General features: G+C 54.2%; 23 protein-coding genes across 23 annotated transcripts; 15 read left to right on the top strand and 8 right to left on the bottom strand.

The window, feature by feature from the left end:
• Positions 1–871: 871 nt before the first annotated feature.
• On the top strand, positions 872–2,522 carry BDZ83DRAFT_573947 (hemolysin-III related-domain-containing protein; the record flags this gene model as incomplete). Its single annotated transcript, XM_060504663.1, has 2 exons — positions 872–1,063; positions 1,191–2,522. 2 exons carry the CDS (start codon positions 872–874, stop codon positions 2,520–2,522), a joined length of 1,524 nt encoding a protein of 507 aa, XP_060366817.1.
• A 7,199-nt stretch (positions 2,523–9,721) lies between these two features.
• Positions 9,722–10,141, bottom strand: BDZ83DRAFT_615422 (uncharacterized protein). Its single transcript, XM_060507892.1, has one exon. It carries the CDS (start codon positions 10,110–10,112, stop codon positions 9,759–9,761), a length of 354 nt encoding a protein of 117 aa, XP_060366816.1. The 5' UTR covers positions 10,113–10,141; the 3' UTR covers positions 9,722–9,758.
• Positions 10,142–19,600: 9,459 nt separating this feature from the next.
• On the top strand, positions 19,601–21,270 carry BDZ83DRAFT_718324 (uncharacterized protein; the record flags this gene model as incomplete). Its single annotated transcript, XM_060512056.1, is given in 5 exon segments — positions 19,601–19,679; positions 19,731–19,972; positions 20,025–20,795; positions 20,852–21,210; positions 21,225–21,270. The coding sequence occupies 5 exon segments, from the start codon at positions 19,601–19,603 to the stop codon at positions 21,268–21,270; spliced, it is 1,497 nt and encodes a 498-aa protein (XP_060366815.1).
• A 2,039-nt stretch (positions 21,271–23,309) lies between these two features.
• On the top strand, positions 23,310–24,854 carry BDZ83DRAFT_750672 (cellulase; the record flags this gene model as incomplete). The annotated part of the gene is made up of 1 exon (XM_060513947.1): positions 23,310–24,854. One exon carries the CDS (start codon positions 23,310–23,312, stop codon positions 24,852–24,854), a length of 1,545 nt encoding a protein of 514 aa, XP_060366814.1.
• Positions 24,855–25,808: 954 nt separating this feature from the next.
• Positions 25,809–28,786, top strand: BDZ83DRAFT_253420 (CRT10-domain-containing protein). The gene is made up of 4 exons (XM_060501945.1): positions 25,809–26,177; positions 26,294–26,512; positions 26,589–27,307; positions 27,362–28,786. Exons 1-4 carry the CDS (start codon positions 26,091–26,093, stop codon positions 28,755–28,757), a joined length of 2,421 nt encoding a protein of 806 aa, XP_060366813.1. The 5' UTR covers positions 25,809–26,090; the 3' UTR covers positions 28,758–28,786.
• Positions 28,787–30,468: 1,682 nt separating this feature from the next.
• Positions 30,469–32,147, bottom strand: BDZ83DRAFT_729418 (uncharacterized protein; the record flags this gene model as incomplete). Its single annotated transcript, XM_060512819.1, has 4 exons — positions 31,714–32,147; positions 31,343–31,482; positions 30,800–30,887; positions 30,469–30,590 (listed from the first exon to the last, which is right to left on the bottom strand). The coding sequence occupies exons 1-4, from the start codon at positions 31,934–31,936 to the stop codon at positions 30,469–30,471; spliced, it is 573 nt and encodes a 190-aa protein (XP_060366812.1). The 5' UTR covers positions 31,937–32,147.
• Positions 32,148–36,290: 4,143 nt separating this feature from the next.
• Positions 36,291–37,949, top strand: BDZ83DRAFT_574007 (ammonium permease; the record flags this gene model as incomplete). The annotated part of the gene is made up of 3 exons (XM_060504670.1): positions 36,291–36,360; positions 36,431–37,354; positions 37,414–37,949. The coding sequence occupies 3 exons, from the start codon at positions 36,291–36,293 to the stop codon at positions 37,947–37,949; spliced, it is 1,530 nt and encodes a 509-aa protein (XP_060366811.1).
• A 3,695-nt stretch (positions 37,950–41,644) lies between these two features.
• Positions 41,645–42,880, bottom strand: BDZ83DRAFT_718320 (alpha/beta hydrolase; the record flags this gene model as incomplete). The annotated part of the gene is made up of 2 exons (XM_060512055.1): positions 41,645–42,759; positions 42,814–42,880. 2 exons carry the CDS (start codon positions 42,878–42,880, stop codon positions 41,645–41,647), a joined length of 1,182 nt encoding a protein of 393 aa, XP_060366810.1.
• Positions 42,881–43,489: 609 nt separating this feature from the next.
• On the top strand, positions 43,490–44,769 carry BDZ83DRAFT_573950 (short-chain dehydrogenase; the record flags this gene model as incomplete). Its single annotated transcript, XM_060504664.1, has 3 exons — positions 43,490–44,236; positions 44,328–44,558; positions 44,635–44,769. 3 exons carry the CDS (start codon positions 43,490–43,492, stop codon positions 44,767–44,769), a joined length of 1,113 nt encoding a protein of 370 aa, XP_060366809.1.
• Positions 44,770–45,628: 859 nt separating this feature from the next.
• On the top strand, positions 45,629–47,544 carry BDZ83DRAFT_696147 (monooxygenase; the record flags this gene model as incomplete). The annotated part of the gene is made up of 4 exons (XM_060511365.1): positions 45,629–45,815; positions 45,900–46,922; positions 46,987–47,303; positions 47,368–47,544. The coding sequence occupies 4 exons, from the start codon at positions 45,629–45,631 to the stop codon at positions 47,542–47,544; spliced, it is 1,704 nt and encodes a 567-aa protein (XP_060366808.1).
• A 698-nt stretch (positions 47,545–48,242) lies between these two features.
• Positions 48,243–51,037, top strand: BDZ83DRAFT_718317 (fungal-specific transcription factor domain-containing protein; the record flags this gene model as incomplete). The annotated part of the gene is made up of 6 exons (XM_060512054.1): positions 48,243–48,427; positions 48,493–49,617; positions 49,708–50,145; positions 50,218–50,474; positions 50,591–50,791; positions 50,871–51,037. The coding sequence occupies 6 exons, from the start codon at positions 48,243–48,245 to the stop codon at positions 51,035–51,037; spliced, it is 2,373 nt and encodes a 790-aa protein (XP_060366807.1).
• Positions 51,038–51,207: 170 nt separating this feature from the next.
• Positions 51,208–52,948, bottom strand: BDZ83DRAFT_574014 (cytochrome P450; the record flags this gene model as incomplete). Its single annotated transcript, XM_060504673.1, has 3 exons — positions 51,208–51,363; positions 51,436–52,626; positions 52,697–52,948. 3 exons carry the CDS (start codon positions 52,946–52,948, stop codon positions 51,208–51,210), a joined length of 1,599 nt encoding a protein of 532 aa, XP_060366806.1.
• A 4,524-nt stretch (positions 52,949–57,472) lies between these two features.
• On the top strand, positions 57,473–66,943 carry BDZ83DRAFT_574033 (uncharacterized protein; the record flags this gene model as incomplete). Its single annotated transcript, XM_060504676.1, has 4 exons — positions 57,473–60,153; positions 60,229–63,148; positions 64,964–66,637; positions 66,737–66,943. Coding segments are annotated over 4 exons (7,482 nt in total), but the record flags the coding sequence as incomplete, so codon positions are not given.
• A 498-nt stretch (positions 66,944–67,441) lies between these two features.
• BDZ83DRAFT_531679 (uncharacterized protein) lies at positions 67,442–69,349 on the top strand (the record flags this gene model as incomplete). The annotated part of the gene is made up of 2 exons (XM_060503327.1): positions 67,442–68,690; positions 68,808–69,349. Coding segments are annotated over 2 exons (1,791 nt in total), but the record flags the coding sequence as incomplete, so codon positions are not given.
• Positions 69,350–78,542: 9,193 nt separating this feature from the next.
• BDZ83DRAFT_253218 (uncharacterized protein) lies at positions 78,543–80,449 on the top strand. The gene is made up of 2 exons (XM_060501944.1): positions 78,543–78,630; positions 78,686–80,449. Exon 2 carries the CDS (start codon positions 78,743–78,745, stop codon positions 80,174–80,176), a length of 1,434 nt encoding a protein of 477 aa, XP_060366803.1. The 5' UTR covers positions 78,543–78,630; positions 78,686–78,742; the 3' UTR covers positions 80,177–80,449.
• Positions 80,450–81,124: 675 nt separating this feature from the next.
• Positions 81,125–84,264, bottom strand: BDZ83DRAFT_750663 (fungal-specific transcription factor domain-containing protein; the record flags this gene model as incomplete). Its single annotated transcript, XM_060513946.1, has 4 exons — positions 81,125–81,238; positions 81,303–82,583; positions 82,641–83,321; positions 83,413–84,264. The coding sequence occupies 4 exons, from the start codon at positions 84,262–84,264 to the stop codon at positions 81,125–81,127; spliced, it is 2,928 nt and encodes a 975-aa protein (XP_060366802.1).
• A 340-nt stretch (positions 84,265–84,604) lies between these two features.
• Positions 84,605–85,192, top strand: BDZ83DRAFT_615373 (uncharacterized protein). The gene has a single exon (XM_060507891.1). It carries the CDS (start codon positions 84,641–84,643, stop codon positions 84,851–84,853), a length of 213 nt encoding a protein of 70 aa, XP_060366801.1. The 5' UTR covers positions 84,605–84,640; the 3' UTR covers positions 84,854–85,192.
• A 3,296-nt stretch (positions 85,193–88,488) lies between these two features.
• On the bottom strand, positions 88,489–91,172 carry BDZ83DRAFT_615370 (uncharacterized protein). The gene has a single exon (XM_060507890.1). The coding sequence runs from the start codon at positions 90,989–90,991 to the stop codon at positions 88,907–88,909; it is 2,085 nt and encodes a 694-aa protein (XP_060366800.1). The 5' UTR covers positions 90,992–91,172; the 3' UTR covers positions 88,489–88,906.
• A 290-nt stretch (positions 91,173–91,462) lies between these two features.
• BDZ83DRAFT_750661 (Uroporphyrinogen decarboxylase) lies at positions 91,463–92,770 on the top strand (the record flags this gene model as incomplete). Its single annotated transcript, XM_060513945.1, has 4 exons — positions 91,463–91,517; positions 91,575–91,616; positions 91,693–92,622; positions 92,697–92,770. 4 exons carry the CDS (start codon positions 91,463–91,465, stop codon positions 92,768–92,770), a joined length of 1,101 nt encoding a protein of 366 aa, XP_060366799.1.
• Positions 92,771–93,555: 785 nt separating this feature from the next.
• BDZ83DRAFT_650230 (uncharacterized protein) lies at positions 93,556–94,083 on the bottom strand (the record flags this gene model as incomplete). The annotated part of the gene is made up of 2 exons (XM_060510356.1): positions 93,556–93,814; positions 93,893–94,083. The coding sequence occupies 2 exons, from the start codon at positions 94,081–94,083 to the stop codon at positions 93,556–93,558; spliced, it is 450 nt and encodes a 149-aa protein (XP_060366798.1).
• A 5,636-nt stretch (positions 94,084–99,719) lies between these two features.
• Positions 99,720–101,655, top strand: BDZ83DRAFT_253061 (uncharacterized protein). The gene is made up of 7 exons (XM_060501943.1): positions 99,720–99,895; positions 99,955–100,033; positions 100,125–100,324; positions 100,383–100,519; positions 100,611–100,731; positions 100,816–100,858; positions 100,936–101,655. The coding sequence occupies exons 1-7, from the start codon at positions 99,819–99,821 to the stop codon at positions 101,395–101,397; spliced, it is 1,119 nt and encodes a 372-aa protein (XP_060366797.1). The 5' UTR covers positions 99,720–99,818; the 3' UTR covers positions 101,398–101,655.
• A 2,559-nt stretch (positions 101,656–104,214) lies between these two features.
• BDZ83DRAFT_750658 (uncharacterized protein) lies at positions 104,215–104,632 on the bottom strand (the record flags this gene model as incomplete). The annotated part of the gene is made up of 3 exons (XM_060513944.1): positions 104,215–104,289; positions 104,374–104,524; positions 104,595–104,632. The coding sequence occupies 3 exons, from the start codon at positions 104,630–104,632 to the stop codon at positions 104,215–104,217; spliced, it is 264 nt and encodes an 87-aa protein (XP_060366796.1).
• Positions 104,633–107,309: 2,677 nt separating this feature from the next.
• On the top strand, positions 107,310–107,544 carry BDZ83DRAFT_615345 (uncharacterized protein). The gene has a single exon (XM_060507889.1). It carries the CDS (start codon positions 107,340–107,342, stop codon positions 107,517–107,519), a length of 180 nt encoding a protein of 59 aa, XP_060366795.1. The 5' UTR covers positions 107,310–107,339; the 3' UTR covers positions 107,520–107,544.
• The last annotated feature ends 897 nt before the right edge of the window (positions 107,545–108,441 follow it).

The following is a 108,441-nucleotide window of genomic DNA, read 5'->3' as shown; positions in this document are numbered from 1 at the left end:
TCTGCTTACTGTTCTTCTTTTTTTTTTTTTTTTTTTTTTGCAAAAACCAAACGCACGTGCAAAAAGGATCCGATCCGAGGAGCTTTCGTTCTTGTTTCCTCGCAAGACAAGCACCCAAAAGTCTCTCTGTACTGCATTTCGCCATCCGATCCCATCCTTCCAAAGGTCCCCCCCTTGACCTTCCCCCCAAGAAAGGCACCAGGGTCCAGCTGTTCTGTCGATCTGCGGCCTGCTCCTCTCCGTCCTTACGCCCCGGCCAATCCGATTCCCGCATTGTTGAGATCCGCCCGCCGCTCAACTACCTCAACAGACTTAGAACGCTTTTTTATTTCCTGGAGAAAGCAGCTGCTTTCTACGGTCCCTTCTTTTCGGTCTCTGTCCTGTCTGAGTTTCACACACCTGCATTCCTGTCCCCGTTCCCCTCCTCCTCCTCCTGCTCATCCCTCCCACGCTCCCTCCACCCTTCCACCGCCCGCCCTTTACGCCAAGGCCCCTCCCCTCCCGTTGGGTGTATAAGCCAATAATTGCCATCGCCTCCCGCTCGTGGGCTTATCCGTAAACATCGACTCGTCCCGCAAATCTACAAACCACAACACGACCACACTCCCTTTCACCAAAACACCGCATATCTTCAGTGTAACACAACCAAAACCATAGCTGCGGGACCACACTTGCACGTGTAAATCCAAACGAAGGCGAGACCGACATAGTTCAACATTCCGGAATCCCACCAACCTTTTACCTGGCTGCGGTCTATACCGCCGAGCCCCCCTACTCCGAACCTTGTTTTCTCTGAAGCATACCCGAGGTGCTTCTGTTGATACCTATTTCTGTCTTCCTGTTTGGTTGAGTTATGGAACCCATTGCCAACATGGCTTCCCTTAAGTCACCTTGCAGCGGCGCCGCCATCCAGGACGACGACGACTTCACCACTGCCACCGCCTCGGGAGCTCAGACTGAAGGCTCCGAAGTTGCTCGGAAAAGACGACACTCCCACTTTATTCCCAGACGCAAGTCCATTGTTAACCAAATCATGGATGGCGAGGAGCACCTGCTACTAAAGGTATGCTCACTTGCAATTACAAACGTCGGCTGTCGTTCGGGGCTGCGTTCCTCTTTTTACAGAGGCATTGTGACAAGAACTTGTCCGAACATAAGGGGAGAAGCATGCTGACAAAACTCCTCCACAGGTCGACCTCTTCCTGACCGAATTGGAACGACGCCTCGAATTCCTCGAAAACTACGGCGAGCTCACGTTCGACTCGAGCATATCCCGCGCCTTTTCCACCCTTCAGACCGTCCGCGCTCGCTGCTCGTCTGCCTCGGAGGAGGTCCTCGGCGCCGGACGCAGACGCCTGCACATCATGGTGGAGACACTCGAGGCCCGGTACCAGGGCGCCCTGGCCTCGGCCGAATCCCTGAACGAGAAGGCCCGCGTCGGCATCGAGCTCCTGGACGACATGCTCACCGAGTTTGAGAACAAGGCGCACAAGCTGCGCGAGCAAGGCCTCGCCAATGCCGCCGACACGGCAAGTGCCTTCATGAACGAGGGCCGAAGAGTTGTGGACGAGAGCATCGGGCTCGCGCGGGAGGTCGTCGACGAGGGTATCGAGAGAGCCATGCGCGCCGCTGAGAATTTGGAGGAAAAGATTGCCCACGCGGTCGCGCGGGCCAGGGAGACGAAACTCATCACCTACGACGACCTCCCCATGCCCTGGCGCATCAACCCTCATATCCGTGATGGATATCGCTTTACAGAGTCCAAGCTCGAGTGCATCTGGTCGGCCTTCCGCCCCTCGAACGAGCTGGTCAACATTTGGTCCCACGCCATTGGCCTCTTCATTGTTCTCGCCGTCGCCCTCTACTTTTACCCTCGCAACATCAACTTCCAGTTCAGCACCAAGACGGACATCTTTGTTGCCGCCGTCTTCTTCTTCACGGCGTGCCTGACGCTGGTATGCTCGACTATCTGGCACACCATGAACGCCGTTGCCGACGTAGATGCCATCAGCATCTTTGCGTGCGTCGACTACACGGGCATCTCGCTGCTTATTGCGGCGTCCATCGTCACGACCGAGTACACGGCCTTCTACTGCGATCCCGTCAGCCGCTGGTTGTACATGGGCACGACGGCAGTCCTCGGCATCGGCGGCGTCATCCTCCCATGGCACCCGACCTTTAACGGAGCCGAGATGGCATGGGCCCGCGTCGCCTTCTTCTGCGGCCTTGGTGCAACGGGGTTTCTGCCAATCTTGCAGCTCTACTTTTCCCACGGGCCCGACTTTGTCTGGGAATTTTACACGCCGATTGCAAAGAGTATCTTTGTCTACCTGCTCGGCGCTTTTGTATACGCCAGCAAGATTCCCGAACGTTGGTGCCCGGGCATGTTTGACTACATTGGCGGAAGCCACAACTTGTGGCATTTGGCCGTTCTCGGCGGCATCTTGTTTCACTACACGGCGATGCAGTCCTTCTTTGCGAATGCCTTCCGGCAGGCGCAGGGAGAGTGTTCCGTCTTTTGAGGTTGAGGCGTGAATTGTACGCCGCGTTTGACTCGGGGCTTGCTTCGATCCGTTGGTCGTATTCTGCTGTAATACGATCGCGGAAAAACTTGCCTCACTCGCGGTCATACTTCATCCTACTTCTCGGGGATAATCTCTCACCGGGGTATGTTGCGTTTGTCTGCCGCTCAAAAGGGCCATATCTTCCGGCCTTACTCCGGATAGCAGTGGGCGCCATCAAGTGTCAGTCAATCCGACGCCTCGCCGGCTCCAGACCCGTCATGTTGGGTTATGGTAGCCCGAGCATCAATGTCAACGCTGGCAATCTTACGTCGGTTCAGATAGCTTAGGACATCATCCCAGGGTCGTCTTTCCCTGAGGATGAAGGCGGATAAGCTGCCAGCATATTGACGTTCGTCAGCCCTAGAAACTTTGAACGCCTCGCAGAGCCGGACAGGGACACTGCTATTTTCAACAAAGTAGCACGATCCCCGCTCAGTAGTCACGGGTTGGCCACGCCGAGGGAAAGGAGCGCCCCCGTTACCAAGACATTGAAAATGGTAGTCGGCTCGGCGGCCGGGCCAGCCATTGGAGTAATACTTTTACATTGCCATGGTTCTGTCTGTCCACAACCCATGTCGGCATATAGATTAGAGAGTAGAATACTTAATAGGGCAAAAAAGCTAGACAACAGGGCTTGAGGTTCACACACCTCCCCCTGCGCTCGTTAATAGAATAGACACCCATCTGTCTAAATGTTTGGATCTTGACCTTTTTGGTAGCACATGCTTTCACTCCTCGTTGATTCTTGCGTTGCATTTTCCTAGAGAGACCATGTTATTTGAGCCTTCTATGCTAAGATCCCATCTAATCAGAAAGGACCGGATCCTCTCCGATAACGTGTAGAGGTTCTAAGTCCTACACGGCGCAGAATGTAGTCTTTTAAGTGACATGTCTGCCTCTCCCACATTTGTTCTCTTTGCACGCGCTCGCTCTGTTGTCTTTACGCCTCTTCTCCCTTTTCTGGATCCCGACTTCCACTTCCACTTCAATGTCTCGGAGTTGGTTATCCATTTGCCTCGAAAGGCATGCTCCAAGGCCATGATCTTGCCGAGATCTCCTCTATCGTCTTTGGTGTGATCTAACTCGTTACCGGAAGTATAGCGACTACTATCCTGATCTCCCCTTGCTGAAGTCCACTCTGTCAGTCGTCGTGTTCGTCAGTTGCCGTCGGAATCTTGTTTGCGTGCCGGAAGGGTGTTAGCCTTTGGGTCAGTCGGTTGATGGTTGGTTGTCAACGTCCGCTGACTCTCCGGCTGTGTAGCACTGGGCTTGATGCCCTTCAACTCGAGAGATGGAAGAGGGTTGTCGTCATTTGTCATGTCGTCGTTTCCGGCGACGGGCGACTCCATGTGATCGCTGCTATCGTCGTGTTCGTCTCCATCGTCTTCGCCGTTATCGTCTTCATCTTCTTCTCCGTTATCTTCTTCATCATCTTATTTATCAGTGTCCTCCCGTGTGCAGAGCCTGACACGATTTCTGGCCATCGAAGCCTCATCTATCTCAGCTTTGTACCTCATCCAGGCCCGGCCAGCCTAAAGATGATGAATTCGAAATTTTCTTATTGTCATGATCAAAAATTCAGATTGAGACTTGCCTCGGTCTCAGTACACCATTTCTTCGCTGCGTCCGCCGCCTTCTTGACCTCTGGTCGTAGTTCTCTGCTGACGGGCATTTTCTTGAAGAATTTTTTTCCTTGCTGATGAGCACAGCACTTGAGTTGGCCCAAGTAAAAGACGAACGTAAAAAGAAACAAGATTCCGGTGGGTTTTCAACACCTCCCCCGCTGCAGGTAAAGATGAGGTAGTCGTGGTTGCCTTTTTAAAGGAGTGGGGAAGAAGAGAAAGTACCTCAAGGAGGTCAGGGATTTCTCTGTTGGGTAAGTAAGGTAAGGTAGGTACGGTTGTTGATATCATCAGTGATAATGAGCCTCAGGCCGGGCAGGAACCTAGGCACGATCGGGATTTCACATCCTCACTCGCACCTCTAGATCAACTACTTCCACCAATCTTTCTACGTTGAGTAGTAAAGAGAAACTTTCTTGATTTTCCATTTTACATTGTCCCTTCCTTCAAATCAGTCTCACTCAAGCTTTTGACTTCTTTTCTTGAGGGGGGGGGGGGTTGTTCTTAGAACGATCCGTTGTCCAGAACCTCGCTGCGCCTCGTTCAAACCGTCCTGACTTCCAGAAGAAATGACGTTTATGTGATTTGATCGCGACATTTTGCGCTCGTTCCACAGTCAACAAGTCCATTGTGCTTCGGCTGTGACGTGATACTATGCATCATGCCTCTGACTTTTGATTGCTTTGCCAATAAGGAGATGAACTTGGGCGTTGCGCTTAACACAAGAAGATGGCAGAATGAATCGCCCGGACCGTACTCGAGATTGCTGTGTCCGGTCTTCTTTGAATAGCTTAATATGCAACGGTCATAACCAATCAACACATAGGACTTAGTAGGATCCATTCTAACCTCCCCTTTCCTGCAGATTATGGAGTAGCCAACGGACTTGTGGAGGGCGGGAGTTGAATATCAGGTGGCGAATGATTTGAGCATGATATCCTTGCGGCTTATACTCTCACTAACGGAAGCAGCGCCTGGTAAGCAATTGTGCTTGTCGTGGTGGTTGATCTCACTTCACGATGCAACGTCTGCTGGGTCCGAACGAAAATTGTAACCATAGTATGCCATTACCAATCTTCGACGTGTACGTCAGCCTTCAATATTTTTGTCATAACATCTCGAGGACGTCCCATTGTCAGAAAGTGCAGCTACATCGAAAGGATGATGTGCTCCTCGTCATAGGAGTCTGCATTAGTCAAGTTAACTCGGAGATGACTGGCAATCTCTCCTTATTAGAAATGTGGTTTTTGAGTCTTCTTACCGCTCAGTTAGCCACAGAAACGTTCTCGTAAATTCGGAAAGTCAAAATGAGCGGTGGCGAACGGAGCATCCAGATCAACCTAGACCCTATCGACTAGGCCACATTGCTGCGGTCGTCGTGTTTCAGTGGATCGCGGCTACTTGCCAACGGCCTGACAGTTTTAAATATGAAGAAGCATCATTATGAGAGCGACCCGGTCTCTGTAGCAGTCAAACAGGTAAGTATGCAGATTTTTCCTTGACATTCATCGCTGATATCCGCCTTCGACAGCCAGACTCTCAGCAACCGGGGCAATAAGCTCACTGACTGATCCAAGATAGACGGTCAACCTCCGAGGCAGTATCGTCTCTCTTGGCTGAAAAGAAACCGACTTGTGATCTTGGATGAAGGGGCCATTTAACCTACTGCGCCCTCAAATGGCATACCTGCTGCGTCGCCCCATCATCGCATCCGTCTCACATCACCACCCACCTCTCCCAACCTTTGACACAACCTTCAAAAGAGTCCTAGACACCACCCTTCTGTCTCGACAACTTGAAATTAGGTGCAAAACGTAGCCAAAAGGCAAAAGCAACTCCTTGGCGATGAATTTTGTACGAGAAAGTAAGTGCTTGGTGAAGATCTTACAAAATAAATTGACCTAAGATAAGGTACTTTGAGTGTCGGTAACTTCACTATTGTGATGTGGCTGCATATGACGTGAGAGGAAAGAAAAGTGAGTCTGGGTCGGCCGGGCAGAAAGGTGGCATTAGGTTGACACCGAGGATCGAGGCAGGGTCTGCGGCATTGATCCTTCCCAATGTGAGAGATCAAGAGGGAGTGGTGACAGCCACGCGGGCCAACACCCTTCTCTGTCGCCCGGACGGTATTACCCAACGAATATTCCACAAGAAAGAAGCAAAGATGAGACCTCGAGGTCCTATTCCATGGGATCAATTTCATATTCCCCGGGCCTATGTCTAGTTTACAACGGCAGCCAAGGCAAAAGTCATGAGCGGAGTTATAGCAAAGCTCTGTAGGGATTATTTATGGGATTCTCTAGTAGAAACCCCCAAGATAATCCGACTTCTTCCTGTAAAAGCTCAGGTTAGACTCTCATCCGTACACTGAAATGATGACCCGAGCAGATGGAACGGACGCTCGGTGGCGAGCGGAGGAAAGGCCATGAAGGCAGTTAACTACTTCATAGAATAGAGGAATTGCCATAACGTAAATCGCAGCGAACGTTGTCATCAAGGAGTCTGACGATGGTTCCAGAAATAACTATAGAAATCTGGGGTTTCACATCTATTTTAGGGGCTCATAATCGCCTACCGTGAACTAGCTGTTTTACTCAACTGTCACACGAAGAACACCAAGGTCCTTTGACATATGACAACATATATTGCATTGGTCCCGTGAGTTGGAACCGATGACTGCAGACAGAGAGAGTGAAAGAGAGGGAGAGAGAGGGGGGTGGGGCATCAAGAGTAACATACAGCTTGTCCACCAACGCGAGGCTATGAAGCTTGTATGGAGAGATGTATTATTCCCGGCTCTGCAACTAAAGCAAGCGTGGTTTGACATGCAAACAGCAGCATGCTAGATAGTACGACCATCCTTGACCAAGGCTGTATACTGGTACCTATCCTTTCACACTATGCGTACCCACCTGAATTGCACCAAGATGCTTCCAGATGCCATCGATACCCTTCCTGAAATCTATGAATAACCTGCTCGATACGTCTTTCTACGAAGTCTGAGCACCAAACAATCCCGTCAATGGACCCGTTTCTGAGCCCACCAGTTACTAAACATCCGCTCACGAACCTGGAAGCGTGTCCCATTAACCCCTGACCTCCCGACCTGGGAACCATCAGAGACACCTCGAAGCTGTACACGAGGTCTCCTCCAAAGGCTCACGCCCCGGCTGCGACGTGGTCTCTACCTCATGCATAGAAACCGACTAAACAGTAAGAATTGTCACCAAGCAACGGCCGACGCGTCAAGTTATCAATAACGCGAACACCACCGCAACATCTTCGGGGGTGGAGGGAGCCATCAAATTATGAAGATCCTCATCGACGTCATCAACGACCAGACCAAAAGAGTTTCAAGGCAATAGACCCTCTCCGGTCAATTTCCCACCCGGAAAAAAGGCTGAACTAGGACGGTAGTCGACGAAGAAAGGACCGACTGCTCGGTCCGCCATGTACCCGTTCTTCCCTTCGGGAAAAACACACCTCCTCGAGAAAGAAGCTCCCCAGCTCGGTAGTCTGCAAGCCGGCTCTTCTCCAGCCCACCCCATCTAACGTCCGCGCTGCTGCAAATTGGTAAATATCATAAGATGAAGAGCCCAAGGAACATCATCATCGTCAACCGAGGCAGCAATTCTTGCGGATGCCAATCATTGGAGGAACGAAAAGCCACGAGGCCACCTGCGCGAACCCCGCACATCGACAAGCCCATGATCAACACTTGGAGATCTTCCCCCCCCCCCCCCCAACGCACAGCACCGTCTGCCTCGGTTTCAACCAAGACTGAACATCAACCCCCCTTTTCCTACTGAAGCAATCGGCAGAGGGATCGAGAAGGCTTCGTTCGCAAACTAGACCTCATTCATCCCATGAGAATACGGCATCTGTGTACGCTGTGAGCTTGGCCGGCAACTCCAACCCTCACCGTACGGCCGAGGATTCGAATGCGACAATGCCCTCGGGACCTCGTGAACGCTGATTCACAAGACCAAAACCCGCCTCAGGCACCCTCCCCCAAGATTTCCCAACCTCGGCGATGCGCAACTGAGACAATGAAACTGAGACATTCGAGCGACGCACAACCGTTGTGGGTGTCAATACCGAATTGACACCGCTGGTTCGCAGTCAGACCCGGCTCGAATGAGTTGAATCGATACAACGGCCGGTCAGCAAGTCAGGCATTTTCTGGCCTCCCCTCCGAGATGTCTGAGAGGGTGTATAGCAAATATCGAACCCCGTTACACCCCCCTCTAGTCAAGATCAGAAATTAGACAGAACTCTCACCCCGCCTTTGCCCCGCGAGAAGCGCTAGAAGCAAAAGATAGTGAGACATGCCATCGAAGCAAAAAGCCTTGCGTGTACAGAGTAATGCCGACGTGGTATCGGAATCGCTCGGAAAGTGTAAAGACTTCTCCCTCCACTTGTTGGTTCGATAGACTAGACAGAACCAGAAAAAAACAAAATCAAGCCTCGAATGACCAAACCAAAAAAGGGCCATCAAACTGTTGATCATTGCCCTACGAGCACGAAATACCGCCGGGTGGAAGGCCCTCTGACAGAAGGCGCGATACGACGCTACCTGACGCCAGCAAGTTAGCTCTAGGCCAAAGTTAGTAATGTCTCAGTTCTAGTCAAACAGCTAGACCTCTTCGACGGTCCTTCTAGAGGTTTCATCCAGTGTGGATTATTTCGTTGTTTGAACCCGGTGCGCCGTTTTTCTCGTTAGGTACAGATACGGATTCGGGAGTTCAAACGAAAAAGAGCGACGACTGAAAAAAGAAAGAAATGCCCGTAGTACGAGCACACTAGAAAACGGGGACGAACGTGTGAACTCCATCGTCGGATCATCGGACCCCAAATCTGTTGTTTGTTCTTATCCCTCTCCTTCCACCCACCACGGCGGAGCAGTTATGTCGATCACAAAGACGGATAGTCCCACTGAACGGAACCCCAACGTCGTATCCAGACCTCCTCTGGGACAAAATCCTCATCGCTGAGGCCCCTGGGGCTTCGCTTTTTTCCAAATTGCTGGTAGATTTGCAGCGAGGGTCATGTCAATAGTCGCGACGCTAACCCGCTCATCATTAGCCTCATCTGTGCCGTCCAGACGCACAGTCCACAAGCGGATTGATTTCGCGAAATGAATTGTCAGACGGCTTGCGAGTGGGATAAATTCTCCCAACATCGACTGTTGGAGGAATCCGGGGTGGCATATTACCGTAAGGCAAAACAGCTCATGGGTGTCTGTGGTCGTCCGCTACCCTTCACTTTCCTACCCTCCCTTTCTGCCTCTGGGCTTTCTTAGCGAACGCCATCCTCGGCCTGGGCCTCCTGAGTCCTGTATAGATTTCTTGGCCTGCATATTGTTGATTCCAACCGCATGTACATGGAAAAGCAGGTGCGTCGCGTTGACGAGCTGTGCCGCGCGAACTAAGACCAGAGACCGGTCAGCTTCTCCTCTTCCAGGCCCCTCTGCAGAATCGGGGAAATCATTCGTGAAATGAGCTCCCGCGGGCTCCCGCAAGCCTCATCGCTCTTCTCCGCATCGCGACCCTTGATGGTCGTCTCCCATAAGTCATACCATGTCTCCTTGTAGAAAGTCGACCGGCGCTTCCCCAGGCACGCAAGGCTCCCGGTGTGAGAATTGAGAAGAGACCCCGTTGCGCCTTTCCTTACCAGGAGTTGGCCCACTGGAGGATTCAATCGGACCGGCCAATTCCCATGTCCGTCGGTCTTCTTGAGGCTTGAGCACCGTCCTGGCGAGCCATGAACCATGAGAAAGAAGGCTGGGCGATTTACAAAGAGGGGACTTTCTTGTCTGATCCTCCGAAGGAGATTCCACTCCCAAGGCACAACTCCGGGGGGCCAGGCTTCGTGAAACAATAGAGAACAACCATGACGGCATGCGGAGACCGATAGATCGTTGCATAGCAAGTGCCAAAAAAAAAAAAAAAAAAAGAGAAAGGGGCCCCCAATCCGGCCTCGTGGAAGAGGGGATGGATAGTGATGCGATTCCCACAACCTCCTCAGTAAGCATCTGCGAGCGGATGGCATGTACCCGCGATGCCAAGATGCATCTTACACACCCTTCACGTTACTTTGACCAACCACACCTACGGCCCGCGGCCTCGATGCGACTTGTGCCTGCATCTGAGGATGCATACACATCCTGATGTTTGAAGGATTCCATGGAGTTCACAGTTGTGGGTGTGAGGTTTTCGAGGAGGACCAAATGAAGGCTAAATGGCAAAATCGTGTGGTGGGTCATGCCTTGGCATCCAATCCGTATGAAGACTCTTCTGAAGGTCGGTCGGTCAAGATCAATTGCACAAAGGGTTTCGGGTTTCTTCGTCCCAGATAGAAGCTGCTCCAGCACCCCGAGCCAGGAGCGTGGAGGTGGCAGCCCATATCTGTCAGTTCAGTGTTTCATGTGAGCTCCTGAATAGACGTCGAATTTTGCAGTGAAGTTTGGCTCTTATCGTCGTCATCGTACCACTAACGTCGCCTCTTTGACCAGAGGTTCATATATTTGAGGGAGGATAGCCGTGTGCTCGGTTCCAACCCACAAGGTATATTCTGCCTGTCCGCCTGCGCTGTGGATTCGAGTCGAGGCCCGCCATGGGCTGAGACCCAAAAAGAGCATCGCGTTGAGCAAAGCCCTGCTTGATGAAGTCGTTTCGCGGGGGCAAGCTTCCTGGCTCCCTTTTCAATTTGGTATTTTGACAGGCAAACAGTTCAACAATCAGCGCGACCCATTGGCCAGAATTACCAAATCAAGGGTACGAGCTCGTGCCCTGGCCAGTCTGACACATTGTTACTTTGTTTCTTTTGGAAGGTAGTGGAACCGTTGGTCCGTTGGTTTTCGAGGTTTCGAGGATGGGGGCAAAGACCCAAAAGTTCTTTGGAGCGCCAGGGGTAAGAGCAAAAATCTAGTGGAGAAGTGGATGGGATGAACGTGGTGGAAAGGCACCTAGTCCTGGTCTTTGCAAAGTCTGCCCAGGATGCGATCATGTTCCCGGGGCGCGACGTGGATAAGGTGCCTTGGAAAAGTGGACGAGCCTTTTTTCTTTTGTCCGAATCAATCGTAAATGCCTCCGCTCTCAAAATTTTGACAGTTGATAAGGTTTACACTGCTCCGAGTCCCCGAGCGGCATTTGGTTCAAGGGCACGTTGAAATATTGCGGCCCAAAGAGGGGCCGTCTGCTGTTGCTTTCTTGTGCGCCAGTGAAGACTGGTACGGATACTTCCATCCGCATGCTGTAACTGACCCCCATCGGATGTGAGCCATGGGCTGCATGCTGGGAAAAACTCGGTCGAGGTCGAATCACGTCCTTGAGGCTGCCTGAATAACACCCTGCCGTCGTTGGAAAATGGACATTCTCCCGGCGCGGCGAGGCCTTTCCGCTCCCATAGGTATATGCAATGCGCCTGGCCCGACAAGAATTGCCTCTTGAGGTCTCGCAAGGCGACCAGTCGTTTTCTCTTCTTCGATGCTATCTTGCGGCTGACGAGAGAAGATGGCATGACGGGTTCCAGTCTCGATGGAACGTCTCGCTTCCTATGACACGCTGCACTGTACACTACGTGCTCACAGGCACGCCATGTGGGTGGCATCCGGACCCGGGGAGCGGAAGCCATTCCCCTTGTGTGCTTCGTTACCTTTTCTGAGAACTCAAGATCGGAGAGGACAGGCTCCATGGCTTGCTTGGTGGACGGTGGGCCTATGCGAGTGAGCCGGTGGGCCTGCCGTGACGAACGCGTGCTTACAAGCGTAGCTCTTGATATCGGGATGTGTCGTCACGCATTGATGAGGGGAAGAGAGATCTTGGCTTGGGTTCACTGACGGGACGCCCTGGGAAAGGTGTGAATCCATCCATCGCCTCTACTCTGTAGCATACTATGGTAAGCACCTCGCGCTCGTACTGTTAGCACCACGTTAGTGTAGGTAAACGACTACCCGCGACTGACAGCCGTTGACGGATTTCTTCAAGGTGCGCCCTAGAAGCTTCAAGACAGGCCGACGCGTCCTTGGTCGGCCACCACTCGGCCACCAGGCATGCGGAGTGCGGCGTAGCTTCAACGCATCGCTGCCCCTGGATTACCATTTCGGGAGGCTGGCCAAATGGGGCTAGTTTCCCGTTCCGCCCGCCTTTAGCGACCTCCCGAAAACTGCTGGTCGCCCGGTGCCGGACCCGCTCGGTCGGCGCTGAGTACGCCTCCCACGGATCTGAGTGGTTTTTCCCTCCAAGATTCCTTCAGGCTTCGATAGGTGCCTCTTATTCCGTGTATTTTGCCCGGGGGACTCCGTTGTCTATTCGTGCGTGTCTTCTCACTGTCACCCGAGTCTCATTGCAAGGGGAACGACCTAAAACCCCGACGGGCCTTGGCGGTTCGGAGTGGACCACGGCGACGTATTCCATCGACGGTAGGTATCACAGCCGGCTCTAGTGTCATGATCGTGTTCATTCAGGGTCCTCAGTATCCTCAGTGTCCGGTGATAGATGCCTGCAGCCAATGGATAAGACTCAATCAATGTTTCTATCGCAACAGGAGCCATGCCTTTCGCACTTGGATCGACCGTGGTGGACGCCGTCTGCCAGCCAACCCGCCCCGAGCTACCTTGGCGATCTGGTCCGGCTCCGGGCTTTCTCGCCGACGATCTTGTTGGAGCCTAGCCGGCCATGCTGTGATTGTAGTCGGGCGTCGGGCGTTGGGCGTCGTGGCGTAATCCTCCATTGATTCGGTAGACCATACCTCGTAGGTCCAAGGGAAGTTGTCGGTCATCCGTTGCCGTTCCATTATCTAGTACCGACGTCACAGGTGAGCCGCGTATGCCCTCCTCTACTGCGACGATAGGATGGGATTCCTTATCCTGAAGTCGGTGCAAGCAGCGAAACAATGCTGGTCATTGGCTTGCCCGCTCTAGAAAATTCTTTTTCTTGTCGGCAAGGGCTAGGCTCGTGGACCATGGTAGCTGTTACATTGAGCATGCATACAGCGGGGCTCTCGCGATGACAATGATTCGGCTTCAGGACCCGACGATGTGGTCAAGCCTCTTCCCCGAGGGGTCCGGATCATCAACCTTTCCAGAAAGAGTCGACTCCCTGATTGAGATGGTGGCCCTTCTACTACGCCGTACTCATGAAGACCTCGAAATTTCCTAAGAGGCCCTTCGTCTGAGACGGAAATGAAGCTGGTGCCCGTTGGCAGCAGAATTGAGTGATGCTGCTCAGCGCACCAATTTGATCCTGGCAAGGGGTTTGTCGATGCATAAGATGTTCCAAACAACCTAGAGATTGACCGGCGCCATGTTGGTTGTCATAATGAAATGACGGAAATGTCGAAAATTCGGCATTGTCCTTTTGAACGTAGGCTAATGTTCCGTTCGTTGTCTGGACTCAAATTCGCGGCCGAGCAACATATTTGCGGCATTTCGCATTTCCGTATGTTCGAGAAGCTCCTCCGAAGGCTGTCACAAGAGGGCAGTGCCAAGCTAGGACCTTTACCCGTGACTTCTGACATTGGAAGGTCTTGGATTCAGCAGATGTGACAGGACGGTCTGCGCGCTATCGACGCTGAGGCGCAATGCTGGGGTTCTGAACGGTTAATCAAGAAGGTGAAAGCAGTTCCTTGTCTAAATGGTTGCCGAATATGCAGCTGCAACGACTCAATTCACGCCTCAACTTGGTTGCGAGATTTAATCATCCAGAAATTTGACAGCCCATAAGTTCAATTCGAGCCAATGAGATGGGTTCCTAGGATCTCAGATATCTGACGGGTACAGTCGATCAAACCGCCTTCCACTTTGTGCAGATATTCCGGCGATGCGGCTTGCTGTACGGAACTGCTGTGTATAATGCAGTTTCAAGACTACCAAATTTCATCGCCAGCCTGACACTCGGGTCATGGAGGCGGGGCAGGCAGACTTGACACGAGCCATGTAGGCCGAGCCAGTGACTGATGGGATTGATTTTGGAACCCTTCCTATCCTTATCCAAACATCGATGTCATCGCTGGACTTGCGGAATTTCCTATTCGATAGTGCATTGAGGTTCGTACTGAGTTAAACTTGGTCGGATGTCACCGGTCCGCGGCTACAGAGCCACTATAGTGTGCTGGTTCATCTAGTGCGCCGTCTGGTAGAGACTAATATCCGTAGATGAAGACACCTTTATGACGCCCAGGCACGCCAGGCTAGCTGAGCAGAAGTCTGTGGTGGTGGTGGTGATTGTGGTGATTGTGATTTGTGGTGGTGGAGGCGTGTTGCGGGGTGGTGTGCCAGGGGTAAAAGGTGTGGGTGGGATTGCTGCTGGGTGGTCGTCTTTGGCTGACCGAAATGGACATGTCTGTGCAAGAACAGGGGACCACCAACTCGGGGGGTGGCATCAAGGGTCGCGGAGCTGCGGGAAGTCTCTCCTACCGCGCTGCGCAGTGTCGGCTGCACCCCTATGTCAGGCACATCGTTCCGCTCTGCGAGAGACGTACGTCTGCGTAGCTCATGCAGAAGTCAGGATGGTTCAGAACCTGCAGTAACGGGCATTTAGCTGTAAGGCGCGCCGAGACACGAGTTGAAATTTGCTTTTCGCTCAACGGGTCCTAGGCTTGGAGGAAGCACTTAGGGCTTCTCAACCCGTCAAGTTTCAACGAAGCACACAATCCAGCGAGTTCAAGGCCATCCTTTTGCATCGATCGATTGGAATTCTTTCCAGGTTGTTGGGCCTCGTGGTTGGCCGAGCCGAGCGAAGAGAAGCACAACCCCCCCCCCCCAGCTTTGCTCCAGCGCTGTGCTCCACGGTGACTGCCAATCGATCTGCAAAGCAGGGGCTCGTATGGGCAATGCAATGAGACATATTGGCCATTCACATCTTTCCGATCGTGTCGTGAGCGCTGAGAGGCTCGGGGACGGCACGCCCATATGAGGACTCGGCGGCGTATGCGCGCTGATGATTGAATCAGGTCACAAAATGGTTGATGACCGCAACGATCATAGCCACCTTAACCCGGAGCTGTAGCGCCTCGTGGGCATTGCCTTCCAGGCTGCTTGGAAGCAAACTTCGTCTTTGTGCACGCACTTGGTCAATCTGCTCCGTACACTAAATGGCCGTCCATTCATCCATCGAAAGTGATAGAACGCCGGGATCTTGTCCCAGAGATCTCTTTTCAGCAGACAGGGCTCCAAACGCCATAGCAAATGACATGCCTTAGATGGTTTCTTGAGATTGAAGGCGCCAGGTAAAATGAATGGTGGAGCCCCGTTTTCCGGGTGTGCTTGTAGGTCTTGGCCTTTGGGAACATCGTAACCAACAACAAGAAGGTCTCCGGAAGACTCGTTGTGGGCAATGGGCACCGCTGCCAGCATCTATCTCTTCCTTCGCCAAATCGCAAGGCCGTCGTTACACTTTCCGGATAGTTGGAGCTGGTTGGAAACCAAGACCGGTGTCCACAGAGGCACGTTGCTGGAGAACGTTGTCTTTCTGTTACGGTGGTCATTCGTTCCATGCTGCGTGCTAGCTGCTAAGTACCGAAGCCACCACGTTAGTCGCAGTTGGCACAATTGTGGCTTCGCCCTTGGGTATTGGTTGAACGTTGGAACGAGACTTCTGCGAGACAGTACGTGAAACCCTCCTTGCTTGTCTCCTCTGCGTCTCTCTCTCGATTCTCTCTCGATTTGGCACCTTTGCTTCTCTCCATCGTTGAGAAGGTATGGGCATAAGGTTCCTGCGAACAAGCAAGGGGAGCCGATGGTTTGCCTCCCTTTCAGCTGGACGAGCGACGTAACAGGCAGGGCATTGCTCAGCCCTAGAATCGGCTGGCTGCGTTTGCCCTCCCTTTGCTATGAACGTACAAGCCGTGGATATCGGTACTCCGTACAGAAAATTCACGGAAGTGTCACAGCTTTGTGAGTCCAGGGGTGCCATGCCGGACTTTTGACGTGGCCCAGGACTATATTGACAGATGCTAAGAGGCGTTTTCTGCGAAGTGGCAGTACAGTGTAACGTCTGGACTATAATGTGGGCCAGCGTGGCAAAGAGTCGTCAACATGTTGCGTTTATTCTTGGTCGCCGAACAGACCGATTAGACGAGCAGGACGAGGCGTCAATTCTGGCTCCTTTTGCTTTGCTTGCTCACTTGTCTGTGCACAGCGAGATGCACGCACGTTCTCGGCACTTTGCCAGCAGCACCAGAAGGCTGGGATTTCAAAAAGCCGCGGTTCAGCTGACTCGCGGGCACTAGCCACGCAGCTTTGAGCTATGGCTCAGCCGCCTTCGAAACGCTCGCTCGAGTACCAAACAATGGGGAATGGCTAAAGTATTTTGTTGGGCTTGTTTGGATCCATCTCGTTGCTGGAGTATCGCAAAAGAGAATCGTAGACTCAGGAAGCAAAGCTAGAGCGGTGAAAGAAGCCGGGCAAAGCTGAAGCCGAGCCCTGATTGTTGCCGAGCTTCGTGATGGCAAGGGCTAAGGTGAGACATGCAGACGCATTGCAACGAGGGAAACGTCAGTGAGAGACATTCGACTGAAAATGTCTCGCCCGCTGCCGTGCCGAGGGAGCGGTCGGTGATGGAGGTGAGGGATCTGAGTCAACTGACGGTCGGTGGTGCATCCGATACGCGCCACACCATGTGTACAGCGTAGGTACAAGTAGACAGCGTCGATAGCTGGGCGTGTTATAAGCCCCAAGGCATGAACGGTTGGTAGAGGCTGAGGTGAGGTGGCATCGGCAGAGCACGGCACTGTTGGGATTTGCTAGTGAGAGCCCTCGATTGGGTTGGCGGGAGGCCTTGAAGAGCCATGCGCAGCATGCTTTGTTTGAGTTTTCTGGGGAACAATTTGCCGAATGTTGGTCGACCAGACCAAAAGTAAGATGCCTACAGAGACAAAAGACTGAGGTAGGGAGTAGAGAGGGTTGAATCGAGGTCGACTTTAGATCGAGGTCGTTAGGTGGTCCACGATTGGGTCACGCGGTTGGGGTTGAGTAGAGGCGGCCGGCGCGCAGCGGCCACGGCGGCAAGAGCACACATCACAGGGACCTAGCTGGATAAGTCGAATGATAGGCTCGAGGCGCGAAGAGCATGAACAACGGAAGCAGGGGAGTCCGAGGGGCTCACAGTGATCTTTCCCAATTCAGCCATCGAACTTGCCTTATGTCATGTCTGACACGGGACATGGGTGACGGGCAACCGCAGAGAAGACGTGACTTCTTCCATGCCTTCCTCACTAGCTTACCCTCAATGCATTTATTATCAACACGGAAGGTATTCGTACTCAGCCTGGAAGGTACTGGACGGAGTATCCATCCACAACCTGCCTTTGGCAAGCAACGCCACCCCCCACTATATGCCAACTTGGCAGGAACAGGATGAACAATCATGGAAGGAGAGCTGAGAGCAGTCTACACAGTAAAGGATGAAGAGTCATGGAAAGAGAAAAAAAAAAAAAGCCACCATGACAAGATGTTGGAAGGCAAATTGGACGGCATGGTGCCCATCAAACCAGGGGCAATTCGTGCTGTGCCCCCTTCGCGTGATGAAAAGGCATTGATGAATGAGGGACTGCAGAAGCATATTTCAAGCCAACCGAGATATTGCGTCTGGGTGATACTCCGTACAGGCGCCCAGGAATGTTTTCAGCACACTTGTCGACACGGGTTGTGCGCATTGTGAGTGGTGAAATGTTTAGCGGGACTCCGTGGACTGTGGACAGGTGCTGAATAACACCGGGAGAAAGATCCACTGAATACCCTCGTTGAGGCCTGTCTGCGGCCTTGACTGGTCTCTTTGCTGGTGGGGTTACTCGATGGGCATCCAGGATCTGGTCCGCCACGGAAGGTGCAGCACCTTAACTGGAGTGAGGTGAGCAGTTGCAACTTGCCAGTGGCAGTCTGGAGGTGGAATTCCCGGCCACACGACAGCAGCCCGGCCAGGTCGAGAGTCCCCCGGCCGATGATGTGGGTCTGTTGACAAGGCCCCATTCGCCCAACCCACGCCCACGCCCACGCCCCCCCTTCACAACCACGACCACACCCCTCCCCCCCCTCTTTCTGGGCTTTCCTCCTCTTCCTCTTCTTCCACCTCCTGCGTCCGTAGGTCCCTCTGCTCATTCCACATTGCGCTCCTCCTCTTCCAGTTCTCCTTTTGGTGCATCTTTAATTTTTCCTCCTTCCCAGTCCCTGGTCGGTATCCATCAAACCCACACCCTACCCCACCAGGCTTCACTCCCCCCTTCCGTCCATTGAATCCAACAACACAATGGAAGGCCATGAAATCCCTCCTCTCTTTTCGCTGTGCCTGTGCCTCTCTTCTATCCTAGGCCTAGTCCATCAATCCCTCAATTCCATTCTCACGCTAGCCTCCACACCCCTGCCCTGAAGACTGTCGCCTCCCCAATAGGGCATGCAGACGACGATGCATCGCCTCACGCGAAGCTCACTGAGTTCCGTCCCACCGTCGCCGCCAGAGAGGGTCGTCGGGATTTTTCCTACAAGGACGCCCATCATCGTCACCTACGTCCCTAATTGGTCCCTGTCCACGCCCAACTTGTATACTGTGGCCTGCCCATGTTAGTCCCAGAGTTGGCTGACCCATCACACACAAAATACCCGTTCCCGAGTCCTGCCTGGTCCGTGGAGTCGTGGTACCCCAGCATCTCTGGCCTGGACCCCAGGACCAGCGCCGCGACTGGTTGAACCTGACAGTACGGAGTACACTACGAAGTACACACCAGAGCGGCCGAGTGAAGGAGAGAGACATAGACAGACAGACACACCACACACACCCGCACGCCTCTGCAGAAAGCTGAGCGGACGCTACCTAGTAGCCCACGCATCGATGTACATAATGATGTCCCACCCTCCTTCTTTTTCACACGAGGGTCCTCTTGATCGGTTCTGGGCTTCTTCGTCGTTGCTTCTGCTCACGTCTCTCCTTGATACCCCGAGTTGCTGTTGCTACGCTACCATCAACCGGCCTCGCCTTGACCTGACCTGTCAGCTCCATATGCGGACCATGACGGTAGCGACATAGCCAGAGACGTCTCTGTCCCATGCTGCAAAATCTCGCCGACAACTTATACGCCGCTCGCCCTGCCTCGTTCGCCGGAGCATATACGAATATCTGGGATACGGTTCAAGTGAAAACAAATCTTGGACTTCAGCGGGACTGAGGACGTTACTTGGGGAAATTGTGCAGCCTACACGCCATTCACGAGGCATCCGGCACCGAAAACAGCCGTCATCACTGCTACGATATATCTCGACGCTCGAGTACCACCGCTATACTGCGATACTCGTCCACGCATTGTCCAAATTAATATTGGCTGCTGGAGGAGAACCATCACCAAGCGGTTGCCCGACTCGACCACGAACGGAATTCTGAACCGCCGTACAAATTTTAGTCGCCTATCAGCTATAATACGACCATGGCCAACGAGTCTCTCGCAAGGGGAGGCTGCCCCATACCATTCTACTCTGCGAGCTTGTTTCCAATCGACGAAGGGTGTAAGTTTGATGAGTTACAGCATCACGAGTCAAGTCATTGACCCTCCATAGTTATCGAAGGCCGACTATGCCAAAACTTGAGCGCGACCTTGCAGTGTTGCTTGCCCTGCCCGCTTACGGACTGGGTCTACCCAGATTACTTCAACACTCTGACGACGGCAGCCAACTGGGTCTGCGTCGCTAGCGCAGCATGCTGTCTCTTCCTCCTGATATCATGGGCTGTTCTGCCTGTTGATAAAACCTATAGACATTACCTCAGTATTTGTTTGACAATAGCCGTGTTCATCATGAACGTAAGTAGCTTGCCCTTTGAATGGGGACTAGGGAGACTGACTTCTCCTTCAGCTTGGCTTCGTTGTGCCGCTTGCCGATCAACCGGAGCAATGCTACAACGATATTACACCGCACAGCATGAAGTCTAGCAAAGTCTGCGGTGCCTCTGGGGCCTTTCTCTTGCTCGGAGGCTGGGCCGGTGTCATGTGGGTCTTCTTGCGATCGTTGTCCCTGCATCTCCAAATTTGTTGGCAAGTTGTCGTGGGCCGCAACTTTATGATTTTCGCCCAAGCTACGGGTTGGGGTATTCCCCTGGTTGGCATCGTCGTTGCCCTCGTCTTCAGTGGCGTGTCGTTCCGATTTGGCGCTACCTGTCACATCAACCACAAGAACAGTCTTGCCGACTTCTGGATACCTCTGCTGGTATTCGCCGGTCTCACGGTCATCATCCAATTCGCCACTTTTGGATATTGTATCAAGGTCTATCTTGCTTCCCTAGCCGATAACAGTGCGTCGACAGAAGGGTCGAGCTTGCCCACGTACAGCAACAGCATCCAGACGATGAGCCCCCGTCAAGCGTACCGCCGAGTGCGACGTGTCATTTCTCTCCAATGGAGAGGTATTGCTATTGTTCTCATTATTATTGCCGACGTCATCTTCTTCTCTGTCGTCTTCGTGTTTCAGGACAACACGGTCCAGGCAGTGCATGACGACGAGAGCATAGCCCAGGCTTGGATTCTCTGTCTTGTCAGCACCAAAGGTGACAGGACGAAGTGTTTGGACAAGGCCAAGAACATGGTTGTCAACGAGGCAACTATCACAGCGGTCCTGATCCTTTTGGCGGTAAGTCACGCGCCCCTATGCCCTGTAAACTTTCACAGGTGACTGACTTGATCCAGATGAATGGTATCTGGCTGCTCTTCCTACTGGGTCGCTGGGCCATGGTTCTTGGCTGGGTGGACCTCTTCACCTCTTGCCTAGGCAGAAACAAAAAGGAATTCGTATCGGTGGATGCCAGATACGATGTCAAGAAAGACACACGTGCGTACGAGATGCTGTCTAGAGACTCGAGCGCTGTTGTAACACCAATCTCTCCAGTCAAATCCCCCATCGTAAGTCCCAACAGCGAACGACGAAGAACGCCGGATTACTTTGGGCAGACCGCTCGCTATCAGCCGCCGATGCGGTCGTTTTCGAGTCCTCGACCGCCGCAAACACCTCCCACCTGGGATGCGCGAGCGACTTACGCTCGGCCCGAGTCACGATCCCGAGGGATGGCTTCGATGACATGAACCCACTTGGGATGAACCGCATATAATGAGACGACGCGGCTGGTCATGACGGAACGAGAAGAAAAAAAGAATAACATGAAGAGAAAAATGCGTCTGAAATCGGACGAAACTATATATCAAGCGCCTACATTAAGCGCGCGCAACAATACCCGACAGCTTAAAAGGAGTGGCACCATTCGGCCGAAGTTGGATTTTGCCCGCGCTGATCCGCGCTGACGGTGAACATTGACCAGTGTTGAGAACTTGAGAAAGATGATGTAATGTGGAGGAACCACCGGCCTCGTCGGCCATGTCAATATGTCAGAAAAAATCAATGTAATATCAGCGTCGGCGTCTCGGTCTCGTTTATGCCGCGAAGGAATGCGAAGAGAAGGTTGCCCCCACAATTTAAAGACGCGAAAGAAAGGATTGTGGGAAGGTCGGCGGCGGGTGCCTCTCTCTTATTGATGGATGGGCCATGGGCCTCGGCGCTTCAGCATCGGGGCGGGAGAGGGAACGGGATCGGCGGAACGAATCACGATTGACGGACATGTAGGAGCAGTTGAGAGTCCGAAAAATAGAAGAATCACGCGACAGCTTAATGCGAGATGGCCTTATCAAGTACCGGATTGTGCATGTCCTAACTTCTGAGTTCCTCAACGGTCCAATGGGTGGAAACGTAAGGAAACTACCGGACAAGGATGGTGGTGTTGTGGGTGGGATTATGGGATAAGCCCGCCCGGAAGATGCGGAATGGTCGGGGTTTTCACGAGTGATGCGAGGAGCAGTAGCGGAGGGGGGCCAAACAAGTCTCAGGAATCGCATTGGAGCGAGCCATTGATCAAGTGCCATGTCATCCAATTCCATTGCATCCCAATGACTTCCGCTCCGGCTTCTTCGGAGGGACCCAGGTCTTGACTCTTGCTAGGCTTATGTGATGTAAGCGGGAAGTGCAGATTGATTGTTCGGGCGGTGGACGGACTTTTTCACTCATCTGCCCATTCTTTTGATTATAAGTAGATTGGGCTTCCAAAAGGGAAGGGATTTTTCATGGACGAGTGCAGCACCTGTTCTTACACTTTGTGTCAAATCTTCTCCGCATCTCTACTGAGAGACCTTGACCGAAACGTGTGCATGACTTCTGAGGACGAGGCATCAACAACGACGAACTGTTGATCATAGCTTACACCACAAGGACAGCCACATCAAGTTATCGTTTCAGATATTGAACCGACTGGGGTTTTGAATTCACTTGATCCAAGCCATCACGAAATACGAAACAAAAGAAAAACGTTTATTCCAGCATCAGAATTGTCGACGATTGACGATTGTACACGGTACTGAGGTTATGGCCTGAAAGTTGGGCGGAATCGAATAACATACGGAAAGCGAAAACCACGGAAGGCAGCGGAACCTGGCCGAGAAGCAAAACGAAAAGGGAAGGGAAATCAAACAGAAAGTGAACAAAAACCTATCAATACCGCCAAGACGGAAACGGCCTGACGTCTATAAGGGCTGTGCGCGTATTCGGTGTGAGCAATTCACCGGACGACATCAAAACGAGACGAAGAGGGGAGGTCACGAAGAAACGAAAGGAGCGGTCCGAACATCGAAGCATTGCGTTCCCGAGCACGTGGCCGGACATTCTTATATCTTACTTGAGCTAAAGTCTCTCAAGGATATCAAAAGGCAGAAACACCTCGTTGTAGAGGGAAAGGGAAAGCGAAAGCAAAAGCAAAAGCAGTAACAGAAAACGCACAGGTTTAAGGTGTGTGAGGTCATCTTGCCCGTTTGTTAGGTTATCGGCATCGTCGGGACAAGCTCTGCAGTCTGCACCCCCCGTCCGTCGTCCGTCGGATTTGAGGCTTTGTCCTTGCAGCAGGGCTGGCGCTGGAAAGGGACTAGTGTAGTCGACCCGGCTTGACACCACCACCTCCCGCACAGAGCCCACCGCTTCCCGATCCCGCCAAGGGGAGCCTCTCCGAGGACTCACCTCAGCCCTCAAGGTGGTAACACCGGACCCCACTGATTGGACCACAAGTTCCATGACCCCAGGCTTATCGCTTATCTTATCGGAACATTAGTGATGCCGTTTTCCGAGATCTTCAAGCTGAACCCCGGCACGCCGGCCAGGGTTTGGCGCTGGAGCGCGGGACGTCCCCAACCTGGGACGCCGATTGATGACATCGAGCAACCGAGCACTCCGCCAGCTAGAGGTGGTGTCTACCTCCCGAGCATAGACAATTCTGCGACAACTGAAGATCATGGAGCCTCCTCCACCGGCCTCTTTTTCCGCAAGATCTCAACCTCACCCCAGCCCTCTTCACCAACAACAACAACAAATTCGAGATTAAGAAGGAGAACCTGCCACATCGGCTTCGTCAGATTCTCTTCCTTTAGAATGTTCCTCATCCTCTCCCTCGTCTTCCTCGGCGGCTACGTCCACTACCTGTGGAAAGCAGAGGCCGCTCTCGGTGTCCCCTGGGTGCCCGACCCGGAGGCCCAGCTGTTCCAGCAGCGGCCCCTCTTACCTCCGGCCCAGCAGACCAGCATTGACACGTACTCGCTGCCGCTGCACACAAAGGGCCGAGACATTGTCGACGAGGAGGGTCGTCGCTTCAAGCTCCTGTCCGTCAATTGGTACGGCGCCAGCGACGAGCTCAACATCCCCGGCGGACTCGACGTCCAGCACCGCGACGTCATTGCGCAAACCATTCGCGGGCTGGGCTTCAACAGCGTCCGCCTGCCCTACAGCGACGAGATGGTCATCACCGACCCCCCAATCCCGGCCGAGCTGGTCGCTGCCAACCCGGACCTGATTGGTCTCAAGGCCCTCGACATCTTCGAGGCCTGCGTTACAGCGCTGACGGACGCGGGCATCGCCGTCATCGTCAACAACCACATCACGCACTCGACCTGGTGCTGCGGCGCCGACCCCTGCGACGCCCACTGGGCCAACGACCACCTCGGCCCGCTGTGCCGCATCAAGCAGACCGAGGAGGACTGGATCCAGCACTGGGAGAAGATCATGCTCCGCCTCGTCGACAACCCGGGCGTCATCGGCGTCGACCTGCGGAACGAGGTGCGCGGCGTGTGGGGCACAATGACCTGGGACAAGTGGGCCACGGCGGCCGAGAAGGCCGGCAACAGGCTGCTGGAGATGAACAAGGACTGGCTCGTCATCGTCGGCGGCACGGAGTCTGGCAACGACCTCACCGGCGTCGCGAAGCGGCCCGTCGTGCTCGACGTGCCCGACCGCGTCGTTTACTCGGCCCATGTGTACGCCTGGTCTGGCTGGGGCAGCCTCGAGGGCCGGTACTCGAAGCGGGCGTACGCCTCCTTTGTGAAGGCCATGCGGCACAACTGGGCCTACCTCGTCGAGGGCGACGTCGCGCCCGTGTGGGTGGGCGAGTTTGGCGCGCCGCACCAGCCCAGCATCGGCGATGCGAATTACTGGAATAACTTGCTGCGCTACCTCAAGGTCATTGACGCCGATTTCGGGTACTGGGCCGTCAACCCGCGCAAGCCAAAGGATAACGTCAAGGAGACGTATGCGCTCGTCGAGGACGACTGGGTCACGCCCGTGCTGGATTACCGGATGAAGGACATGGTTGAGATTATGAGGGCGTAGTGCGCTCCGCAGTTTTGGCTGGGTGAAGAGGTGTGCCTGCTAGAGTCGCGAATTGAGGAGCTCTTGGCGACAATGTGTATTTGATGACACGAAAGATGGAAAAATGTTTCTTTTTTTCTATTACTCTCCCCTAATGGCGTTTCACGGAATGGTTCTTACTATAGGCACTTTGGTTTATTCCCTGGGAGTGCCAGCTTCGGATACCCGGCTTTGGTCAGGCACGAGCTAGACGGTCACTGACGGTTATGTCATAAAAACTGGCGAATATAGCCATACGTTGGGATTAGGATGACAGTTTTGATACAAGCAATTGGATTCATGAATAGCTACGCAGTCAATGAATGAGGAGTCCCTTGGATGAGTTCTCGGTCCCTTTCTCGTCCTGTGTGGGGCATTCGCCGTAGATGATACGAGGCATTGTTGCTATGAACTGGCATGTCTGCGCTGATCATGTTAGTCCACGTGGTTTAGTCTCCGATGGCCATGATGATGAGAACATGGGTCGGATGGCACGTCCGTGGCCTTGATGCTTTATCCGTCTTTTTGCCTGGAGATACGACCATCGTCCGTGACCAGAGAACATTCATCGACACTACTCTATGAGCCCTGGTGATAGAAGCTTGCGGATAGGTACCTTACATTTGTTCTGGTAGCTGGAATGTTTCCTCCCCGCAAAACGTGCTCGCTGAAACAATCGACCCCTCCTCTCCAGACAAGCAATCCAGCAAGGTGATCCCAGCACCACCTCATTCCCTCAGTGAAAGCTTCCGTTATCGATAAAGCAATGGAATGGGAGATGCAGGTGCCACCAAACCTCCGGCTCCCGTCATCAGGCCATCACCTTATCGATAACCGCAAATTAAAGTGGAACCACACCCCTCAGTGGGTGTGCCGCCGCGCGCGTGAGTTGGAGCCCGTGGGAGGTCCCGGAGGGCGGTGGTGTGGGTGGGTTGACGACAAACGGCCAGAGGGAAGCTGCGGATGAGCTGCGGCGGGGGGAATGAGGAGAGGGCCATTCTCCAGACCTCACCTTCCACCCAACCTTCCTTCTTCGCGCAGCAAAACACACTTTTTCGATCGTCGCAAAAAGGCAGTGTATTTTCTTCTTTTTTTTTCCGTCGGAAATAGGCAAAGCCTCGAAGATTCTATACATTGACAAATCGACACACAAAGGGGAGGGCGGCTCGTATGTTGCGCGCGAGGCGAAAGGGAGAGAAAGACTCCAAGGTGCGGTAGATGGCGGGCCAACAGGGTCAGTATCATGATCGCGGCTTCCGCGAGGCTGTGTTGGGGAGGTGTCAGGTCCAGAACTGTGTCGATCGGGTACGTACGACGCAACTTCGCTTCCTTTGCAACTCTGCTTTTGTTTCTTTGGGGCAACGCGAGAGGCCTTTGTAGCTTCTCTAGTATCGACTTGCATGCTGACTCTACTTTCTTAGTTTGGCGACGGAGCTATCGAAGTAATCCGGCAACGCGAGCGCGACCACGTCAACGGCATCGAGAATGACACCCTTGTGCAGGGCGTCCCGTCTGACCAGATTGTAACGGGTGTCGAGGATGAGGATGCGGGCAGCTCACAACCAATGTCCTTGGAGAGGAAGATACCGAAGACGCCGTACTTTAGGAACAACCTGACAGCTCTATCGCAGAGATACAATGTTGGCCCTCTCCTTCCCGCTTCGTCGGATGCCGTAAGGAACGTCCATTTTGCTAACGGACCCCCTTTTTTCCCAGCTTTACTTCGCTGCGTATGAAAACCGAATCTTCGTCTATCGCCCCAAGGGCATCCCGAAACAGGCACTACCTCGAGAGCCGAACCTCATTTTAGCCACGAAGCCTGACAAGATCGCGCGACATATTGGAGGCACGCTGAATTTACGCTTCCCCCATCAGATCAACCACATCGCTGTCGGGTTTCTCGGGAGAGAGGAAATCCTCGTTTCGGTCTACGACGATGGGTCGGTTTTCGCGTACTACATCCGGAAGATTGCAAGGTTCATTGAGCGCGTAGCGTCTGGTTGTCGAGAACCAAATCCGTTGCCGACGTACTTCCTCCGCGAGAACGTGGGTATTTCGGCATGGGGCATCGCGATTCATCAAAAGTCGCGGCTCATCGCCATTAGCTCCAACAAGCGGGAAGTGACCGTGTTCGCCTTTGGGCTCTCCCGCTTGCCCGAGGATATGGACTGCCATGCGAGACATTTGGATCACTGCGAAAGATCAGTTCTCAAGAGGAAACGAAATTGGAGGATTTGCATACCCCTGGGTGAAGGGGGTCACAACATCCCCAATCTCTCTCTCTGGGATGACCATCAGGGCTACGCTGAGAAGGTTGTTGCGAATGATATCTACGGAACGACCTGGATCTTGGACATTTGGAAGGCCGGAACGGCGCCGTTCAAGATATCGCACAGAGCTAACGTCCAGGGGCAATGGGCTTTCCGTAATCCAATGTAGGCCTTTGTCGGACACTTTCATGTCACTCACGTTTGCTAATCCAATTTCAGGGGCTGGGGCGTCATTGTCCTTCCGTACGAGAGTTTTTTGCCTGCACGATCAGTGACAGACCTTCTGGGCATGGAGGAGTCAGACATCATGAACGCAAAAAACTCCCACGCTGGGCGATGGATCGAAACCCAACGGGGCCTCCCTCGCATTCGCGATCATCCTGCGGAGCCGATTGCTCAACGCATGCCTGAACCGGAAGCGTTTGGTCATCACCACGGAGCGGCATGGTTCCAGCATCAACAGCCAGGTTTCCTAGCTGCAATACTGAATAATCAGCAGTTTCTCGGACTTCCGGCGCCTCCACCGCCGCCGCCCCCTCCCCCTCCTCCGGCACCAGACGACAATGCCAATAATGCAGACGGTGGTATTGTGCCTCCTGCGAATGCCATCGCGCCTCCAGGCGCCCCAGCGACACAGAATGCGGTTCTGTTCACCCCGGATCATGAAGACGATGACGAAGACGGATGGAGCGAAGAGGAAGAAGAAATTCCGGTCGCAGCATGGGACGATATGTCTTCTGCTTTTGATAGTGAAGACGATGAAGTGGGTGGGCCCAACGGGCAGGATGCGAACGAGATTGTCTTCATCGAGGAGGCGCTTTCTGCAACGGAAGAGAATGTTGGGTCTGGTGAGGGCATGACGCAGATTGCGCCGCCTGAGATGCTTTCAAGCTTCTTCAAAAACACGCCGAACTACGATATGAGCGAATTCCAGTCTTCCTGGTTGGACATGGTCTATACGCCCCACGATGGCAAAACGTACGTAGCCCCGACGACTGTCATTGGACGCCTCCAGTATCTTCGTCGACCCCTGGTAAAGAACCGAAACACAAAGGAGCAGGACAGGAACGCCCTCGAAGAATTGGGCAGCCGGTGCTGCATCTTGCGGACTTACGAAGAGGACATTGAGATGCGCAGCATCAACCCGGATGACGGCGCGGCGGTCTTCTGCAAGGACCCGATCAGCTGGATGTACCCCCCTCACCCCTTACTGCAGCATTCCGAGCGGCTCAACATGATTCTTCACATCCCGGAGCTGTCGCTGGTGGTGATCGGATCCGCCATGGGCCGGGCGATATTGCTGACCCCGACGCGCTCGCGCTACCATATCCAGGGGAACGGGTATGAGCTGAAGCAAGGGTTCCGGATTGACCGGGTTCTGCCGACGCTTTCGGACGAAAAGGCAGGACGCCGGCCGCCTCGGGGGCTCTATGGCATCGCTGCTGGTCCGGTTCAGGAGGGCGGCGCGAGGGGGTGTTTACTGCGCGCCGATGATGCAGCTATGCCGTCGCCTGCGTCGAGACGTTACAGGCTTATGCTCCATTATCGGGATCATAGTATTTTGAGTTACGAGATTAGTCGGGATGATAAGAATGAGCACGTTCTCATCTTTTGAGAAGTCGTTATTTTTCGCTTCTCAGGTGGCGGGGAGGACGGTCAAGGGCATTCATTCATCAAATACGCTGCAGGCCTTGAGAGTTATGCATTTTCTCTACGGACATGATGATGGCGTTTTCTTGAGGCATTTCAAAGTTTTCTCCTTTTCTCCTGATACCCGGCCGAGTGAACTCCCCTCTCTCTTCATGGCTTTCCCTCACGGAAGAGGGGAAACTCTTAGCAAAAAGACAGCTAGGCTTTTTGAAGAATACGACGAATATTAACAGTTGAAACGTATGTAATGATTTCATACTCACTGGCGACCGATCTTCTCATTTATAGTGGCCGGTAGGGAGAAGGGATTAAAGAGTACTACCGGGGGTGAGGACCGCACTGCTGAGGTTTTAGAGGGGTATGGAGGTTATCTTGCTAGGTCTCTCTCACGCATTCTCTTTCCAAGTGCAATGTGATATCCTTACTTGATCATAGCTCAAACGATACCCAAACTTTGTCGTATGTATCCTGAGCTGTAGTCATGGCGAAGGTCACTGATGCTTGAGATGAGATCATCTGTGGATGATGTACCTGTCGACCAAGGTGAAGGTCTACCTCTCTTTCGTCCTAGGTTCTTACTTTTCATGTTCCTTGTAGCGGAAGCTTGTTCGAGGTTATCGTATTCTTTTCTCCTGAGGATTTCGTCTTCGTTTGTAAAGTATGGTGTGTAAACGGTCTTGCCGGCTTGGAGTAAGCTAAATGTAAACGGGACCGGGAGCTAGGTTGGAAGGTGGTGACGGCTGGTGTACTTCATCAAGGAGAAGATGAAGTTCGCATCGTTTGGTGAAGCTCACGGGATGTGGATGAGTATACAAATCTGCTTTGCCGTCTCTGTGCTGCCGCGAAAGGACGGCTCTCGGGAGTAAGATTTGATGGGGGACTTATTGGACTTCCCCTCTGGCGTGGAGACTTTAGTTGGGAACTATGAGTAGCGCGTTATGTGTGATAGAATACTAGGCGGTATGTGTGATATGATAGAATATTAGGCGGCGGTTGATGCGTTATGACACAAGGGGGTACGGGTTCGAAGAGCTCTGCATTCGTGAGCTCGTTTAATTGAAGAACGGTTCTTCTGAAATCCAGGATATCATATCCATCGAGGCCCGGGTCACCTGTTCCTCGCCGTAAGTATATGTGAATCAATGCTCGGACAAGGATCATATCTTCTAAGTCAACACGTAAAAAGCTCTTCTTCCTGAGGGTGAGTAGAAGTAACACCAGGCAATGTATTTCCCATTCGAGGTGGTTAGCAGATGATATTCTGAGCAGGCCGTTTCGCGTATCAGTGGACCAACCTGCAACCACGATAAAGCAGATATGTGCGGTCAGGGAACAATCAACCATATACGCATCATATGTCAGAGCCAGGAAAGAAAGTCGCCCCGTAGTCTGACATCGCTGCTGACATTGACTGTATTCAAGTTTGTATACGCGGCGTATGCTCGATAGTTAAAGCTGACATTTGTCCATTGGTCAAGGTACTGTCTTGTAAATAGAAGCCACATGTTCCGTATAAAAGCAGAATGCATAACTCGGCACGATTGAGATGTAAGAGACAAACCGAGCAGATCTACACGATCTTGCTGTTCGTCTAACTCGGCTCATCCCCGTAGTCCACTGACAGATTCATACCGGTCTTTTTGAAGACTCTGGCCATTTCCAAACAAGTACCTTACCTAGGCAAGAGCCCCAACAGGTCTAAATATAGCACGCACTTCATCCAGGCACTGTTTCTCTAGCGCCGGGAATGGCATAACGCGTCTCTGCGGCTCTCGCATCAACATCAACTTGCCCCAGCCTGTATGAATGCACTCACTCAGCCAGCACAGAGCGTGGCCACAGCAAATGCGGAGAAAGTATGGTTGAGAGGCGTGTCAATCAGATACAACGTTGAAGTCGCAGGAAATACCTGGAAACGTTCGTGTACGATGAGATCGTAGAAACGTCGAGCGATGGTCAGATATGCCATAAGGTGTATCGAAGTAGTTCAGGGTGAAATCGACTTACCCTTGCACACCACTTTAGAAGTTCTAGCAGATGACATGTCCCAAGACAGCCATCGATGGCTTTGGTACGAGTCCTTTCCGTTGTCATTCTAAAGGGATTAGTGACCGTAGAGCTTCCGGAGAGATATCGAGGATTCCAAAGTAGACCTAGTTTATCTGACACAAAACGCTCCCACACAGATAGCTAACTCCTGGCTAGTATTCAGCATGCAAGACTTTGATCAAGACTTTGAGGTGCCAAAGGCATGTCATGATACAGATGTAATGCAGAGGAAAAGACCATCATTCGGCCCGGTCCCTTGAAGGAATCTCCCTGTCGCATCATCAGACATCCCAGAGGCCTCGTGACGAATCACGGCTTGCAGTCTTGGCATATCCTTTTGTAACCATAGACCCGTGCTAGTCATCAAACGGTGAGTCATCTAGATCAATGTGTTCTTCTGACAAGCTGGATCTCGTCCAGAGAGTGGCTGACCAAAGCTTGAACGTAGCTGTTACCCCCTTAGACAGCCCGCAGCATACAGTGTGAATGATCGCGGAGTACCCTCGAGCGTATGCGCTCAGAAGGTTGCACCGCGTAACTTGCTGCATCACCCGGAATGCTCTTGTCCATAGTATCCTGATCGGTAGACTTGACCAAGATATCTAGAGCATTCATAAAGACCGAGTACACTAGGTTAACACCTAATATCATAAAAGCAGGACCATTGATAAAGAGGGAAAACTTTGTAGTATCTGCACTCTCCGCCAGAAATTTTCCAGAGCGCAGACTCCTGATGACATACAAGCCATGCGCGATGCCAATCTGAGCCGATAGCTGCCCCAAACATAGATAGGCTATCACGGATTCTTAATCTTTGCCGAGTCCGCCTGGGCGTTTGGCCAGGAGACATGGAAGTCAAACCGTGGACTTACACGCGCCATCGCTGTAACATCTTCGTTCGGAAAACTCTCCATGCTGTGGAGCAGGTCTGATGTAGCACTCACGCCCTGCGTCTAAAGTGGTCAAGATGCAGGACGATGTCGAGTTGATCATGAGCAAGGAGCCGAACTGATTGCTTGCACTCTTGTACGCGTGCAATGCCATCAGCCGGTGGATTGAAGCTTCTCCTGATTGCACCAAAAAAAAGCGTCTCATCTAGGTCTCCGTACTCCCATAATACGGTGGAAGTCTCGTCACTTTCCAGACCGATTCAACTCCACACGACTCATACAAAACCACGGAGTCACCTCAGAAAAAGACCCATCTTAACCGAGCCATCAAAATGCAACACAGGTTCGACTTACCTGAACCTCATATCCGTAGAATCCTTCTAGAAGGAGACCACAATAGGGGATGGCCGAGAAAGAATGAAAGCCCACGGCCTTCGGCCGGCCCGAGCGGGTCCACTTTGACTACCGGAAAGGAGCGAACGCCTCCGAAGTGGATCCCTATCCCGCTAGTGGAGAAGGAAAATGACATTTTGCTCTGACAAAACGACCGGGGTCCCGATTGGCTCATCTGGGCGCTGATAAGGCTAAGGTTTAGCGCAGGTCGACTGGCGCCGGGAACAGGGAATCTCTTCTCTTGGATGACCGGCGTCGCTAGGATGAGAGGGAGAGGCACACGCACACCACATATTGGACGTCATCTTTTTTTTTATTTTTATTTTTTTTATCATCGGTTGCCCCCCAACTTCTGGGTCGTGATGCCCACATGTCGGGTGGTTTCAAGTAGGCGGACGTCGTCCTGAACTGGGCAATAGTTGGGTTCTTCTCGAACACGATCACCGCCGCGCACTTAGTACAGAGGCCCCCGTCTCAGGAGGTCGGGGCCGGCAGTCAGTAGCAGAAGATTTTGGGGACCAAAGCTGGGGTGCAGCAGTAAGGTATCGGAGGGGAATAGCGCGCGATAGGGCATGATGCTCCAACGCGATGACATATGCTCATGCAGCGATTTGATGCAGATAATCGCGAAGCGTTCGACTGGTCGCGCGGGAGCTTATCAGGTTCGATGGGTGAGGCGGACGTCACCAATATGCGAAATCTCCAGTCTACCTAGCTCATCGCATGTTTTAATGCGCAACGTGTCTGGAGAATGTCATTGTTTGAGGCGCTTATCCGGTGCAATGAGCGTCTTTCTGATGGTCATGTCAGTAGCTTGATTTGGAGGCACGCCTCTGCTGATCTCGAACACCTCCCAGGTTTTCCCACCTCTAACGGATACAGGCGTGGCGACCGAAGAGCTTAGTGGGCCGTGGCCATCGTTTCGGTAAGTGTTGGAATCGATCTCAGCCCATGATGCTACTCGTCCCAAACGTAAGGATCACAACGGCAGTTCAAAGCCAGTGACTGTAGCATGAGTGCCGGAAGACAGTACATCCCGCGCTTGAACTTCCAAGACTCGATAGTCGTCGTCCAAAGATTGGAGACTTAAAGGGCGTCAATAATGTTAGGGATTGGTCGAATAGATTCAAAAGCAAACGTATCCGCGCCTGGTAGAGATGCAGCCAAACAGATAGCGTTGATTCGAGCTTCCGGAGCGCCCCAGCCTGGGATCTACCACGGTGGAGGAAGCCAAGTTTGAAGGACCCTCTGCGTTCTCCGGTTCCCTTGGGTGCTGGAGTCTGGATGCGATGCCCCTCGCGAACTTGGCCCTCAAGTGTTAGCAAGCGGTTGCCAGGCTGAAGACTAATGGATTTCAACCCCCACAACGAGAGGCGCGTCTCCGAACGTGCGATGGGTCCAGCAAGCCGATTTCTTCCTTAACATGTGCCGAAAACGGAGCTGCATGAACCAGAACCCTCAACGGGCACGGGTGAAGAACTGTATCAATTTTTCAAGAAAAGAAATTTGGTCAGTTGTTGGAGTCGCCCAGAAGTCATCCTCGTGTTGTAATACAACTTGACCTAGAGCATTCAAATCATGCCACAACAATGTTGGAGCTAGTAGAAAAGTCGCGGTAGTCTCGCTCGATTGAAATGACGGTACGCGCCACACCAAAGGTTATCTCTGGCTCTGGCAGATTAGGCTGTCAGTTGGCGTCAACATGGATGAAGAGTCTTGTCAGGAACGCATGGCCGATCTCGCCGGCCGTCCGCCTCACAGCGTCTTGTCTGAAGTTGAGGCGCAGGTGGGCACTGGGGATCATGTCCTCATGGTGGTGGGTGGGCTGGCTTCAGTCATTGGTCGCGAGGTCGGCACCACTCATCGCGTGTGCTAAGTGAGACAAATCGTAGTGTATCATTCTAGAGTACCGCGATACGGACTGTGCTCGAGCAAGGGCAGTGACCGAATTTCTGGGAGCAAACCCCGTCAGCAAATGCCAATGCTGAAAAGCAAAGTCGTGCCTTACGATAAGGTCGAGACATGGTCTGTCCTGATGAATAGCTGAGATTTGGGGGTTTGGGGGTGGAGGACGCCACGGGCAATGTCGTGAAGAGGATTGCCCCATTGGGGCAATTTCACTGAAGAAGAAAGGGAGCGAGGGATTTGGGGGGATCCCAGGCCGACACCCCCGAATCCCACCATCGTGAGGTCTTGTCCCGCCTGCATCGATGGAGGGTGTCCGGGTGGGTCGAGTGATTGCCGGACTGCTGGGCCGTGAAGCTGCAGGGGGGAGGGGGGAGGTGACAAGCGTGGATTCTGGAAGAAGAGAGTGAGTGAGTGAGAGCATTTGCAAACTTGTGATGGAATTGGCTGACTAAACAGCCACAGTGAGCTCTGAGTGGACCAAAGGCATTTCTTTGATTCAGCCCAATTACTGTCCACCACTGACCGGTCCCGCTTGGGCTGCGCCTATCGCCTATCTTATCTATAGTTCTATCAAGCGTACCTTATCTAGGAGACTGGTCGTCCTTTCGGGTCAATGTTTCTTTTCGTTCATGATTGATTCAATGATGACAGCCAAGGACCGAGGATGATGGTTGGAACTTGGGGGAGACACGGAGGCAGCCAAGCGTGACTGTTGAAGCTGTCTCGATAGTTTCGATGGCTTGGCTTGGCAAGTTGTATTCTGGCTGTTGTATATTCGGCAGGAGTGGCAGTGTCGCAGCCGGTGAGGTATTTGTCGTGCCGGGACAGATATCGGCCGAGTGGAGGGTTGACCTGATTTCTGTTCATTGAGCCTGAACTTAGACCATCGAGTTGGTAGGCAGGAGTGCCGTGGGTGCACAGGGTGAAAGATCAGGCCAGTTCTGATATGGTAAATCGGCATCAGAAATTTGGTGATGCGAATGAGAGGAGACGAATATCATGGACAAGCTCGTGCCTCAAAGTCTCACATAAACACGTGTACTGAGTACTGACACGCACGTACGGTGCCTCCAGATAGACGGCGAGAAGGAGCCAAAGCAAATGCTTAATCACCCCAGACCCTATTACCTTTGAACCCACTGCCGTGGGCTGTAGTCTGAGAAGAATTGAAGCTTGCCTATCCGTACACCTGCATCATCGTCGTCGCCTCTGGCTACCTAGGGAAGGTAGACGGGTGTGCCTGCTTCAGCTCATCGATTCAGAGTGTGGTGTATAGAGACAGTACGTACTTTATCAGGACTAATGCGAATGACAACGATAGTGACATGGTGGCCGGCCGAGGAAGGCGTGGGGCGCGATAGGTGCAAGGACATTCCGCGGTACGTACCGATGCAAGTTCTACTTGTGGCAGGGGAGGGGCGTCTCTAGGCCAGGATTTCCCCCGAACGGCCGGGTCTGGCTGGCTTGCACTTGCCATGCTTTGCCCTCTTTGCCTTCTTTGCCTTGGGGCCCACGGGCATTGAGTTCGGGATAGAACGCTCAGTCAGGTTCAGTCTTTTCCCGCCTTCTTCCTTCTCTGTCTCTATCCGTAGTCCCTAGCGGAGGGAAAGCACCCACTTGATTCTCTCTCACTACGATGTATCCGTAGGTGCGTCCGCCGCACCATGCTTGTCCACTCACATGTCCATCATTTGCCCAACATGGCCCGTGTCGTGTCTCTTATCTGCCCGCACCAAAACTCACTTACACTTTCTTGTCTGTCAAGTCACCCATTGATTAACCCGTTGCCCAATGTCAAATGTCTACCGAGCAATGCCCTCCCCCATCCGCTCCCACAACGCCTCCTCCGTATGCGGATTGCCTACACTAGCTCCGCTGGCCCAGGCAATTACACCCCCAGACACGGCCAGGGATCACCGCAGTATTCCATGCTCCCTCTGCCGCAACCGCGTCCTTCTTGAAGCCACCCCTTCTCTTCTATCCTGTCTGGTGTTTTTATATATGATCCTACCTGTCCCTCTCATCCCGTTTTTGTCCGCCTGTTCGTTCTTCTTCACCCAGGCAATTCGTCTCATCTTGAACCCGACCTACCCTGGCCGTCGACAAACTCGTCCCAGCTCTGTCCATATTCGAGACAGCTTGCTCTTGAGAAAAAAAAATAATACTCTCTCATCCCCCCTCTCCTGACTCTTCTACGCCATCCAATCCTCTGGTGAACACCTCGCCCCAACCTCGATACCGCACACCAACCGCCCATCATGTCTTACACGCATACTGGAGCTCCCACGGAGTTCAATGGCACCAATGCCGATTATGGTGGTGATTCCAGTACGTCGAGTCAACCACCCGCAATAATTGGGGCTCGCCTCGACCGACTTTGATGCTAATCATTGAATAGCCACCACGAACCTGAACCAGTGGTACCAATCCGGTGACCAGTCTTACATTCTCGTCTCAGCCGCCATGGTCCTGCTCATGATTCCTGGCATCGCCTTCCTCTACTCCGGTCTCGCCCGCAGAAAATCGGCCCTCTCCCAATTGTGGGTGGTTATGATGAGCTTTTCAGTCATCGTCTTCCAGTGGTACTTCTGGGGTTACTCTCTGGCCTTCAGCGAAACTGCCACCAACGGCTTCATTGGTGATCTTCGACACTTTGGCCTCATGAAGGTTCTCGCTACTCCCTCCCAGGGCTCGCCTCTCGTTCCCGCCCTTCTCTACTCCTTCTACCAGATGATGTTCTGTGCCGTTACTGCCGCCCTCACTGCTGGTGCCACCGCCGAGCGTGGCCGAGTCATTCCCTGCATGGTCTTCATCTTCTTCTGGGCCACCCTCGTCTACGCTCCCGTCGCCTGCTGGGCTTGGAACGCCAACGGCTGGGCCTTCAAGTACGGTGTTCTCGACTACGCCGGAGGCGGCCCCGTCGAGATTGGTTCCGGCATGTCGGCTCTCGCCTACTCCTGGGTTCTCGGCCGTCGCAACGAGAGAATGATGCTCAACTTCCGTCCCCACAACATCTCCCTCATCACTCTCGGCACTATTCTTCTCTGGTTCGGCTGGTTGGGCTTCAACGGTGGTTCCGCTTTCGGTGCCAACCTCCGTGCCGCCATGGCTTGCTGGAACTCCTGCTTGACCGCCATGTTCGCCGCCATGACCTGGTGCCTTCTCGATTTCCGTCTGGCCAAGAAGTGGTCTCTTGTTGGCTGGTGCTCCGGCACCATTTCTGGCCTCGTTGCCGCTACCCCTGCCTCCGGTGTCATTACTCCTTGGGCTTCCATCATCCTCGGTGTTGTCGCTGGTGTTGCTTGCAACTTCGGCACCAAGAGTAAGCTCTTTTTTCTCGTGTCCCTTCAAGTGGATCACTGCTAACATGAATGTCTTTAGTTAAATTCCTCCTCAAGATTGACGACTCTCTCGATGTCTTCGCAGAGCACGGTATCGGCGGTATTGTCGGTCTCATCTTCAACGCCTTCTTCGCCTCTAGCTCGATCATCGGTCTCGACGGTGTTAACATGGGTGTCTCTGGCGGCTGGGTTGACGGCAACTACAAGCTCATGTACATTCAAATCGCCTACATTGTCGCCTGCTGCGCCTACACTTTCGTCATGTCTGCCATCCTGGCCAAGGCCATCGACATGATTCCCGGCCTGAAGCTCCGTGCTTCCGAGGAGGCCGAACTCCTGGGTATGGACGACGACCAGCACGGTGAATTCTCCTACGACTACGTCGAGGTTCGCCGCGACTTCCTTGCCTGGACCCCCCACCAGGCCGAGCCCGCCGGCGAGGGCAAGTTCATTCCTCAGCACGGAATTGAGGAGCACCAGCACATGGCCAACAACGGAGCAAGCAGTGGATCAGACGAGCCCAAGCCTGTGACGCCTCAAGGCGAGATCAGGAGCGAGAAGGCTCCTTCTCTGTAAAGAGGGCCCGTGCCACGAGGAAGAGTTGGCTACTTTGATTTGAATTTTTGGGTGCCATATGGGCTCCAAAAGCGAGGCGTTATTTACAGGATGGGATTGATCTAAAGCTGTTTTCCCTGTTGGAAGGATATCCCGCAAAATGCGAAGCGAGCAGATACTTTTTTTTTATTTGTTGTATAATACCCCATGGTATATCCGTAATGAGACGCCAAATAAACAGCGACTCTGATCTATTCTAAACGCTCAAGTATATTTCCTTTCAGGTGAAGAAATTTGACTGTGTGATGGGACGAAAGCATCGAGAGAGAGGAAGTTGTGCAGAGAGTGCATAGGGAGGGGGTGGTTACGATGAGGATGCATGCGGTGTTACCGAATGTCTCATCCTCCTGTACGACCGGAAAGGACGACCAAGAAGACACAGAGAGAGAACACAAAAACAGCGCACCACTTCAGTAAGTGTACATGCTTGGCAGAGCTGGATAGTTGCGGTCAAGTGTCACAAGTTTGTGGAATGTCAGGAAGGTTGTGCAAATGGGGGTGGAGGGTGAGGGGGAAAGGATCGAAACACGGCCATCAGCCTTGGCGCAAGCTCTATTTCTGCTTCTGGCATGTTTGATTCGTTGGCAAATCCGGCTACTGTAGTAGACATCAGGTCGTCGCCCGGGTCTTCCTGCTCACGCCCAGTCTCACTCTTGTCGAGTCGGCAGTGCGTCTCCCCTCTCGTCTCGACTCTTGTCTCGATCATTGAGTTTTGGGTTTGACTTTGTACACGCGACTCGAGGCACTGAGTCTTCCAGGCGGATAATTGGGCTACTGTTCCCCGGACGAGCTACGTTAATTTGCTGCTTGGGTTGCTTTGGTGCTCGTTTATTCGTTCCGTTTTGGCTACCAAGTCCGGTCGACCATGATTTGGTTAAGATTGGTTTGGTCAATTTGACTCGGAGACCGCGGATCCAATTGGTCCACTATCTCTCTGCCCAAATTGGAACGTTCATCTCGCGCATCTTTTGTCTCCTCCGTCGGCCGTCCTAAACGGCATGCATACGTATTCGTACGCGACTTGGATCCTTGGGATGATACTCCGAGTGGGATGATGTTCTGCATACATGCCCCGGGATACCGAACAGGATGTCTGTGTGCTCTGCTTGTGAACATCTTTCAGCTTCGGATAATGACTCTCGTTCTTGCTTTCCTGAGTTGACAGACCAAGCGCCGCGGCACAGTACCGGCAAGCCGACGTCGGCGCCAGCTCTAATGCTCTCGAGAAGGGCGCGACTATTTCCGAGCGGATGTAGACAACACCGTTACCGTTGGTAATCGAGGCAATTAATCATGAAGACATGTCGAAGAAGGGGGAAAGAGTACGTACTGCAACCTAGTGTAAGCGATCGGGAATTGACGCTTCACGGCCTTCTTTTCGAAGGGGGGGTGGGATCGTTGGATGGGGCGGCATCGTCAACTTGTCAAGGATCCCCCCATCGACATCGAGGCCCCTGTTGACGCACCCTTTTTTTTTCGCCCACGCTACCGACGTCGGGGGGGCTTGTCGCCTTAGTGAACCCCACCCACGGCCAAATGTCCAAGAGATAAGGAATTGAAAGCTGAGTGGGCGAACCGGCGGCGCGACCCCCAAAGTTGGTCTGCCCATCTGAGAAATATGTCCACTTTTTGGGAGCGTTCACGCCGTCGGAGCGAGCTAGTGGGATATACCTTAGTCGAGCATGCATCATGGGGGTTTGGCGGCTTGCATTGGGCGTCGGTTGATAAAAGGGCGCGCGGGTGAAGGGGGAGTTCGGAAGTGAGGAGACGGGGGGGATCGATATGGATACGAAGGCTGATTGATGCCGACAGTTCCTCTGGTTTCCTTATCTTTGCCTGGGAATAGGAGAACCGGGAGTGAAGAGAGATGGCGGTCATGCGAGCTGAAAGATTGGGAAAGAGGGAGACGTGGGAGAGATATCGGGCAAAGGTGGAAGAGGCGGAGAGAGACTCAGAGAAGGGGAGGCCGCAGAGGAGCAAGTGAGCGAGGACGGAGGGCGCCAAGTGGGAAATCGTTAGGCAAGAAAGGGCGGTGCCATGGGGGTCCAACTTTCAATGTCTTGGCAGGACCCAACGGGCCATACTGACCCATTGTCTAGGGGCGAGCACATGTAAAATGAGTACGAAGGCAGGAGAGGTAGTCGCGATGTCGAAATATGAAGTCATATTGAAGATGCGGCTCTTCGAGCTGGCTTCAAGCTTTTGCTGCACCCCAAGATCCAGCGGGCGCTCGACGGGACTTTTTTCTCCCTTTCCCCAGATCTCGGGAAGTGGTTCGTCCCCCTAGGGACCTAGGTACATGTCTAAAATAAAAATCTCCTAGATAAAGAAAAGAGTTGATCCTTCCCGTTGCGCGATGGCGATGCGGCAAAGGCAGAGGGAAACGCATCAAGGGCCCGGGAGTTTGGATCTTGCGCCCGCAAGAGGTGGGTTTTCGTGGTGGTTTGGCGGGCGTTGCGGGCGCAACGACATGTTGGCGTGCCTTCTGGGTGTGTGGTGTGGTGTGGCAGGTGCAACGGTCTGACTTGCGATAAGATAGGAGCACCTGCAGTCTGTAGATAAACCTGAATGGCTTACTTAAGGTACCTGCCTATCTAGGAGGTGCCTTGTGAGTGCCTTCCTCTACGAAAACTTCCATTGTCGACGTTGATTTAAACAACTACACACCTCCTCGCTCTACCCAGAGGCCTTGTCGGAGCCGTTGACGTCTTTCCGCCTTGGAGAGAGACAACATGTCGTCAAAGCAAGCCCCAAAGAGCCTCAATTCGGCTTTTGTGGAACGGGGGTTCGTTTCGGTTCGTCTTTTTGGGCTTCCCGCACCCGCGGGAACGGGAAACGAGATGAAAAGCCAGTGTCATGCTGGGCATGCTGGCGCTGGGCACGCGGCTCTTTGAGGAAAGGGAAATCGGTTACGCGATATTTACATGATGAAAACTCCCCAGTGGTGAGGGGAGATGAGGGGGGCCGCCGCTACCGTACCCCGAACGAACGTGCCAAAGTCTTGGCCTTTTTTCTTCTGGAGGCAGATCTTGTAGGGCGACGAATCGGCGAAGCTCCTGTTTTATTGCGACACGACTGGACGAGATTTCGAATTCCGTCTCTTGGTCTGCAATCGTTTCAACCTGTTCGGTTTGTCCTTTGTAGTCGAGTGTTGGCGGCAATTGACGCGGTGCATCCAGGATTTGGGGTATTCGGCCCCGGCTGTACCCTTACGACTACCCGCGGTATGCGCATCGTGACCTCGGTTCGAGACATCCTTGCCTCTTGGACATAGCCAATTCGGAATCGAGGGACTGGACTTATGGAACCGTCACAACGGGGCAAAGTTGTGCTGTTGCACGTCAGATGCTTCTTCTTGGAGTCATAGGAAAGTTCAACCGCGTCTGATACGACGGGATAAGTGCGCCCTTGCTTGCGAGTGCGTACAGGTGGCTGGCCAACAAATTGGCCCAACATCGGATCATCGACTAGGGCGCTAACTTACACGAGTCTTTCAGCCACGGATATGAAGGACAGACTTGTTATGTTCTCACGAGCGTATTCGACGAACGACGCGGCAACAATGGAACGAACAGAACGAGACGCCGTCGAGCACTTGGCATCTAATCTTCATCAAAACGCGGTGGTATCATGTGCATTCGATTATCGACAGAAAATCATATTAGACACTTTGACGCCCAACCCCTCATCCTCCGAGACGCGTCACCGATCATTTCGCACTCGGATTCGATCAAAATTCCATCATGGACCTCAGTTGCCGCTACTTCCAGCTGGACGTCCAACCCGGGATTCCGTCTCCTAACTGCCTCGGCAAAGGCCCGCGAATCGTCGCAGAACACCTCCTGCGCGCCAGCCGTCACGTATACTGACTTGGTGATGGTGTGAATATCCCCGAACCACTCCATGTCGCCATCTAGTGCCAGCGGTTTGTGCGGGTTCGTGGCCTGCTTCGCCGCGTGGTCGACGGCAAAGAGGTAGTCGTCAGCCTTGGCGACGATAGCAGCTGAGAGCATATCGACACGATGATTTGTTCGAAAAGAGAGGGCATCGGTGCGAAGCGTGAGGAAAGGGGAGACCAAGAACGTGCCGGCAAGGGGGCCACTTAGCCGAACAGGCTCGACGTCGGGGTGGGGACGGAGGAGATGGCAGAGCACCTGGGCTGCGAGGTTCCCGCCAGCCGAGTCGCCGCCGATGATGAGACTCTCTGGCGTGACGCCGGATCGAAGGAGGTGATTGAGGGCCGCCACGGCCTGCTGCAGCTGCGTCGGGTACGTAGCACCCGGGCAGAGGGTATATTGCAGGACCGCGACGGCGACCTCATCTCTGTTGATATCGCCGCGCTTGCCGTTGACGTAGCATTCCCAGCACCAGGTGAGGTGGCCCGGGGCCAACGGGGCGACGTACCCCCCGCCGTGGAAGAAGAGTACGAATTTGGAGGCTTTCTTGCGGTTGCCGAGCCACATGATGCTTCCGCTACCGCCGGCGGCTGCGACATGGTTGATATCGGCCTCGGTGCCGAGGGGCTCGACGTCCTGGTGCAGTCGGTCGAGGGCGGCGGTGTTGGCGTTCTTGGATTCTTTGGCTTTTTGCTTTGCGAGCCAGGCCGAGTAGACTTGCAGGGTCGGAGTGGCGAGGAATTGGATCTCACGTGGCTGGAAGACGCCCAGGACGATGCGGTAGGTTGCGGCCAAGAGCCAGAATCTCAGCGGGATGCCGCGGCGGATGGCGCGTGGTAGCCCGAGAGCTACGATTGAAAAGAGGGTAGGAAAAGCTGTTTTTCTTCGGTGAGTTCTACGTCATGTAGCTTGTCGATTGTGGTAGTTACCCAATAGTACATGAAAGACGAGGCCGATCTTCTCGAGAGGTCGGAGACCAGGTTGTGCTTGGGCCATGGCTGCTGATCTGATCCGAAAGGCCGGAGCCGAGTTTCTTGCTGACGTGAAAAGAGGAGTTAATAGCTAAGTCTTTCTAAAGAGTTTAGGTATTCTGGGGAGCAGCTGAAATAGGGCAGTTTGTAGCTTCAAAACGTGGTGCAAGTGCGTGCCGAGGTAGTCAAGTTTACTGAGCCAAGGTATAAAGCGGGGAGTTGCTGCACTGACGGACTCCGCGGCGGGCCGACATGGAGAACATAAAAGCCGTCCCAAAATATGGGGAAGTCAAGATTTATTTTCCCCGCCTCCGGCTATTCTCTCTTGGCAGGCTTTTGTGGAGGACGGACGTTGGAGTCATACGGAACCGCTCCAGAAAGCTGAACCGGGGGTTGCGTTCGGAACCATCCCGATGTGGGGCCCGGGATGGACCCATCGGCGAACGGGTCTGGGGAAGAGGATGGGATCACGGAGGCGGGACGAAGTAGAGATGGTCTTTGTTTAGATGTTCGTCTTCATCCCACTCTATATGGGGGCTCAGATCGCTCAAAATTTATGACTAGAATTATTGCAAAGTGTATCATTTGTCTTATCCACATTCCCCTAAGCCCCACTCACCCACCACCAGAGATTATGCCTCTTACAATCGACACCGTCGCCGTCTTCCTGCGCGGGACCATCCTCAACCCGGCCCTCGTCGCCGCGGTAGCAGGAGCCGCAACGCTATCCCTAGGCCAAGTCGCCCTCGCCGCGTACAAGATCCCCTTCACCCTCGCCCAACTCCAACTCGCCTCCTGCGTGCTCGCGGCCGCCGGCGTTGGCCTCCGGCTCCACGAGTACCTCACCCGCGGGACCGCCAACAACTGGACGACGGACTCGACGTGGGACTGGTCCAAAGAGATCGTCGTCGTCACGGGCGCCAGCGGCGCCATCGGCATCGGCGCGGGCGTGGTGCGGAACCTCCTCACCAGGAACCCACAGACGACGATCGTGGTGGTGGACTACGTTCCCATGGCGTGGCAGCCCGCACCCGGGACGGGGACGAATCTGCACTACTACCAGTGCGACTTGAGTGATAAAGACAAGATCCGCTCGCTTTGCCAGCGCATCCGCGCCGAGGTTGGGGACCCGACAGTGCTGGTGAATAATGCCGGGCTGGGACGCGGTGCCACCATCATGGAGGGGACGTATGCCGACGTGGAGCTGACGATTAACACGAATCTGCTGGCGCCGTTTTTGCTGATCAAGGAGTTTCTTCCGCACATGGTGAGGGAGAATCACGGGCACATTGTGAATGTGAGCTCGATGAGTTCCGTCATGCCGCCTGCGCAGATTGCGGATTATGCGGCGACAAAGGCCGGGTTGGCGGCTCTTCATGAGGTATTTTTCTCTGTCATAAAGTCCGTATATATTGGACGGGTCTTGAGTTGCTCAAGAAGAATCATCTGACTGACGTCGGGGAAAACAACAGAGTCTTCAGCTGGAACTGAAATACATCCACAACGCGCCCAAAGTGCGGCTGACGCTGGGTATCCTGAGCTTCATCAAGACGGCCATGTTCAGCGGCGAGACGGGACAGTCCGCTTTCGTTTTCCCGTTGCTTGAGCCGGATGCCGTTGCGGGGGCGTTTACGGAGGCGTTATATAGCGGGTATGGGCGGGTTATTTACCTGCCGGGTATCATGCGGTACATTGCCATGTTGGTAAGTCTTTTTTCTCCTTTCTCTTTTTCTAGTTTTTTCTCCAAAAAGAATTTTCAGTTTGCTGATGTTGAAATAGAGGAGTTCTCCCGAGTGGTTTTGGAGGGTTGCGAGGGAGAGTACTGCGGGTCTCAAGGTGAATTTCAAGGGATATCAAAAGATTAATGGAAAGACCGGCAAGTTGGAGGTTTCGGGTGGGAAAAAGCAGATGTGAAGTCGGCGCGATGACGGAATTGGTCCTCAAAGAAAGGAGGAATATGCATACCTGCTCGGGAAGATGTGGTGCTGTTCCTGATCTTTGCTCTCCCACACACGCAAGAGTCTTTAGAATATGTAGATAGTATCAGATTTATTAGTCCATCTTTCTGATATAGAATATAGTCCAATATTCATATATCGCAAGGAATCGGCTTGGTAGTTGCTGCACCAACAGACTTTCGTGTCGAACAGAACCAAGAAACCGTTCATCCCCGTGTCATTCTCAGAAGGAAAACTTTTCAAGTTGGAAGACCTTGCTGATTAGTTCAAGTCGACCAGCTGATATTCACCCTCCTGACTTGAAAAACTCTGTGTACGTCGCGCCCTTGGCGGTTGGCACCCATTCCAAGCCGTTATTGTAAAAAAAAACTGCGTTTAAGCCGAGGGACGCACATAACGAAGTCGTCATATTCATAAGCTCCCATGCTTTTCTGCCAAGACGGAATCATAGGTTTCGGAAGTGCGAAGGAAGACGACGACGACGACGACGACGGGTTCCCATCTCCTTGGGTCCCGACTTTGTCTTTAGTCGGAATCGTCCCGACCAATAGGAACGCGCCCGCCGTCCCCCATATGTCCATTTACGGAAACCATCCGGAGACCGATCACATCACATCCATCAACAGAAATGATGGTCGACGGCTGGTCCTAAGGCGGATGAAGAGTTATGTATGTCCAGAAATAAAACAATTGGGATGGACACGCCTTCACAGCTGGTTCACATGTCCTCTCGACAATCCTACTTGTAACTGAATTCTTGCTTCTTACCAGCGTCTAGTACCAACTTCATTCTTTCAACCTTGACGATCCTCAACATGGCGAAGACTATTGGCGTCAGCGATACTGAGAATGTCTCATATAGCCAATTTGCCTGCATCGGCTCCGGCTTTGCAGCTATTGGCCTAGGCGCAACGCTGAAGCGATGGTACGGAATCGAAGACGTAAAGTTCTTTGAACGGCATAGCCAGCTCGGTGGCACTTGGTTCATCAATCGATACCCGGGTAAGTCTGGGCATCCCATTCTTATTTAGGCACCCCAAAAGAGTATTCCTGAAAACGGACGGACAACTTCTGATGTCTCGGTAGGATGCGCCTGCGATGTCCCCAGCGCCCTGTACAGCTTCTCCTTCGAGCCCAACCCCCACTGGACACGAGTCCTGCCGACGTACTCTGAGATCTGGGAGTACCTCGACAACGTGGCTCATAAGTACAACCTAGTCCGCAACATGTCGTTCGACGTGCTCGTCGAGCGCTGCGAGTGGATCGAGGAACGCGCCCGCTGGCGCCTCTCGATCCGCCACCTCAAGTCGGGCGCCATCTTCTTCCACGAGTGCCAGTTCCTCTTCGCCGGCACGGGCGCCCTCGTCACGCCCAACGACATTGACGTTCCCGGCGCGGACACATTCAGGGGCGTGATTGAGCACACGGGCCGGTGGCGTCCGGACATCGAGCTCGAGGGGAAGAGGGTCGTGCTCTTTGGCAACGGGTGTACGGCCGCGCAGGTCGTCCCGAGCATCGTCCACAAGACAAAGTCGCTGACACAGATTGTGCGGTCGAAGCACTGGATCTTCCCGCCCATTGATAGAAAGGTGCCCGACGTAATCCGGTCCGGGCTCAAGACCGTGCCGGGCCTAGCGCGCCTGCTGCGCTTCATCGTTTTCGCCGCGGCGGAGAGCTCGTTGCAGGGGTTCCCACTGACGGAGGCGGCGAGCAGGTACAGGGCTGGACAGAAGAAGGTTGCTGAGGAGTATATGCGGTCTACGGCGCCGGCCAAGTACCACGACCTACTGATCCCGGAATTTGAGATTGGGTGTAAGCGGCGCATCTTCGATTCCGGATACCTGAAGAGCCTGCACGCCGAGAATCTGACGTTGACGAACGAGAAGGCGCTGGAGATTGTGCCGGAGGGTGTCAGGACGGCAAAGGGGCTGATTGAGGCCGACGTGATAATCCTGGCCAACGGATACCACACCAACGAGTTCGTTGCCGGGGTCAATGTCATCGGGCGAGATGGCGAGACGATACCGAGCCATTGGAAGTCCTTTGGAGGGCCGGAGGGATATAACTGCTCGATGATGAACAACTTTCCCAACTTTGTCATGATTATGGGTACGTTCTCATGTCCCTGGAGGAAATTTCCCCTGGTTGCTGACACGAAAGAAAAAACAAAAAGGCCCCAACGCTGCGACAGGACACACGTCGTCCATCATGGCCCTAGAAAACTCCATCAACTACGCTCTGCGCGTCTTCAAGCCTGCGCTGGAGGGCAGAGCGAGCACCGCGGTGATCAAGCGCGAGGCCGAGGAGGCGTACACCGACACCATCCAAGACGCCCTGCAGCACAGGGTATGGAACTCGGGGTGCAGCAGCTGGTACTTTCAAAAGTCGGCGGACGGCACCAAGACGTGGAACGCCATGAGTTACCCCTATACCCAGGGCTATTTTTGGTATCGCTGTCTGTTTCCGGTGTGGTCCGATTGGGAGTATAGCGTGAGTAGAGACGGCGAACTTTCTTGGGTGAATGGTGAAGCTAACTTGACTCTTTGCGTTGCAGGGACAAACGACTTCGGTCTCGTCGATCAAGAAGAGGCAGCCGCGCGCATTGCTTTTCGTCCTGACTACATTGCTTGGTCTCGCGGCTTGGGGGACATTTGACAAGACAGGATTCATTGCGGCTGCGGCCCAGGCTCGCCTTTCTTTTGATGCGCTTGTTTCCTCTATTCCCAAGTGAATTATCATTGCCATCATCATGTATTTCCTCAAATTGTCAGCCAAATCTTTTCCAGGGTCTTCAGTGTTTCTTTGATAATGCATCTGAGAGTTGCACATAGAATAGTCTATCCATTTGTACCCATATCCTTCGATAAGGTACCTCACCTTACTTGCATCGAAATAAACACTGACATAAGCTCACTAAGATCTGAGTTCCAAATCTGGGGCATACCAGGTATTTCGTCAATACAAGTAGTTGATGGGTCCGGCAGCTGCACCCTTGTCGAGGCAAACGGCGAAAACACGCACCAATCATTGCGGCGGTGATAGTCATAGCTTAACTGCTAAGTCCCCGGTGGGCTTTCAACTCGTCCCGGTGGCCCGCTTCCGCCGGGGAACTTCACGGTCCGATCTGCACGTCAAGGGAATAGCCGTTCAACCCCGCAAAACTCACTGGAGCCTTGTACACACCATAGTACCTCATGACGAATACCTTCATCCGACATCTCCGTGGCCTTGTTGGAATTCTTGGTGTTGGTACTTTGCCGGTACTTCTGTTGACCTGTCCTAAAGTTCTCGACAACGTTAATTCACCTCGCTATGAGACTATTTCGGTATTAACAACTTGGCAACGTAGGAGCCCATGCTTCTCACCAAAGGGTCAATCTCTTCAACGTTAGCACACTCGACGGTCACGGCAGGACGCGGTACCTCGCGATGCCTCCTGGGCGACAGGAACGGCAGCGTCGTCGCAAAATCACACTGGCATGTGAGCCATGCCGAGAGCGTAAGGCGCGCTGCGATGGCGGCAAGCCCATATGCTCGACGTGTCAACGACGATCCCTGGCCCTCGAACATTGCGTCTACACGGTAAACAATGCAAGAACGGCATGTAGCGATGAGTGAGTTTCTTACCATGTGACGTCCTTGATGTTTTCTTCCTACATTCCGCTCACCTACGAAAAAGCTACACAAAGACGCTTCATGAGCGCATCCGCAAGCTAGAGCAGGCTTGCACATCGCGCGGCATCGACATCAACACTCTTGAACCCACTGCGCAAGACACTCATGGGAACGCCGCGGACAATGTCTCATCCGCCGCTGTGGAAGGCCGGGACTTTACCGCACTAGACGCCGCCTCCACTATGGAAACATCCGACGACCAAGCGGCGGCAGCGGCAGCCCAGCTGCCATCGCCGTACTCGTCTGTTGGCGTCGACAGCTCCAGCGAGGCGAGGCGGGTGACGGCCATGGGCACCATCCTCGCCGAAGACGACCTGGAGGACTCGCCCAACAATTCGGCGGAGCCCGACTTCTACGGCAGCTCCTCGGCCGTTGCGTTCCTCAAGGAGGCCTACAGCGCGATGAACTCGGTTCCTGCACGAGTCCAGCCGCCCACGCCATTTCGGAGCCAGCAGGCACCGCCATCCCTCGCGACATCATCTTCTCTGTACGCCGACTTCGACAAGTTCCTCTTACCCCCTCGCCCGTTCGCCGACCACCTTCTTCAGCTGTACTTTCAGAGAGTACACTACCTCTATCCCGTATTCCACAGACCGGCCTTTGAAAGAGCCTATGAATCCCTCTGGCAACCGACGACCTCAACTACCACCGCAACAGCAGCAGCCGCAGCCGCCTCTGAAGCAGGAGAACCGGAATTCTGCGGCGTAGGCCTGGGCTGTTCCCCGGGCGCGGACGCCACCACCATCGTCTTCCACAGCGCCCTCAACTCCATCTTTGCGCTCGCCTGTAACTTTGCGGACCTCACCTGCGCGGAAAAGACAAAGAGCATCGAGGTGTTTCTGCTGCGGAGCCGCAAGTGCCTCGGCGTCGACCTGCTCGAGAAGAACAACCTCGGCGTCGTGCAGACGCTGTTGCTGTGCGGGTTGGTTTTTCAGGGGACGCCGTTTCCCGATCGGTGCTGGAATGCCGTTGGGATCGCGTGTCGGATTGCGCAGGGGCTTGGACTTCATATGGATGTTGTGGCGGCGCGGGACATGGGGACCGGCCTAGGGGCGGAGGAGGAGGGAGGGTTCACTTTGGAGATGGACGTTAGGCAGCGGACGTGGCAGGGTTGTGTTATTCTCGATACGTGAGTTGCCCCCCTATCATAGTTTATCTATGTTGCCAGGGTCATTTGGAACCATGAGGAAAAAGGTAGTAATGGCTAATATGTTGTCAGCCTCGTGAGCATGACGTTCGGTCGACCCACCGTCACGTCCAATCTATCAGCAAACGAACTACTCCCCAGGCCCCACACCGGCGCGGACCATAATCTTGAACAGCCCAAGCTGGAGTTCATCACCCAAAGCTTCAAACTGAGCCTGATACTCGAAAACATCCTCTCACAAGTCTACCAGCCGTGGCGGAACCGTCATCCCGCTCAGAGAGCAAGTTGCAGCACGCGGGGAGGAGGAAGAGGAGGAGGAGGCGGAGGAGACATTAGAGGACTAAGCTTTGACGCCATTGTCGAGCTGGACTCCAAATTAACTGAATTTGAGGACTCGGTGCCGCCGCTCCTGTCGTGGGGAGGCGAGTCTGAAGCTTCCATGCTGGACGGGGTCTTGTCTCTAGACGACCTCCGTATCCTCGCGACGCAGAAGCACGTTCTACACGCAAGGTACGACGCCCCCTTACATGTACTCGATATCAGACGGCACCGGGACTAAATGTGAATGTTTTTTCCATGTAGGTTCTTGTATCTCCGCCTCATGCTTCACAGACCGATCCTCACAGATCTCTCGGCTGGGTACGCCCGGCCTCATCGAGACACCGCCGGTGGCCGCCTGTCATCGGAAGCACTGCCCAGGTCGCAGAACAAGGGCCTTAGGGCACCGTTTCTGACAGAGTGTGCTAGAGTGTGTGTAGACGCGGCCATGCAGCTCATTGATCTAGTGCAGGGCTCGTATCAAACGGACACGACAGGGGCGTGGTGGTGGAATAGCTTATGTGAGAGCTTGCCCCTATTCCTTTCTTCTCTTTCATCCCTCCAAAGTACAATTCGTCCTCGTTTTGGTAGAGTAGCAAAAAAGATGGCTAACCGCGAAGTCACATAACTACCACAGATGCCTGTGCCGCCGGATTAGTCCTGATCGTCTGCCGCCTCTGTCCGCGCCTCTGGACGGGGCTGGACCACGCGGCAACGTCCGCATCGTGGGAGCAGTGCCAGAGCATTCTGCAGGGCATCGCGGCGTTCAGCATCTCGGCCCGCAAGTCGCTGGATCTGCTGCGCAAGATTGACGAGGCCGTAACGCAGTTACAAGCAGGTGAGCACTTTTCTTTTTCTCGCTCAAATGGGTATGCCGTCATTATGACAAAGCTGACACGGTCGTTTGTCTACTACAGCGAGGGAGCCATTGGGACAGCATGTTGACCCCGAGATGAATTGCGCGGGGTTGGCGGAGAGCTGGTCGCTTCCGGCGGATATCGATGTCTCGCTGCTACTTGAGCCTGATCCCATGTCTTTCTTTCGCGGGTGGGAGGTGATGGGTTACGAGGGTTTGAGCTCTTGATAGGAAGCAGAGCGTTCATTCGGAGAGAGAGAGGTTTAGAATGTCAACCCGGAAGCAAAAGAGGCCGAGTACTATTTTTTTGGATGTACTAATGTAGAATACAAGTAGGCATAAATTCATATGCCAAAATCAAAAGTCTTCAATAGAAAAGGGGGCAGGAGTCATGTAATTTAGTCTCGCATCAGCTTGGCGTCCTCCAAAACACCAGCAACCTGAGCCTCTCGCAGGATGAGAGACTCGTAATGCTTATTCCTCATATCGACCTTGACGGGGAAGGGCTCACCCGTGGCCTCCAGATTCAGAATGTTTCTGTTGTATGGTCCGTTCTAGAAGTAGGTTTCAAGTTAGTGTTGTTACAAAATCCCAAAATCGCGGGAGAAAGAGGAAAAACCACTCACAGGCTTGTAGTCGACACACTGAACCAGCCTAGCAATATTCAAAAACATGCTGCGCTGAGCCAGGCGGTATCCCACACATATCCTCCGCCCGCCGCCAAAAGCCCATAACCCGTGCGCGATATCCGCCTCGTGGCCGTCTAACCACCTCTCGGGCTTGAACTCGTCCGGGTCCTCGCACTCGTTGGCGACGGCGGGGCCGTTGATGGCGAACCCGGTGCCCGCAGGGAAGTAGTAACCCTCAAACTCCATGTCTGCGGACGTCGTGTGGTCCGGCGTGAGCGGGAAGATGACGTGCCAGCGCAAAATCTCCTTGGCCATGGCGCAAATGTACTTTAGGTCGTCCATGTCGGCGAGGGTGGGCAGGCGGGCCTGCTCGTCGACGCCGCAGAGGGCGTCGACCTCGGCGCGCGCGGCGCGGAAGACGGCCGGGTACTCGAGCGCCGCCATGGTCATGATGTTGAGGGCCTCGCGGGTAGTGTCGCTGCCGGCCTCGATGAGCTGCATGGCGACGTACATGCCGTCGACGTGGTCGCCCTTGTACTTCGTGTCTGGGTGGAGCAGCGTGTCGCGGACAAAGGACGGGGGCGCGGTGCCGTTTTCGACCTTTGCGGCGATGGGGCTGTACCAGCGGTCGTAGAGGTCGTAGTTCCACTGGCCGAGAGCCTCCCAGTGCGGGCGCCAGAGCTGGAGGAAGCGCGGGAGTTTTGCGAGGTCGGGGAACCAGTCGATGATGCTGGAGCCGATGGAGCCGACGAAGAAGGTGACTGCATTCTGCATGTCGACGAGCTCCTCCTCGCTCTTGACCAGGCGCTCGCCGAGGGCGATGCGGTGGATGACCGAATTGGCGTAGCGGTAGTGGTGGCGGTACCACATGCCCGGCTTGAAGACGTACTCGGCCATCATCTGAGTGCTCTCGAGCTCCTGGAACTCGCCGTACTGGCGGAGGGCGGTGCCGCTGAGGAGGGAGTGCATGACGCGCCGGGGCTCGGCCCAGTCCTTTTGGGACATGATGAGGGACTTGCGGTTGCGGCCGACGATGTCGTTGGAGATGGGCATGGGAGTTCGGGTGCTCGTCTGGCTGCTTCGCTTGGCAATGATCTCGCTGACGACGCGGCTGCTGTTTAGGAGGACTAGAGTCTTTGAGCCTAGGTGGAGGGTAGTCATTTCTCCGTATTTTGCCATGGAGAGGAGCTGGTATTTTGGATCAGACGTTAGATTCATGTTTACGCACATCTTCACACATGGAGAGATGGATACGTACGCCTCTGTTGTAGGGGTCTCCTTTGCTGGCATTGACTTGAAGCAGGTTCCCGAATAGGGGAACGCCTTCGGGGCCTGGTGGCAGAACGGGACGTCTTCCATCTTTCCCTCTGCGTTTTCCGACTGGTTTGAAGTACTGGAGTAGTATCGTAATTAGAAGTATGGTGGTGGCTGCGGCGGCGAAGAGTATGGAGGCGACGAAATGTTCTTGTCGTAGGCGTTGAAGAACACTGTGGATTTGCGTTACGACCATCTTAGATATAGAGAATTATCTGAATAATGTGAATATGAGGTATTGATGCAAAGGCGAGTAATGACAGCATGACTGCAGTTTCCGAAAAAGATCAAACGCTTTTATCATGGCGATGAAGGTTGAGCTGATGGCCATAGGGATCTGGATAGAGCCCATGTTCGGGATCGTTCCGACCCCCTTTGGTTTGGCCAGACCATAAACCCATGATTTCGGAACCAAGCCGTTCCCAGGATTTTGATTCCCCGACAGGCCTAGAACAGTTTCGGAGTCGGCTAGAACAGATGATGCAATTGTATTTCTTCCATAGTACTTTTGAGGAGCGGCCTACACGAATTCCATGGTCGCCGCCGTGGTTGCCGAGAGGCCGTAGAATCACTCCTCCGGGCCGGCGGGCTCGGGGAGTCGGCGAGAGTGGGGCCGGCGGACAGCACGGTAAATATGGATCTCCGGCCGAAAGAAGCTACCTTGGGCTGGGAGCTTTAAAAACGACTTGCGTCCGCGAGAGGTTGTGAAAACTTGGAAAAGTTGTTGCACCCAGTCGATTACGAGTAATTACAGCCAACGCCCTGCTTCAGGCCGCCATGCAGGCGTAGACGGGAAGTTCGCCCCTCTTCAGGATCAAAGATTTTCTGGCGCCATCACGATACCCGATCTGCCGATGTCTGCGACTGTGGCTCACGCGGTGGCCTACGGTCAGCGGCCCAATCATAACTGGGTTGGGAATCTCTCTCTCAGTCTGTGACTTTGTGGCGCTCTGCGGTGCTTTGGAGAAGTCACCAATGGGTAATCTCCCAGTACAGCAGAGGGTGACAGTGAGAGTGGTTACACGTGTTGCCACAGGTGACCTGGTTAGACAGGCTGCAGTAGGCTGCAGGAAGACGATGCAGATCCCTGTTCGCCGCCGTGGTTTACTCTGTCTTGAGGTATTGGGGAAAGGTAGAGGAACCCAAGCTGGGTGGTTCAGACCACGAGAGTCAGAGGAGCCATTGGTGAGTCAATGATGAATCAAGAGATGAAGCGTATCGCATCTTTGTGCGACGGCTTCGACACGTCTCGTCGGTAAGAAAAAGAAAGGCTCATGAAAGAGGCGGTAAGGATGTGTTGGCGAGGGAGCGCTGGAGCGGGGAGGCCAGCCAGGCTGATCTCCACATGGGACGTTGCGGATGGTGGCATTGGGCGCGCTCACTGACCTCAAGACTCAAGGCTCCAGATTCAAAAGTGACTTGCAGAAGCGAGAAAAGAGCTGGAGCATAGACGAGAAAATGCATGGCATAGGTATCCGTAGTATGGATACCTACTATGTAAGGTAAGAGTGGATGATGGATGGGAAGAAAGTGCAGTGTGCAAAGTGAGTATGAATTATTAGGTAAGCATATAATGAGGCATCCATACATAGGTACTACGTACCTTAGCTTACTGTGCACCTAGTAAGTAAGTAGGTAGGTAAGCGCGGGCAATTTCGACAGGGTGCCGCGGTGGCCGGTCGGACACTTGGACCATGGGAGCTGAGGTGGAAACAACGGACCAGGGAAGCTACAGGGATAGCCGTAGCTGCTGCCCGTCGAGTTCCTTTTCGTCCCAATTGCAGCAATTGCCAATTTCACAGGCAGCTCGCCTCACCCTGTTCACCTCGTCTTAGTGGACCGCAACCGCTGGACGACCCCGCCGCCATCTGAGGTGAGCCCAGCTTCCCCCATGTACCTATTCGCTCCTCCCTCCCTACGCAGTATCCGTAAGGTGTGCTGCGCTGCCAGCTGCCTCTCTGAACCAGGAAGGGCCTAGCTCCCTGTCCCCTTTCCCAGCGCCCATCGTCCCAGATTGTGCGTGAGTGTGAGTGTTCCCCAGCCACCCATTCCCTCCTTGCCTCCCATGGAAGGAAGTCTCTCCCCCCCTTCCACACTTTGAAGGCTTCCCACCACCCCCCGCTCAGTCAGTTTTTTGGGGGAACACCCCCGGGATATAGCTTCACGGCCTGTCCCGCTTCGTCCAGTCGCTTATTCCTCCAAAAAACAAAACAATAACATCGCCAGATTATTGTCTGCGCACTCCAAAGCACAGAGTCTCATTTTTAGTTCACCACCACCACACAATTCGACACCCCACGCCGTCGAAAATTCCGTTATCCAATCGCGCCCGAACCACGAAAGAGCGACAGATGCGCACGGCAGCCTTCCATACGCCTTCGCGACCATGATGCGAGATCCGCGTCGCCGGAGCCCAGAGAGCTCTCGGCGGCGAAGAAGAGACCGCCGTGATTCTCGCGAGCAACTCGCCAGCGCTGCCGACGAGAGCGTCGTATCGAGCATTCCTGGTCCATCATCTCGGGCCCCAACACAACAGCAGCCCCTGCCGTCTGTGTATTCGCCGTCGCAATCGCAATACCCCCAATCCTATACCGAATCTCAGAGATACCCCGAAACCGAGAGATATGCCGCCCCTTCTGAGAGAAACCCCGATCCTCAGAGATATGGCGAGCCCCAACGATACCCCCAACCCGACCAGTACCAACATCACCAATACCACCAGCCGCAACACCAGTATCCCCCTTCCGAGGCCTTCGTCCAGCCTCTAGGCTATGGCGAACCCGAACGACATGCCCGACCCCAGCCATACCAAGGAAATCACCAGTCCGAGAGGATGCGCCCGCGAGGCGGCTCAAGTTCTTCCTCGTCCTCCTCCACCTCCTCCTCTATGCTCAACATTTCAGCAAAGAGCCCCAAGTTTGGCGGCATCTTTAATACTTTCTTTAGAGCCCCCTCTGAGCAGCGCAAACGTCGCAGGAGGAAGAAGCAGAAAGCCCGCATTCTCTCTTTTGGCAATTCCTCCTCCTCGTCCGTCAATTCTGACATGGCTTACGGTCGCGGCTACATTGACCGCGACAAGAGTCAGCTTACGAGCCCCAGGCCACAGGGATACGCGAGCCCCTCGTTGTACCGCGCTGAACCGACTGACGGCCACCAACAACAACCGCGACCCCCTATGCCTCGTGATAAGACCGACGAAGAAATTCTCGAGATTGGACGCCAGCTGCAAGACATTGCGCGCAGGCAGAATGAGCATGATCTCAAGTCTGCTTCCAAGTCACGGGCGTCCCAGCTGGCCGGTACCGCGGCTGGTGCTGCAGCCACAGCCGCCGCCTTCAGCCATTTTCGTAGCAAGAGTAAGAGCGACACCAAGACCAGAGGATCTGGCACTTCCAAACCTAATGAAAACGCTTCCTCCTCGGACGATGACTGGGAATCGGCGTCTGAAGATGAGTCTACTACTACGGATGATTCCGACAACGGCCTAGCGTATGGCTCCTCCATCAAGCCGTCCAAGTCGGCAAGAATCTCAAACGAGCCTCCGGAGCAGATTAAGCCACCCTCGCGGAGGAGTACCATTGTGGACCCACGCCTCTTCGGACCCGTAAACTCTCTTCGTGGCGCCGTCAAAAGCCCATGCGGCTTCGGTGAGGAAGACCCTCGGTCTGCTGGCTCTTCCCGCCGCCACCACGAAGAGACGGTAGCGCAAGTCGAATCGCCAAAAACTGGAAAACAGCCGATGCAGCGTATATATCCCGTGCCGACCTCAGATCCGGACAAGTTCGATTACGACCGTAGCTCTGTAACCTCATCCCGCCAGGATGTCCCTCAGCGTGCCCGGCCCGACCCAGTCCCTATCCAGCAGCCTATTCCCATTGTCCCTCTCCCGTCCAAGGTATACGATGCAGAGAGATTCGAGGAGGAGGAGGAGCGCCGGAACTCCAAGCAACCCCGCCAGCCGCCCAAGGGAAGAAGCGCTGCCGAGAATGCCATCGCTGGCGTAAGCATTGCCGCTGCGGCTATGGGTGTGACCATGGCTGCTAAACGCAGGGACTCGGGCGAGTACATCGAACGTCGAGATGACCGTCGAAGTGAGGTGCGGGACCATCATCGGAATGACTTCCGCGATTCCTGGCAAAGCCGCCGTATAGAGGAAGAGCCCGAACGCCCAGTAAAAATCAAGCTGGAAGACCGCGACCCTCGTGATGAGAACGACCCGCGCCGGAACCATCGACGCAACAACGTTGAGATTGTCGACGATCGGGACAAGCGTCGCTCTGGCCGTTCCGATCCCGTCTATGAGGCCTTGAAGAAGCCCGACGTCGAGACTGACCCTCGCCCTGAGGTGTACAAGCTGCCCCAAGGTGACGAGATCCGAGTTGAATACGACCCAAAAGATGACCGCCGGCCACATGAGGAACCAAAGGAACCTCGTAGGGATGACCGTAAGCCGGTGGTGGTCGTGGATGAACGCCGGGATGCGAAGCGGGTAGAGAAGCCGATTGAGGCGCCCGGAGAGAAACATGGGGTGGAGCATCCCGAGGCCCCCAGTACACAAGCCCCTATTGACCCTTTCCAGTTCCAGGTCGCTGATGATGCCTTCCAAACACCAAAGTACGCCACCCCGAGGAGGCCGCTGACTCCCCAGGTCGTGACCGTCGACCGCGAACCCAACTTTGACGATTCCCCGCCGAGGAAGCCCGACTATTCCGAATCCCGAATGAGCCGCAAAGACTCCTTTGAACTCGAGAAGCGTCTGGAGCAGTATCAGCAAGGAGCACGAGACCGTTCCCGGACCCCTGAGCCGCGCCGCCGGAGGGATTCCCTTCAGGAGGAACAGCATGCTGCAAAGTCTATCTACGATGAGGCCAAGCATGCCACCGTGCCTATAGCCGCGGCCGCCATTGCTTCTGCCATTGCCGTCGAAGAGGAGAGATCGCGCAAGCACCGCAACGATCAAGTGACTGAGGATGGCTCCCGCGACAGATCCCGAGCTACCAAGGATGCCGTTCAAGAAGAGGCCGATCGGTATTACCGTGAGACTGTCATCGCCCGCAAGATCGCCAAGGATGAGATCCGCTCGCGTAGTGCGTCTCCTCATGATGAGTCTGTCGTCGGCAAGTGGCAGGACCACGATGAGGGCCCTGATATCGTCACCATCGTCACGCCGCCCGAGATGGATCATCCTCATGACAAGAGCCCGTACGACGCACCCAACGCCGATGTTCGCATTGATCATGTTATTATCCCCGACGAGCTTGCTCGCTTCCGTCTGCCTCACCGTCAACTCGATCCTGGCGCACAGCCAATCTTTCAGTCACGCGATCCTTCTGCTGAGCGTGAACGACCTCTGCTGAACCTCGTCTTACCCACACCCGTTGTCACCCCACGCCACACGCCCGCTCCTGAGAAACAAGCGGAAGAACAATCCTCTAGTAGAGGTCAAGAGCCTGTTCAACCACGGTCGGTTACTTCAGCTGAGCCACCTTCTTCTGCGACCGCGCCTGCCACAGAAATCGTTTTTGGACCCAAAGGCGAGGTTGTGGAAAGGCCGACAACGCCCACAGCCAAGTCAGTCACTTGGGGCGAGAATGAGACCAAGAGCTTCCAGATCGAGAGTCCAGAACCTCCTATCAAGGAGCCGTCCAGCACCTCTAGTAAGTCGAAGAAAAAGAAGAAGAAATTGGGCAAGAGTTCACCGTGGGGCATCATCGCGGCGGGCGTTGCCGGTGGAGCTGCAGCGGCTGCAGTCTCTGAAGCCTCGGAAGCCCCCAAGATGCGCGATCCTTTCGAGAGCAAGCCTGAAGAGGACAGAGAGAGACACAGCCCCCCAGAGTCACCAAAGTCTCGCAGCGTCGAGCCCATATCACCGATCATCGAAGCTGCCCCGTCTAAGCTCACCACGTCGTTCGAAGATGACGCAGACTTGCCTCCCGCTCCCGGTCCCAAGCCGTCCAGCCCTCAGACATCTAGAATGCCTGGCGCCTTTGCGGATGATCTAGAATTCGCCTCTGTTCTGGCGGCTGGTCTTCAAGACACTGGGTTTGACCCCAATATTGTCATCGACAACCCTACCTACATGCGTCGCGACAGCCCACCAGGACAGAGTGAGCCGGCCGTCTACCAGCAGCCGTTTGCAGAGACTGTCACCGACCTGGGCATCTATGGCCCCGATCATACCCATGATGGGCCTACTGCAGGCGACCGCGGCTTTGTCATTGGCAAGGTGCCAGAAACGCCAGTAGCAGAGAAGGAAATGCACAACGGCCCCGCGACCGACTCCCCTCGTGAAAAAGAGCGTCGTGACAAGGGCAAGGCTAAAGAGGTGCCATACATCGAGCAGGAGCCGCTAGTCGAAGAGGCTGAACCGTCGAGGAAGCTGAGCAAGAAGGAGAAGCGCAAGCAAAAGGCATCAAAAAGGCAAAGCCTCGACAACGCGTTACCTGAAGAGACGTATGATGCCCCCGAGTCAAGATCACAGCCTGAACCTGCTCCTTCGTCTGCACCGGCTCCCGTCTACGAAAGACCACACGGCTATTATGACGTTCCCGAAGCCACATCACGACCTGAGCCCAATCCATTTGCACCGATGGATCATGCATACGCTAGACCTCACAGCTACCATGATGTCGCCGAAGCCGCACCGCAACCTGCGCCAGATCCGTACTCGCAAGCAATGCCTACCTACGATAGACCTCACAGCTACTATGGCGAGCCTACAACGGCTTACCGAGACCATCCTGCTCCCTACGCAGAGACGGGCCCTTCTTATGAGAGGCCACACAGCTATTACGACACCCCTCAAAGCCCGGAAACCGTTGTGGCGCTTGGCCCGAAGACTCGTGGATTCCAAGACGCACCCACCTGGGATTTGCCCACCTCTTCTGCGACAACACACCCTCATGACGAGACTCCCGTCTCCAGAGCGGTGGAATCCGAAGCTGCTCCAACAGACCCTGAAGCCTCCACATCGACGAAAACAAGCAAGAAGGACAAGAGGAAGAAGAGTCGTGGCTCGAGATCTGACATCATCGTCACATATGACGACGATGAGCCAGAAACCCAAGAGCCATCTTCTTACACTGATCCGAGCACTTCCCGCGAGAAACTGCCTGAGAGGGATTCTTACCGGTCTACAGATCCCCAAGAGGCCGGCGACGATGCATGGGATGAGTCTGCGAAGAAGAAGAAGTCCAAGAAATCCAAGCAGAGCTCAGATGAATGGACAGACGTCGAGAAACAGAGCGATTACACCGCGACCCCAACCGTCGAACGAAGCAGCACTCGCGACGATCTTGAAGAATGGGACGATCTCCCGGCCAAATCTCAGCGGGATCGTTCCAAGTTCGAAGAGAGAGATGTGAGCTCTGTAGTATCTGATCCATCGAGCAGACGAGACAAGTCCGAGCGCCGTTCCAAAAGTAGCCGGATTGACGACCGCGACGTGAGCTCAGTTGTCTCTGATCCTGCGAGTAGGCGCGATAAGTCGGATCGTCGATCCCGGAGCAGCCGATACGAGGACGCAGACACCAGTTCGGTGGTCTCTGACCCCTCAAGCCGGCGTGAGAAATCCGATCGCCGGTCCCGCAGCAGTCGCTTCGATGATAGGGATGCTAGTTCAGTTGTGTCCGACCCCGCCACACGGAGCGAAAAGTCAGAACGCCGTTCCAAGAGTCGTCGTGAGGACGATAGAGATGCGGCTTCTGTAATCTCTGACCGTTCGTCTCGTCGTGAGAAGTCTGACCGACCCTCGAATGGAACTCGTTACGACGACGATGCCAAGTCGGTGGTGTCGGAAAGCTCCGAACGTAAGAGACGCAGCCGAGACGACAAGAAGAGTCCCAGGGAAGACGAGAAACGCAGTAGCGGCTTCTTCAACAACCTGTTTGGAAACAGAAGCAGCAAGGATGTTTCCAGCAAGGACGAGAAGTCGTCTTTTTTAGATAATGCCGGCACCCTTGGCGCGGGTGCCGGCTTGGCGAGCGCCGTGGCAGCTTTGGGCTCCATGATGTCCCGCTCCAACGCCACTGAACCGCAGTTGGAAGAGTCGTCAGATGTTCTTCGAGATCGCGAGAGATCCGCCAGTCCCCCGCGAGACCTTGACATCGTCGACCCTGAGATCGTGCCGCGGACTATTAGACCTGCCATCGACCCTCAGTACGGAGATTTCCTCCCCCTGCCACCCAGCCCAATGCCGCCCAGCACCCCTGGCTCTCCCACCCAGACAGACTTGGATGAACTTCCCGCCTTGCCCGACAGCAGGCCGGAGACGCCACCAGAGGAGCGGAGGCGTCAGCACGAGACCAAGACGCCAAAGACCCACGCGCGCAAGCGTAGCAACATGGAAACACCGACCAGAAGCCCAAGCCAGACAGCTGTACCCTTTAAGTTGCGACTGGGGCAGAGGTCGGCACCTTCGTCTCCCGGTACCTTCGGAGTCTCGCCAGTCACCTCCCCAGCAGTACCGACGTTCCCCGAGAACACACACATCACCCCTCCCCACCCCGCTTCCCTGTCCAGGCGCCCCTCGAGGCCCATCTCATGGGAGAACAGTCGCGAGATCAAGCCCCTATACCTGCTTGAACAGGCTCGTCAAGAATCAGCAGCCCAGTCAATGGAGCCACCCATTGATTTCCCGGAGCTGCCTCCGAGCGAGCCGTCATCGCGGGAGTCTCCTGCACCAGAATTCACTCTGCGTGATGAGGATGTGAATTACTTCCATCAACTTCAGGCATCGCCCTTTGAGCCTGACCTTCGTCTTGACACGGATATGTCGCGCTATCCTGAACATACAATGCGCCGTTTCAGCTCGCAGGAAACCACCCCGAAGGCAGAGCACGCAATCCAGCATACTGGTGCCATGTTTGATGCGGCATCGCCTGGTCTTTCCGCGTCTGCAGATACCGCCAGGGGGTTGGACTTGTCAGAGCATGAGCTAGAGAAGCTGCCCGCACTTCCTGCTAGCCCTATGAGATCTCCGGCGACGGCCATTGCCAGTCCTACTCACCGTTCGAACATCCCGGAGTTCAAGCTAGAGCAGCTACCTGCTCTACCCGACAGCCCCGTAACGCACGCAACTGAGATGGCCGAACCGGAACAAGTAGAGACCACGTCCAAAGAAAGAAGTTCGTATCTCCTACACATGACGCCCCCATCAATCATCAAAAATCTAATGGATCGTGACACACCAGACACACCATCAAGCCCTACACTCAACCGATCGCGCGACATTGCCGCCAATTTGACCGAGATTGACCACGATGGCCACTCCCGCGATGATGCTATTGGCGCTTTACTGGGAGGTGCCGCGGCTGGTCTGGGGGCTGCCTATCTCGCGGACCGTCTCAAGTCTCACGACAAGTCGGCAGAGATTGGCCGAGACGCAAAGACCTTGGATGCTCCCGAGCCAGTGGAACTATCCATGGTTGAAGGCAAAAAGTCCAAGAAAGACAAGAAAAAGAAGAAGAAGGGCAAGGATGCGTCAGTCGATGGCTTTACCCTTCCCTCAGATGAGCCTACTTCTCCTGCTCTTACGCCAGATGCCGACGAGGTGTTGGTGTCAGCGGAGCCCCTTGCAATTGACTCCATCGACAAGGGCTTCTTGCCATCAATAGACCAGGCTCGCACCGTGCCAATCGAGGAGCCAGTTCACGCCTCAAATAACAACACTGTTGACGTTGCGCCCGTCAACAGATCTGTGGAGCCCTCGGCCGCGATTCCTTCAGCCGCTGTCTCCTCGAACGATCAGACTACTTTGGATGTCTTACCACCGCTTCCCGATGCGTCAACCGATGAGCATGCGCTTCTCTCAACCGATTTTGGTTCTTCAATTCATCGCGCCGATGACCCACTGCTTTCAACTCAAGATACTCGGTCCATAGAGCCCACTGTTCAGGCACCCCACGCAGTCGAGGAACTTCCAGCTGTGCTTGATGGAAGTGATCACACCGGAAAATCTGTCGCGGAGGAGGACGTGCCTGTGAATCGTAGTGCTCTGGCCGAAGACATTGCTCCCGAAACCATCACACCCGAGCTTTTGCTCCAGGATGACACACCTGAGAAGAAGCTATCCAAGAAGGAGAGAAAAAAGCAATTCAAGATCAAGAAGGCTTGGGAGCAGGCTCAGGCCGAGATGCAGGAGCTCGAACGATCCGCCGAGTCGACTGAGCAGAACAGCAAGGCTGCCTCAGCAGACACAACACCGCTGCCCGCCCTCGCGCCTGTGTTTGAACAGACTGCGGAGACGACTGAAGCCGAGCGAGCCGCGGGTTTCCCGCTACCTGAGGTCTCGGATGAGGTGTTCGAAGCTCCCCTGGAGTCACTAGCTGACGTTCAGCCCACGCCCAAGCCCGAGATTGCTATCGAAACAAAGGCACCGTCCGCTTTCCTACCCACTGTTGAACAAGCGGCGGCTATCCCTCTACCTGATGCCTCAGACGAAGCATTTGATGCTCCGCTTGACTCCTTGCCCTCTATCGAGCACAAGCCCGACACCGCTCCCGATGCAAAGGAACTGCCGAGTTCCTTGCCAATCCTTGAACATGCCGCGGAAACCTGCGAGATCGAGCAAGCTTTAGCTGAACCACTCCCTGAAAGAGTTGAAGACATGTCTCAGTCAAATATCAAGGAGGTGCCTGAAGCGCCGGTCAAGGTTGAGGAGCAAGTCAAGACTGAGGAGGTGCCCAAAAGTGAAGAGGATCCCTTTGCTGGCTTGAGCAAGAAGCAGAAGAAAAAGAAGATGGCAGCAATGGCAGCTGCTACTGCCGCGGCTGCCGCTAGCGCCGCTGCAATTGTCACCAACGAGGCTGACTCTTCTGAAGCCAAGGAACCCCCCATCTCCTCAAGCCTCCTTCCCGAAGCCGTCTCGGAACCGCCAATTGATGCTGAGAAGGCATTGGAGACCATCACGGAAGCCGAAACAGCTGCAAATGTTCCTCTCCCTGGGATCTCGGAACCTGTCCCGGAGACCTCTCACGAGACTAGAGAAGCCCTCGAACCAGTCAGTGCTCCCAAGCAGAAGGAGTTTTCTGTTGTCGAGCTTGCTACTGCTGTTCCACTGCCTGGGCATAATAATGGGTCGCTCGAACCGGAGATTGAACAGGCTCAACCCGAACAGCAAGCTGTGGTTGAAGTGGACCCTTTTGCTGGTCTGAGTAACAAGCAGAAGAAGAAAATGAAGGCTGAGATGAAGGCAGCTGCTGAGGCCCCTGCTGTCGCCGCCGCCGCTGTTGCACCTCCTGAGCATCTTAAGGAGTCGCTCAAACCGGAAGCTTCTCTCGAGCCAGTCGATGCCCCCAAGGAGAAGGAGTCTTCTGATGCCGAGCTTGCTGCTGCCATCCCACTACCTGAGCAAGTCGACGAGCTGCTCGAACCAGAGGTTGAACAGGTCAAGCCTGAAGAACATGAAGAACATGTCAATGAGTTGCTTGACCCCGAATCCGAACAACCCGAATTCGAACAAGCCAAACCTGAAGAGCAGCCCGAGATCGAGGACAAACCAGTGGTCGAGGAGAAGTCGGCGGTCGAGGAGAAGCTAGTGGTCGAGGAGACGCCAATGGTTGACGCGGACCCCTTTGCTGGCTTGAGCAACAAGCAAAAGAAGAAGAGGAAGGCCGAGATGAAGGCGGCCGCCGAAGCTGCCGAGGCTGCTGCCACTACTGGCACTACTGCCGCTCCCGAAGTTGCCGCCGCCGCCGTTCCACTTCCTGATGAGCATGTCAACGAATCACTAGAATTGGAGGCTGAACGACCCAAGCCCGAAGAGCAGCCCGAGGTCGAAGAGAAACCAGCGGTCGAGGAGTCACCAGTGGTCGAGGAGAAGCCAACGGTTAATGCGGACCCCTTCGCTAGTCTCAGCAACAAACAGAAGAAAAAGAAGAAGGCTGAGATGAAGGCGGCCGCCGAAGCTGCTGAGGCCGCTGGTATCGCTGACCCTTCTGCTACCGAACCCGCTGAGGTCAGCAGAGCGGTGGAAATCGAACAACCTGCCGCCGCGTCACCCGCTGAACCCATCGAAGAGAACAATCCAGCCACCGAAACGACTGCTACTCCTGAAACTAGCATCTCTCAAGTCAAGGAACCCACCGAGCTTGAGCAGCCTGCAACCACTTCTCTCCCAGACATCGAGGAGAAGAAGCCTGAAACAGAGCCGGAGCAGCCCAACGTAGAGGAAGATCCGCTTGCAGGTTTGAGCAAGAAGCAGAGGAAGAAGAAACTGGCTGAGATGGCCGCTGCCGCAGAGGCTGCCGCTCAAGCTAGCGCTGCTCAAGCCAGCAAGAGTCCTGAGCCGTCAGAAGTCCTTCCTGAGCCTTTTCTGGCACCCCCTGTCGATGTTCAGGAGGCCAGAGACACGGATGAAGCTGAAAAGCTGCCGGCACTCCCGGTCACGGAGGAGCCGGTTCCCGCCCCCGTCCTAGATGCGGCCCAAGAACCATTGCCCGAGGTCAAAAATTCCAAGGAGGGAGTCGAGACTGAACTGCCTGCCTCCCCTCCAGCTCCTGAGGCTTCAATCACCGACACTAAGAAGGGTAAAAAGAAGAAGAAGGGCAAGAAATCTCTGGATGCGACAAACGAACACCTTCTATCTACTTCAGCCCCCGAGCCCTCAGCTTTTTCTTCCCAACAAGGCACTCCTACATTGGACATCGAGGCAAGGTCTCTTGGCCCCGCTGACGACATTGCATCCGTGCAACAAGAGTCCATTTCCGAAGCGCCAGAAACCAAATGCGCTGAGATCCCGCAAAGCCTCCCTGACCAGCGACTCGATATCCGAGGGCCCCATGAAAAGCTCGACACACCATCGGAATCACTGCCGCACCTCTCCGAGTCTAACGATAAGTCAGTCGACCCATCCGACAGCTTGGCTGAGCAGCAGATTGCAACTGTTGACCAAGACGTCAAGCCTGGCGACACCGACGTGGCGGCCATTGACAAGACTCAGCCTGTACCTCTAGCACCAGAAGAAAGTCAGGTCACGCTTGAAGACGACCCCTGGCAGCTAGACGAGGACCCATGGCAACAGCAGCTTCCTGTCTCTGGTCAAGAAGACATATCTGCTTCAAAGAGCGACGAGGTTTCGCAGCCGCCGGCCGCCGATCAAATCATCGATGACACCCGGATTGAATCGCGAGAGGCAGAGGTCCTGGTTGAGGCCGAGTCTACTCCCTTGTCCAAAAAGCAGAAGAAGAAGCTGAAGAAGTCCAAGAAGGAGCAGATTGCTGAAGCTTTGAACGAACCTGAAGCAAAGCCTTCTTCCACCGAAACGGCTGCAAGCACACAACCTTCTGCTGCGGAAGTGGACTTGGTACCGACCGATAACGACACTTCTTTAGCTGTCCTCGCAGAACCTGCTGCCGACAATGCACCAGTCGAAAGGCCCATCGCAAAAGTATCGGAGGAGACGTCCGTCTTACCCGATACTGAACCAGATGCTACCACCATACCTCTTCCAGAGGATGATGCCGACTTCGTTGAGCAGACCCACCGAGAAATCATTGCCGAAGCGGATGCTGCAGGAGTGCCTCCTCTGGAAGACGCTGCCGAAAAGCCCGAGGTATCTGAGCCAGCTCCGGCTGAGAAGGATGCAGCTGCGGTCCCTCTTGCGGAGGATGTTACCGAAAGAGCCTCCATCACCGCGCCTGAAACTCCTGACAACGTGCCAGCAGTTGTTGACAACGCAATGGCAAATTCTGAGCCTAGTCTCATGGAGCCGCCACCGGCTGAGCCTATTCAACCTGAGGTATCTGGCAAGAAGAAGAAAAAGAAGAAGAAGGGCAAGGGTGCTTCGCTATCACAGCTGGACGACGTGATGTCGTCTGAGCCGACACCTCTCCAGTCCACAGGTATTCAGACTCCTACCGCTGAAGCTCCCATCAACAAGGCTCCCGTCAATGAGACTGCCGCTACCAATGTCCTTATTGGCGAAGGTCCCGTCATCGACACCCCGGCGTTCGATGCTTGGGGTATCGAGAGCCCTGCTCCTGAGTACTTTGCCAACGCTCCTGCCACTGAAGCTCCCTATGTGGAGACTCCTTCCGTCAAGACTCCTTCCGTCGAGACTCCTTCCGTCGAGACTCCTGCCGTTGAGACTCCTATCGAGACTCCGGCTGCTGAGACTCCGGTCGCTGAGACTCCGGTCGCTGAGACTCCGGTCGCTGAGACTCCGGTTGTTGAGACCCCGAAGGTTGAGACTTCGACAGCGGCGGCAGAAGCGCCCGTCTCGAAGGTTTCAACTACAGATGAACTCGCTGGAGACCCGTCCAGCGAGAAAACCGTTACCGATACCGACGCCTCTGAAAATATTCTTGTGAACGCACAACATCAAGAAGATAGCAACCTTCAGACGGCCAAGTCGGACGTGCTAACCGAAACGGCCCCAGTCACTGCGAACACTCCCGAGACTCCTACATCTCCTTCAGCTCCGGCCGAGGAGACCTCCAAGTCCTCCAAAAAGTCGAAGAAGCAGAAGAAGAAGGACAAGAAAGCAGTCGAAGAGAACATCCAGTTGCCCGCAGTCATCGACGAAGAGCTCCCTGCCGAACTCGCGGATACTATCGCATCCAATCCACCGATTGATGAGAAGTCATCTGCGACTGACGTGCAGAAAGCCGATCAATCGCAGGAAATTGATGCCAAGCCAACAGATTTTGCTGAAGAGGAGGCAACTCAAGTGGAACCTCAAACGCCAACAATGACCGAAAGCCAGGACGAGGCTTTCCTCACACCTCCGCAAGGGCCTGCGACTCCCATTAGCCCAGACGAGGTTTTCGAGAATGCTTCTCAGGAGCCGACACTTGTTGACAGCCAAGTTGACTTGCTTGAGTCCAAACCGCAAGAAACCTTCGCCGAGGACCAGCAGAATCGTGGTCCGGAGTCTCCGGCTGAACCCGAGACAACATCATCCAAGAAGAGCAAGAAGAAGGCCAAGAAGGCTGCTGCTGCCGCTGCTGCCGCTTTCGCTGCTGCCGCCACATTGGAGCCAGCTGTTGAGGACGCTACCAAGGATTCGGACAAGAAGGATACTAAGGACGAGACGGTTACGGATGAGTCGATCACAGACAAGACGGTCACAGACATTGAAAACCCCAACACGACCATTTCAGACAAGATTGGGGAGATGGAGCAATCATCGCAAGAACCCACCGCGAGCGGAGAATTCGCTACGGACAGCAAGATTTCAGAGGAGGCAGACCCAGGACCAACTGTTACCAAAAAGGGAAAGAAGAAGAAGAAGGGCAAGAAGTCTTCCACCCTGGACCCGGAGAGTTCCCTCGAAAACTCGGCAGATGTAGCGAATACAAGAGAACAGTCCGCTTATTTGACCTCTCCATCGGGAGAGCCTAGCAGTGACGAAATCCCCTTCCCGCAAGCAGGCACGCCGACAGAGGCTGAGTGGCCGACTGCTACAACTGCGGGCAAGAAGAAGAGGAAATCCGTGACCTGGGCACCTGAACTGGAGTCTTTCTCGACCATTGTTGAGCCTGAGCCTGAAATACCTCATGAAGATGACAACGGCTTGGAGACGGCAAGCAACACCGAAAGCGACTCCATATCTGAGGCATCTTCCGCAGTCGAGCCAAGCTCGGTTCAGGATGCGTCAAGGGCAGGGAAGTTGCCCGAAGCAGGCAGTCCAGGCGATGTTCCGACCTCGCAAGGTTTAGACGAGGACGTCGACCAACAAACAGCCACATATGTGGCGGAGAAGGATCTCGACTCTGATGGCCAAGCACAAGTGCACCCTGCAGGCGAGCCCAGTGAGGAGGCCCTGCCCACACTGCAAGACACAACCGCGAACCCCAGCGATGATGTTCCGTCATCTACTGGGCTGAACACAACCACGCGGGGAGTTGCAGGCGAGCCAATGGATTCTCTGACCCGGGAGCCTTCAACGCCTGCCTTTTCCAGTGAAGGCGGCGCTGAAGTGGCCAACGAGAAGGGCGGTGAGACATTAGAGCGGAAGCACGAGGTAGACGCGGAGCAGGTGGCTAGGGCCCAGGCTGGTGCTACATCGGACCCCGAAGCTGCGGGCCGCCCTGACACCATTGACGAACCATCAGCGGGATCCAACGCTCAAACGGGAGAGGTCGGCAGCCAGGACCCCGGCCTGCATGCGGGTGTGGAGCCGATTGACGACAAATTACTGGAGAACACGCAAAACTGGCGGATAGCGGATGCCCAAGCCGTGGGACCGGCCCTCACCGACTCGGCCCTGGAGCGTCTGGAGGCTGGAGACCCACTTCAACCCCCGGTCACAGCCTTGGCGAACCAAGACACAAACACGGCGATCCCCCAACCTCTAGGACAGGGCACACAGGAGGGACAGGTACCCAGTCAGACATCATTGGAGGTTGGCAAAAAATCTGACGCGGGGATTACTGACTCTACTGCCGAGACCGAGACCCTTCTGCAAGACGTTCAACAACTAGACAAAATTTCAGACGTCGAAAAGAAGGAAGAAGAAAAGAAGGACCAGAGAGACGAATTCGATTCTCTCGCCGCCAATGTTGGATTCTCGGGTCAGTCAGATCTATCGGAATCTTTGGGTCAACCGATCTTGCCGGAGCCGCAACTAGAGCCGCTTTCGGAGACTCTTCCCGGCCTTGAACCAGCAGGGGACCCGAGTACCACTCACGACCCCCAACAGACCGAGACACAAGTCGGTCAGGGAGACGACGTTGTTTCTGAGCCCTCAAGCTCGAGCAAGATGTCCAAGAAGGAAAAGAAGAGCAGCAAGAAGAAGACCAAGGCTGCAACATCTGAACCAATTTCTCAGGATGATGCCCAAAATCTCAAGTCACCGATGGTGGACGACGGAGCCCCGGCTGTCAGGGCCGTTGACGAACCAGTCCAAGCACCGGAGCAGGCGGGGCCGGATATCACGGACGCCCCGGAAGCAACCACCGTAAGAGAAGCAATTGAGGCTGGCGAGGATGAATGGGCAATTCAACCAGCTGGCAAGAAGAGTAAAAAAGACAAGAAGAAGAAGGCTGCAGCTCAGGCATCTGCTGCAGGGGAAGAGCAGAACACCGAGCCTTCGCCTGCGCCTGAAACGCGCGATAATACCGCCGAGCCTGCAGCGCCTTTACAGTCTTCAGTAAACGAAGCCTCCAAGGGCGATGATGCTGGCGACCACAAGTCAACAGAGGAGTCTGCGAACACCCCGGAGAGTGCAGAGCCCAAGCAAAGCGAAGAGGTTCAAGCCCCGGCGGAAAGCACATCAGATGAAGTCCAAAGTTCACCACAGCCAACGACAAAGGATGAGCTTCCAGCTGAACCAGCAGAGGCTGACATCAATGACTTTGAGCCGACGAAGAAGAGCAAGAAGGACAAGAAAAAGAAGAAGAAGCAGCAAAGTCTTTCATTAGATGACAGCCAGGAACTTCCCCAACCGGAGACTCCGCTAGAGGAATCTTCCTCTGCTTCACCTCACAGCGCCCTTTTGCTTGGCGACGCAGCACAAATGCCATCTGAAGATGTGCAAGCTTTATCAGAGCCAGCGTCCAAAAGCCCGTTAAAGGCCGATGCTCAGCACGACTCGACTTCGAAGTCTCAGGAAGCACCACCGGCCCAGGACTCACCAGCAACTTTGCAGCCTACCGACCTGGAAGCAGGAGCCTCCTCTGCCCCTACGGCTGAAGAATCCGAAGTCAAGCAAGAACTGCCATCAGAGCATTCCGGCCAAACTGATTCTTCTCCAGCAACGCTCGAGACACCTGCAGATAATACCACTCCACTTGCAGAGGAAGAGTTTCCAGCTGTCACCAAGAAGTCCAAGAAGGATAAGAAGAAGAAGAAGGGTCTTGCTTCCGACACCCAAGATGAGCCGCCAGCCACCCCGGAACCGCAGCTCGTGGCAGAGGAGATTGGCCTGTCAGATGCGCCGCAGTCTTCTGAGACGTCAACAACGCCTGCTGTGATACCAGCCGCAGAGGAGTCAAGGTCCAAAGCCGTGGAGGAGGTGGCCACCCCACTTGAGGCAGCGGCAAACACTGATTCACCAGCTGTTGTATCTGAGAATCCCATCTCTGAGAACCAGACGCCGACTACTGCGGAGGAAGAGCTTACTACCTCGAAAAAATCGAAGAAGGACAAGAAGAAGAGCAAGAAGGACACCGCGCCAGATATTCTGGAGGATTCTCCTGCTCCAGGGGCAGAAATCACGCCTGAATCGATACCCACATCGCAGGTGGAGGAAGCTCGCGAAGAAGCAGTCGTTCTTGGTGATGAGGTGATCGCCCAACCGAAGGACATCGCGGAAGAGCCCATAGTCACGACTGAGATTCCCGAGCAGCAAACGGAGGTATCTGTCAAAGTAGAGCCTGAGCAAGAAAAGGGTATCGAAGAGACGGCGCCTCTAGAATTTGAGCAGCCCAAGGTCGAGGAGGATCCCTTCAAAGGCATGAGCAACAAGCAGAAGAAAAAGAAGAAGGCAGAGATGGCCGCTGCTGCTGCCGCACTGGCCGTTGCTACTGAAGCCGCTGCTCAGGAATCCACGCCTGCCGCCGAGCAACAGATCGTCGACTCCACGCCTGCTACTCTTGAGACCCCGCCAGAGGCGCAACCTACTGAGGAAACCGCTGCCGAGGGACCTTCTGCGCCAGAGCCGCAAACCGCAGATGAATTCAAGACGCCAGAGGTAACACCAGAGTCGACGAAGTCTGAAGAGGATCCGTTCAAGGGTATGAATAAGAAGGAAAAGAAGAAGAAGAAGCTGGCCGAGATGAAGGCGGCCGCTGAGGCTGCTGAGGCTGCCGCCACTGTCGAGGCTGTCGAAGCCGAGAAGCCCACAGAGGACAGCGCTGCCGCTGAGAAGCCTGTCGAGGCGCACCCCACAGAGGACTTGCTTGCTGAGAGAACCTCCACCGAGAAGGGGCTTACTGAGAAGGAGCCTGCCGTTGAGAAGCCGGCCGATGAGAAGTCTGCCGATGAGATCCCCATCGAGACACATTCCACAGACGACACGCCCGGGCCGGAAACTACCACCAAGGACAAGGCGCCTGTCGAAGAGATGACTTCTGACAAGACTACGATTGAGACGCCGGCCGAGGAGCAGTCCGCCGTGGAGCTCGAACGCGCGGCGGAACCAGAAGTTGTGTCAGAGGCAGTACCAGAGCCAGCCAAGGCAGACGAAGACCCTTTCAAGGGTATGAACAAGAAACAAAAGAAGAAGAAGATGGCCGAGATGGCTGCCGCCGCCAAGGCTGCCGAAGCTGCTGCCGCTGGTGAGACTGTCTCGGAGGCCCAACGAGTACCTTTTGAGCCTGCTCCAGCCAAGCTTGTCGACGAGGAGCGTGTTGTTGAGGCGTCTGCTGCCAAGGAGGCTGCAGCTGAGTCGAAGTTCGTGCCTGAACCGGAGCTCGAGCAGCCTCAAGTCGAAGAGGATCCTTTCGCTGGCCTGAGCAAAAAGGAAAAGAAGAAGAAAATGGCTGCAATGGCCGCTTCTGAGGCCGAAGAAAAGGCAGTTGAGCAGATAGTTGGTGAAGACAAGGTTGCCGATGAGATACCTACGGATGTAGCTGTTGAAGAGATGCCTGCTCAAACCCCACCTGCCGAGGAGTCGACTCTTGCCGACAAATCCACCGATGAGAAGGCTGTCGAAGATGCGCCTGTCCAAGAGGTGCCCCAGGACGAGGCTCAGGACGAGGCTCAGGACGAGGCTCAGGACGAGGCTCAGGACGAGGCTCAGGACGAGGAGGACCCCTTCAAGGGCATGAACAAGAAGCAGAGAAAGAAAAAGATGGCCGAAATGGCCGCTGCTGCAAAGTTGGCTGCAGCCACTACGGTTTCCGAGCCTGCCACTACTGAAGCTCCACAGGTCCCTGAAGAGAAGCCCGAGGAGGTGGCAGCTGAGAGCAAGATCGTCGAAGAGACTTCTGCAGAGGCAGCTGCCGAAGAGAAGCCCAACAACAAATCCGAGCCGGCATCACCTAATGTCGAGGAGGACCCTTTCAAGGGCATGAATAAGAAACAGAAGAAGAAGAAGATGGCCGAAATGGCAGCAGCTGCTACTGCTGCAGCCGCCGCCGGAGTCATCGTAGCTGAAGTCAAAGATGTCCACCACGACAAGGCTGCAGAGGACAAGGCAGACATCTCATCCGAGCAACCACCCGCATCTGAAGCAGAGACTGCCGCGACGTCTGAGGAAGCTCCTAGGGATGTTGGTCCCGAGCTTCGCGATGTGAATCAGGCGCCAGAAAAGGCTGAGAACCAGGTCGATACTTCCGCAATCCCGGATGTCAATGTCGATGACGAGTTCCCGATAATCGAGAAGAAGGCGAAGAAAGATAAGAAGAAGAAGGGCAAGGTTTCGGAAATCGTCGAATCCGGCCTTTCGATTGAGACTACCGCCCAAGCAAACGAACCTGCCGCAGAGCCTTCTATCGAGGCTGTTGCCGAGACAATCTCAGTGCCTCTGCCGAGCAATCCTCCTGTAGCTACCGAGCGCACAGATGTGGCAGCAGAGGAGCCTTCTACACCAGCCACAATTGAGCAATCTGCCGATCGATCGATGCATCTTGAGAGCCCCAAAGCACCTATTGAGGAGCCAGCCAAAGAGGTCATCGAAGCAGTGGCAACAGACGAGCCTCACCTGGATGCCGATATTTCTGCTGCCCAGGAGTCTTCTAAGCCTGTGGAGGACGACTCATTCCCGAAGCTGTCCAAGAAGGATAAGAAAAAGAAGAAAAAGGGCAAGCTTCAAGACGACTCGAACCCCCTCTCTGGAACGGCAACACTCACCGCCTTGGAGCCTTCAGATCCCCTTGATGTGTCTACTCCCGATGTTCAAGGAGCACCAGCCGCCGCTACCACCGATGTTCATGCATCTGACCCAACCGAATCGACCAAAGAAACCTCGGTAGACATCTCGGAACCCCAAGCAGATGCCGTGACTGCAGACGCCAGAGAGACGGCAAAGGTGGAAAACGAGCTCCCTTCTGCTGTCAGTGAGGCCGAGGAGGTGCACTCAGCAACCGCAGAGTTGCCGACCATTGATACAGATGTTACTTCAGCTCCAGTTGCAGACTCTTCCGCTGAGATTGCCGCTGTGGCTCCCTTCGAGACCCCTGTTGAGGCTTCCGCCGAGATTCCAAACATCGACGACGAATTTCCAGCCTTCCAGAAGAAGTCAAAGAAAGACACGAAAAAGAAGAAGGGCAAGGTTCAGGATGACATTGGGATCACATCGGGAGCTCTCACCCCAGCTGAGGTACTCGAAGCTGAGAGTCAGCAAATGCAGCTGCCCAATGTCTCTGTCGAGCCGGTCGAGACTCTTACAGAGGCCAACTTACCCTCGGCTGAGCCAACCTCCGCCCCAATTCAAGAGGTGGAGGACCGTTCCGTAGCGGACACTCTCGCACCAGCGCAGATGCCCTCGGCTCAACTGGAGACTGCCATCGATGAAGATTCCATTGTTGAGGACTCCCAGCTTCCAATCAACGCACAGGTTGACGAAGAATGGCCAGAGAACGCGCCCGTCAAGAAATCTAAGAAGGACAAGAAGAAAAAGAAGGGGTCTATGGCCGAGGAAGATTTCGATCTTGCATCTGGGACCGAGACCCCGATGGGGACCACTGTCGAAGACAACAAGAAGGAAGTAGCACATGTTGACGATGCCACAACTACCGACAGGTCCCTGACCTCTGATAACAAGACGGCATCAGATATCCCCCTTGCTGAGGCCTTAATGGAAGCGCCACTTGAGGCTGACTCTGCACAAGTACCAGCTCAAGAGGTAGCACAGCCTTCGTCATTACAGGATGTCTCACACGAACAGTTGGTGACAGACCTACAACAACCTTCTCCTGCACTCTTGGCCGAGAACCAGCCTGAGCCATCAGCTTCGAAATCTATCGAGCCTGAGCCTGAGAAGACTGCCGAGGAGCCGTCAGAGTTAACAGTCAAGAAGTCTAAGAAAGACAAGAAGAAGAGGACGTCTATCTTGACCGATCCTGAAACCCCCCCTTCAACTGCTGAGAAGCAAGTGGCCACCTTAGAACACACTGCCATCGATTCTGTCAAAGAGTCAAGCACTACAGAACCCATCTTGGAGAGCTTGGCCGTCGAGCCTGTGGAGGAAACAGCCCTGCCTACTGAGGAGTCGGCTTCAGTGATTCCGGAGACTGAGCCCACAACTGTCCACTCCCAAGACGCCCAGCCAAGACATGTTGCAGAGTCAGACGTGCCAACGACCACTCTGGACCTCCAACCCAAGCCAGAAGCGCTGAACAGCCAATCTGGCGCTGCACCTCGGACTGAGCAAGAAACCGTCGCTCCCATCGCAGCCGAGAGCTTGCCCGAGGGTGCTTCTGATCAAGTCCGTTCAGTCGAAAGTTCCAACGTCGTGGCCGAGCCAGAGGCCGCAGCCCCTGCTGATCTCGACGATTTCATGCCTGCGAAGAAGAGCAAGAAGGACAAGAAAAAGAAGAAGCGACAGAGCCTGGCATTCGACGATGCCGAACTCGAGTCGCCCCTGGCTTCTGGTACGGCAACACCTAAGCTTGAGTCAACGGAGCAGCAAGAAACCGAGCGAGCTTTAGATCAACAGCCTCTTCCAGTGGAAGATATCTCGCGACATGAGGACCATGCTTCGAGCGACAAGCCAGCCTTCACAAGGGATGATCTCACAACAGACAGATCCCTCGATTCCACTTCATTGCCTCAATCCCTGCCCACTCTCGACGCCTCAGCTGGCCCCCAAATGGTGGACATCATGGAACCTGAACGCCATGAAGATCTCAATCAAGTCCAGACAATCTCCGACGACACACCGGCTGCTGAATCTACGCCGCATCAGGTTGTCGGTGTTGAGACGGTCTCTGCTGACCGGGTGGATGGAGTCTTGCCTAGCGCCCCAATGGATGTGACTGAGCAGGACAACAAGCGCTCCATGGAGGCAACGAGCGCACCAGATGTCCGTGAAAGTGCAATCCCTGAGGAACCTGAGGAGACCTTCGTCATCAAGAAGTCTAAGAAAGACAAGAAGAAGCGCGCCAGCCAGGTGCAGTTTGAGGAGCCGGCCACGCCCATCCTCGAGACCACCGAAGCTTCTGGGCAAGCCGCCTTTGCCGAGCCGGGGCCTGGGGTTGTCCCTCGGGGGGTCCTTCAGGAGCCTGAAGTCGTTGACGTTGCGCCGCAAGAACCCATTGCGGAGGAGTTCGTCTCCAAGAAGTCTAAGAAGGACAAGAAGAAGACCAAGAGACTATCCTTTGCGGATGAGCCAGAAACAATCGTTGAGGAGCAGACCAGCGCCCCAGTCTTTACTGAAGGCGACTTCACCGCATTGGGGACGTCAAAGAACCTCCCAGACACCGCTGCCGAGACTGATGTTGCGAAGAGCTCTATTTCTCTGGAAGATCCAGGTTATCAGACAGCGGTGATGCTCGAAGCAGAGTCAACAACTCAGCCCGTCGTTGCTGGTGATGATGAATGGGACATTCCCGTCACCAAAAAATCGAAGAAAAACAAGAAGGGCAAGAAGCAGTCAATTTCACTGGACCGCTCTCCCATTAGCGCCAACTTTGAGTCTGAACAAGAAACGATTGTGCCTGGACCTAGCCGAACTGAAGATACGAAAGACACGGTTGAGTATTTCGACAGTGCACCTCGCGAAATCACTCGAAGTCCTTCAGCGCCACCGCCTCCAGAAACCGCATCAGCCATCGAGTCACCTGCAGGCATAGTTCCCGAGTCTGTTGGTGTTAATGTCTCGTCCCCTACTTCGAACAAGTCAGTAGACATCGATCTCACTCCCGCACAGGAGACCAGCAACGTCGTTCATGAACTGCCCTTCGATCAGCCAAACAAGCGCAAGAAGATGAAGACGAGAGAGTTATCCGACACTCTCCTCCCCGAGCCGATTGTCAGCTCTAGGGATGTTGCTGCTGCGTACTTTGATGACCGCGAGACTCCAGCTGCGGGCATCAGCAAGATTGAGGATGAGCTCCCTACCCCGGAAGCTGATCTACCTCGTGAAAAGGATATTACTGGATCAAGCGCAGGCAAAGATGAGCCTCCTCGGGAACCAGAACCAGCTGCATCCCTAGACATCGCTGCTTCGTACATGGAGCACAAGTATGACCATAAGCCAGAAGGATCTGTTCAGCCAATCACACCAGAGAGGAAGGCACCCGAGTCACCAGGCATTGGCGCCGCGGTCGGGGCAGCAGCACTGGCGGCCAGTGCAGCAGCCCTTGCTAGCAAATCGAGCAGCGGTAAGAAGAAGAAGAAGGGAAAGAAGTCCAAGTACGAAGACAAGCGCGCGGCACAAGAGGAAGACATGTTTGATGATCCTTCTCTCTGGGAAGGTGCCGATAGGAAACATGTCAGCGAGATTGCAAGCAAAGAGGTGGAAGGCTTTTGGGGCGGTGGTGAGGATGTGGCCGATGACCAGCTACCTGAGCAATCGACAAGAACAAGCATGATGGCGGACGACGTTTTTGGTCCCTCGCTTCAGCAACAGGAGGGCGTCCCCATTCAAGCACAGGAGACTATCATCCATGAACAAGAGCCCAGCGCGTCTCCAGTATCTCGAGGCTTGGTAGAAGACATATTGAAAGGAAGGTCACAGGAGGAGGAAAAGGCCAAGGACATTCTGAGTCTCACAGCACCGCTCAAGGAGAGGGCTCAAGATGACAACATTGAGAGCCCGATTCTTGGCAGAGAAATCGGAACAGAGCAAGTGAGCGAGCCTGCCAACATCACGACACAACAACGCTCATTGAGCCGGGCTACCAGCTCACCCATGACAAGCACCATGGTCAGCGATATGGATGAAGCAGTCGATCGTGGTTTCGAGGCTGAGGCCCGTCGCGACCTATTCGTTGGACGTTCACCAAAGAGCCCTGAGCGGACCTTTGAGATGAGCGGTTTCCGGAGCCCGGTGCCGAGCATCTTGCCGCCTGTTCAGGAGGAGGGTCACGATGGAAGCGATATCGAACCTCGATTGTTGTACAGACCTGCTTCTCGCACAACCACGGGCTCACCTGACCCAACCCGAGACAGCGGGTTTGTACCCAGCTCGCCTCACCCTTTCAGAAGAGCAGGTTTCGACAATGAGGAGCAACGAGACAGCGGAGTTCATCTTCGCGACTGGCAAGAGCAAAGATCACCAGGCCGCGATGGACAACGGACTCCGGAGTTGAGGGTTCACAGAAGCGAAAGACGACGATCTAGAGAGCTGGAGAGAGCAAGGTCGCCGGAGAAGACATCACTGATCGAGGGAGAGGCTCGCGATCACCCACTTTCCAGGACACCCGTACTGCGGGAACCTGCAGGAAGGGAATTGACTCCAGAGCCGCAGAAGCACAAACGGGGCATCAGCCCAGAGCTTGAGAGACGAAGAAACAAGTATCAGGACCTGGCGTCGGCTGCCTTGGCTGGTGCAGCAATCAGCAGCACAGTCTCGTCACCGCGCAGCACTCCGCCACCAGGTAATCGCAGCGTTTCCGACAGGGTCGCACGGCTGCAGTCGCCAGCACCTACAGAGCCTATAGCGCGCAGGTCCATGTCCAACAGCAGCCTGTCACGGCACCGGCGGGCCACTGGGGCGCTAACGCCAGAACCACTCAAGTTCCGGCCTGAGAGCCCAGGCATCCAACGATCAGGCACTGCCACCCCGCCTCTTCGCCGGGTCGACAGGCGTGTAAGCGGAGACTTGCGATCCATCAGCCAACGAAGTCAGCTTGACCTCAACAAGGACCCCAAGGACCGGACCAGCTCCTCCAACACCCCCGTCGCCAACGAAGGTCGTGTCCGTACCAAGGACATGGCCGACGTCTTCGTAAGTAACGCACATTTTTTTATCTAATATTTCTCCCTACCTGCTTGATTGCCTCACCGCCTGCGATTCCCAGGTGGTGTTTGTTTTTGCTGGAAGCGCTTGTGATAGCATCTCCAGCCACCGACACGACGAACTTTGACTGACCTTCAATCGTAGGATGGATTCGGTGAAGGCCGCATCGGCTCTCCCCGATCGCCTACCCGTCCACACAGCATGCGGCGTCGCCAGAGCATGCAAGTCCTCGAGCTCGAGTCCCGTGTCGAACAATTGATGGCGGAGAACCGGATGCTCACAGACGCCCGATCCCAGACCGATACCCACAACAGCAACAGAGCCTCTGGCATTCTGGCAGAGCGCGATGCCGAAATCGACGTTCTCAAGCAGTCGCTCGAATTTCTACAAAAGGAGGTTGCCCGATTGACAGAGGTCAATGAAGGCTTGAACAGCGCCAATACCCAACTTGCTGCCCAACACAATGAGCGATACCGATCATTGGAGACCCAGCACTCTGATGCCTCCCGGCAATTGGAGCAAGCGCGCACCGAGCACAACCACTTCCAGGAGTCACTCCTTCAAAAGGATGCCGAGATTGGCCGCCTACGCTCTGAGCTCGATGCGGCCAAGGACAAGATCCGACAGATGCAGCGCCAGATCCTGGCATCCAAGGGCGCTGACAGCGACTTCCTCAATGTCAAGGATGTCGACCACTTTGACCACAGATGTCAGCAGCTCTGCTCTCACGTACAACAGTGGGTTCTGCGCTTCTCAAAGTTCTCTGACATGCGCGCCTGCCGCAAGACAAACGAGATCAATGACGAAAAAGTCATTGACCGTCTCGACAACGCCATCCTTGATGGCACCGACGTGGACACTTACCTCGGCGACCGTGTTAGGCGCCGAGATGTGTTCATGTCCATGACGATGAACATGATTTGGGAGTTTGTGTTTACTCGTTACCTCTTTGGCATGGACCGCGAGCAGCGACAAAAGCTCAAGTCGCTGGAAAAGTTGCTTACCGAGGTCGGCCCTCCCCCGGCCGTCCGACAATGGCGCGCCGTCACCCTGACGCTGCTCTCCAAGCGCCCCAGCTTCAAGCACCAGCGCGACCTCGACACTGAGGCCGTGGTCCAAGCCATCTTCCAAACGCTGTCCAGGGTCCTCCCTCCCCCTTCCAACCTGGAGGACCAGATCCAATCACAGCTGCGCCGCGTGATGCGGGAGGCCGTCGACCTCTCCATCGAGATGCGCACCCAGCGCGCCGAGTACATGATGCTCCCGCCGCTGCAACCAGAATACGACGCCGACGGCGAGCTCGCCGAGACTGTCACGTTCAACGCGGCACTCATGAACGAGCGCAGCGCCGACAAGTCTGCTACCAACGAGGCCCTCGAGGCCCAGAGCGCCGTTGTGCGTATCGTCTTGTTCCCGCTCGTCGTCAAGAAGGGCGACGACGGTGGTAACAATGACGACGAGATTGTTGTGTGTCCTGCCCAGGTGCTGGTGGCTCGGCCCAAGGGCAAGTCCGTTAGGCTGTTTACGCCCGGGAGCGACGCTGGCGGTGCGTCGCTCAGCGGGCAGACGGCGGCCACGCGCAGCGATCTAAGCATGGGTACTTTCTTGCCCGAGCAAGCCTCCAACTTGCGATAAAGGAGCTTGCCTTGGCGATGAGTACCATGCCTATGTGTGAGAGAGAAGAGAGAAAGTAATATGCGAAGGGAAAAGATGGGTGTGGTATAGATGTAATGGCACGGGTGGAGGTCCCGGAGAACGGGTTGTGGGACAGTACATTATATGGGACGATTAAGTACATTGGTGTCAAGGGAAACGGGGATACCAAACAAACAAGAACAAACTCCAGATTACGACGTTTACGAAATATTCCCATTGTTCTGGCACATTGGGAGAGGGGACAGAATGGGACGGACGGGCAGGGAAGGAAAGGCTAAAAGACTGGCTTGTGTTTTTTTTGTTTTGTTTTTTTCATTATTGCAAAGTGCACGACGATACCTCTTGGGTTACTACTATTTCATATTTCACATTATTTGATCTCACCCAATCATGAAGAAAGTTCCCGTTGCAGTTTGTGCTGTATCGGTTGATTCCCTTTTGCTCCAACGATTGGACATAAATTAGTGAGTTCCAATGTCAAGTAAACTGACTGTCCTGGTAGAGAAGATTTGGCTCCTGTAAGAGATGACTTCTATTACGCTCTGCCTCATGCAAACACATCACCTACATCATCCCCCCACTAAACTCCCTCTAGGCATTTCAGTCGTTCATGGTGAACCATTAGTACAACCATCCTCCATTGCTAGTCCTCCTCTATTAACACTCGTGATCAAGGGATGTCTTCCCATTCGTGAAACTTTTCTCCCCTTGTGGAAGACTTCGCCCCCATCAAACTCCGCGTTACGCATAAATCAAACCAAACAGGCGTAAATCAAAATAGCCGTGGTATCGTGGGATCTTTTGAGCTCCAGCAGCTAGCAAGCAGTAGCTTTCCAACGCATCGAACGTGGTCGCGCAAATGGTCGAATACATTGAAGCAGGAAAATAAGCATAAACAGCAAGGAATATGCCCTCTTATATTAACGCTCATCGTTGAGCCCAGTGGAACCCGTTCACCAACCCGAGCGTTGGGTCGTTGTAGCCGGCAATGTTCAGTTCGCCCGTGCTAGGATCATGAGGGAATAGACCGTTGATGATATCCTGGAGAGAGATAAACAGTCAGCAAATTGCGAATCACTTGTGTTGCGGCACGAGATGGACTTACCCAGTCTACACTCTCGAGAGGGTTCATCATATTCATCGGTTGCGAGGGCCTGTGACCACCCATACTAGCCCCGTCGCTGACACTCTCCGGACTGTCCGCGTTTACAGGTGGCATGCTCCAGATGGCCTCGCCGTTTGAAACGCCCGCAAAGACGATGCCTGGAGGCGGACCTTGCATCTGAGCGTTGGGCGGAGACGCCATTCCCGGTGACCCCATGCCGCTCATGGGTGAAGATTGTTGCATACCAGGACCACCCATGCCAGGCTCTGCTTTGAAGCCCATCGGCATGCCCTGTCCGGGATGTGGCTGCTGGGCGTTTTGTCCCCCCTGGTTTTCGTTTCTCACGTTGACGGCCGTCTTGTTCAGCGGTGCTCGAGAGGTTCCTGTTGGCGCACGCATCTTGCGCATGCCCTGGTATGTTGCCATTTTGCTCATGATCTCACCCAAAATCTGCAAGCCCTTCATCTCAGGCGGTAGAGTCCGGTCTGTGCCGAAGACGTAATCCAGGCAAGCCCAGATACGGTCGGCCTCCCTATTCTGCGGTCTGTAGTAGATCTCAGTGGCCAAGAGCAGAGCAATCTGGAATTGTTGGTAGGCGCCTAAATACCAGGCCCAGTCTCGGAATTGCGGGTCGTTCTCAAGCTGTATCGAGATCTCAATGATCATGATGCCAGAGGTGACGAGTAGGTTGTTGAGGCGGTGGGTCATGGGACTGTTGGCGTTGGCGTGGTAGGGGTGAAGGATCATGACGTGTAAGCGGTAGAGGAGCAAATTCATGACCAACTTCGCGTAGCGTTGAATAGGGATCTCGCCATCGAGCAAATGTTCGTACTTTTCCACCATTCGCCGCCTAAAGTTTTCAATCTTCTGGAGAACCGCAGTGAGTGTCGTTTTGCGTGTTTCGAGCCTGCGGCGGTCCAGCCAGATTACGCGCATCATCTCGTTGCACTCGGTCCGAATCGCTGATAGTAAAGAAGAGGTCCACACGTCTGCGGGCTCAGGGGGTGGTCCGGCGGCGTAAAAGTCTTCTTCTTCACAGTTGAGCGGGAGCTTGGTGTCGTAATCTTCCCTCCTGATAGCCGGCCTGGGGCCTTGCGCTTCGCAGGTGCGAATATCGAGGAAGCAGAGTTGATGCCAGATGAGTCTACGAACGTGAGTGTCCAGAGGATTCAGTCCGTATGTCTCTCCGTCTCTGTGCAAGCCCATACACTCGGCCATCCTGACAGCTGCACCGACAAGAACAGAGTGAGCTCGAGATACCTCGGCTCTGCAGAGAGGGAGCTGTGGTTGATGTCAGTCACGAACATGCTGAAACACAAACAAACAGGCGCAACGTACCATATACATGATGAAAGCCTGCATAGTTTCCACTCTAGTTGTGCGTAGGAAATTGGCCTTTCCGAGAGCTCTCTCTGTCTCGGTCTTCATTCGGTCGATCAAGTTGGCTTTGGTGACGCCAAACAACGTCCTTACTGTCGGATCGTCCATACTCACCGCGGCACTGAACCAAGCCGCAAACATGACGGCTTGTGTAGAGGCCCTGGGTTCAATATTGCTGTAGACTTCATCCCAGAAGTTCACATACTCAGCCTCAAAGGACGGTCTGTGGACACATCGTGCAATGGGGTGAACCGCTGCAAAGTATTGTTGCGTGAGTCGGTCAGCAGCCTCCTTTTGAGGTAATCTCCTATCAAGAGAGAGGGCCTCGGGGGTGTGTCCAAAGAAGAAGCCACTCGAGGGGGGGATGTAGGATTCGCCAGGCCTCAAAAAGTCGGGGATCGAGTCACCAGAGCTTCCGCTCACGACAGACATGGCATCCATGCCGGGTGGTGGACCACCAAAGCCGGGATACCCAGGAGGCGGTCCACCACGGGGCGGCCCGCCTCGTCCGGCCCCGCCCATGCCCCTACCGCCCATCATGGCCATCATTCCTCCCATGCCACCCATCGGGCCACCCATCGGGCCACCCGGAGGCGGACCCCCCGGAGGACCCCCCGGGCCAGATATGCCGGCCGAGATCTGACTATTGCGTTAGAAAATCGCCAACTCGAGACAGATGATTACAATCTGGGATTTGTTTCATGGAAAGTAAAAGTAGAATCGGACGCACCTCTTCGGCTATTCTTGGTCTGGATAGGCCACCGATGCGCTCTGTGATACGCATGCGACCAACTTGTACTCCCAGGTCAATGAGATCGTCGGTTCCGTCTGCGTCTTCTTCGTACGTGACATCGAGAGCCGTCATATCTGTCGGCTCTAGATCGCGCTCCTCGGCGAAGTCGTCCTCGACATCGTCGGCGAGGATGGCTTGCTGCTGGGCGGCTCGGGACGTTTTGGCGACATCGCGCTCCAACTGGCGCTCCAGTGATCCGACCTTCTCCTTGATCTCTGTAAGACGGAGCTGACTGGCCTCATCGAGCTTGGGGCTAAGGTAGACGCAGTCGCGCGAAAACTTCATGCAGTTGACACATGGCTGAGACTTGTTGCACTTGAGCTTCCTGCGCCGGCACTCAAGGCAGGACGTAATCATGCGCATGCGCCTCCGGATAGGCTTGGAGGCGGGACTAGGCGCTCCCGACACAGAGGCGGCCGGGGACGAAGGGCGGTTGGGTGGCAGACCGGTCATGCCGTGCGGCGCGGAAGACGTTGCTGAGCCCGGTGAGTGAGCGCCGGGCATGAGATCAGAGTTTGGTAGGACGCGGGGGCTCGTCATGGAAGGCCCTTGTGCGGTTGGGCTCACGGGATTGATCGAGTAATACTGTGGCTGGCCATGGGGTGATTGCGCGGGTGTTTGTAAGTGAGAGTGGCCATGATGGTAGGCGTGTGCTTGTGCGTGAGCGTGTGCTTGCGAGTGCGCGTGTGCGTGGTCCATGGGCTGAGCCGAGTAGACGGCACCACCACCGGCGGCGGCAGCGGCAGCGGCAGCAGCATGACGTGCAGCGGAATAGTGCCCAGAATCCATTTGATGGTTGGTTGGGGGTTCGGGCGCCCGTGTGATCAGATCTCGGATTCTTGTCGATGGCCGAGCGTTTGGAAAAGGAGGGTGTTATGAGAGGCTGTCGGGATGAAAATCGAAGCAAACAAGACGGTCATTCGTTGAAGAGAGTCGAGGATGCGGTCCAAAGAGGATAGGAACTGGGAACGGTCGAGGGTTACCTGGGTGTTCCGGGGGGAGTTACGGACGTAAAAAGGGACGTGGGAAGCTACAGCGTACGGGTGCGAGCCGGGTAGCCAGTGGTGAACGGAGATATGTGAGAGGAGCGGGCGGGACATGCAGGAGAGTTGATTTTTAGTCTGGTCCCTGGTCCTGGTCCTGGTCCTTGTCCTGGTTGTGTGTGATGGTGGTTGTGGGTTTTGGACGACTAATCCCGGTCAGAAGGATTGAGATGTTGGTGATGGTGGTGGTGGTTGGGTGGGCGAGTAGGCGAGCGAGAAGCCAAGTATGTGAGAGGAAGACAAGTTGGGGGTGGGCGCACGCAAGCCTATGTAAGTGCCCATCCACGTACGGATACAGCTCTCCTTCTCTCACCCTCTCACATAGACGCCGGTAGATGCGGAGGCCGGCAAAGAAGAGGGTATCCTCGATTGGGATTGGGTTTGAACTTGATTTGTGTCACTTCCTGTCCAACAACGGACAATAAGAGGACGAAAAGGAGGGGTGGAGGGGCGTGGCCGAAAAGGAAGCTACCTTTAGGTAAGAGAGAGAGAGAGGGAGAAAGAGAAAGGAAGAGACACAAACGTGGGAGTGAGTGACATGGAAAAGAAGAAGAGAACAAGAGGTAGAACAAGCAGAGCGAGACACGAAACGAACGAAGCGTGTAGGTAACTGTTGCGGGAAGATGGGAGGATGGAGGATGGTGGGAGAGGTGTGTGGAGCAGAGCAGAGCAGAGCAAGATGAATTGGGCCAGAACGACCTTCCCGCAAGGCAAAGTATGCGGTACCCGGTACTTTGCGCGGCCTAGACAAAGAGGGGAGGGGAGCACCGCACCCTCTCCCCGAGTCTCCGCATCTTTCGTACTGGCTGCTCAGTGGTGGTCACAGCAGCACCCTCCTCGGGGAATCAGCGGAACAGCGTAAGGTATCTAATAGTGGACGTACAGCGTATACTTAGAATACTCCGTACCTAGGCTGCTAAGGTACCTAGGTAAGGTAAAGTAAGGCAGCGGGACGGAGCAGGCGAGACCTGCTGGGCCGGTTCGCGTGTGCGACTGGGCGAGGATACCCGCCGCAGGTACCGGGTACTTCCGCATGCGGGGGTTCGGCACCCCTGAGTTCTTTCTCTCTGCCCAAGACACACCTCCCGGGAAGGAATAGTCCATCGCAACATCACGCAACATGTTCAGGGCGCCTCTTCGCTAATCTGCGCACAACACTGGTCGTCTACACTGTGGTATACTCCGTATTTGTACCAAGTATCCGTGTTTTCGATAAGTACCTTTTAGAGACAGCTTGCCTTCCATACCTAGGTAGGTACGGTACTGAACATCTGGACTGGACCAAGTTACCAACCCTACGATAATCTCCCATGGAAGACAAAAGCAGATAAGCTCTTTTTCTCGCCATGTCTCTCAATCTTTTCTGAGAATGGAAGTACATGTCTCTCTCCGTCTTTCTCTCTCGTACTCTCTGGGCTGCCGTTCCCTCGGCTCTGCTTAGCTGCCGACGGGAGAAGCTGGCGTCGGCGTTCCAAACCGTCCGGAACGTTCCCATCTTTCACTTCTTCCCTTTCTCTCTCTCACACACACACACTCTCTCTCTGTCTGTCTCCCTCTCTCTTTCTCTCTTTTACGGCAGTACTATCTGTACGGCGTGTGCGGATAACCATACGTCGTAGCTACCTACGCCATGCCATGCCATGCCACCTACGAGGATGCCGCCATCCCGTGGCCATGCCGCAGCCTGTCCCGTGTCTGCCCTGTCTTGCGGCTTGCCTATCACTCTACTGTCATTACAGACGTGTCTTTGGATGAAGAGAAGCGAATGGGACAACGCTGCTCAACGTGCAGGGTTCTTTTGCTTTCGTTTATCATGGCACATACGGGCTATCCGTCGCGTACGGAGTTACAAGTATCCATACACTATGCCCGTACTGACCAACTCTAATCTCGCATCAACGTTTGCCTCTGAACCCTGAGTCTGAGTCTGAGTCTGAGTCTGAGTTTGAGTCTCTGACTTGGGTCTAATGAATGATAGACGACGGGCCGCACCCCCATGTCATGCTGCCATGCCCCCCCCCCCCCCAAACCACGCATGCCACGTTCGTCTGAGCAAAGGTCATATTAAGGTCAGAGGAGGCTAATGTCGCCTCAACGGGCCTACGGCAAATGTCAGTCGAGTTCTATGTCATCAGTCGCGAAAAAACATCGTCCACGCCCTCTCACTGGACACAGCCCACCCATCTCGTCTTCCTTTGCTTTCTTTTTGCGTGCTCATCTTTGCTGCACGTAATAAAGAGGGACAGTTGGGGGAGATGGAAGGGGTACGCCAGTTATGCCTCGGCCGAAACGAACCCTTCTCAGAACCCTTCTTTCCCTGCCTTTACCCTTTCTGCTGCCTTTCCTAGGCTTCTTCTTCTACCCGTACGGAGTTATGTACTTTCTAGGGCAGCTTGTATTGGCTCCATGAAGTTGCAGCATCCTTCCTCCCCCCCCCCCCTCACCTCCCCCTGCCCATCACATATCCTCAATCTCTGCCTGCCTCCGCCGCCAGTCAACCCCCCACCTCGATGAGCAAAAATTTTGTCCAAAAATGTTACGATTTGGGCATGAGCTTGCCCCGATTCCATCCATTGAGAAAGAATCAAATGCCATGCAGATACGTCGCCCCTCCCCTCATTCCCCATCCGCGGACCGCAGCACCGCAGGTATCGCACGTCAGTTCCTCGAAGAGAAGTCCACAGCCTACGCACTCGCCCCGTAGTACTGTGTATGGAGTACAGGCAATAGGGAGCTTGGGTACGAACTACAAAGTAGAGCAGCTCCAGTGCTCCACAAGGGACCAAACCTAATCAACGATGGCGCCGCTTCCATCCATCTTCCATACATTCCAGACCTCGTCTTACGTTGTTCGTCTTTTCTTCACAACTTCACTCACAGATAATGCGAGGTCCACTCCCCCAACCTGGCGAAGTGAGAGCCTCAAATGGTTAACGTAGAGGTCTCATCCACCCAAATGCAGCGACAGTAGCATCACCTCTCACGCACACAATCTCTCTCTCGCTACTCATCGCCTCACCTCACTCACCTCTCTCTCTCTCTCTCTTATCGGCCCACCCCCTCCCACCCGAATATTCCGGCTTCCCGCCCACTAACAAACTTTGCCCGTTTCCTCTGCACTAGAGTCTGCCTCACTCTTTCACCACTATCGAACCCTTTCTGCTAATGCCCAGCTTGTGTGCCTGGGCTGGGAAAAGGGCCCTAATGTAAGGTACGGGATGATTACACGATACACCCTTTGCAAATCTTTTGCCCCTTCTTTCACCGCCACCCTGGATGAGTAACTAGGTGTTGCTCTGATTCTATTCAATTCACCTAGAACCAGTCCTCCGGCCGCCTCCCCCGTTTCGTGGGCCGCAAATGACTATGATTATCCCCCCCTCCCCCCATTTTCCCCTCCGCCTCCCGTCCGTCCCGGGGGTTAGGTGTCAATCGACCGGGCGGCGCCGAACGAGGCTCCAAGCCCACCAAAATCCAACCCACCGTCCCAGTGTACGTCCGCTACCCGCAAAGGAAACAAACACATTCACGGGCGACGAGAGACAAAACCAAGACCCAAAACGTGAAAGTGTCCCAAACGATTCATGGAATCCAAACGAGTGCCTTCAATTTAACCATTCTCCAACTTACGACAATGGGAAACCAGAATCAAGGTTTTCCCTGTCTCATACCATTCAAACAAAGGAAAGGGAAAGAAAAAAAATTTGCACGAGACTTTTCGCGACCTCGCGATTTCCTCGGTTTCGAGGACCGGAAGAGAGACTTGCGTTTGTGTACCCTCCAGCCCACCAACATGATCTCTCATTGTACGCATGCGGCCAGAAATGTCGACACACTCACCCACACACACACACACTACTCCGTAAACTCTCCATCAATCAACCTTGCGACCCGGCCGAGAGCCCGTACGCCGTCAAAGGGAACCAATGGAATGCCGTGCGGCGCCGTCGTTCTCCTGCTTGTTTCGCCCGCGTTGGCCTTTCAACATTCCAGCGTTGTCGTGCTGCGGCTCGCTGCAGATGATGTATTTTTTTTTTCCTTTCCCTCGTGGCGAAGCTTTGAACGAACCGAATCAGCTTCCCGCGCGATTACGAAACAAGGGACCCTGTCTCTCCCATCCCATTGCAGAATTCCAATCGCGCTGGGCCGTATCGCTTCTTTGCTGATTGTAGATGCGTAGGTTCCTTACCTACCTGCTTACCTTCCTGTCTCACTACTCACTCGCCCACCATGATCGCCCTGGAGTACCACGGGCACACTACACATCGTCTTTCCCCCTTTCACGTCTTTATGGCTGGGTCCGAATGACTTTTTATGTGCTCGAGGTGTAATCGAATATATGTGAATGTGGGTGTTGTGTATTCTCTCAGAAACCACCCAACTATCTACTACCACTTGCTCCTTTCCGGGGCCATAATCGCCGCTCTGATCCGCTCAGCGTCCGGCACCCGTTCAGCCTCACGGCACCTCTTCCTCTCTAGTTCGGAATTGGCATGCCTCCACCGTTGCAGCACCCGGGCGACGAGAGCCCTCTGCTCGGGTCCCTTGGACTGTCCTATAACATCCAGCAACCAGAGCAGGCGTTGCGTCCGCCCGAACTCGCCCCTCTTGAGCTCCCGCGTGGCCACCTTGGCGATGGCCGCCATCGAGCGGTTGCTGAGCGGCACCTTGTTGTTCCGGAGCCAGCTGATGCACCTGGACATGTCTCGGAACGTGCTCCTCTCCGATCGGTTCGTCGAGCTCGCGAACCACATTGTCATGTCTTCCATGAGAGCTTTCCTCCTAATCCAGAGCTCGTGCCGTTTCGCTTCGTACCGCTTCAGCTTGCCGTCTCCGCAGTGGACCGCCCACCAGATGTCCCGGGATGTTACCGATTTGTCTCTGATCATGGACTTGATGTACGGCACCCAAGCCGTCCAATGCCACCGTGACTCGATTCGGCTCTCCAGCTTCTTCTCGTGTGAGAGTAAAATCGACCTTAGCTTGAGAGCCGTCTTGTAGTCGTGGCTGGCTGAAGCGACTCGCATGAACGGCATGACAGGTATCGAATCCCTGGTCTCCGCGAAGCGTTGCATCGAGACAACGAGCTGGTCCTGGCGGCCGAAGCGACTCAGCAGCTTCATGAGGTTTTTGATCAGCCAGACATGTTCCCTCCTCAGATGTTTTGGTTTATCGTGCTCAATTTCGCAAATGCCGGCTACCAGGGCAGCGAGGCTCGAACTCGCATGTCTGGACGATTCACGGTCCCAGAATGCTGTGACAGCCTCGTAGTCGCCCAGGTACCCACGGCTAGTCCATTGCTGGAGGACGAGCTGGCTGAGATCTCGGTCGTCGTGCCAGGGTAGCTCGCGGTCAAAGTATTTGGACCTGACGCAAGCGTCAAAAAGATAGACGGAGTCGACCCGCGGCATGTGTGCCAAGACCTGCAGCCAAAGGAAGTGAAGCTTTTGACGGGCTTCCTCCTCAAAGACTGCCGAACCTTGGTAGACTGCAAGTTCAATCCCCTCGAGAAGCGCACCGTGGTTGTTGGATGACAATTCGCGGAGCGCAACGCCAATGTCCGCGGCCCGTCTGCGCCCTGTCGACTGAGACACGGCTAGCGTTTGCACTGCCGCAATGATGCCCTCGTGGACATCGTTCAGGTATGGGCGAGGGACCGCATCGAGCGTAGTCTGGAATAAGAGAATCGTCGCGTCATTGGCCCGCAGCTGAGACGTCCGATTCAGCACAAGATTCCAAAAGCTCGCATCAAACTCTGACGGGCCCAAAACTTTGGAAGATGCGATTCCGTTGACAACGGCCGAAAGAAACAGCTCAATGGCTGTGCTGACCGTCTCGCCGTCAGCGCTTGTCCCGGTCAAAGACTCGGGGAATTTCGAAACAGCCAGGTCCACGGCTCTGGGATCGAGGGCACCCAATTTCAGTTCCTTTTGAAGCCCCTCGATAAAGTCGTAATAACCCGAGTCGATCGCGTTCCGTGTCGATGCCGCAACGGCGGCTCGGGCTTGAGACAGCCGATCGTCAAATGTGGAGGCTGGCGCATTCTCAATGCCGTTCCGGTCAACTTCCTCCTCTTTCATCTGTTGTTCTGATACCGACCATCTGTAAACGCGAGATAGCAGAGATTGACTTTGCCGGCTTTGTAGATCATCCCTCTGATCCTTTGAGGTACGAAGTGTTGGCGGTTGCCACTTCCATTGACTCAGATCGACCGGGAACTCAATGGCCCAGGGAGGTAGGGTCGAGTGTCCGTCCATGTGCATCTCTGCCATCCTCCTCTTGCCCAGTCTTCGTCGATTCTCCAGCGGGCCGGGCACAGAGCTCGATTTCCGTCTCGTGAGGCGTGATACGTGGCAGTAGCGCTCAAAGGCGCTCGCCAATAGACCATCCGTGATCCATACGTTGTCGGGCGAAGCTTGAAGCTGTTGCTGGACGGCGCGGCAGCATCGGACGGTTGGTCGTGACGGCGGCATTGCGGCCCGGTCGCGAAGGGATCGAATGGCGACGGGCGCGTAGGTATTCAATTGATCTTGCTCGGACTATATCATTGTCGTCCAGGTCGTGAAGCTGCTTTTTGCGTGTTCAGTCGCGGGCGGAGATTGCCAATTGGCTCGATTTGATTCGACGGAGACTATTCAGAGCTGTTTGAAGAGAAGCGATAAATGGAAATTGCCAGGGAGGTCGAAAGAGCTTTGGATTGCGGGCCCACTTCAATGGCGGAGTCAAGCCACAACGTGGCTGGTACACCTGCCGGACCGGCTGCCTCGGCGACGTGCACAGCGCGGTAGGGTGGTAGGGGCACACAGGAAGCGGTGGACGGGGGTCCTGAAGCTTTGGCGGGGTTTTGCAGCGACCGAACCGCGGGGCACTTTTTGGGTGATCCGTGGAACGGCATCTGCAACACCTTCCATCAGCAACGTCAATTCCCACAGCAGGCCGACAAGATGGAGTTGACATTTGAGCCATTGAAGAACGACCTGCTCTTGCGCGCAGCAAGAGGTGAGTATCTACACCTAGTCCACCCGTCTAGTCAAATGCTGACCTCCTCAATTTCAGGCGAGACGGTCGAGCGCCCGCCATGCTGGATCATGCGTCAAGGTAAACCGCCCTTTCCCGTCCTATTTCTTAGGACATGAACAGATGGACAGCCAATTCCTGACAACCTGCGAAAAAGCCGGCCGCTACCTCCCCGAGTACCACGAAGCCAAGGGCACCCGCGACTTCTTCGCCTGCTGCCGTGACCCTGAGGTCGCCAGCACCCTGACCCTGCAGCCGATTGAGCGCTTCGCCGGCCTCCTCGACGCCGCCATCATCTTCTCCGACATTCTTGTCGTGCCCCAAGCTCTCGGCATGACGGTCGAGATGGTCGACAAGAAGGGACCCCACTTCCCCGAGCCGCTCAAGACCCCGACCGACGGGCAGTACGAAAAGGTCCTGGCCAAGAACGTCGACGTCGCCTCCGAGCTCGACTACGTCTACAAGGCAATCACCCTCACCCGCAAGAAGCTCGCCGGCCGCGTGCCCCTCATCGGCTTCTGCGGCGCCCCCTGGACGCTCTTCTGCTACATGGTCGAGGGCGGCGGCACCAAGCTCTTCATGCAGAGCAAGACGTGGATCTACCGCTACGCCGAGGAGTCCAAGGCGCTCTTGCAAAAGATTGCCGAGGTCTGCGTCGAGTACCTCGCGCTGCAGGTCAAGGCCGGTGCCCAGATGATCATGGTCTTTGACTCGTGGGCCGGCGAGCTCGGCCCCGAGGCCTTCAAGGAGTTCAGCCAGCCGTACCTGTCCTACATCTCCGAGAACCTCCCCAAGAAGCTCGCCGAGATGAACCTGGAGCGCGTGCCCATGACCGTCTTTCCCAAGGGCGCCTGGCACGCTCTCGACTGCGTCATTGACATTGGCTACGACGTCATCGGCCTCGACTGGCTCCAGGACCCCGCCGAGGCTGTCAAGATTCGCGGCGACAGGCGTGTTACTTTCCAGGGCAACGCAGACCCTGGCGTGTTGTACGGTACCCATGAGCGCATGACGGAGGCTGTCGAGACCATGGTCAAGGGCTTCTACGGTAACGGAAAGAAGGGATGGATTGCAAACCTCGGCCACGGTAAGTCGACGCGTTCAATTCTATCTGCTGCATTTTGTACGGGGAAAGGAAGAAGGCTGATAATCTCACGTTAGGCATCACCCCGGGCGTCAACCCTGAGGATCTCCGATTCTACCTGTCAGAAATTCATCGTTTGACGAAGAACTAAGCAGGCAACGAGTCGGTGGGTTAGGGACAAAAATCAAGAAGCGGCAAGTGATGATTGAAAAAAGTGGATATTCAAGTATCAAGTCACAATACCTACAAGGCGTATTGAAAAAGGAGTGCAGTACAGTAACATAGCATCAATCTTTCAAAGGCATCTTCCTAGAGACGGTAGTGCTTTAGGACAATCTTTGTCGAATCAAAAGAACCCTCTGATAAAGCCTCACGAGTAGAAGGAAACATAATGGCCACGGTGATAACTTTGAGCGTCGCAGCTTCAAAATGTGCTCCTGTAATGGTACCATAACAGTGGATTTTATGGTCAAGAAACAGATCATTGTTCAGAGCAGGAGCAAATTGTATAATCGAGTATAAAATTCCATTATGCTTTTCCTTCCCGTATCATAACTAGCCTTGAAAATCATGTCAACCGTGGTATCAAGAACTTTTTTTGGTGTCGTTTCAACATCTTCAAACAAAGTCGCTAACCATTAGCAACACTTATTGTTTGCCTCCAGAAAATAAAATCCCCGATCCATGAAAACTCCGTCGCAAAAGCGCTGTACAATGATGGCCTGATAAGATACAGTCCTCTTGGACATGCAAGTCGCCGAAATGATGAAGAAGGCTTTAACGCCCTGTGGCGTCCAGGCGCGATCACCAACTCAACAATACGCCATCGCTAATGACTCCTCATAGCGGGAAGAGACACACTGTAGACATAGATCACGCCCATTGGGGCGCGCAAAAGAGAAAAAAAGAAGAAAGAGGACGAAGCAGATGACGGCTTTATGCCTTCTTGGTCAGGTTGTTGAACCACTGCTTGCCCTTGGCGGCGAGACCGTTGGCGTTCTCCTCGGAGCTGCGGCGCGGTGACGGGCTCTTGCTCTTGCGGAGGGTGGTAGCAGACTCGTCGTCGTCGACGGCGCTCGCACCCTCGGCCTTGGCCTTCTTGGCCGCGGCCTCCTCCTCGGGTGATCCCTTAAAGACATTGGCGGAACCACCGCGGCCAAAATGGGATGCGCCGGCACTCTCGCGTCGTGGGACACTAGGTCGAGAAACTCATGTTAGCTTTATGAACTACTACTTGCTTCTTTGTCAAGTTCAATGGGGAAAAAAAACTTACGCCTCGACGTCCTGGCGCAAACGAGTCTCGTAGGGGTCGGCGTTCTTGGCCATGTTTCCGCTTCCGCCGCGGCCCGTGGTGACGACTGATGTCTTCAGGGTCGGGGTCTCGAGGTCCTTGGGGGTGATCTTGGGCGACTTTGAGGTGTCGGCCATGTTGCCGGCACCGCCGCGTCCGTGTGAGGCAAGCATTTTCGGAGTTGATGATGTAGGATTTGGCGTGGGAAAAGTGTGTGGTATAAACGTCTTTGTGAGACTCGGGAGATGTTCGTGCTGTTCCGTCTAAGATGGTCTAATGCGCAATCGCTCTTGGGATGGAATCGTCGAGTTGAATTGGTACGTGAATGGTGCAGTCAGGTAGGCAAAAGTATGACTCTATGATTTCTCAGGAAAACAAATTCTCCGGTTTATATGTGTGTATGGTGGGAATGGGTGAGCTAGAGGGGTGGCGCCTGACGGGACAAAGGAGCTTTATAGGAACTGGAGAAGGAACACACAGCAGCACACAATATCTGGTCTTTGTTTTACCTCCTAGGTATCCGTCCGTATGAGGTGCTTCCCTCCCACAGGGAAGGAGGAAGAGCAAGGATAGGACTCTCGGCTGCAAGCAGCAACTATTGCGCGACCTTTCCCAACTACGGCGCAAGTCATCCTTGGCCTTGCCTGACGTAGGGTGCGCCAGCCAAAAAAGTTGATCACAAGGTCAATCATTCTTTTCTTGCAACAGGCTCCTTGGCTGGCCGGTTTCTCCACATACGCGCCATCCCCGGGGTGTGCACGCTGCCAGCTGCCTTTGCTGCTCACGCACGGCCTCGGCGATGAACGACCTTGCTTGAGCTTCCAAGCTTGTCGGCCTCTTGGTCCACCGATCTGTCCAGGTGCTCTTCCATAAAATTTCTCTGTCTTGTCCACTGTAGCGGTGGAGAACTTACGTCTCACCGCGCTGGTGGGAGAAGAGGTGGGCCAAGCCTGGAAAAAAAGAAATTTCTGTAGCTGGGGGAGGAGGCAATCGAAACGAGGCCTCGATTCTCCCAGGCGTTGGCGGAGAGTCATGGGAGAGGGGGAGGGGTGTACCGTGTGTGGAGGGGCAAACGTTGACAAACTAAAACGTAATGAAAATAACGACATCCAGTCGAAAACACCACGCACCCGCTGAATAAGACCAGGCACGAACAGCGTTTCTTCCCACCCCCGGCTACGGGACCCCAACTGGTAAAGCCCCGAGGGGGTGCCAATTGTAGTTTTTACCTGGGAATTCGAGTCACTTGATGGCAATTCTTTAGCCGCTCGCTTCGTGCCTCATGGCAAACACGCGAGAGGGGAAGGGGCTGCGTGTAAGTGTAAGTGTGAAACGCACTTTCGGTGTGATCGGAATCAAGACGGAGCAGTGTACATCAGGTATTCGTAACTTATGGAGGGGCATTCACAAAGCAGGGCTGGTTCGCTGGCTTATTCAATAAGCAAAGAGAAAGGGTCGAACGGAAATGCATCGCGATATTGCGCTTCGGTGTGCAATCCAGCCGCCAGTGGTGAAGTATCGAGAGGGGGTCTGCAATGCTGCACTACGGAGTATGCAGTCCTACCCCGGATTTTTTGCATGCTCTTTGGTGAGGTTGCAGAAACCACCAACCTACCCCGGCGTCGTTTGATCAATTTGTGAACACTTGACTTGGAAAAAAAGAACCCCAGTTGGCCTGTCTTTCCTGGCAGTGCCTCGGGATTGCGCAATTCATTTCGTAGCCCGTCCGCTTCGCCTGGTCCGGAGCGGCCATGAAAACATGGTAGTTCTAGGCTGGGGGCGGCTGTGTTGGCAGTTGCTTGGCAATTGCGCGAATTTCGTCCCAGCCGAAGAGCGAAGACGAAGAACCTAGGCTTGAGCGAGCTGTATGAGAAAAGCTGGGGGCAAAGGAAAAATTACAAGCAATTTGCACTTCTGTGCATTCCCTGAGCTGTTCTTGCTCTTTCAAGCCCCGGTGGCTTGCTTCCATTGTGAGACATGGTCTCGACTCACCTCGGAGAGAGAGAGAGAAGAGGGAAAAGAAAAGTAGCTCCTTCCGAGGGGATGGATTCAAAAATCAAACGTCAGATCAGTGATCGAAGACACCGAGATCCACAATCTGGTCCTCCCCCATGATCCCCCGACCAACTTCCCCGATGCGCTTGATGACAAAATCGAAAGAGAAGGATTCCGAGTTGCTAGCGGGCTGCTTCCTCAAAGAAGGTAGCAAAGTGCCGTGACTCATTTCTTTGAATGATTTCCTGCCTCATTCGTCTCCTCGCCTAGCGATCAAATCTATTAGAGTGTTCGTAGGTAGACTTCTCATACATTACGGAGTACTGGATATTGATACCCTCGTAATATTTAGCAGATGTTACCCCGGATTTCCCAGACATATGGGCGACGGGGACGGTGGTGATGATCCTACGTAATGATAACTCTGCCGAACAATCAGCCAGTCAGAAGCTCAATTTCCAACAACCGTTCAGGACCAAGGTAGCCGCACGCGCGCGGGGAATCTGACTGAATTGGAGAATTTGCTAAAATCTTTGATATGCCAGTCTCCAGAATTCTGACTTGCTTTGCATCTTCGCCCCCTCGCCCCTTCGCCTCGAGCTGGAGGGCTTCGGTAAGTTCTCCACCCAAGCTTTTCATATATTTTTTGTTGTTCCGGAGTCCGAACAAGGTCCAAATTGGCTTTCCGAGCTAGTGGGAGCGGCGACACCGAAAACTCGGTGTTGGTCCCTCGGATCCTTGGGGAAAAAGAGAAAACTACGTCAAAGTAGCCACATGATGGAGCTCTTCCACCCGTCATGATTGGCTCTACCCATCTGGGATCATCACCAAACCATCATTCAGTATTCTATACGGGGTAAGGAGGTACGATTACTCCGTACATAGTTCGGCCCAGAAGTAAAAGTTTGTCCAAGTCTTCTGCCCGGCCCGTTTGGTCGGTCGGCGGCCTGCCCCGGCCAAGTTGCCCCAGACCCCCGGCACCCGGCGATCTGCATCCCTGGAAATTTTTCCGAAAGTGCGGTTGCCTGCGGGTGAGGAAATAGTTGGTTGTATGTAAAGAGGCACTTCGGCTTAGATGGTATTCAACACCCATGCCATGTCACTTTCAAGTGCTTGGGCGAGGTGAGGCGAACGTATGAGCAGGCCTTTAAGCTCACCTAGGGCGAAAGTCATACCGCCACATTGTGGCTAGTGATAATGAGCGTTACCTTCCATGGGATAGAATCAAGCCGGATTATATCAGCGAAGGTATTCTCCTCCCTTCTGCTTACCTAAGGGAGAAAGCTGCTGGTCACAGCGGCAGCAATGACATAATCTCTATCTCACGTGATGTAGCAGAGGATCCGATCCGATCGAGGCCGGCTGTCTCCGTCTCACATCACAGGACCAGCTCGAGGCCGCTCCCAAGTCTAGTATCCGGAAAATCTGGGCACATTCATGAAATCGTGAATGCCTCGGACAATTCGGCGCAGAACGGAAATGAGAACAAACCGGCGATTCCTATGAACCAGGAGGACCAGAATGGCATGGCATATTGAGCCTGTACAAGGTAAAGGCTCACAAAACTAACCCCCTACCATCTCTCAGCTCTTACATGGACAAGTTGCTTGTCACTGCAGATCCGCCAGAGGTTGCCTTGGAGCACCTGACCTAGTAACCTGCATGCAGTCTATGAAACAATTTGGAAATCCATATTCTTCTGACCACATTGCTCATATTTCACGATCCAGAAAGGAGGACTAGGCCAGTGTCGGCAGCCCTTTTACTCTCCGAAACATAGGACCATTCCCTATATCTCTCGTTAGCCACAAATACATTCACCTCTTTACCCGTCTTCTGCGGGTTAACACGATTTGCCCGGCTGGGCATTTCAGTGCCATGGTCACACAAATCAGCCCCCATCTTGTAGGGGACTAGGGGATCATGGACTCATGTGGATGATTTCTCAGCCGAACCTTCAATCACAGGCCTGCTTCGGGCTTGGATGCCCCAGCTCGTTTCTTGAGAGAAGTACCATCTGTAATGAGACCTCAAAGCTTCGGAGTACAGCCATGTTAGTTCGATCTGATATGTTGAGTACTTTGTCTTGCCATGTTTTGACCAGCCGCAATGCGGACCTCACCTTGGCCAGCAACCGTGGTTAGACATATGTTCTTCTCACAATACATCGCCATCGTCTTCATCAGGAAGCCTGGCTTGCAATCATTCGGCTGTTGGTCAGCGGGACTTCCCATGCCACCTGATGACCCGGCCCGATCATCTCGTGGCTGAAGTAAGCCCTTCTTCCCCTTGTGCGACTTGGACTTTGTGTTCCCAAGCCTGTCAGCGACGATGATCCAGCCATGCTGGAAGTCGGCCAACCAGTATCGCCGTGTAGGACGCTCAAGCATGCTTTGCATTGAGGGCTGCCACGGGGAGAAGACGGACTCGGGCCATGCTCGTCTGGCCGAAGCCACCATTTACGCCGCCCGAGCTTCCCGAAAGGCCTCTTGAAGAAAACTATCAATTCTCCAATTTGAGATACTGCGTTATCTCCGTGCCTGTGAATCTCGTTTCGTCTGGGGTATCACAGTCGGTTATATAGCAATATCAGCCGAGTCCACTCTCCCTTCTCGCCGTCCTAATGGTTGCAATAACCGAATTAAACGAAAACCCGAGTAAATATGCAAACTGAGCCGTTGGCGAACCTGATTCTCGGGTTCTGCAGGGAAACGTGGCTGAGCGGTGGCGTCCTCATAATGTGAGCCACCCTACTACATTGGACGACTGCTGTGATGTGATCAGTCGGCGAGACATTCGCGTACTCAATCCCTGGCTAGACCTAGGCCGGAACGACGAGAAACACAAGCAGGGGCTTGACATGATGAAGTTCAGCGCCCGCCAGATACGACCAGTCCGTCATCGGTAATGGAGTGCCGGACAGACGGGACTAGCAATGCGGGAGACACTAATGCGACGCGGTATGGGCAGGTTCGCGGGCGGGCGGGCAAACCCTTTCCGACGATGACCTGAAAGTGATCAACCACACATGAGCCCGAGTCGGACCTGCTTCCGTCCCTTAGATTCGGAGGTGAACAAGTTCGGCTCTCCACTCGCAGGTCTCGGCGAACGCTTGGATAGCTTGGAAATAGAAATGACCTCTCACGGACCGTGATCGCCTCCTGGGCATCGTCGCCGTTGCGGGTCCGAAGGCGAAGGAGGACAGAATCAGTACTGTCTGAGTCGTGTCGTCCACCCCTTAGAATGTCTTTGAAGTCGCCATCGAGGGGGAACGGGAAATGGGGGAAGCTGCCGACCCCGTTGATGTTTGGTGCTTTGTAGTGCTGGCGCTAAAACTCACCAGCGATAGCTGACGATCCCCCATCCGAATGCAGCCAGTTACTACATGAATCAGACCCTTTACCAGCCATCCGTGTGTTTCTCCCCATCGACTGTTAACGCATTGCTTAGTGCCAACGTGGATATATGGAGGCGAAACCCCCCGTCATTGGAGAACCGCTACCTCGAGCTTGCGATTGTGGCTTTTGAGTTCGTCGTTGGCTCAAAGCCATCTTTGTGTCGAACGGGTCAAGGCAGGCTCGCAATTGTGGATTTGTTCTGGGCTTCTATGCAATGCTCACCCTCTTCGACAGCCGGATGCGGTTCAGTGGCTATCGGGACTGGAATGCCTCATCGTTCCGACAGACTACCGCGCTGGCGATATAGTCGTGAGTGAACCCCTCCCTGTGAAACCTTGCCTGTACCCTTGATTTTTGATGGAGGGTCGGAAACTCATTCATCGAAAGAAAGAAAGAAAGAAAGAAGGAGAAAAGAAGATTCTGGGGTTGGAAAAGTATCGACATCATCGAGTCATCGGCGGCCCTCACATTCTCGACACCAGCTTGGCGGGCATTTCGCCGGAGGCACCGCCGCGATGGCTCTGCCACTCAGCACGAGAGCAGAGTGCTGGGTTTGGTACAGCCTGGCGATTGGTGCGGTCGTAATGAGGTAGTGAGTAAACGATATTCGATATTTCCCAACTCCAGTCTTATACTGACATGCCAATCCAGTCAGTCTCAGTACCTCGTCCGCAAGCGCAGGTTCTTCGACAAGATGACTGTAGACGACATGTTGATGGCTATAATAGTGGTAAGTCTTTGCACCAATCCTACCGCGAATATATATAATGCCCACAATTGATCCGAGTTACTGCGGCTAAAGCTGACTTGCGATATCTCAGCTGATATACACGACCTCAATAGCCGCTTTGTATATCTACTTTGACATCGTTGCGACGACCGACTTTGATGCCCTCACTCCGAATGAGTATGCCGCAGTTGGTCGTAAGATGGGAATACTGAACATTGTATCCGAGACATCGATGCAAACAACACTTTGGGGTAATAAGTGTTGTTTACTGCTATTATATAATCGCTTGACGTACGTATCCAGCCCTTTTGCCATCTCTCCTACAGCACAAAGTGCTCACTATTGGCAGTCTCTTTGGTCATTATCAAAAGACTTGGGTCAGCGTTGCAGCTTACACCGGGCTCGCATACGTGGCAGTCATCGTTTCACTATACGGAGGGTGGTGCAGGCCATTTTCCGAGTACATGGAGCTTCAGCCAGAAAACAGTGAGTCTGTTCATAGATTGGAAGCTGATGGCATCCGATTAGCTGTTTCACAAATAGGTTATTGGAAGGAAGCTGACTCTTGTTTCTTCAGCGGAATGCTTGACATGGAAGAACTACAACATATTGCAAATTATGATGAACCTATCGACGGATCTAGTGCTTCTTCTAATCCCGGTCACATTAATTAGCCGGTTGAAGATGAAATTCGGAAAGTACGTACACCCTTTTCGTTGTGTGTGGACGACAAAATCCTCATCGAGAATGGAATCTGAATGCTAAATGCAATACTACTACAGGAAACTCCTTCTCATCTGTCTCTTTAGCATGGGCGTGTTCGTTGTAAGTTCTACTCTGAAGAGGCCCGATCTCCTCCCGTCATACAAGTCTCGCTTTGCTAACCAACGTCTCACAAACAGATGCTCTGCGCAATCCTTACCAAGGTCGCCGTCTTCACCTACTCAACCGACTTCGTCTGGTTTATGTGGTGCGTGCGCGAGACGAGCACCGCAATGCTAGTCGGCAACCTCGTCCTCGGAATGCCCACCCTGCGAGCCGCGTGGCGGTGCGTCTTCCCGCAGAGCAGGAACACGCCTTTGAGGGATGGAGAATCCTCTGCGGGTACGGGGGAGACGTACGCGACGTATAACACGGTGAAGAAGGTCTCCCGCGTCGGTTCGGACGCCTGGTCGGCCGCGGAGCAGCAGCAGCAGCAGCAGCAGCAGCAGCAGCAGCAGCACGGGGGCGGTCCGTCTCAGTGGAACTCGCCTCCCGCCGCCAGGGTCGCGATCAGTAGCGTCTACACGGATTTTGAGCTCTACGGGAAGGCTGGGGCTAAGGGAGAGAGTAGGAGGTTATCGATGGGGTCGGAAAATGTATGATAGTCGGCAGGGCACACTCGACTGGATGCGAGGACTGCGGTTTTATAATATTTAATGTTTGTACGGAGTACCGGATATAAAAACGTATCCATCCCATTCCATGAGACGAGACGAACCATCTTCGGAATAGCCGCCTCGTGTTCACTAAACAACCGACTAAGGTTCATCTAAACTTAATATGCCGCAATGATTGTAGATCATCGCGGCCTGGACACATTGGCCGCAAGACTGTTGATCAATACGGCACCTTCACACTGGCTGAGTTTGACGCATGATACCCGAATATGGACACCACATGTGAGACTATTTGGCTTCTTGGCTCCGGTGCCATGTCTGCGTCGGGGTGTGAATTCGACCGGCTTCTTCTCCAAGTGCAAAGCAGCGATGTTAACAATATCGACAACCACGATAGGCCAGATTCCTTGAGTCAAACGCCATTTTCTGAGATTGGATATTTTGAAACAAAAGGGTCCTGTATATTTCCAGGCTCTCCGGCTGGTCTTCGTAACTATTCACGTAGTGCCTCGTACAGGTTTTGGTAAATTCCGTGCCGAGCCTCGAAGCTTGCTATTGCTTCTACTGACTATACGTGCGATCTTTCTGATTCGCAATCATGGTGGCTGTGGAAGGGTCAGTGACGAGCTCAGTGATGGTGTCATACCTCAGTATTGGTAGTCTTGTGCGGGTTTGGGTGTTTGTGGGTAGCCACGGGTGATCAATATTTGGGTCCTCATGAGTAAATGGGGCTTTATGGGTTTTGGGTAATTGTGAGTTTCGGATCCAAAGTTCCCAAGTGTCTAACTGAAGATACCCGTGGGTTTTGGGGTAACTATCCATTGGGTCGCCACGGATTTGGAACCCCATGAGTTGAACTTCATTAATTCAGATTCTCGTCGGTTGTTCTCTACCCTTGGGCCCTGCGACTTTGGGTCCTCATGGAAATTGTTTCCATCTAGAAGCATCATCTGTGTAGTTTTTCACAGCCTACTGTGCAACCGGCAACGAGCGCAGCCAAGTTACAATATAAGTAGCCATCCTCGTAAGGGGAAGTAAGTCTACTGAGGCGGTCCCAGTGAAGTTCATTGAGCAACCAGAAACCTCTCAAATAGAGAAGAGCAACGCAGAGACTAAAGAAACATGTAACTGCTTGTCCCCCTAAGCCCGTTGGAGTATCTTGGTCGTCACCAACCTAAGCCAAAAACCCAAACTAGCCAAGATCCATAACCCGCTTGGCTCCATCATGACCAAAAGCAAAAGAACATACAACACCAGGTATTCGCTGGTCGTCACCGACCCAGCTACTAATCCGGCCCTCATTGGCTTATCTATGGGAGAGCGGACGGGATCCCGAGTTTTCCAATGGGTATGGTCGTATGTGGCAGGGTGAAGGCATCGTGACATTGATGACGGTCGCGCAGCACCGTCGAGCAACGGGAACCGCTACCAGCATTCGCGCGAAGGCCAGTCCTTGCGACATCTATGCGGAGAAGTAAAAGGGAAGAACGGTATCCGGTCTATTGAATTTTTCTGTCGCGAAGTTTCGCCTCTGAGAGTAAGAATAAGAGGGAGGGTGTGGAGGCAGGTTGCACAGTCGGTTCTTTATCTCGACCTCGCCTTCCCTCAATAGCCAGGATCACCATTTCTCTGGTCTTTCGAGTGGAGATTATTATTCTAAAGCTTAGGAAATTTGCGGCGTACTGGTTGATAGATGATGCTGGAGGATGCGATCGCCGAAGTTAGTCTCGATGTAGTTACGCAAGCCCAAAGTGCATGCCTCAAACTGTCTTTGTATCTCGCGGAACAATAGCAGTCCGGTAAAACAAAACTACCTCATGTGAAAGACACTGCTAACTACGCTTGAAGAATATTGCAATTGACTTAAATGCCACGCGTTTAGTCGCAGACAAGTGCCTCCCTAGTCCACCACACTTTTTGGGGCATACATTACTCGTCAATGTGAAGTTGGCAATCATTAAATCCACGCTCTTCAGAATTGATGGCATGAATAGTAGGGTTCAGTCCGGATCAGTAGATTGGAGCCGGTAGACCACTCGGACATACCTAGCTCGCCGCGCCAGCCTTTTTCAATAAAAACACTTCAGAGACACTGAGCATCAAGTTCGGCATTGAAAACGTGGTAGCTGAAGTGATTTCTCAATCACCAAGCATAGTTGGCATCACTTCTAGTGTGAAGTACCAGTTCCTTGACGTAGCTAGGAATACGATGGGTAGACTCCAGTCGAAGCACCAGGCACTAGCAGGCTATGCACAGTGTAGAGTAGAAGAACCATTAGACTATGGGAAGTAACAGCCGCGTCAACGTGGTGAGAGTTAATATTCTGACCTGCAGGCTCATTTCCACGCCTCCGTCGTCGAGACGTGTTTCTCGCCCAAGCCCGCAAGCCCCCTCATCATGAGAGCGTATTTGGCCAAGTCTGGACTTCAACTCGACTGCAGAAAGTTGTTCAAAAGTTCTCACTTCGCGCCTTGAATACCAAGAGCTTACGCCTGCTCATTATATACGAAACTCCGCGCGGGCCTCTCAAATGAATATCTTTCGTACATCGAAACCCATGCTCCCTCCTGCTCTTTTCAAGCGACATGCTAATAACTACAAGCTCAGGTCCTGGAACAACGCTCTCCTCAACAGAGCTGACCCTCCTCCTCTCATCCGGCCGGAGAACCCGCCGCAGTCAGAGGCGGGTGCCTGAGCTGTGCCGTACAAAAATTCAACAACGTGATGCCAAACGCCAGGAAAACCATAATGTGTTTTTAGTGCCATGCTCTGCACGTTCCAATACCCCCTTCTCCGTATCATTACAATGCGATCGCGCCTCGTCGATTCTCCCGGACGTGGAGAAGGCCCTGGAAGCCGCAGAAAACGAAGAAACCCTAGTGTTGGCAGTCAGTAATGTAATTCCGCCCAAGCGCGTGCGTTTGTCGCCGGTATGTGTAGGAGGAGGGTGTGTGACGTACGACGTAGATCATCACAGACACGAAGATGGTGCCCGCAACAGCGCCGCCGTCCTTGGGGTCTTCCTCGCTACCGACGAGCTCGGGGTGGTTTTGCTTGAATAGAATGCCGAGAACACCGAGGATGACGATTGCGAAAACGGAGATGACAGTGCTATCGAGCGTAGACGAGTTAGTATTCGGAAGCTTGGCTAAGGGGGGTACTGCATCGGGGGAAGGCGTACCATTGCCATGCTTGCATGGCACTGACGACAGGCTTCATATTTACGGTTTGAGGCGGAGGCCTGGTTTCTTGGCTGTATGTCTGATGGAGCACGAATGCGAAGTCGTTGGGCCGTGATGCGTGTGGCGGCGTCGTTGGCAGTGATCGCTATGGTCGAGGCTGTTGCTGCTACCTATCTCGCCGAGCTCCACGCCAGTTCGGTGACGTCCAATAAACTTGCCTGACTAACCAGGCTGGAAGTCACAGCCACCGTCTTGTTTAGCCACATGTCCCATCAGCCGCCCACTAGCCACACTTGGACGGAAGAAAGTTCCGCCGAGATCACAGTCCGGCCACTTGTCGGCGCGGGTGGGGCCGCTCGCAATGGAAGTCTGTGCCCGGACCTCTGCTTTGCAACTCAATCATCCTAATCCATACCTTATGGCGGACACATGCTCGTTATCACACTAAGGCAGCTTAAGATTCAAGATCGACGTATCCCATCATTCCATCTGCAATAGTTTTTTAGGAAAATCTGCTTGTCTCGCCGAATTTGGACGGATGTGGTCCTTCCCGGATCTCGAGGTGCATCGGATCGTCCCCGCGAGATCGCAGCAGACCCATCCCCGATCAACCATGGTTTTGGAAAATACGAAGCTCTGCCGGCGACTACAGTCGTTAGTCGCCTCAGGTTCCTGGTCGGAAGGATCCGACATGGCCGTCCTTGCCGTCCCACATAGACTTTTACGATAGGCAAAGTCGGCCCCCAATCGTTTCGTCTGCTCAGAACCCTGAAGCCTGAAACGCGTTCCATCTACCCCGACCTTGGGCAATACGATACTGGAGAAAAATAACGACGGAGGTCTGCAAGCGCACGTTGGGAAAGGGGAAAGCTCCATGAAGAGAACCCGCACAAGATGACGCCAGGTCTAGCGTGCAAAGAATCGAGCCCGAGGCCAGTCTGAGCTAGACGTGCTAAACCGTCACCTGACACCTTTTGAACGGTGTTCTGTGCTATCTATTGCTAAGTGGAGGCTCTGCTCAAATTCCGAACGGTTCTAGCCCATCTAGTAGTGGAGAAACGGTGCATCGATGTGGAAGAAGCTTAAACCACGAAAGATCGAATGCCAAGAGACGGCCGTTTGTCACCGACGTTGACAGGACCAGTGGGCAGCAGTTCGCCTGATAAGAAGTTGACTGGGCGGTATCTGTTGCTGGTAGTCTGGGATCAAGCTGGCAAAGCAGCCAAACGGCAGAGCCGCCAATGTGTTCATCGCTTGGGCAGTGACATGACAAGCTGAAACAGCAACTTTGGACCCGGACGGATGGTCCACCTCCGAACGGAACTATACGATATCGCCAAACTTTTGGGTATCACCAGATTTTGTTTCTCTTGAAACACTCGCAGTACACTCAAGCTTTTAGGAGAGGTGAACAGACCTCTGGCCTGTCCTTTGTGCATCCCCGAAGACGATCCAAAGGAGAGCATGTCCTTCATCATGTGCCTTGAATACAGACGTCCACACCAAGCCTTGATCTTTCGTCATGTCGGCAGAGAGAGTGATCTGACGACAGTGGCACGGAGGTGCCGATTGCGCAACGGGACGATGGCCGTCACCGCTGCATGACGAGAAGAGGTTGACATGATAGGATGAGAAGACGAGCTCAGGTCATAGACAGAGTCATTCGACCCTATGAGTGGTGTTCGACTCAAGCTTGGCCACGAATAAGGAACCCCTTTCCACACGGCGAGAACGCTCTGCAGCTAACTACTATACCCTTTTCGAAACACCACCACAGGTTGGCGTATCTCTGATGGTTCTCTACGACCGGGTATCGGAATAATCCCACTCCACGCTATTCGTACCGGCACTCTCTCGCTCGAGCTGCTAGCGCTCATCAGCCTCTGGAAGAGGTGGTCCAGGGCCTGGGGGCCAATAAGACCTTGTCTTACAACGTGGATGACTGGTGACTGCATCGGAAAGCCCTTGCCAGGGCCAATCAATCGAGACTAGTAGAGTCGCAAGCGATCTGCAAGGCACTGGCGCCGAACGCTTCCCACGCACCACGCATCTTCCCAGCCGGTCAGCGCTAGTAACGCTGCCGTTCGGCTCGGAATGGAACTTGAAACTTGTCAACCAACCAGTACGGGTGGGCAGGGCAACATAGTGAGTCCATCGATAATTAGCATGCGACAAGCACTTTATTAGAACAATTTGGGGGGGGGGGGGGCTAGGCAAGGCAAGGTGGCACAGCACACACACAGAGAGGGCACACAGAGGATGGATGCAAGTTCGGGGAAGCATCTTCTAGTGTCACATCCGCACGACTTGCGCTCTGCAGACTTCTTATCCTTGATGGGTTCGAGGCATGTTTGCGCTTCGCCAATGGATGATAGCCCGAGGCGAATCTCCTGAGTCCTGAGCCCTGCTGACAGGGCTTTAGCAACCAACATGTTTGCGAGCCAATTTCACAGAGCGAAATTGAATGTGGTTCATCAACGCGGTCCAACCTCACTGCTTTGTAAAGGAGGCGGCACTGCTGGTCATGGGAATATCGTTACCCACAGTCGCCTTACCTGAAAGAAACACCCTGAGCTAGGCTTTGGCTGGTGTGTTGGTCTAAATGGGTTGGACAAACTGCAAGGGCCCGGGGTGAGGTGGGCTTCCTGAAACATAGTAAAAGGGAAGAGAGAGAGGCACAGAAGAAAAGAAAGCCAGCTCTGAGCCAAGCAAACCAGTGTTGGGGGCGAAGAGCAAATGTTTGGATGGTGTTCATCGTCAGGGTCCCGGTGTCTGCAGTCTGCAACTACCCCCAAATTTCCAGTCACCAACCCAACCATCTGCCCATTATTCTTTGTCCCGCCTGGTATCAAAATGCGCCTGAGTCTACGGGGGCCGTTCATCAGCCCCTGTCATACTGGCAGCAGTTTTTATCAAGGCCCTAGGGCAAGGGACGGACAGTCGAATACGGGACCTCGCAGAAGCCGTTGTTTTTCAAAACGCGCCTAATAGATTCCATGTGGTAAGAGTGAGTGAGTGGGTAAAGTGACGGACTCATCTGAGTGAAGGAGACAGCGCGCTTGGATGCAGAAGACAACTGGTAGAGCATCCGAGCTCACATATGTCACTCACAACTCGCATCAGGAGCCCCTCAGCAGCTGGACGTCGGTTGGGTCGGGGATGCAAGCCAGGATGTCTATGACGGGACAAGGTGCTTGTTCAACGGGCACGCTGAGAAAGGCCGACTGTTCACTGGCCCACAGCTTATGGCGGCCTGAAGCGAGGCCCCCATGGAATTCTGTCTCCACCACCTTAATGTTCAGCCCACCAACATCAATGTCATCATTACCTACCATTATCGTTACCGGGCATCACATCCCATCAACACCAACATAGCCCGTCACACGCTCATGCGCCCGCAAGTCCCAAAAGACAATTTCTTTGGTGCCTGGGTTCAATCAAGGTCAACCTTCCTCCAGGCTCATGGTGGAAGAGGCTCATTTCCATCAGTCAAACCAACAACAAGGCGGGCCGCTGTACGTCAGGAGAAGGCTGGGTAGCCGCCGCTTTTGCCTCTGCCTCTGTTTCTACCAATGGGTATCCGTACTCGGGGACAGTTGTTTGGCTGAGGTCTGACATGTACTGACACTGCTTCGCCATCTTCTTTGGGTTTCCCTCTTTCCATGGCCACCGACTCGTCAGCCTTGCCCTGCTCTTTCAGCGGCTATCTGCATGTTCAGCAACATACCTAGATGCTCCGTACGCATCTGCGAGATGGGTGCCCCTAAAAGCCCCCGAACTTGTGTTCGACGTTGGCACGTTTCTTTGGAGCGCGCAATCTATTTCTGATTGGTAGGGGCAAGATGG

Source organism: Colletotrichum acutatum (assembly GCF_030867785.1).
Source record: "Colletotrichum acutatum strain CBS 112980 chromosome Unknown BDZ83scaffold_30, whole genome shotgun sequence".
In the NCBI taxonomy this organism is placed as follows: Eukaryota; Fungi; Ascomycota; class Sordariomycetes; order Glomerellales; family Glomerellaceae; genus Colletotrichum; species Colletotrichum acutatum.
This window is presented reverse-complemented; position numbering and strand designations above follow the sequence as displayed.

Coding starts and splice junctions, on each gene's coding strand:
- BDZ83DRAFT_615370 (XM_060507890.1), bottom strand. CDS start 90,991: ATGCCGCCGTCACGACCAACCGTCCGATGCTGCCGCGCCGTCCAGCAA.
- BDZ83DRAFT_253218 (XM_060501944.1), top strand. CDS start 78,743: ATGCGGCGTCGCCAGAGCATGCAAGTCCTCGAGCTCGAGTCCCGTGTC.
- BDZ83DRAFT_615373 (XM_060507891.1), top strand. CDS start 84,641: ATGGTGGTTGTGGGTTTTGGACGACTAATCCCGGTCAGAAGGATTGAG.
- BDZ83DRAFT_253420 (XM_060501945.1), top strand. CDS start 26,091: ATGGCGGGCCAACAGGGTCAGTATCATGATCGCGGCTTCCGCGAGGCT. Junction 26,178..26,293: donor TCCAGAACTGTGTCGATCGG/GTACGTACGACG, acceptor CTACTTTCTTAG/TTTGGCGACGGAGCTATCGA. Junction 26,513..26,588: donor CTCTATCGCAGAGATACAAT/GTTGGCCCTCTC, acceptor CTTTTTTCCCAG/CTTTACTTCGCTGCGTATGA.
- BDZ83DRAFT_615345 (XM_060507889.1), top strand. CDS start 107,340: ATGGTGTTCATCGTCAGGGTCCCGGTGTCTGCAGTCTGCAACTACCCC.
- BDZ83DRAFT_615422 (XM_060507892.1), bottom strand. CDS start 10,112: ATGCAACGATCTATCGGTCTCCGCATGCCGTCATGGTTGTTCTCTATT.
- BDZ83DRAFT_253061 (XM_060501943.1), top strand. CDS start 99,819: ATGGCTCTGCCACTCAGCACGAGAGCAGAGTGCTGGGTTTGGTACAGC. Junction 99,896..99,954: donor GGTGCGGTCGTAATGAGGTA/GTGAGTAAACGA, acceptor ATGCCAATCCAG/TCAGTCTCAGTACCTCGTCC. Junction 100,732..100,815: donor TTGAAGATGAAATTCGGAAA/GTACGTACACCC, acceptor ATACTACTACAG/GAAACTCCTTCTCATCTGTC.